General features: G+C 39.7%; 1 protein-coding gene across 1 annotated transcript; it reads right to left on the bottom strand.

Annotated features, from left to right (window-relative positions):
• Positions 1–16643: 16643 nt before the first annotated feature.
• LOC149303144 (leucine-rich PPR motif-containing protein, mitochondrial-like) lies at positions 16644–75788 on the bottom strand. The gene is made up of 38 exons (XM_089481350.1): positions 75694–75788; positions 74083–74285; positions 72102–72224; positions 71321–71442; positions 71087–71145; positions 70730–70816; positions 70479–70605; positions 70000–70144; positions 69287–69441; positions 68766–68871; positions 68401–68508; positions 63219–63337; positions 62781–62874; positions 62123–62192; positions 59766–59793; positions 57811–57868; positions 56746–56852; positions 56441–56518; positions 56092–56148; positions 55770–55883; positions 53196–53329; positions 52758–52843; positions 47025–47232; positions 40966–41090; positions 38285–38391; positions 33778–33846; positions 33249–33339; positions 32597–32739; positions 32370–32478; positions 29994–30120; positions 27397–27485; positions 25790–25994; positions 24247–24377; positions 23318–23433; positions 19467–19541; positions 18802–18886; positions 17905–18047; positions 16644–16712 (listed from the first exon to the last, which is right to left on the bottom strand). Exons 1-38 carry the CDS (start codon positions 75786–75788, stop codon positions 16644–16646), a joined length of 4167 nt encoding a protein of 1388 aa, XP_089337476.1.
• Positions 75789–112703: the final 36915 nt, after the last annotated feature.

Here is a 112703-nt window from a genome sequence, read left to right on the forward strand (position 1 = left end):
CCATTTCAATGCATTCTCTCATAGCATGCAACCTCATCGCAGCCGATTTTAATGTAAAAAACACTTTTCCTTTAAAGTACAGCAATCTGTATGAGCATGTGTAGTGGCTAGGGTACTGCGCCATATGCTTTTATCCAGCGTGGTATTTATGTCCAATGCTATCCTAGACCTAACCGCAGCAGCTGTCCCTTGTGCTGCGATCCTCTTAAATATGATGAGTATAGAGTCCTATGGAGGCCACCATAGTGTAAAGGGACAGGTTTGGGACACGTGGGACATGTTTGCCCCTGCCCCTTGGACCTGTCTGCCTAGGCCAGTATACACCACTACTTTTACCTCTTTGCACCAGAGGTGTTCTTTGTACATAACCCTCACAATATTGTTTGTTTGTTTTTTCTTTTGAAATATTATTTTGGTACAAATGTAGACTTGTTCCCATTCATTTTGGAATTGACTTATTATAGCATAATTGGTTGTATTGTATGACTGGCAGTGATACTTGAGTTCCAACTAAAGAATTATGGCTGGCTTTTGTAAATAGCATATAGTTGAAACATGTAAAAAAAAAAGTCTTTTTTTACATTAAAATGTACTAATATAAATGGCTTCTTATGCTAGAGCCCAAGTAATTATAAGAATAAAAGGGATTATTTTGGATGTACAGCTGTAGTATAAGCTGGAAACTTAAAAATAAATACATAATAATAATAATAATAATAATAATAATAATAAATATTGGATGCGGTTATAAATATGATTTGTGTTGTGTATTGCATACCGGCCACTGGGTGGCAGTAAGATCCTAAATTTGGAAGTTGCAGGACAACCCTTTGAAGATAAACACATTTCCCCCCAAAACAGGGTTATATTTTTGTTTTTATGTTTGTATGTAAGTAATTTGTATAAATTACCTAAAAAAAAAAATAACGAACAATTTATCTAATAATACATATTTGTAGGGTGCAGTGCAATAAGATTCATAACGGTTTCTGTTGTGGCGTATGTTAATATCACTAATTATAAAAAATAAATGTAAACCATTATATGTCCGCTGGAAAAAAAAAGGTCAATACAACTTACATAATCACATTATAAAATGTAATGCGGGTGTCTGTTCCCGTCATACACTTTGTTTAGTGATTTCACATACATGGTTAATACCCCTTTATGTGGAAGGTGTCCAAACCTGTGGGTGTGACCAGAGGGAGGGAAGGGTGGGGATGGAGGAGGGAGAGGCGGGGCTGGGGGTGGGGTAGGCCTTCCCACCTACCTTACCCATAAAGCCACCACGTATGCCATATAAATGATGGTTCATTGGCATTACCGCTTCTCTCTCTCATAGGCTGACTCAATAACATGAAAGATTTTTAATCAAAATTATAATTTTAAAATGCCAATTTCTTGGAATATAACTGACAGACAATCAGAGAGGTCGGGAGTTTATTTTTTAGGATTTGGTCTACAGATCATAAGCTACCTGGAAAAAACCTGTACAAGGTCACCAGTAATTGTGATTGGGTTTGTGGAAGCCATCAAAGCCATTTTATTGAAATGTCCTCCCCAAAGCCTGTTACAAACACTGAACAATCAACAGAATTCCCAGCATCTGTGTTACATGTATGTATGCAGACTCTGCAGGGCTATCCAAAAAATGATCAATGACATTCAATCTGACAATATGTAATATAATGATTAACACGCGTTAAGACAAACCGGTACAGAGGGAGGAGAGGGTCTTGGGATCTATTAGGATCTGTTAGGATCTGTCAGCATCTAGGATCTGTGGTCCCACCATATCCCAGTTGGAAGGATGTAATAAGGCACTGCTGGTAGGTCCTAATGGCCAAGCATGGTAGACTGTGCAGCCCAACTCCAGAGAGGGTCTACATTGTCAATGGACTATGGAAAAGATGCAATTTGGTGTCACAAGAGGTAATGAATGTGACACAAGATCACACTTTATATATATTCTCATTTTTACAGGAAAATATTGAATTCCTCCATAAATACGTAACATTGTATAGCTTATCCACGTGCAGGTAAAATGAAATCGCTAATGCAAATGTAGAAAGAAAAGTGTGAATGCCATTTACGTTTTTCCATAATAATTTTTTTTTGCTTCTTATTTGAATTTTCTTGTCATGATCTTGGTACATTCCTACCCTGCCTCCAACAATTATCTATCAAACTATATAACCTATACATTGAAAAGAAAATGGTTTAATTTAGCTCAGTAATTTGCCTTTACATGTAACCGTCAAATTTACCTTAAGATGAACTCCTTTCCCGTGATCCGTCACGAGTGAATATGTGTCACTGTGGATTTAGTTCATGGTTCACTGTATAATAATAAATCACCTTCCATCTTATCTATTGTGTCCAAAGATTAGCACTGTGTTCCGTGAACTCCAGCGACATTGCGTTTGTCACCTTTTTCCTAATTACCCACCAATTACTGCACGTCTCATTAAATATGGGAGTCTTTTGGGATCCCCCCACCAAGAAAACTCTGCAAGTATTGGACAAGGAACATGATGGGGATTAAGCTTAGTTTGATAACAGCAATGGCGTCTTTTACAACTATTTAGAATAGTCGGTTCCGGACCAAAGTTCTCAATGAGAGAAATATTCATAACATTAAAAGGGAATGTTGTTGCTGATACAACATGGATCATACCATAAATATGGACCATACCATAAAACCCCACATCTATTTTTGAAACTTTGGCTTGAGATGAACACAGGGAAAGTTGGACTATAGGCCTTCATATGAAGAATTCCTCCTACTTGCCGGTCCCGAGGAGGGGGGGGGGTTTGAAAGTAAAGTTTCAAAGTCTTTATATGGATACAGAATTAATGTAATAATTATCAGAATAAAAACTGCTTCATAATCCAATAAAAATTATAATACAAATCTGGTAACATTGTAGCTCTGACGACGTGCATTTGGCTGTCAGCGCATGCTCCTTAATTCTAAACGCGTTCTCGAAATCTATCAACGTTAAATATTGTAAATAAATGACAAATATACCATTATTTTAGCATCAGAATTACTATTTTATTTCTGAAGGAAATCAGTGATCTGGTATTTTTCTTATTGGTTCTTTCTAGAGGTCTAAAGAGTCTTTTAATCAGGTACATCCTCCATTGTATGTTTTAGCGATAATTAATATTTCATTGTAATTCTCCGAAAAGTATTCTGTTATAAATAAATTGAGCTCCCTTGTAGGTTTGCTTCTGATGGACATGCCTCGGAGAAGCATTATCTACGGGCAATCACTTCTTCTAATGCATAAATACAGGTGTAGTCCACATTGGAGATGTTTTCCGATCTTAACCCGCTCATCAGTTATTATTGCTTTTCTCTGTAGACTTATATTGAATGGATTATCACTATTACAATCTCATGAAAGCAAAACAGCAGGACGTCTAGGTAATTCGCAGACTATGCATGTCATGTTTAAAGTCTTAAAATAAAAGCCAGTGGAAATGTATTATAATTAGATCGGAAATTACAGGCCCCTTTTTGTTTGTTCCGCGCGTCCCTCGGTGAAATTAACAATAGAAGTAATTCGGAGAATAACAATTTTATCTGAAATATATTACAGATTTTGAATTGTTACCATCATTTGCAATTACCAACTGAATGTAGCATCTCCACGAGAGGAAATCTTTTGCAAGACGAGATATCTAATAGACCTTTTAAAACATATGAATGAGACGGTATTTTTATGAGACTTATAATAATAGCGCTTTCAACTATGTACGTCTGTGTTTTGATCATTTAATTGAAATGTAATGTATGCGTTCATTCAAATGTGAAATTATTAGGATGAAAGGAAAGCGGACTAAAACTTTTCTAAAGTGATAAAGTCAAATCAATTTATCTAATTCTGTTTTCTAAACACTGCATCTACAATTCATCGCAGCGTATTGAAAGGTACGGGTCACGCGATTCATTGTGCGGAAAATGACAACAAAATTTGCACAGAAATGCAGAATAACCGTAGCCCGCGCTGATTGAGTTGTATTACCATTACAATGCGGCTAATTACAGCAAAACGTGGCCCTTTTAGTAGCGGGATCTACGTAGGATCCCATCTTTGAAAGGAGCGGAAAACAAGAGCTTCAAACACACCTAGGATATTTTTCAATAAGTTGCGCCCAAAGATGATAATTTCTAAGAATAACCCACTTGGGATATTCGCTGTAGGATATTCACTTTACAGGATCAGAAAACTGTGAAACGCGTTGACAATCAGAGGGCAGAGGATTTGCCCTTAAATGTTTCCTAAGCGATATACCCATGGCTGTAAATGCAAAGATACTAGACAGAGGATCTCAAATGTGGATTTGTGGGATGGTTAATATACGGAAGTTAGTGAATAGATTCTGAATATATGCCGCAAAAACAGCTGGGCAGGTTTCAATTTGGCCGGACTTTTTGAAAACAGTTTAGTATTTTTAACGGGGACTGATCTAAAACAGCAGATTATTACCATAATTTTTACATCAAACTTCTTGTTTTCATTGATAAAAGTAAAGGTGTGCCGTGTTGTGACATTGTTAAAGGTACAGACTGGGTTAGACAGGAATGGCCCACGTATGCACTAAAGTGAGTCTCAAGGTATAGAGAAGAATGAGCCATCTGCAGGACAGACTTGGCCTCCGCTCAGGGAGAATGAGTATTACAATAGGAGAGGGTTAGCATGTGTGTGTGCGTTTGTGAGTGTGTTTGATAGTGTTTGTTACTTACTTGGTTTTATATGTCCTCGGAGCCAGAAGATGCCAGCTCTTCTGCTTCATTGTATCCAACAATACAGAGCACAATATGTAATACATACAAAACCACACAACAATATACACAAAGAGAAATGCCTTCATAAAAAACACAACAATCAAGGCCATACATTCATCAAGAGGTTCATAATGTTCAACATGAATGACGCTTGGAATACAAAGGCAACATCTGAGGATTTTTTATTATTTTGTATTACCATCTTTTATTTCTAGCGTCAACAATTCCTGCAGCGCTTCTTACAGTCCATACATTCAAAGGATCGGACAAACCTAGAACTGACAGATTAAGACAAACCGATACATTAGGGAAAGGGAACTGCTCTCAAGGTTAGGATCAGTTACCTTTCTGCATGCGCCACAGAAAACATGGATTTGATATGAATGTAGTGCCTTTCCACCTTGGTTCTGATTACAGTGGGGAATGAACCCCTCGGTGCAGCTCCTGGAAATATGTAAAGGTTCTGTTCCACTTAGACAACACATTAATTAAACAAGTAAACATTAGCAGCTGGGTTTTCCCATGAACACAGCACCGAAACGTTTAAGATTCTTTCTACATCTATGTCAATCACATACCATTGCGTGCTTTTTGTGTCCCTAGCAAAAAAAATCAAGGAGACTAAATTTGATTTAAATAAAAAAGTATTTCTTGGAATGTTCGAGGTTTTAACCAATACTAAGGGTGATGTTTTGAAAACTGTACTTAGTTACAAAAATCTTAAATGCAACAGAGTACCTTTGTGAGTAATAGACACCAGTGTCTTGACGAGGCAATTTCATTTTCTATATATTATTTTTCATTAAAAAATAGATATGTCACAATGTAATCATGGTGACTGACTGCACTGAGTCACCTTCGAAGCCTGCCCGTACATTGCCATAGTTTTTGTTTCTGCTTGTATAAATATATAAAATAGTATTTTAAATGCCAACCAATATACCTCAAAGCAAGAGTCATTTTCCTGGCAGGGGAAAAATAAATACATTTGGTGATAAATAGTTTGATACTTCAGTTAGCCACAGGATGGCAGCAGAGTCCAATGATTTGGAACCTTTTAGACATCATTTATTAACTTAAATTGATTTTTTCTTATTTCATTGTAAAGCCTTATTGCAAATGAAAAAAGTCATTATAGTTTATAACAATAATGTCAGTAGAAGCATTTTCCCCCATATATAAAAGTCAACAGATTTTTTTCTGTAGTCCTGTTCACATATCTCAAGCTCTTCGATTGGGCTTTTAGCATCTATGAAAATGAGGGCTATTCTTCCATCCTTATCTATCTATCTATCTATCTATCTATCTATCTATCTATCTATCTATCTATCTATCTATCTATCTATCTCTATATCTATCTATCTATCTATCTATCTATCTATCTATCTATCTATCTCTATCTATCTATATCTATCTATCAAAAGTGCTTTTTGAATCGGGTACTTGTCCGTTGATCTAATATAATAACAAATATATATATATATATATATATATATATATATATATAGTGTTTGTATTATCTACATCTATTGTTTTGAAACAAATATGTGCTTAGACCTTCAAGAAATAGCAAAATGAGGTTTGTGTAACATACTAGAGAGAACAATCCTCTTTGAATGTATGTAAGAAACGCTGCATAAATAATAACAATAATAATAATAATAATAATAGTAATTGTTTTAGTGCAACAGAAGCTGATTATACTTCACCATATTTAAGCATAATTTGTACATTTATAACTGATATTTTAATAGCACCTCCCTGTTATAATGTATGCTGACCAAAACTAAATGAAACCAAGAAACAGGATCCCTTCTGTACAGTATAATGTCATCAAGGCCAACTTTAATTCTGTAAATACAAAATCTGTCCAACTAAGGCATTTTTCATTTTGACTTGCTATTCTAAACCTATCCACATAGGGGCGCTAGTGACAATAAACAGTCAAACCAGAGCCAAGGATCCTCATGTGGTTGACTAGAGGAGCTCCATAATCTGTGACAGATTACATGTGTGTGTGCTTTTTACATGGGAACGATGTAAAAACAAGGTTGTACATGGAATCAAGCAAAATAGTGAAAGAATGTGAGCGCTATAAGGGCAATACAGCGCTACGGAATTTGATGGCGCTTTATAAAACAATAAATAATAATAATAATTTGGGCACTTGGGCACATCGCTAATGACACTAGGCATTCATATGGAACGAATGTCTGCAATGCTGCTGCTTTTAGATTGCTATCAACACTGACGTCACCAACAAGGTTGACTTCAGATATAAAAACAAAGCCCATAGCTGCAGTGTCCCTAGATGTAACATAAAATAGTTACATTACTGAGTAGGTGGTAGATGAATGGAACAGCCTCCCATCAGAAGTGTTAGAGACTAATACAGTAAGGGAATTTTATCACGCATGGGATAGATAAAAAGCTATTCTGAATCTAAGACGAGAACAAAGACTGATTTTGGTTTGAGTCTTTACATCCGGAAAAACAAGCAGACTAGACAGGCCGAATGGGTCTTATCTGCCATCAAATTCTATCCTTCTGCGTCACCTTTAAGTGGGGATCTAGGAGGCAGGGGATGGATTACCTCTTAGATAATAGGTTAGGAATTTATCAGAACCAGGGATTTGGCCCCAAAATCAAAAGGTTCCATTTAAATAAAACGCCAGGAAAATCTTTTATAGAGAATATTTTTTTAAAATATAGGAAACAATGTAAAGGATATAGAATGTTGAAGAAGATTGCCGTTATACTGGCGGATATTATACATCTATTTATCCGAGCATTTCCACCTATTAAACTACTCATTCTTTAATATTATACGTTAGACTTTGTGTAATACTTAAATACAGTTTGTTTCGTATTATTTTTAGAAAACAACCGGCTCCGTTCCCAATACCTGTTACTTTTTGCTATTAATTTCACCGCTGAGCCTTGAGCATGAATTCTTGCATTGAAACATAGTTTATTTTAATCTCAGCTTGATATTTTTTTTTACAGATTACAGATCATTTGTCACTTTTCCCTGCTACTTACATCAAGAAAGGGAGATCCAGCTGTGTTAACAACTGGTTTATATGCATATAAATGTAATTTTACTACCCGTTGTCATTTCTGGAATAGCTTTCTACTAACCATTGTATTGTTCAATCATAATACTTAGGGCAAGATAGTCCTGAAAGAGCCAGCAAATACATAGGGGATTTTCATTGTCCAAAAGTCAGAAACCCTGTATGTGTGTGTATATACCGTATTTGCTCGATTATAAGACGAGATTTTTTCCAGAGCAAATGCTCTGAAAAATACCCCTCGTCTTATAATCGAGGTCATCTTCTAATCAGACCTCATTCTGCTGGGGCCATGCTGCTTACCGGCCTTTGGTCGCGAGCAGCAGGAGAACAGGAAGCTAGCACAGTCCTCACATAACTCTGCCCCCCCTCCTTCCTCTGGGGGCTGGGACGGAGAAGTTGCTCGCACAGCCGGGCCCCTGCAGAAGTCTGCGAGTGGGAGATCTGCAGTTCAGGTAAGGGGGTGGGGCAGTAGCGTACCTAGCGGGGGGCGGGGAGGGGCGGTCCGCACCGGGTGCCGCTCATCAGGGGGGTGCCAACTTGCCGGCACCCCTCCAGAGACGGACAGTAATGTCCGCCGCTGGAGGAGCAGGCTCGCAAGGGAGCGGTATCGGAGGTCTTTAACAGACCTCCGGCACCCTTGAGTGATTTTAAACCGGATTCAACCCTTGAACCCGGCTTAAAATCACTCAAGGGAGCCGGAGGTCTGTTAAAGACCTCCGATACCGCTCCCTCGCGATCCACGCAGCAACTGCTGCTGTGCGCCAGGGTTTGTTGTCAGATCCCGGCGCACAACACTGAAGCCGCGCCCACCGCCGTCCGTGCCCTCTGACCCGGAAGAAGACAGAAGAAGAGGAGCGAAGAAGACAGAAGAAGAGGAGCGAAGAGGAAGAAAAGGAGCTGACTGCTGTAAGAAGAAAAGAGGAAAGGTAGGAAATCATTCAGTGAGAGTGGATTGGTATGTGTGGAATCTGTGGATTGGTATGTGTGGAATCTGTGGATTGTTATGTGTGGAATCTGTGGATTGGTATGTGTGGATTGGTATGTGTGGAATCTGTGGATTGGTATGTGTGGATTGGTATGTGTGGAATCTGTGGATTGGTAAATGTGGATTGGTAAGTGTGGATTGGTAAATGTGTGAGAGTGATGGGTGTTATGCTGTACCATTTCCAATGTCTTTTTCATTATATAATTATGCTCTAAAGTACATCATAACTCCCATCACTCTATACTGTTCCATACAGTGGCAGAGCTGGGAGACAGAGGCCTTGCACCCCCACCTCCTGAAAGGTAAGTGAACTTCAAAGGGGGGAGAGGGTAGATAGGGAGAAGGGAGTGAGACGGGGGGATAGTGGGTAGATAGGGAGAAGGGAGTGAGAAGGGGTAGATAGGGCAGAAGGGGTGAGAATGGGTAGATAGGGAGAAAGGAGGGAAGCAAGAATATTGAAATAAAGAGTCAGAATGAGAGAGCGAAAATGAATGGATTAATGTGTGGATGAATTGTTTGAATGAGTGAGAGAATTAATGAATTTGTGAGAATGCATCAATGAATATGTGTAAATAATTTGTGTGAAAGAATAAATGATTGTGTGAATGAAAGTGAATTAGTGAGTGACTGTAAAAGTGTTTGTGTTAATCATAGGTGTATAGTTGATTTGTCAAAAAGGCAAAGATGGTATAAGCAGGGTGTTTATGGGACAAAAATGGCACAGGCAGGGTGTTTATGGGACAAAGATGGCACAGGTAGCGTGTTCATGGGACAAAGATGGCGTACACTCGGCTGTTTGGGAACAATGCTGACTCATGCTGGGCTGTTTGGGGGCAAAGATGGCACGTCCTATGTGTGTGTAATTTGGGTGCTGGTCAGGTTCTATCTGGGCAATGTGGACGCTGTTTTTTTGGAGGGTTATTAAAGAAAGCACTATTATATGTTCAGTAAATGTAATTTAAACGTATTTATTTTACTTATAAGTTATTAATTTATTTTTTCAGATTTCTTGTTGTTTACAGTTGACATACAGTTTACAAATTGGTGCAATAAATATTCTTAACATAATTTTGTAGATGTCTTTACATTTGGTGTGGGGGGGGGTGCCACTTAAAGGATCCGCCCGGGTGCCAAATACTCTAGGTACGCCCCTGGGGTGGGGTTTGGGTAAGTATGTGTGATTAATGGAATTAATGAGTATTTAAATGTTTGTGAATGAGTGTGTGTGTGATAGCATGGATGTGTAAGGGGGGTGGTGGTGGTAGCATGGCATAGGGAGGCTGTAATCACACTACTATCATCCCCAGGTTCCAGCATGTACTGGCTGCCTTGGCTTGATAGGAGTGTGATTGCTGTTAGCAGTTATATATATATATATATATATACCTCCAGAAATGCATTTTAACCCCCTATACGCCACTCAGCCCCATGATATGCCTTTTAACCCCCTATATGCCAGAGTGGCATATAGGGGTATAAGGCATATCATGGGGAAGAGTGGCATATAGAGGGTTAAAAGGCACATCATGGGGCAGAGTGGCAAATAGGGGGGGGTATAAGGCATTTCTGGGGGCAGAGTGGCAAGCCTGGGGGCAGATGTGCATAACTGGGGGGGGCAGGTTGGCAAATAAAAGGAAATAAAAAAATATATTTTTTTCTCAATCATAGCTTTTATTAAATATGAAAATAAGTTTACATGAATTAATATTTACTAGTAAAACTTTTTTCCTATAGGGTAGTCTATTTTTTTCTAAATTAATATTTTGATTTTGGGGGGTCGTCTTATAATCAGGGTTGTCTTATAATCGAGCAAATACGGTATATATATGTCAGGAGCAGGAATCAGGAAGGACCAGTTCAATAGGGAGCAGAGCTCAATATGCAGGCAGAGGCGTTTAGCAGATAAGGCCAACAACGCTGTCAGGAAAAGCCGAGGTACGGTACACGAGCGGGCAACGAGGTACAAAAGGGTCAGGCAAAGCCGTAGTCAAAGGAGAGCCAGGAATCACGAACCGTTTAGTAGATAAGGGTCAGGCAGGAGCGAGGTCAAAGGAAAGCCAAGTAGGTACACGGAGAATCACTAGGAAGGCGCACTCAGGATGTAGCAGGGAAGCACAATAACTTGCCGCTCGGGGGAAGCTCCGCCCCCGAGTGGGAGGCTACAGCGGCGAGTTCCCGCGAACCTTGTTCGGGGAACAATAAAGTTAATAGAGGGCGCGCGCGCGCGCGCCTAGCAAAAGCCGGTCGAGTGGAGAGGCCGGTAGGACACCTGCTGGATCCGATGCCCGCGGGTAGCGGGCATCCAGGTAAGAGACCGCGTCGGGTCGCCGGACCCCGGCGGGTACCGCAACGGGTAGCCGGACCCCGGCGGGTACCGCATCGGGTCGCCGGACCCCGGCGGTTACCGCAACGGGTAGCCGGACCCCGGCGGTTACCGCAACGGGTAGCCGGACCCCGGCGGTTACCGCAACGGGTAGCCGGACCCCGGCGGTTACCGCAACGGGTAGCCGGACCCTGACAATATATATATATATATATATATATATATATTCACACATATAGATAGATGATACACAGACAGATATAGATACACACACAAATCTATCTATTTGTCTGTATTATTGTTACATAATGTTCTGGCATTAGACATTATCCCCATGTAGATCTGGTGTCGGGGCCAGACTTGGAATAATGAGTTGGTTCCGGCACTTTAAGGCCAGCGGCTGCCTGATGATGTAGGTGCAGGGAATGGCTAGGAATGGCTAGGTATGACAGGCCACATGGTACATAGTTATGCACACATAGCGTGTGACCAGGAGTATCCAGCTATATGCTGGGGCAGCAGATCAGGTGAGTCCAGGGCGCTGTCTGCCAGGTGTCCCGGTCCGGGCCTGTCTTGTGTATATTCCTGTCCGGTGTATATTCCTGCATCGAGTGGCTTGAGGAACAGTGATGTGAACAAACCTTCGAACACCACCATAAAACAGCTGCGTATATGTACCCTCTCCATGCTCAAAGCCCCCTTCTTCTGCTAGCTTTAGGGGCTATTTATTGCCCCCTGCCGCCCCACCGATGAGGACGGCACTATACTTTGTAACTACGTTAAGATGCGTTGTTTAACCTGTAGGGAAAGAAATAATGGTACTTTGTGTTCAGCTGGACAGGGAAGAGAAAATGTAATGGGGAGAAATCATGATTTAAAGGGGACACATCCATTATATCAGAGAGCATTTAATGGCTGGAGAGTCTCTTTAAACAGTTAGAACATGCCGTACGATCCACTAATAGTTTACAGAAGTAACAAAAATTGTATTCATCAATAATGAACCAGAAGGAGCTGTTATGCCTTCAAACATAAAAGAGTGTAAGCTTTGTGGGTACACAACAGGTGCTTTACCACCTCGTCCCACAAGTTCAAACAGGTTTGTTCAGGCGATCTCTCAAAACACGTCTTCTCTTGACTGTTGACCTTCTCAAGCACCATATTTACTTTCCTTTAATGTGTTTGTATCGTTGGAACGCTGACATTATCCAACTCCATTAATCATTCAGATATTCAAGCTGATTTTGACAGCCTGGAGTCGAGGATCTTTGAAGATGGATGCTTCTGTGTCACAATAGCTACCACTTGAACTTAATCATGATGCTAAAGAGCTGCTTATCAACGTGATCTATCTGTATAAAATGTTAATGCCTTGTGCGTATATACAGAGCCAAATATCCTCTGCCATATATGTCGATGTTATAGCATCTGACCGGGCGTGGAATTATTGGCATCATCCACGTGATCCTCTACGATCTACAATCTGATCCACTTCCCCAGAATACTATCTGTGTTCTGATACATTATTTCTCTCCTCCATTCCTGATGTCCTGCATGTAAATTGGCAGACTGGAACCTCGCCAAATATATGTAAATGTGTGCATTATGCCTGCGTTTTGACCACATGCGGTCTTTATCAGGCCTGTGATTTTGTTTTCTTTGCCCTGATGATGACCCTACATATTATTACCATAATGTGCGTTTAGATTTTTTTTTTCTTTCACTTTTTACGTACATAAATTTGAACTTTTTAAAGCTAAAATTAAGCAGAAGTTGCGCTGTCTTTTGAAGTGCAAAGCCACATATTCCACCACCTCGGGGAGACAAATTTGGAACACCGGCCAGTAGGATAGAACTATCCATCCATCACCGGCCAGTTGGCAAAATAGTTATTACACAGAAAACAAGCTCTACCAACGACAATCTGCCAAACACAAAACATACAATGTTGGTATTTGATACACACATTACCAAAGGTTACCAAAGGGTTCCAAATCTACCGATAGCATGTTACCAATCATTGCAACTGCTTTGGAGATATTTAATTTAATGTGATCGTTGCTCGTTTTCTGAGCTCTTTTAAATCAGACGTCCGCCGCCATATACATTGACAGCCCCTGCTGCAGATCGTTTAAGCGAAGAACGTGATCTTATTTAGAGCCATGACGTGCCGGTCTTAAAATGACGGTTTTTCCGTGACAGGCCTGGCTTGTCATTGGTCGTTAAGGGGTTAACACACCTTTCCCATGGTGTACATATAAAATGAATTTGTAATATATACTTTGCTTCTTTTAATCTGTAAAGAAAGTAACATTGGTATATTTAGTGTATAAAATGCTTTCGCGTAGGTTAACTAACCCTCCTTCACCCCCCAATGAAACTGCTACCGCCTGAAGGTCAACGCTACGCATGATGATGATGATGATCGATGATGATGATGATGATGATGATGATGACGACGCCAGGTACACACGGGCGCAGCTCCAGAACTCAAACCTAGCTTCCATTACTGGTATACGCGCACCCCTCCGAATAACACGTGTCATTTGATTAGAACGACTGTTCCGGGGCAGACAGACTGCTGGCTATAGCCAGAAAGGGCTGTCAGTTTCTCATCTTGCAGGCTAGATTATTGCTGACACAGAACCAGCAAAACCATTCACGATACATCACCCGCAGAATCGCAGCTTTACAACTACACCGGTGCCCAACAAGATTAGGCTGTTAGAAGCATGAAAAGTGATTGCTTGGAACATGCAGAGTGGACGGCGCTGATGCTTTCTGTATGCCTCATAAATTTGAGCGTATTCTCACGTTTGGCTGCGATTACATGTGATGGCCGCATCTCGTCGGCTTAAAGTCAGTGTTCCAGAAACGCGGTACGAAGTGTTTGCAGGTAAAAGCTCCACGTTTCTGGCAAAGCAGATCACAGGCAGACTTGTACCGTTGTACTTGGAAGGACTTGTCTACAGACTACGTTGCAATAAAAAAAATAAAAACCTAGGGAGCTTCTCCAAAATGCCGAGGTTTGTCACCAGAGCACAGTAAGAAACAGAATTTAACAGATGGATGGCAGGGCTGGACTGGGAAACTGAAAAGCAGCCCTGGAAATATTTGGACACCAGCCCCATAATATTTATCATGTGGTCGAGCTCTTGTAACCTCCCGCCACAGCCCTTATACACAGCTATCTGAGCCACACAATGTAGAGCTATATGGATGGCAAATCATTTAAAATTATATTACATTAAACCGTTCCTTAATAACAGAATACCACATTACCACCTTTGTTCACTAAATACAGGGCCGGCCCAAGGCAAAATGCCGCCCCCCCCCCTTATCTACCCTTCCTCTCCCTCCGTTCCCCCCCCCTTGTACTTACCTTTCAGCAGTCCTGCGGCGAGTCTCCCTGTTCGGTCTCGGTGCCGGCTTGTAATGCTGAGCGCCGGAAATCTTCCGGCACTCAGCATTACAAGCCGGCACCGAGACAGAACAGGGAGACTCGCCGCAGAGGAGAGAGAGAGAGAGGGGCGCCGAGCGGGTACTGACAGCTTGGTAAGCGAAAACCACTCGGTGCCCCTTTCTCTCTTTAAAAAAAAAAATAAAAAAAAAAATAAGGGCTTGGGGCGGCAAAGTGCCGCCCCTTCAAAAGTGCCGCGTGGAGCGGTTGCCCCACTCGGCTCCATTGGCGGGCCGGCCCTGACTAAATAGCTTGTCTGTGCCACCCCCCCAAACAGCTTCTCCTTGTGCCATTTTTTGTCCCCAGCTTCCTTGTGCCCCATCTGCCTATGCCATCCCCCCAACTTATACATCCACACTAACACACACTTATCCGATCACACATTTATACTCTCTCGCACTCCATTACCTACCCTGCAGCTTATGCTGCATTCCTGCTTCCCCTGGGCAGTAAGAGGTTGCTTGCACAGTGGTAAGCCAGCATATGTGCAGACAATCAGTCGCATGGGTGTCACAGGCCCCCTAGAGTGGCACCTGTTTGCCACCTAATGTTTTCATTACAATGTATAGTGAACTTAATTTATCCTGAACGCTCACACTTTATCTACTAGCCATCGTCAGAAGGCATATTATTATTAGTCATATTATTTGTCATGTTTGGAAGGTTACGGGCATGGTTAAAAGGCAACGAGTACTTAGTACGTGTGTGTGTGGGGGGGCAGAAGCATTGCCCGCACCTAGGGGTTAAACAGCGCAAACTAATACATGACAGTCTATGCAGTGTTTTTCCAACAGTCATCATGCAGTGTTTGTGGCAGAAAGAAATAACTCTTAAAGCTGTGATAACAATGTTTTAATTTTCAAAGTTTCTTGACCTGCATGGGCTGGAACAGCGGATGGGAGACTCAAGAGGGGGTAATAGACCAAATACAATACATTGACATTTTATGACTTTCATTCTGTCCATATGCAGTTCTTGTACATAACAAAAGAAGCTTCAATAAATGTTTTAAAAATGTTTAAAAAAGTTTCTTGACCCTGCTGTCAGTGTTTGAATTCCTAAATGATGCTTGATAAACATCCTGAGATTCTGTTGTGATGTCAGGCGGGGAGGACAACGAAGCTGCGGAGTGTCCAGGTCCATATGGTTCAGAACAGGTCGGCTGAGCGCTTTTACAAAATGTGCCCTGGCTAAGAAACATAATTATTAAACATACAACATCCATAACATATTCAACATTCTCCTCCAGAAATGAAGATAAAAAAAGCTTTACTAAACAGAAGTATAGATAAGGGAAAAGTTTATTTTATTTAATAAGAATTAGCAGGATGGGGAAATAGCCATGACATGTATGTAGAGGTGTGTAAAGCAGCCCTGGCATGACAAGCCAGCTGGAGCCGCATTCTGCCACTGCCGAGAATTCCTTGTCCGTGTATACATACTACCGACAGAGAACCAATGGCTTAGTGCTGGACTCTGCCGTTATACCTTAATGTATACATAGCAACCAACACAGTCTGAGGGGTGGTAGTTGAACTGTGGCTGTTAGGCCTTATTTCATTTATAAACACATTTTCTGCTGTTTCCATACATATTATAAAGGATTTTCAGGCTGTAGAACCCTGTGAAAAGGAGGCATCGTCCCTTTTTGTCTAATGAGTGGATTGCGTCAAACTTTCAAGGTTCCCAGAACTTCTTATCAATGCAAGTGTGATTTCTACCATTACCTTAATTTAAAAAAAAACTGTATGGAAACCAGCATGTAGACCTTGCAAGTCTTTTTTGTTTTTTTTTTTAAATAATCACAACAAAACACCTATAGTGTCCATTTTTATTTTTTACCCAAGTTAAATATCATTTTCAGGTCACAGACTTGTCACAGTAATATCTTTTTTTCTAGGAAAGCAAAACATGTTAAAAAAAGGACAAAACAAAAATACAAGCTTGAAGAAAAGAAAAAAAAAAAAAAAGGGGGGGGGGTTGTAGGCGAGAGTTAACAACTAATGCGCATCATCTGTTGAAACTGTCCGCTTCTGTTTAAGTTCATTTGCGTAGAAGGCGAAACTTTCCTGTAAGATAAAAAGTAAGAGCGAGCGGTTACTATAATAATTCAGCTCTGCAAATGGGGCAGATAATACGGAACCAGCGATGTTAACGTCTACAAAGCAGTGCAAGGGCTCCAATCCTTACATTATTTAACTGGGTGCTTAGAATAAAGATCAACGAAGACCAGAACTAAGTGCAGACAAATGTATAGATCAAATATTTCAGTTTGCCGTTACATACAACTCATAGTGCTTATACTTGAATTTGTCTAACGTATAGAGGAAGAGAATGTTATATTAGGATGGGTTCTGATTTACCAAACAGAGTATTTTACCACTTCGGGTTAAATGGACAACATTCTTGCAAGCTGCCGTCGCAATTAACAGACCGGAAACCTGTTTATCTGCATTAACAACGCACTGCATGGTCTTGGTGTAGAACCCTTTAAGTAAATGCCATCGAAAACCTTAAGTGTTCTGATAACGTTCCAAAACGGTACAAGGACACCAGGCTGACATTTTAGCTGCGCAAACCCATTTTTCCCCCTTTTAACTTGGGAGACATAAAAATAAATCTTGGAAGTATGCAATAATATATTCAACTACTCTGCGAAAACAAAATATCCCAAAATGCTGCGAGAAATAATAGTGTGCGCATTATCTTAATTTCTTTTTTTTAAAAAGCATGAAAGATGAATTGATGTAGATTAACGGTGACATTCAAAAGCACTTAGTAACTCGTGGAGACAACACCAAATATGAAAGTTGAAAGCACCAGAATGTACTTATGTTGATATTTTGTTCTGTCTTAAAACCCCACTTGCTCCAAAATAATAGAGGCAAAAAAACCCAAAAAACAAAAGCAATTACTGGTCAAAATAATGTTTTGTAATCTGGCTTTTTGCTTGAAAAGAGCTGAAGTAGCCAGCTCAAAGAAAAGGGGGTGACGCCGTAGCTTCAATATGACCCACAGATAGCACACCTGATAATATCTCGTGCTTTTAACACAATAATCCACTGAAGGTTATCTTCTCCCACAAGTATAACAAAATTAATCCTGCCGCTTCAAAACGCAAGCACTTCACATGCACGCGGCCCTCGGAGAATACTCCGGCGAGATCTAATCCCTATGTAATTAAGCAGGCAACTTTCCCGGTGCCGTTTATCGTTATGGGTAGGAGCGGTGGAGGTGTGTGTGTAATTACAAAGTACTCACAGGGGGCTCCGTGAAAGGGACGGGCTCTCCGGCATCCCTCAGCAGGACCGCCAGGCGTTTCAGAAACAGCTCGTCGGGAGTCAGTTTTTCGGCTATTGCCCTCTCATACAAAGCCTTAGCGGCAGACACATCTTTGTTTGCAGCTGTGGGCACAGAATAGGGGAGAAAATGAAGTTACCAACAAATGAAAAATGATTTGCTTAGAACGTTCAAGGCAAGTTTCCCATCCGAGCTACTAGCTGGCGTATTTGTAATCTACGTTATGGAATTATACATTATGCTTGCTACCTTTTTCTTCTTGGGCCCAAGAACAATTTTCCACCCTGCGAATGGGTATGTCACCTAAGTGGTGGTCCTGGCAATACTGCAGGTGTCCTCTGCTCTTAAGAAACTAAATCCTTTACAGTTTGTGTTGATCAGGTGGCTCACCGAGCTGCCCAATAAATTCTGGCTTGGCTACCGGCTGCAAATGGTTAATTCCCACAGTGTCATTTTAAAATCTATCCAGGAATTTCACATGTCCGGGTATAAACTGACCACATTTAAAAAAATAAGTAAAAAAAAATAAATTTAAACCTGGGGATATGTTAATGCCTTTAAACAAATGATAGGAACAGGTAGCAACCAATGCGTTTCTGCTGAATCCCATCGCTGGACAAATAATTTTTAGAACGCCCGGGAACTTTTTAAAAAACATATTCAAGATATGACCATGTACGCGCCAAGTGCCAAACAGGTTTCCTTCTAAAATAACTGAACCGTGTTCCTACAATAAGAATCAAATCAGGATATCACAAAACCTTTGTAGACAATTACAATTTTTTTTTTTTTTTTTTTTTTTACACAGAACATGATGGATTTGTAAGTGGATTTGTTTTCTCGAAGCGAGTTGGTTACCGTAGCACTTCATTTGGTAAGAATAGGCAACGTCCTTTCCTGCGAAATCGGGGACCAGCTCAAGTAGATCCGAGATTGCAGAAGCCTACAGCATTTGGGGGAAAAGGACAAAAATGTTGTCAAGATTCAGTGAAATCAAAAATATGACAATATGTATAAAGCCAGAAAGTGGAGTTTTATTTATTAAAGGGAGATTTTGCAGGAGTACTTGGCTTTCACTTAGTTGCAGGAAGTGCTTGGCTGGCCCTGTATAATGTATAGGTAAATCAGTGAGATTTCTTCAAGGGCTCCTTATCCACTGAATTATACATTATACATGATACAGGGCCAGCTCAGCTCTTCTTGCCGGAGAGACCTGCCAGCGTTGGGCCTTCATAATGAATAGTGATGTTAGCGAATGGAAAGGGCAGCTCCTGCAAGCACTCTCGACAACAAGCCTCATTTTTACGTTCTAAATATTAACATTTTGTATTTTATTTGCAAATAAAAGGGTTAGAGAACTTACACAGAACATCCAGTATGAGAATTTACTCTACCAAACAATAGTGAAGGAACCGGTCTGCGTAACCCGGCTGCTTCAAATGTAAAATGCCTGAAGAAGAGGCCTAGATTGTCTGGAAAGCTCGCAATCCGTTATACTTCATCTTTACCAAATCTGTTCTTACCTGGTCTGCAGCATGCGAACTCCTTGCAATAAAAGAAACGAGCATTGGCGTCTGCTCTGCGATGGCCGTGCATCTCTAATAAAACAGAAGAAGAAATCCATTAGAGGGCCAAATCCAAGCAGGCAGCGAAAATCTTTTCAATGCATTTGAACATTAAGAAAAGCGAATGAATGAATAGCGCAGTAACCATCATTACCCAACGTTACAGCCTAATAGCAGCTTATAAAGAAATACAGCAGCGGATCATTAAATGCAAACAGAGGTCTATCTAATAACGCCAGTCTGTCATAAATATGTCCTTGCTCAGCAAGCGTGAGGTTTGTTTAAAAGAAAAGGGGAGAAAAAAAAATAAACTAATGCCTCGACAGCCCCAAGAAACGAGGTTCAGGACTAGAAAAGAGAAAAAAAAAAAAAAGCGTTTGTCTCCAATTATACTGCCAAGCTTTCATAAGTGAGCTTGGGATCATAAGGTTAATTATACATTTAATAAGGTGTCAGGGAGATAACTGCTCGTTTCTTTATAAAAATTAAAATGCACAAAGCAAGTTCCCTTTAAAGTATAATTACCTACACACTTACGCATACAAAAGGACTGATTTCAATCTGCGTTATAAAAGCCTTTCACTGGAACAGACAGTCGGCTCGAGAGAGACACACAAAAGTTAAACTTCATAAAAAAAAAAAAAAAAAAAAAAAAAAAAAAAATCAAAAAAAGTTTACATGACAAACCAAAAAAAAAAAAATTAAAAAAAAAAAAAATCAAACGTCGATCCAAAGCTGGGAAATCTGGAGGCTCAGGGCGATATTTTAAGGCTACTGGTTTTTGCCATTTCAAAGAGAGGACTTTTTGGGTCCATTCAGAGCAGGAATGGTAGTGCAGATGAGTAGTGATTATTATTTAAAGTGTCAACATACTCCACAGCACAGTGAGAGAAGACAACATACAACCGGCTCCTGATACACGCATACTTTACAGAACAGCTCGTGGAGCAACCATTGCGGAAACCGACGGAAGATATCGGTGACTAGACTCTGCCCCAGATCTTTATCAACTAATCGGAGACACTCAACCAAGAATGGTAAACACATAAAAATCACAACGCATGTTTCAACAGCAGGCTATGGTTATACCCCATATGGGGACACGGGCTGGGGACAGGCACGGCTTGGGGGGCTCGTAGGGCACTAGTGAGTAAGAGGGTCCTCGGTTTGGCAGAGAGCTGTAATTCCAAGCCAACCGATCCAGAACGCATCCAACCACCAGATCACATTGGAGCCATTGTACCGATGCTTTAATGTTTTAAGACTCTAAGCTCCTTAAACATGGAAAAGACTGGGGGGGAGGGGCAATTCTCAGAGAAGGAAAACAAGAAAGTCTAATAATGGGTAATGGTGGTTGAGCGGCCCCCCGCTGCCGCAGTGCCATTTGGGTGGAAGAGCACAGTTTTTAATAAACAATCCTGTAGATCTTGCCACCTGTTTTCACTACATTAGTAAAGTGCTTTGTGTTCCTAGCAGTGGCGGGGACCCAGTGAGCGGCCCAGAACATGTATGGCTAATAACATGCTCAATGTGTACCATGCAGCCCTGTCAAAAGCACCAGCAAGGGCAAGCCCATAAAAGGAGCTCAGAAAGGATCCAGCAAGCAGTTAATGCTGCGTAACATCCTATGTGAAGTTACAAGCAAAAACAGAGGGTCTGGTGGTGGCCGTGAATCTCTAAATCACAGCAGTCCAGGGGGGCCAGCCCTGTCCCCGTTGTCGGAATAACCTTCCAGCAGAAGCAGTAGAGGCCAATACAGTTAGAGAATCACAAACATGAGATGGGTATACCGCTGTCCTAAATACGAGACCAAGGACGGACGTAAGCATTCCGTTTCACACCAGGAAAAAACGGGCAGACTAGACGTGCGGAACGCTTCTTATCTGCGCTCAAATATGTAAAGCCTGGACGATAGTAGACCAATAAAATAATCGAAGAATATTTAAATCCTTTCCTTCGCCTGCTTTTCAGGCCCTGACCGGGGGCAACACAGAGCGACCGGCGGCTTTCTATTTTACACACCGGCATGCGCTCCCGGCAGCCGCATCTTCCGAAGAAACCCTCCCGCGCCGGCTGCTTCTTAGTATGCAAACTCACGTCAACCGCTGACACGGGTCGTGAGGACTAAAGCCGCGGTTTTACGTCTCTTTAACAGCTTACGGTTTTACCAGCTGCTAAGCGGTTTAAGTGAATATAGTGCTATTTACGATGGGAAATTGGTAACAGGTCTCAATTTGACGCGGGGAGTCTTCCCAACCCCAGCAACACGTAGTATCGGCGTGATTGTTTGACTGGCGCCTGCGGGGCCGCGGCTCCCCGTCGGACGATGTTTGTGTTCGGTGCCGGCGGCAGCTCTAATCGCCCACAGCTTGCTCCCGCGCTGGCGACGTCTTACGCTTCGCACATGCAGAAACGGCATGAATGCAGTTGGCTCGCTCCCTGAAGATTGCTAATTTTACAGCGAATTTGGACCACCGAGAGGAGCCAAGATTTCTCGTGTCGTGTGCCAGTGACACGCGCGGAATCGGGGACGCAAATTTACATTCTAATAAGCAATCAACCAGCGGAGGAAATGATAATACGTAGACGGTATTCTTATTTATTTCACTGCCCCCATCGCAAACCCTTTCCATGCTAGAAGAGGGGATTTAAAGGGGTTTTTTTCTTATTTTTTTTTTTTATTTTTTTTTTTAAGTATCAGTCTGCTCTGAATGTGTTATTTTTATGATATTTCTGCAAAGTTAAAGTGAACATCTTAATCCAAAACAAGCAAAGAGCAGTCATGACGATTGCCTAGAAATGGCTAGAAACTAGAACAGTTAATTAAAAAAGACAAGGAAAGGAAAAAAGCTTTTAGTCCAATACTAGTAATAAAACCGTGGTAAAAAGGAGGGTTTTTAATAACTAAACGCAGTAATAGAAAAATCCCACGTGCTGCTGATGGCCGTTCTGCGCTGTGGGCGATCACACAGCGTTATAGTAATGCTTTTAAATGCCCTTAAAGGCACAAAGTATAATGTAGGAAGCCCCCTTAAGTGTCTGTCTGGCAACCCTTTAACATACCTCTACTTTAAAAATATTTCTTATCTGCTTTTCCAAGGCAGATTTTAAAAATAATTTTTGCTGCCGTTTTCAACGGGCATCACAGCAAGAAGCCACAAAATTGCCAAGTCACAAATCCAGATAAAAGTAAAACGAAGCACAGCTACGCCACAACCCCCCCAAATGCTCTAGTAACGGTATAGGTATGTATACATTACACTGTAAAGAGAATCGTTCCCGGAGAGCAGAGGGTATGACGGCCATCGCTCAAACACACCCGAGTGGAATCATACACGGCGGAACAAGAAAACCCATGTGGGAATTACACATCACATCGCATAGTAATTTAATTTCTCACGAAGGGTTAACTGTCACTGAACCAACAAGGTTCTGAAAAGACTTGCGTGGGTTAAATCACAAAGGGGAGAGTAGCCATTAGAGTTTGTAGTAGAGCTGTGAGTCTAAGCCAACCCTGTATAACTGAATATGGGAAATCGTACTGACTTAATTATACAGGGCCAGCCAAGCTCTTCCTGCGGCAGAAGTTCACTTACTGGGGTGGACCCTTCCTAATGTATACTGAAGTCAAGGAACTGAAACAACTCTGTCGCAAACTCTCCCTTTAGTGACTAGACCCCATTGTGTTTACGTTACGGAAAAATAAGTTGTAAAAGCTTGGCCTTAGTATAAAAAAAAATAAAAAATAGTAATTTTTAAATACACTTTTTTAAAATAAGGTAGGAGCTGCTGCTGTGATTTGTGTTTACCTGTAATAGGAATCTAGCGTCATCCTTTCTTCCCGCGTGGATGTACTGGAGGAAAAGTTCCGTGACCGGCCGGTACATGGCAAACTGATTGGCCAAGCGCTCCGCCATGGCGCTCACTGCGAGTCAACACAAAGAATCATTAATATACATCGAGAATGGAATATCACACATGGAAAGCTCTTCCAGCAAATAGAATTCAAGACTAGACTTGCGCGTTCAGATTCCTACAAATTTGCCAATTTTGTTAATTCATTCGGATGGCTGAAAACCAAGGAGCAACCCCAACGAAACAAACACAAAGCAGAGAGCCCGGAATGTTAGTTTGCATTTCGTAGGTTTGGCTCTCCCCGCCATCCGCTCAGGAGCGCTTCCACAAAAACATCTACCCTCCAAGAGGCCAGGTTAATGGAGTGGATAGTGGGGAGAAGCAGACCAAGCAAGAAGGCAGAATACAGAGGAACCAGAAGAGGCCAGACAAGAAGCCGAGCTGGGTAAAAAGGAGACAGGGAAAAGAAAGCAGTTGGTGTAGAAGGTCGGGAGACATTGAGAATGTGTTATGAGTGAGGGGGAGCGTGAGTGAGTGAAGGCGATAGGACAAAAAAAAAAAATTGTTCTCAAATTCCGTCACAACAGAGGGCAGGAAACAATTTTCTTGTGCTATTGTCTATTAGAGACATTATGTCTACTTGTCTATTAAAGACATTATGTGCAACCCCCCACTACACAGCCCCCTATAACGAAAGAGCTCTTGAATATGGCAGGGCTTTAAAGAAAAAAAACAAACACGTGTTAAGAAAGTGAACGCGCCGGCAGACATATTGTGTGTTGTATGGGGGATCTGCAGAGCAAACCATTTTCAGGGCCCAATGATATCAATGAGATGCTGGCTGGTGGACCCCCCAAGCCTTTCTGCTAGGAGGTATACTTACATTTATCAAGTGCTGGTTCCATCTTATCCTCAATGACCTTTCTAAACACGTAACCAATACTTGTTATCTGGGGAGATTGCGCTTCTACGTACAAAGGCTCAACAAAGTCTATGGCTTTTTCAATGTCACCACTGTAAAAAACACAAAATGTTATATATTTAGGAAATTACATGTGTTGATTCCATAATTTATATATATTCATATATTTCAGAGATACCTAAATAACAGCTATGGGGGGGTAATTTAATCCCCCCCCCAGAGAAACTGCATATGAACACTAAGCAAACTATAATTTATATGTCTAACAAATTGGATTTGGCCCTTTAAACAAAACTTGGCCAAGGCAGCCTTTCTTGCTGAGTAAAAGTGACTGGCGGACTAGCTAGCGAGGGGCAGAGGTTCCTAAAAGCAGAAAAAATGAGAACATTAAGGCCCGGTGCTTTAATAATTCATGTAAAGAAACTATTACTGTATTTCTTGTAATATTCAATTAAATATTTACCTGCTTTCTTTTTGCCAGAACTGTCCTCCTTGATTCAAAAAGTGATAATAAATATAATTCGCACAATGCATTTCAGCGCGCCCTGCTTTAACCTTCAAGGGGAAAGCGCTAATAATTTAATGCGCGCGTGATGTATAGCTACACGCGGCAGCATGTTCATAACCGAGGCTGACAAGGTTGCGAACGGTCACAGACCGTGTACCGTACCCCATCAGCAGCGAGAAAACCGTGGAGCGCAAGAAACAAGTATACAATGCAGCCCAATTTTAACGCGTCCTAGACAAGGGCATGTAGGTATGTGTGTGTATAAAAGTACACTGAATTATAGTGCTGGAGAATAAGAAAAAAAAAAATTTAAACAGAAAAGGGGGAAAAAAAAACAAAAACACAAAGAAAAATCCTGGTGCAAAAAGGGTTAAACAAAAAAAATCCAATATAACATACGAGTCTCTTAATCCAGTCTCCTATATATCCTAAGCAGAAATGCATATACATTCGCTTTGATGTACTTGTGTCTGTATGTAAACTTTTCATAAAGTACAGTTTAAGAACAAACGGAACGTTTTGCACATTTTCCATAGAAATTAGATTGAAGATCCCTGTGACAGAGCTTCGTTGCCCATCTCCCTGTGTATTATACAAGGCCAACTCTTTTTGCAGGAAAATTAAAAGTAACAAAAATATAGGCGCCATTACTTATTTTACATAATGTCAGCACAGTTAATAAACAAAAAAAAACAGTCCCTTATCTTTGGTAATAATAATAAAACGATAGCACAAGCGTAACAGTTTACTATGATATAAGGCAATAGCTTTCAATAGTTGTCTCCCGGATAACATATCATTTGCTGAACATAACTGGCAGAAAGCAAAAGTTTGGGTTTTTCCTAGGTTTTTTTTTTTGTTTAAAGAAAGTTTTAAAGGGCTCGGTGATGGCGCCGGTAACACCATGCGCTATTACTCAGGAAATGACCGTTCGGTGCATATCCAGAAGCGGAAGGAGTTTTCCAAACCAATCGAAACAGCAGAGACTTTACTTACTTTTTCAGATGAGCCAACAGTTTGTTATTAATAAAAAGCATGTTTGATAAGGAAATGGACGAGCTGATGCCGGCCACCATTTTCTCCAAGGCTTCGATGCTTTGCACGTCACCCTTGGTGGCCAGGGCTTGAACGAGACGCGTGATGGACAGCTGAGTGGGCATCTTGTCATTATCAAGCAATCCCTTTAAAGTGCCAACCGCATCTATTCAGGAGAAAAGGGGGTAGAACGTAAACATCTGAATAAAAGCGAGTCCAGGATTTACAGAGCGGAACCGACAGGCACGGGAGCGATTCATATCTCCTCGTTATATTAGCTACGCGCGGGGAAACGCCATGCTAGGCTGAGATGGATGGTTAATGATGGAACTGGCAGTTTATCAGAAAACTGCTGAGTGCTACATCGAGGAGCCCCCCCCCACTCCTAAACAAATTAAGGCCTCGCGTAACATTTGACAAAGTCGCCAGACAAAAGCCAGTGATGGACTCCGTATCAACAGGGGAAAGCTGTTTGAGCGGAGGAATAATGTATTCTTTTGCAGATGGTCGTTGCCAGCTTGCACTGAAAGGGAGAAAACCGGCAATCTGAATGCCAAACAAATTGTATTAATGGCCAGCTCTGAAAACACAAATAATGGATCCATGTTATGATAAACAGCTATCGCTTTCAAAAAATATATATCGTTATGCGAGGACTACCATCAAAACGAGAGCGCTTCCCTAACAAGCTAGTGTACACAACCTAAAGAATATATTTAGAAAAAGACGGGCAAACATGTATATATTTTAGTATTTAAATAGCAGCACATTATATATATCTATCAATATATCTATAATGTCTATCTATAGATATATCTATATATCGATATATCTATACAGATATATCATATGTACAGATATATAATATACACATTTATATTGTATATATACACATGCACATATATCTATATATAATGTAGTATACATAAATTAAAAATAACTTTCCTTCAAGAAGGAAAAGTATTAAATTACTTAACACAAAAAAACAATTAAAAGCCACTGAAATCTAGAATACAAAAAAAGCATTTTTTTTCCACCTTATAAATCAATATTGTAATCATTTAGTGTACAATCGTACCCGTTTACCACCCAATTTAACTTGTTAGATTTTTCACACAATCAACACAAAGCAAGAAAAAAAACTAAAAAAAAAACTAAAAAAAATCCAAGCGCTCGGAAATTGCTCGTATGCATTAAAGTATGTTAATTTTTGCAAAAAATCAGACTGACTTGTGCCGCGAATCTTAACACCGCTGAAAGCGTGCACTTCCTCGCTCTTTCTGGTAGGAATTTTGCATGTCTGAAGAGCAGTGATTCATCTTAAGAAAAACCCATCTTGTGTTAAATGGAATGGAAACCGGACTAAGTGGGCAAATGACAAGTGCATTCATATTCAAGACATATTATAAATGCATGTACAGTAATTTACGTCTCTCCGCTACCACAAAAGCCTCTTGATAAGCAGGTAATTTGCTAAATGGACTCCTTTATCCAAGTATTCGAAGGGCGTTACAAGAAAAATCTACAGAGGCATTAATGTGACGTAAAGGTCAAGCTTTGTGACATACCTTTCAAATAATCCCGCCTAACTTGTGTTATGATGAGGAGGCTGCTGGTGATGTCGTTCAATGCGAAGCCGTTGATGTTGTTTTCGGCGCTAAGCGAAACAGACATTTAGAAAGAAAATTACTGACATGCTTCTGATACGATAATAAACGGTTGAGCTCCAAGGTGAAATTACAAAAACTACTGTTCGTATGTTAAAAATATTGCAGTAAAGTATCGACCTGGAGACAGCTTTTGTGTTATCCTGTCAATGGGTATAGAAGGATAATCTTTAATTTTTTTTTCTCTATAATCTGACAGATGACAAAGTTGGAAAAGAGCAACAAAAGAACCAAAGTAATAGATTTTTATTTTTAAATTTTAAACAATTGGTTCACATTCTTGGATGCTGACACATTATATGACTGAAATAACCGCGTGCCTTATGGTGCGACATTGTAGCCAAAACCACTTACCTCCACATATATAATATATATATTATATATATACACATATAAATAATATATACAATATATATATATATATATATATATATATATAAAAAAATCATTTTTTGCACTAACATTTTTTAGTTTGTCACCATAAATATTTCCTACTAAAATGTTTGTGTATATATAATATTATATATAATTAGTTTTTTTCTCTTTTTTTCCCTCTTAAGTATTTCAGTTTTTTTCATGGTGACCAGGATACATACTTTTAAAATTTGGGTGAAGTGATTAAAAATATTTATATTTCATATAAAAACTATGAAAAAAATAAAAAATAAATACTTTCTTTACGTAGCACACCTTCATATAACTAAAAAGTATTTTTGGCTAAAGAAATGATAAAGCTAATCTAGGCTCAAATAATAAAACATTTTAAAAAACAAATTAATTAAAATAACCAGCAACTGCATGTGTTTTACCGCAGCAGTCAAACAAACGTAGCATAACTTTGGCAAGGTCATTTCTAGATTTAAGAAAAAAAGACCATTACATAAGTTATGGTGGGTAAAAGGTGATGGAAACCCTTCCACTTAAATTTAAGGGGTAGTAGAAGTATTATTAAACACTCATCTACAGACACCAGACAAGCCAGAAGGCTTGTTTTTCACTCAGAAATCTCATGATGCTTCGACAACCACAAGGGATTCTGGGTAGGCGCATGCAAATAAGGTTAACAATCACCTTTGCCTCTTTATCCACTTTATACATGGATCCCTAGAAAGTAAGGATCCATGTATAAAGTGGATATAGAGGCAAAGGTGATAATTGTTAACCTTATTTGCATGTGCCTACCCAGAATCCCTTGTGGTTGTAGAAGCATCATGAGATTTCTGACGGAAAAACAAGCCTTCTGACTTGTCTGGTGTCTGTAGATGAGTGTTTAATAATACTACTACTACCCAAGAAAAAGAGAAATCTTCTGTGGCGGGGAGGGGGAGAGAGTACAGGCGGATGAAAAGGTCGCCGTCATTTAGAATATCAACAATCAAGATAAACCTCTTGGATCATCTTCAGGCTAACAACTGAGCAGCCTACCTACTCAAATGTATGAACTGAGCAGATTGGGAAGTAAGCAGGGTCATCGCTAAATTATTCTCGGCAATCCTAGAAAATCCTTTGTGGAGAACACAATATGACTATCCTCGCAGTCACTTTCAGGCATTGGGGGGGCCAAAAAGATATTGGACTCTGGATTTTCTTACTCTGCCCTGCAATCCTCTTAATCCCAGGCTAAGTAATCATTGCTCAGTTCCGCTCGTGTCTTTGTCCCATCTGTCAAAGCCCTTAAATCAACGTTTCACGCACGAGGCTGTAAATTACATGTAACGCAGGATTTACTTTCTCCCAATCTTTCAATCTACAATGTGATTAAATAGATGTTAGCCACTATTACAGACCCAAGATCTCATTCCAATACTACTCAACTTCCAATTCTAATGCCTTCAGCTACCTCTCCTTAATAATCCTAAAATTCATTAACACTGGATCAAATATGCAACCCCCCCCCAAAAACCACACCAAATGTATTAAACAATCCAGAAATATTTCCCCCATTTAGGGTTTAAAACACATTTTATTATTATCATTTATATAGCGCCAACAATTTACGCAGCTTATAACTCACAAGGAAAACTGATATATATTTATAGATATAGCAAAAAAGATCGAGTCTTTACTTGAAAAGGCCAAAAGTAGAAAAAGTCAAATTTAGGCTTTTAGGATAATCAGATTGTTTCAACCTGAAATAAAGAATTGTTAGGCCCTGGACACCAATGTGACTCAACATTTTATATTATAAAAAAGGTATCACATATGGATAAAGACTCCATTAATTCAACACATCTTCAATTCATAAGATAAATGGGGTTATTTGTATAAATGAAGTACTAAAAATGGTCTTCACGCCACAGCAACCTATATAATAGTGTAATCGGAGAGATTTCCGCAGTTGCTACTGCCAACCCCTACCAAGGATTTCAGCGAAGGAGCCATTTATCGGGACAGCCCATACACTTCTATTGCCCCAAATGGATAAAGCCAACAGAAATTTTCATGTGAAACTTTCCCTGTAAGGAGCCAATGGCTCTTAATTTTAGAAAACGACTTACGAGCTTTTCACTTTCATTGCAACCTCAATCTGCCCGTCGGAAAGCAAAGTCTTGATCAGATTCATGTACGCGGCTGGGCTTAACACGACATTGTTCTTTTCGGCTTCCACAAACAAATCGTACGCCTCTGTAAAGGGGGGAAAGTACAAGAGGTTATTGATGTTTCCTTTTGAATATCATTCTTTCCCATCCCTAGCATCCTCTTTTTTTGCTTTTGCAATTCAGCGACTTTCTGCAATCTCCCGCTCAATGTCTCATCGTTAAGATAGGAGAACAAGTCAAAATTTAGCATGCCGGTGCATCACAACGTACCTGCAATTATTTAATTACAGACAAGTAGTCACCAAGGCTTCTGATTTGAAACTGTACGGCGTTATGGTTTTGGTGATATTTTGTTTCTGTGTTAACCTAATGGAAGATGAGATCTGTGGCAGAGGTGGCATTGGCCTATTTACTCTTCTAAAAGGCCTCTCCGTTCCCATCACAAAGTCTGCCCGAACCAACCAACATCAATCAGCAACCTAAGAGTAGGGCACGCATAACTTAATGGGATGTAATAATCACGCAGCTCTTGGTGGGTTTCTAATACATATACATTGCTTGCTTAAACACCATAATTTAGGTGTATTTAGTCTACAGACCTATACAATATAACATATTTGGGAAAAGTGAGAAATGCTTTTAAACAGAGGACTAAACAACAAAGTACTAAGATTTTCCAGCAACCTCAAGATTAACCAAAAGTGAAAAATTCGGTTCCACGAAAAGAATGTAAAGTTTCGTAAAGTCTATTAGCATTTTCTAATATGTGCTCAGAAAAAGTATTAATCAAAACCTTTCATCTGAAAATGAAAGGCAATTAACAAGTAACCTTGTACATTTTCACAATAGCCGACAGTAGCTTTTAAGCCACCTCTCGTGGGGCAATACCGACGCATGTCTCCATGGCAGAGCCTTATATTGGCAGGCAGAGTTTTAACCATTTCCCACCATGTACGAGATTCACCACTTTCCAATCTATTAATGTTCCGATGACCTGTACATCTAACAACCAGTTAAATATATTTCAGGACCTAAAGCGTTACTGATGCAGTGTGATGTTAATTAAAACATATTGACAGTATATAATATGACCCTTAAAAGCCACAAACCATATATCAGATCTCAACGTGCATAATGTAAAGATGAGTCTATGGCAGCAGATTATGCGGTATAATTCAGGCCATAGCATTTATACACGGTATTCCGCTGCATTTTACATGTAACGCCACCCACATGTAAACATTACGTGACATGATTTCTCTTTGCCATGATGATCACTCCGTGTTACAGCTTCTCTTTGCAGATGTCTGCCGGGAAACTGACAAGCTGCCAATACAGCATTACATACATCTCACGCTCTGCCTCCCTTATTACATCTCATTTTGCTCTATTGTGTATGTTCCTTCTCGAGTATTAGTGCCCAGTGCCTCAACCCCTGTGATTGGCTACCTCTAATTCACCCCACCTGATAAATGAAGCCCGCCCCTCCTGACTACCATATACATACAAATGATGTGGCCATAACAGTTTTAGATCTCCCTGTGTGTACACTGCTGGGGTACAGTGCTAGAATGAAGCAGTGTTCATGGAGTTTTCCTCATTCCCTTACAGTGACAATACAAAACAATGAAACTCCATGCCATCACCCAGCGATAAAAGACATTAACAAATCAATAATAATCTCAGGAAATGGAGATAATAAAGGGAAATAAAACGAGATGCTGTGTTTCCCCCCCAGAATGTGTGTTTGGTTATGTTTATAATTTGTGGGAAATTATTTTTAATTTTTCTTTTGTTGAGCACGCACTGTACACACAGCTCGCTTGTCATTCGTTTTATTGTATTTCTGTACTCAGGGGAACGCAAAACTGAAAGACAGTTCTGAAAGGTTTATCATGGAGGCGATGTAATAATTGCCCTCATTTACATCACGTAACTGCAATGCTACAGCTATTTCACAACAAATTACAGCATGTGCACCGTAAGACTAAAGTCAGCAACTCCTGTAAATCTATACATTGTACAAGGACTGGCTTCAGGTCTTCACATGGCATGATCTCCATTTCATAGCTCCATAGCTCTTATGCTTTCATCTTTTTACCTACAAAAATCTCAGCAGGAGGAATGGCAGACTGGATGAGGTGAACGGTTCTTATCATTTGTCAAATTTCCTGTTTCTACGTAACATGGCCTGCAAGAAGGGCTGAGCCGGCCCTTTATAGCCTACAAAGCAACTTTAGCCATGCATTAAAAAAATACAGCAATAGGGTTCTGTAAGTGTTCTCCAGAACATACATAAAAACCAGAGCAGCTGAACGTGACCACCAAGCTTACCCTTTCCTTTGTCCTTTTTACTGAGAATCAAGATTTTCTTATCAAGGGAGGCTTCTGGAACAAAGTCTGACGCGGAGGATTTGAGTTCTCGCTGTGTTTTATGCCAGTCCTATCGAGGTCAAGAAAAATGTAAAAAAATAAAAACAAACATCACTGAAGCTTTTTCGCCCACAACACTTTTTGAATTTTTTTATCTCCATACTTTTCTACAAAGATATTCTTCTTACCTCTGGTACTTCAAATGGGACAGGTTGTCCATTTGTTTTAAAAATGTCAGCCAGCAGCTTTAAAGTTCTCTCTCTGGGTATTATATTTTCTTCTTGAATTTTATTCCAAACCGCATCTGCTTTCTTCCAGTCGTTATTTTCCTCTAGCATTTTGAAAAACAAAGCAAGACGTAAAACCATGCTGACGGTGACTGAGAATCAAAATGCAATCAATATTTGCAGGTTCCTACTCAAAGGACATCGTACACAACTCCCTGATGGTCTTCTTTACTTTGGTGTCAAATACCAGTTGGTTAGTTCTACTTTTAAACCTTTTTTGTTACCAAAAATGAAGCTAGTATGTTTGAAATATCTGCAGGACCAACCCTGGTGAGCTGGACTTGTATAATACGTAGTAAATGTGCAATATTTTGTGAATTGTTTTAGGAACTCATTGGGGATGATTCTTCATAGTGAAACGCGAGGCAGCTGGAATGTTATGATTGGTGTGTGGGTGTATAAGATATATATATATATATATATATATATATATATATATATATATATATATATATATATATATATATATATATATATATATATATATATATATGTTTTTTATAATGAAATATCTAGTGTAGCGTAAGTGCGATGTCTCCAAGTATATACTTACTGCAAAGCTTCAGCAGATAGAAATACATCTCATCTCGGTCACACTCAAAGAGTTTGTGAGTCACTTCTACTAAGTTTTCCAACACTTCATACTATAAAAATATATATATATATATTTAGTGAGAGTATTCATAATAAATTACATTTTTAAAGTGATATTTTCATATTAAATGCAATTTATATTATACAAATGTAGTAACACAGTCACTCGAACTTCAATTTTAACTTAATTACGCTTCCTGCACTCACTCAGTAGCACTTACTGGTCAACAAATGTTAAACGTTCATACGGATGGGGGTGCTGGTATTCTTATTGATCATATGCAAGGAGTGTACTTAAGTATGCTTCCTAGTTTCAGTAGAGCTGGAAAAGTTGAGAAGCCTAGGCGCGCTAGGCTGCGCTTTCACTGAAACAAATACATGGTGGGTATCTTCTAAGTGAAATCTCCCCTAAAGGGTTAATCGCACACTGATTTGCTTGAATTTCGAATAAATTTAATTTAGTCTTAAAGCTCAGAAAATATTTTTACCCGATTGGATGCAATGCACTTCTCAGCAAACCATTCAAGTCTTCCAGGTCGCGCTCTCAAACCAGGAGTCTATGGCAACAGAAAGAAAATGTAAGAAAACAGCGCAAAAACATTTAACGAGCGCGGTCAGAAAAGCTAAAAATCTGAAGATAAGCCGTTACTCGGCCAAAACACGAATACCGGGGAGTAATAAAAGCAGCGATTGGGACAGGTGCGGAATGATCTTCCAACACAATAAAGACATGTAAATGTTCCCGGTGTAACCGTTACCATTCACATTACCGTTATCGATTAATTTTGGCAGCCAGTCGGGAGAAAGAGTCGGCCAAAAACATCCTAGAAGCTGCCTAACTTTACAGGTCTCCAGGTCTCTTTGGCGCTCTATCATAATGCACAAAGATAATTATCGATTAAAGCTTAATTAGCGGAATCCTTAAAACTCTGCCAGATACATAATTCCCCAGGACAGGACGGCATACATCACACCAACGCAAGAAAAAGGATGGCAACATGTATTCCTTGAAGGATTATTGGTTCTTCATTAAAGAATACAGCGAGTTAAAATATATATATATTTTAATGAAGATCTTTATGGATTAGGAAAGAACCATTTACAAGTCTATTCCCCGACGGTGCTTTATTGTAGGATTTCCTATTCAAGTAAACAGATTCGTCAACTTGAAGGGAAAAAACCCCAGAATACCTGGGTATCTGCTATAAACAGCTTATGAGAAAACGCGAAGAAAATGAAATTTAATGAAAAAGTACACAGAGTGCTGTTATACATACAGAAAATTAAAATAAATTAAGAACTCGTCAAAGGCTGTCCGCTCCGTCTGGATTACAGACAGGATTAAACGGGGGCATTTTCTTCTAATATGTGCAAGCATAGTATAGATATGTATATATACATGGCTATAAAGTGTACAATACAAGGGCCAAACGATCCTGTTACACGGCGTAAAGTGGACTGTAATATCTTACACGAGAGCTGTATTCTCAAAATAGAATATAATGCAAACCGGTAAGCGCTGTAAATTCGCACTCATTACCCAGGAACCAAGACAGTTTTCCTGGCTACTTCAGTTAAGCAGATATATTATATACTGAAACTTTACAGCAATACAACAATAACGGCGTGATAGAAAAGGTTTATCTACACAGCATGTGCGTTGCCTTAACTGTAAACACACTGGACACAATTTAATGAAAGCGACACATATGCCATTTAATACATGATCACGTAGGGGTCCCTTTAAATAGTCAATTGCTCTCCATTGGAAATGCATGAAGTGATTCTGCAGCATCCCCCATATGCAGTTGCCCCTTTGCCCACTGCCCCAGCGCCCACTGCCCCAGCTCCTAAGCAGGCAGGAGATGCGTTTGTCCTAAAATCCATTCATTATTCATTGGATTGGCTGCATGGGAAACTAAAGTGCCCCATTAAGTAATACGGTTAGGTCATCTTGTGTTTTTGTGACATCATTCAATGCAATTTACTGTTAAAAAAAATAAATGGAAGGGAGCGGTGTTTTTACAACCTTTGGTTACACGTAACTCTGCTCTGAACATTGGTTGCCCAGGCCCAGAAGAAGGGCTGTGTTCGCATTTTTCATTATCACTGTAGATTGAAATGCCAATGATCTAATAGCGCCCAAGCTTTACAACTTAATATAACAAATCTGCCTCCTCCCCGACCTCGTTCCAAATTGATTGGAAAGGCAGTCATCGCAAGGACAGGAAAAGTGGAACAGCGGATATCCTTGCATTTCATTTTGATATGGAGAATTGTTTCACATGGACTAGGTCTCAATCATCAAAAGAACATCTAGGTCAGATTAACTAAATCTCCTTGGCTTGCGCAGCAGTCCATATTTGTAGCTTATCTCTGAGATCTGAGTGAATTACAATCAGGAGGCCGGTTGGCAGGCGAGAGGAGACGCAATCCTCCAGGCTCTACTCTAATCAAAGTTGGGAGTCAAGTTCACCTCTAAAATAAATAAATGATGTTCCGAGCTGAATATTTGCATCACAAAGAAAGAACATTAGAGGTCTATCGGTGGCAGCGGCATGAAAAATATGCATGTTACAATGTTAAAATAGGATGACAATACGAGAACTGGGTAAGAGATGCTTTTCTTCCCCGCGCGTTTTATTGGCACCGCCAATATTTGGCTGGAAGACGTCACCATGCAGCGGAACAAGTTGGTTAATTCTAATTTATTAAAAGAGGCAGCTATCCAGCTAAATACTCTATTCTTTCCAAAACACTTGTAGAAACACTTCTGTAAAACACACTGCATGTGTCTGCCTCCTAATAGATCAATGGGGTGATACAATGAAACCTGGGGGCATCTATCAGATACTTTTGGGAAAATAAGTGACGAGGTTTCAGAACATACTATGGGTAACATCTATGTATCACATAGGGGTACTGAAGTATACGATGAGTAATGTGAGAAACTGGGGGAAAATCTATATGTAGAAAAGCCAATTTCAAGCATTTTCAAGCGATGGTTGAATTATTGAACATAGAAGCCAATCTGCTTAATTTCCAACTGCTGTAAGAACCCCCAACCCTCACTAGGTCATCGACTATACTGGCCAGGGTGAATGTGGCAGCCACCAAGGGAAGGGAACAAGAATACTACCACTACTACTAATAAAGTGATTGTTTTTGCCAACTTTATTGCCCCAGGACATCTCTGCCTTTCTGACCCAAGCTTATACCAATGGGAAGAGTGGGGTTCTGAATACATAATTGTCATAATTATTCTTCTCTGTCCTCATGCCCAACACCTGGTGAGGCTCAGAGAAAGCAGACCAAGTAAAAAAGAAGCGGGTCTCACTTTTTTATGCATAACCTCAGTTCTGCACAACATATGGTGGCTCAACAGATTTCAATGCAAGCGGATGAACAAAAGACTGCACAATTCCTCCATTTTCACAACTCCATTTAAAAATAATAGATTAGAATTGCTGTCATTTTGACACTTTTGCGGATAACGGTTTTGTCTGCATTCACTTGTAAGCGTAAAACATGGCATTTAAAATTAGCTGTAATGAACGCAGATACGTTTAACATGCATTACAAAACTATTAGCATACGGACAATGAAGAAAGCGCCTGCATCTATCAGAATTCGACTCCTTCTGCCAAACAGCTGTTTTCTAAACATGTCACATTATCAATCTCGGAAACCGCAATTCCTGAAGCCGGGCGCAGTTAGTCAATCAGCGGCACCGTTTATATCAGAAAACAAATCAAACCGCTGCAAAGTACGGCTCTCTCCCACTTCCGTATTTTCATTTGCAACATCAAATAAGCTGCCCGTCGATTCTATAATTCATACAAACATACAAAAAGCAATCTAGATAAAAAAAAGGGGCTTAATCTGAGAATCGCAAACTCAGAATTGTTTTACAGTTTTGGAGGTAGATTAAGAAAAAGTAGTAAAAAAACAAACCCCCCACGCAGAGTGGAGCCGCGCATCTTAAAATCTGCCGATAATGTAATGTATGTTCCGATGCGGCACTTAGTGGCGCGATTTCCAGCCAACACCGGCTGGTAGGAGACCCTGGTGCCTTCGTGTGCACTTTAATGTATACAACGGCCGAGTGGTCATCCCAGGCACCCGCCATCCCAGGCACCGGCAGGCACCCGCCATCCCAGGCACCCGCCATCCCAGGCACCGGCGCTGCTGGAGTCTGTTACCATAACCATTAGATCAGCATATAGGAAGGGTGCAAAGATGGCACTGCACACCCCCCACTGCCAACTGCATGATTAAAAGGTTAATTTCATTCCTAAGTGTTGATGTACTTGTTAGTAAAGCACACAGGAGAGGGGGTATAATTACTCGTGGGGGGGGCACGCTGCAGCTGCTCTTTTGACTTATCAATTTCAGCATGAAAAATTTCAATCAAGTCTAGATAAAATATACTAATCCCGAACAGACCAACTTTGTCACCTACCACTCGCTCTAAGCTTCTTACCATAGGAGGAGAATAAAAAAAAAAAAAAAAACATTAAATGAAACGCCAAACGGTAGCAGTCAGCGCTTGTTTGGCTGATTAACTTAAAGACAAGCATTACAAATAAATCTTCGCAAGGACAGCAGCAAATTAAATTCCAGCGCTTTTAAGTACAACAAAGAATTCTCCGGCAAAGAGGATTAGCAACTTTACACTCAGGAATTCCATTTTAATTTAATTGTTCCCCAATCCAAGATTTATTATGCAAATGCATTTTATTTTGTACAGCGCTCTGTTTAACAAACAGGAGGAAACAGATCTAACGCAGATAGGAGCGGCTTCTTCTGATCGGCAATTAGACCGAGAAGAATTTATTTTTGCTGACCAACTACTTTCCTACCTCCCTACTAACCGATCCGGCGCTCCGTTAAGATGAATGAGAGGGAATATAATTAGAGGTTAAAATATGCAGCGTATTCCAATTAAGTGCGGACGCGACATTGTGATTAGAGGACTGTAGTTAAAAATCTCACCTCCATGATCTTTCTGGCCTCCTTGTACTTTCCAGTCTGGAGAAAAGCAAAGAGCAGAGAATACAGCATTGACATCTCACCCCTCTCCCGGGCTACGTGGTCCATGGCTTGTGAAAAGAAAGAGATGGGGGAAGAAGGATCAAGTTTAATACGGTTGCTTTGGTGAATACAATTTAAGGTCACGTAAAAAGTTTTGTTAAAATTTTATTCTACAAATAGAACAAAGAGTTGGAAAATTACCCTTTTCCCTTGGAAGCAAAAAAGTCATTAAAATATAAAAAAGTTAAAGCATAAAGCAAACCTATTCAGAAGAAATTACTTTAAATACAAATTTAGATTTTTTATGGTTCTGTGTTTAGGGATCATAAGCTTTGGAATAACCAGATATTAACCCTTAAAACAAAAAAAAAAAACAACAAACAGGTTTATCCGCTGCTGCCTTCTCTATACCTTGTAAGAAGAGGTAGGAGGAATTTAAAAATTATATTTAAATATTTAAAAATCACAAAAAAGAGAGATTTTGTACAGTTATGGACTGGAGTATTTAAAAGTAAATCATTTTACTGTAGTCTATGGGGGGGACTCAAAAAACTTTCTAATATTCAACATTTCTCAAAAAAATATATATATATGAAATGTCAATGTGTGGCATACTAAGTAGAATCAAAAACATAAGAAAACTAGGGGGTCAGAGGGTTAGATGTAATGTAATGTAAGGAAGTTTTACTTTTGGGAGACGGTGGTAGATAAGTAGAACAGCCACCCAGCACATGTGTCAGAGGTTAATACAGCGGGGGAATTTAAACATGAATGGGGTAGGCGTAAAGTTACCCTGAATCTAAGATCAATGACTGATTATGAGTCTTTACACAAGGAAAACGCGCAGATTAGATGGGCCGAACGGGTCTGATCTGCCACCAAATTCTATTGAACAGTGTTAGAAAAGTTGACATTACATTAAATGAAAGGTAATTGGGGCACCTTTTTGCAAGTGGTTAAAATATATATATATATATATATATATATATATATATATATATATATATATATATACACATATACTGATATATATGTGTGTGTGTGTGTGTACTGCTGATTACAAAGGGTTATTAGAAATTCATTTCGACAAAAAGAGGTCAGCGTAAATGCGATTCTCACTTACAGATCAATTACAAAGTGTACGGCTATTATACACAAAAGCAGCAGAGAATGATCGTCAGAAGGGCTACGGTGAAATATGGCAGCTACTGATGTTTTAATCCATGAAAACATGGGAGGGCATCGGGATAATATTGTTCACATAATACCTGTCATTCATTAGCCTTTGTTATAACGTCTGGAGTAACCACGGACTCTATTTGGATGAAAAGACAGCACCACGGGATGGCTTGTAATTAAATACTCAGGTTAGCTAAATGTTCTAAGTGCTGGTGAAAAGCTTTTATCTTGGCGTCTTCTATGTACATTTCTTTGAAAAATGGATTCTGAGCTCACAGATTAGATATGTCCAAGCAGCTGTGTGATGACATGAATTAGGCATTGTTAGCCTACACAATGAAACTTACATTTGGGCTCCGTCTGATTGCCAAGGATAACCACTTATATTGATTGCGCTAATAGTGCAACCGATAAAGCACTCTTACGTATAAAGAGGCAACCCTCCGAATGAATACCTATACAATCGTATAGGTATACACAACCATATAGGTATAAAATGCGTAGGGTACATGGGCTAACTTTTTTACATTATTGGTAGTGTACAGCAGGATAATACTGGGGGGAGGGGTACGCTGAGTTTTAATTATTGTATTATTTTAAGTTAAAAGGTGTCTTGTGTTTTAAGCCCAGTGGAGTGTCAAAGACCATCTACAGCTACTGGCATAGGAAGCAGAACTATTTTACTTGCTAACTCCGTTGACGTTAACCTCTGATGCAGGAATGAGCGAGTAACTTTACTGAGCGGGTGATAGATCAATAGAAGAGCTCCCCAGCAAAAGTAGCAGGGGCGTTTAAAACTTACAAAGGACCAAGGACCGATTAAGGTCTTTAAAAGCAGGAACAAAATGGGCAGACTAGATGGGCCGAACGGTTAGTAATTTTATATATTATATATATATATATATATATATATATATATATATATATATATATATATATATATATATATATATATATATATATATATATATATATATATCTATCTATCTATCTATATCTATATCTATATCTCTCATAAAACCATGAACGACTGTCCTTGTAAGTCAGACAATATAAAGACCAGATGCTCTGATAAACGTACCGCACACAAACAGATAAGAAAAAAGATGAGACGGAGAAAAAAGTCATGCGTGAAGAGAGCAGCCTCTGTGTCAAAATACACAATTTCAGATTCTATGTAGTTATAAACAGCGTAGTGTATCCAGCACGCCTAACATCATTACGACCGAGGGTCAGACGATGAACACACAAAGCAGTTTAGAGAATTGCTATATATTATTGGCAATGAGGGCAGCATAACCTCTTTTTTCCAGCCCGTCGCTGTTAGTGTACAAAGACTCTGTTAAGACAGTAAATCGGACGTGAAATCTTGAGTGTCTTGATAAAACCGGAGCACCGGAAGGTAAAGCAAGACTGGACGAGCCCTAATAAAAGGAAAAAAGATGACCGCGGCGTCCACATACCTTTCTGCAGCAAGTCTGTATCTCCTTTCTCCACCAGTCGGCAAAGGATGTCATGTAGCAGAGGAATGCATTTGTACTTTTTGCTGCAGTCAAACATGGCGTCTACGGCAGCCGCGAGGTCACCCCTATAAAAAAAAATAAATCAAAGAAATGGTTATTATTGTAGTAACAAAATGTCATTTTATATTATTCTATGGAAAAGAAAAGGAAATGACCATCATTTAACAAGTTATCAGGTGCGGCCAGACATGGACCCGTAACGTTCAATGCCTTTTGGTATTCTATACCAATGTGTAAATCACAAAAACAAAACTAAACCCAACGAGGTTTGAGCTGTGTATTTTCCAATAAGCAAGCCTGTTTCGTCTTGGAAATAGGAATAAGGAACTCAACCATTTGCCAGGGTCCCATATGAACGAGCTGCTAAAATAATTAACCATTTGTGCTAGCCACACCGCATATTATATCCTGGAAACCTATAATGCATAAACCGGGAGACACTCAAAGGGAGTTTTTTTTTTTTAATGAGGTTGGTATAGTTGTAGGACAAACTTTGAAGGCCCGAAGGATAATTACAATATCTGCCTTGGTCACTAATATTAAAGGGTGTCGCTTCCCAGATCTCTGGCCACCTACAGTACTATGGGTGGTCCTGGAGACTCCCATCTCCAGAAAGATATTGACATTCTAAAGGGTTTGCAAGATAAAAAGTATCGGACTAAGGGGTCTCAATATGTATAGGTGTGAGGAAGGAGAAATGCCAGAACAAGAGGTTGCAATCTACAACTAGACGTAATGTAAGGCATTGAGAAACCAGGGACATATTAAGGAAAAAAAACGGGCTTAATGGTTCTCGTCTTCCATGAAATTCTAGGTTCCGCCGTATAGTCCGGGCCAGCTGCTGCCATTCTACATGGCAGGTTACATCTGAAAGGTTACATCTGACATTCCGGCAACTTGAAATAACAAACACAACTTGATCTCTTTATAAAACCCGAAAGAAATGGCGGCTTGCCGAAAAGGAGCTCTCGCTGTCTAATTTACAGCCAAATGTAGCGCACTTTACACTCCGACAAGCTGCTCACTTTTTCTTGAATAAAGCGCGTGTTGCCATGGGACCGAATTACTATTTTACACGGATTAAGATTTACGGGTGGACTAAAAAGTAAAAAACATACGCATGCAGAAGAAACATCCGCTTCCTTGCAATAATACTGACAAGGGGTGAAAACGAGCTTCCATGATGGATCTCTAGCCCTGTTTACAGTGCATCGTCGAGCACCCCACCGAGACGCTTCAATTTGTCATTTGGGGTGAAGACTAAATTACAGGTTAATTTCAATACGGCAAGTAGATGCCGCTCGCTAAATAAAAGGATGCAGATGGCACCGGTTAGATAACGGCTGGCGGGAGAAACGTCGTGTGCTACTGTATGGCAAACACACCGACTGGGTTAGATATTACTAATCCTAAATACATATTGTAGTTATAAAAAATGTGTGTTCATTATGTATGTATGTATTATATATATATATATATATATATATATATATATATATATATATACACATACACACACACACCATATAGGAGAATGACCACATCCATGCATCTTATAGCTATATATATATATATATATATATATATATATATATATATATATATATATATATATATATATATATATATATATATATATAATGTGTAGAGATATATATATATACATATATTTAGTGTGCATTATGCACACACACATTACACATATACATCTTTCACTCTATATTATGTGCGCTGCCATTCAATCTATATATCCTGCTGCAGAAAAGTTATTTCATTGAAGAACAAATGCCGCTTTTCAAAGTGATCGCAAAAACAATTATCCCTGACTGCCTTTACCCAAATTCCCACAGCATGAATAGAACTGTTTTAGGTCAAAACGATTAATTAATGAACAATTATGGTGCCAGTCAAATGGACATGCTAATTGACTTCAGTCTCAAAATGCACGATTTCAAAGATACTTTCCGCATACAGTGATAAAGAGCTGAAAATTAATGAAAGGCATTGAGAAAAGGGAAATAGACTGGTGGATATAAAAAAATAAAGAAAAATTAAATAGAAATGGCGACTCCACAGCTTAAATACAGTGAAATGTTCTTTCAGTTACTATAACATTCTGTATGTAAATGTATCATTAAAAGTACCGTTTCGCCTACTCTTTTTTGATGAAATTCACGATTAGAAACACCATTCCTACTGCAAAGCCTTCCTGAAAATAGTCAAATTTTGCCTCAGTCATCATTTTTGCTGGGAACACTAATTATATGACACAAAAGATGGCGATGATAGGCCGTTTTAATATAAACCGAAGATAGTTCTTAAACGTTTGTGTTTTTATGTGATTAAATCTTTAGATGAAAGAAAATCACAGATCCATGAGGTTTATTTGCCGAACAAGGAATTAAAGAGTGAGAAACCAATTGTGGCTTTTTTGGGCATCCAAAGCTCCTGTACGGTCAAAGACCACCATGTCTTGGCGGCTTCAGTGGCCAAGATGGCGGCAGCAGGTAAGTAAACCTTTTCAGCTATAAACGCAAAAAAACGATTCTGAAAAAATTGCTTCTAACTAAAATTTTATTTTAGAGCTGAAAAGAATATAGTTTCATGAAGACGACCACTTACAATGGTTGAATTACACTTACCAAACATCTTCATAGATGGTCAAGAAGTAACATTATCACCCCCCCATGAACAGGTTGGTAAACCAACTAAAATTGTAATTATTTTTTTTCCTTTAAAATACTCTGCCTTGCCCATTAAACAAAAGCGAAACTTTGTCCATTTGAGATGCCTTGGGGGAAAAATAACCTTGTGGTCCAGCAATGGCAGCTACCGAGGGTATTTAATTGTAAGTACAGCACCACGAAATGCGATGGCGCTATATAAAACATTAAACCAATGTGGAACCACTATTACAAACTAATCAGTCACTAGTTGGAAGATACAAAGAGGCATTGAAAATTAAATATATATATATTTTTTTATTTTTTTTAATTAAGTCTCTTTAGTGTTATTAATGAATACCCTGTCAAACAAGCAAAATGATTTATTTATTTTTAAGTAAAATGGACCAAACTTAGAAGGTAAAGCAGGGCTCTGTACCTTTGGTACCTTCTGCTTAAAAGAAGCTTTAATAATATGCATATATAATTGCAATCAAGATCTTACTGCCAACACGGGGAAAACAGTGCTGAACTCATTTAAATACGTGCTTTAACGGCAAAAAAACAGCCATTTAACTGATTTCACATTTTTCTTTGAGAAGAGACACAGTTCACCTATTAAACCTTTTATTGGACTAATTAAAAGAACACCTCTGTTGAAATCAGACGGAAGCAGGATTCTTCCAATAAGTAGTAATTATAATATTTAAAAGGTTCATGTATACTGACATTGCTTACGTGCTAATTACAAACGTGTTTCTTCCCAGAAAAGAGAGATTACGTTCAGTAAATAGTTGCTAGACGCGGCTTTATTTAGCTCCATATTTCCACCATCCGTTTTAAATGTAATTATTTCATGCTTTATTCGATTTATTAACGCGTTCTATATGTCACGTGGTGTAACGGAGATTCTGGTGACACCGGCCACTCTAGAATATTATTTTCCGAACAGAGATACAGAAGGACAGTTTGTTTGGGGCATGAATGTGAGAATACATATGATTTTAACCCTTCTGTGCAGCAAATATACGTAGGTTCTACATGTGTGTATAGTATATGACCAAACCTGCTAATAGGAGACCCGTGATTTGTGAATACCCACATTATGTGTATAATTATATATATATATATATATATATATATATATATATATATATATATATATATATATATATATATATATATAAAAACTATATAATAGAAACATTTCAAATCCAGATTTTAATTGAAGTGAAGTGGTAAGACGTACGTAAAGCTTAAGTGAAGTGGCAATTTACCTAAGGGCTTTGCTGATTGAAAAGCTCTCAAACCTGAAATCACTAGAGACGGAGAGAAAGGGAATTATAAGGGACTGGGGCAAAAAAAAAAAAATCTTAAATCAAATCCCTCAGCCTAAATCTGAAGCAGATGTTGGCATGGAGTGAAATCAACAGCATAAACCAGCTTTGCGAGACTCTGGGTAACCCTTTGGCGGCGGAAATAAATTTGAGCATATTTCAGTAATTTTTTTCCCCGTTAAGGGAAAAAACTAATTTGCGCGGGGGAGGGGGGGGGTTTAGATTCATCCCATTTACACCTAATTTTGGTATTTCTTTTAGCATTATTTTATCCTGATCACTAACTAGAATGATGAATTTTCAAGGAGACTGGTATTGCAATTACAGCTAATCCTCACCCCCTTAAAAAAATTAACAGTGTTGAAGCCTTTGTAATTTCCCTAGGTACAATTTAGCTGTCACTTATTTGAAAATTTACTCAAACACGCATTCCGAACAGCACTAACTTCACGTCAAGTGCTTTCCAACCAATTAAGTCTAAACTAGACGTCTGTGTTAAACAACTGAATGATTAGACAAGATAGCTCATTTCTCTGCTCTTTTGTTCAGAATAAAAATGCCACATTTACATTTATCAGACTTAACAGGATATTCTGACAGAATATAAAAAAAAAAAAAACATAAAAATGTATATATGTAAAAGGAGAAAAAAAAAACCCTTAACAGTGTCCGTACAAAGCACACTAAGCCAGTCATTTACCAATCATCCTTCAAAACGCAATAGCCGTGAATGTAACTTAATTACAACCCAGCGATCCTGGACAAAAAAAATAAAATCATCTTATTGCTGTCTTGTCCCTTTAAGGCAAATAAACGTCTTCCATCCCTTGGCTCTAATGCAGAGTTCCTAATTGCGGTAATGGTGTAAGAGAACCGAGCGGTTTATTGTGCGCTTTTTTTTCGTAATGTTGTGGCAAGGTACAGTTAGAGTATAAATTTAAGGGAATAATTGTTGGGAAGAGGAATAGTACCACATAACCCATTCAAGACTAAACAGAATTGTTAACAGGGCGATCTTAAGGTCTGTTTAATTCTAGATCTGTCGGACCCTTTTAATGTATGGACTGTATGTAGCATTAAAATATAAGATTACGCATGCATGTAAACTCTACACAGTTTCCACTCTCTCGAACAGAAATAGGCAGCTGCAACACCAACAAAACAGATAGAACAAACCAACACGTAGAAAAAATACACACATGCTCTTAGTTTCTATGCACTCACACAAACAATAGTGTGTACTTGTACCACTAATCATTCATGTGTGGGCACATGAAGCATGTACAATACCCATGTACATAGCATTACATTTACTTTTGGCACCTACAGAACTAAAGCTGCATTCCACGCCAATCAACTATTTGATTGTAGCTACATGTACGTCCAAATGTGCGATGTGAGGTGACAATATAAAACAGCAGTGGGTTTAGGAGACAAGCATACCTCCCAAGTGTGCCTTTTCTGGAGGGACTCTGTTTTATAGCAAGTTCGGAATGGTTGAAGCCTAGAACACTTAATTAAATGGGGTGGAACTGATCCATGGTCACTAGTGATCTAGTAGAGGCAATGAGGGAGATGTGCTCTCCAAGACAGGGGCCCCATGACAGTCTGCAGGAAAGAGATATGGAAGGATAGATAATCCGTTTTCCCACGCCTCCTGAAACCCGTGGAATTTCACATTTATACATAAAGCCTAATATAACTTCCTCGAGGAACATCAGGCTTCCGGGATTTGTCAAACCATAGCTCATTATGACCTATAACCCAAAGCCAAAAGAAAGCGAGGAAAGCATTACAATTTAATCTGAAATATTATCTTCTAAGAATATAAGCATGAACAGCAGTTTGTAGGAACACGTATGGGTTTCTCCGCATTACATTAACTTTGCCGATCGCCTCCATGATGCCGGAAGCTGAATTTTTGAGAACCCCATTGGGAAACGAAGCCACACAATAAGAAAACAGGCTGAAATCCTGTGTCCTGCAACCATCGACTTACTTCTCCAGGTGGACGGAAACCACCGGTGAACACAGGTTTGACGTGGGCTTGGCCAACTCCAACGTAATGATACAATCGTGTAACTGGTTGACCGTTTCGACGTCTCCTCTCACAGCAGCTGCGTTGAGGATGTGGAAGAACGACGACGCCGCTGTGTTTTTCCTCGGAACATCCTTCTCTTTCATCTCCTTCAGAACGTTAATAGCATCTACAATGAAGCGACACAAAAGGCCCTTAGGTAATTTCATGTAGTGAAAACAAACTGTTATTAAAACAGCATTTCAAACCCAGCAGGAATGTAAATTCTGGTGTATAATGCCGATTTCAAGTTAATTACTACTTGCATTTCTAAACGAGACTACAATTAAAAAATCCACAATAGCATGGTTTTATCATTCTCCTGCAACCGCGACTACAAATTACAGATAGGAATAGCGTGCCCACTTTGCACCACATAACCCCGGACTATCTGCCCTATAGTGGCACGATCCAGCTAAATGGATGCTTTTATCGCTCAATGCCAACATCTGCTAAATCACACCATTGTTTCTTCAGCAGATGGCTTGTCACAAGGCCAGATAATAAAGATGTGTATACAGCGCATATACAGCCAGACTAATGGTCTGATACCGATACGGCCTGTTTGCTGTGTCGATACTAATTAGCCAAGCAGAGCCAATGAAAGCCTTCCAACAGACTGCATGTTAAAACATTAGGCTCATTAAGCCTCATTAGGATGGCAGAAATAAACATTTGGGTGTGTGGGATAAGTAAAGGGGATTTAGTTTGTGTTGTTAATTACCGCGCAGGCAAATGTTTTGACCGTTTTACATTAGAGATGGTAGGAAGCATGCAGGGGATAAAGGAAAGGGGGGGGGTGTTTTAATTACTGCTTTAATACATGCGCAATTATGTTACCCGTTTCTACCATTTAGGTTTATCAGTCTCGGTTTTTGATAAGTTAGAATCATGAGATACTATAAGTGATTAGAACAGAAAATGTAGGAGGGGGGGAAAAAAAAAAAAAAAAAGAAAAAATGCGAATTTTTTGCAAAATAACAGATATGACAAACAGGGCGGGGGAAAAAATCCTTAAGGTTCTAGAAGGAAAAAATATTTAGATATTATAGCGTGACGTGAATCCACAGTAGCGTTAGATATTTTTAAAAGTTTGTTAGAATTGAGGACTTCAAATGAGATTTGTGACATACACAAGGTAATTTTGCAATCTCCGGCCCATCTTTGCAACCAAACTCAAAAGTTTTTTTTTTTGTGTGTTTTTTTTTTTTTGTTTTTTTTTTAAAATGTGGTGACTTTCTTTAATGAACCACAATGTATGTGGGATGTGGTAATGAAGAATAGATTGGGGCTCCAAGACACAGGAGAATAGAAACCCAGGGGAAACATACAGGCAATGTAATATTTATTGGTTTATATAGCGCCAGCATATTCCACAGCGATATACAATGTAAAAGACAATTAATATATAAAATAATTTGATTTACAGAAACAGGTGAGGAGGCACCTGCTCAAACAAGCTTATAATCTAGAACTATCAGTATGTCTTCCCCTATCCTAAAAGCAATGGCCAGTGCTGCTTTAGACTAGGGGGAAGGAATTTAAGTCTACATTCTTAACTTCCTGCTGTGCGCCTCTCTCTTAAGACCAACTGCAAAGAAAACCATTTTTTCCAGTTTGGCAAACAATGACATTTACACACCATGCCTTACATACATACATACATGGTGTATCTGTGTCTAAAAAAAATTGCTCATTGTCACAATGACATCAAATTATTTAACCACTTAATGACAACCGACACGCTAGACAAGTCAAGAAAAAACAGTCTGTTAATGAGCATTGATACACCCAGCACATCATGGGGCTAAATGACTTTAGATGGTGTTGTTGCAATGCCTCGATATTGAGGCATTTAGCAACAACAAAAAAGATCACCCTCTGCCATTGATCACTGCACAGTAGTACTTTTCCCATCTGCATTTTTTAGGGGTTTAACATTTTTGCTTCATAATGTAATTTAAGTTTAAAGCATTAATTTTTTTTATTTAACATTTAGATTTAAATAAATTCATTTTGTCTTTGAAGATAGCCAATTCAATTTACCCCCATCAAACCACATATTTTTTTGAAAACGTCCCAACAGTGGTATTTTAACATTTTCCATGCACTAATTCTACCACCAGCCTTTGCCAATTTTTTGTGTTTATTTCACACACATTGTACTTCAGGTATGAACTCCTGGTATATGTCACTGCCAAACACTTCAATATGTGCTCAGCAGCATCTCCTAAATATAGTGATACTACCCTTGCATAGGTTTATCAGGTTGTTAGGGGGCTAAAAGGCCAAATTTGGGAGGCGCACATTTTTCAATTTGTAATTGTAACATTATTATACTTTATTTATAAAGCGCCGACAGATTCCGCAGCGCTGTACAAGTTAAATTTTTTTTTTTACAGATAACAAGTACAATACAGCAATTGACATACAGATACTAGAGGAATGAAGGACCCTGTTCCCGCAGGAACTTACAATCTGGTCATCCTGCGCCCATGTCCTATTTGGGACATCCTTTAAACCTGCCAATTCAATTTACCCCAAACAATATATTTTTGAAAGGTAGACACCACAGGGTATTTGAAATGGTGGTATTTTATCACTTTCCATGCAGTAATTCTACCACCAGCCTTTGTCAACATTTGCGGTAGTAATGTTATGTGTAATTAAATTCCTACTACAAATGTTGACAATAACAGATTTTGAAATACCATGGGATGTCGTTTCCAAAAATAAATGGTTCGATGGGGGTAAATTGAATTGGCCGGCTTCAAAGATGCCCCAAATAGGACATGAGAGCAGGATGACCAGATCTGGAAAAACTATTTTGAAAATGCAAAATGCTACTTTTACTTATTGCCCTATAATATACAATAAAATAAATTAAAAAAACAAAAACATTGGGTATTTCTAAACTCCGGACAAATATTAGAATCTATTTAGCAGGGGTTTTTTTTCATTAGCTTTCATAGAGGAGTAAAAAGTCAGAAGTGTTTTTTATACAGTAGGTGCCAGTGGTTGAATGATGGATATATTGTGGTCTACTGACTAAAGGGAGAGTTGTTTTAACTCCCTCGCTTCACTATTTATTATGAACAGCCAAGCCCAGCAGATTTCTCTGGCTGAGCTGACCCCGTATAATGCATAATTCAATGTATGAGGAGACGACACAAAGCATCTATACACACACACACACACAAATTTAAAATGCCTACTTCTAGACTGTAAATTTGAGCAGACCCCTTGTCCCCTTTGGTTTCCGCAAGTCCAAATAATGTGAGGCACTACATGTTATGTCCAGTTTCGCCATTGCAGAGCACTATTGCTGATGACGCTAAATAAATCGTTAAATCAATACATAAGAAAATCAATAAAATGTAAAGAAACAAAGAGCCACATAAAGGCAAGCCAAAGCAGATTCTGCCACAGGATACACGGGTTAAAGCACTGGAGTTAATTTTGTTTTGCCCGAGTAACGGGGAAGCAACAGTAGACGAAATAATTACATTCTGCAAATAAAGCGTACAAAATGTTGATTCCTCACCGCTGACTGTCCAGAACAAGGCTGGGGGCGAACGTGTTACTTCTGCCTTATTTATATTCAATGCATTGCCTCATTGATTCTGCACATTTCTGTACGCTGGTACATATTTTAAACAATAAAGAAAAAGCTTAAAGCTAAATTTATTTCCAGGAGCTTGGCCAAGCACATAATGTTCCTACTCAGGGCCATATTGCCATTCAGTTGATGAAATGCATGATGAGCGAGGAGATTTCTTGACGGCTCTTTGAAAATTGGAATTTAGCTGCAAATCCTCACATTTAAATGTGATCAACCTAACATGAGTGAAATGAACATTATGAAAAAGGGGGAGATGTCCCGCTGGCACCTTAATCCTAAATATTAAAAGGCTCCCAATTTAAATCAGGATTCGCCTTCTATCATATAGTGAAGCATCTTTGCTCGAGCTGAATTAATGGGCAGCATGAAAAACAGCCATGGAAAATAAAGTATAAACAGGTTCAGTGGTCTTCCTTACGGCCTGTATAAATAATCAGAGCCTCCATGATTATACATGCCAAAATAAACCAAAAACAAAAGTAATAGGCCATTCTGATCCAAACCTACACTTTGGAATGTTAACGTTCTCGTTTCTATTTCTAAAACAGAAACAATTACTCCAAAATATCACCTATAACTTAGTTTGACAGCTGTAGTACTCTTTGGTGGGAGCAATGTTAGGTGAATATGCCTATGAAATGCTTATGTAGGTAGCCTACATTAGCTGGCGTCTACATAATCCACATGCTAAAAAAAACAAAAAAAAAAATTGAAATAGAAACGTTGTTGTTTCTGCCTCCTGAAACATACCTCCTAAAAGCTACAGTTTACCGGCCCTGACTGGCTCACAAAACAAGAACCGAGTACTTTAATATGCATTCTTAAAAAAGTAAAAAAAAAAAATACCTGAGGTAAAAGCTGCAGCTCCCAGCCTCCTCTGTGGCCCGACAATTCTCACCATTGACTGGCTGCTTGAAGCAGCCAATCAGTAGCAAGAAAGCAATCCCACCAGATCCAGTATGAGAGCTTTCTGCGCATGTTAAGACTCCTAGGCACTGTTAATGAAGCCAGTGCTGGAGCGGTTGAGTGGTAAGTATATCGAGAAGATATATCCGGCCAAACAGATCTCCTGCATGGAAAATAGCGGCAGGGGGGGCAATGCATATGCAGAGGATTGTGCAGAATGCCCCATGCGCCTGCGAAGAGGCCATCATGAAAATTTAAAGGAACCTCTCATCTATCACAAGCATTAAAGTTCATATGATGGAGTGCTGAAGGCCTCTTTAAATAATTTGGATGTTCTGGCAGAAACTACAACAGTGATTTAATACGATAAACATTTTTATCATCATCCTTTCCAGGGGGTGGCCAGCCTTGGCTGTCTTATTCAAAGCAAAGCTTCAGCTTTACACTTCTGATTTTGGATTTCAGAAGGAAAATACACTTAAATACTGAAGCAAATAAAAAAAAGAAATGTGGACAGGAGCACTATTCATTCTCACTGACGCCCTAAGTTCACTGTGCGTGATAAGGGGCCAAATCTGGTAATTATCCCTAACAAGACGGCCACCAACTGGATGAATAGTATTAACTTATTAACAGCAGGCAGATTGACTTAAGCATACCTGCAGAAAACTTGTTTAGATTGTTCTAAGTAAAGAGCTTTTTATGTGTGTATTATATATGATATTTCCTTGAGTGGTACTTTCCGAAAAAGGTTATAGTTATAGGTTTTATGTTCAGCCTTCAGACCTCCTTAAGCAAAAACAAAGCCATTAGTCTGGGCACATACGCAATTTGTGCCATAAGTCATGATCTTCAAACTCAATCCAAACAGCAATGCTAATAAAACGGAGCTGCAGAAATGCGAAAGGCACTGAGCTGTGCAAATGTAAATGACAAGCCTGCCAAGCCATTAAAACTAATGGCCTGCACTGTCCAAGCCGCTCTGGGTGAATTCACATGCAAATTTGTATGCAAAATGTTCAAGCACTTTTCGGGGCATGATATACCATTAATATCCAGTCCCATTTTTATTGGGGGTAGGAAGATAATATTAGCCGCGGAGTACGGCTGGAAAGGAGTTACCGTACCTGCTAAGCGGCCGTTCTTAGCGAAGACTTTCACGAGAGCTTGGTACTTGTTGCAATCTAAAACGGCTGAGGAGTCTTTACGTTCCCTGGAAAACCGCAAGGAAAGATATTAAAATGTTCATTTAATGCAACAAAAAAACCCACAAAGTTAAGATCTTTATAAATGTGATCAAGCATATTACACATTATAACACGCGCGCCTACAGAAGGCCTGTGTGATGTATGTAACAGAATTCTACAAACTAGCACACAATAGTTAAAAGTACAGGAGGGTTTCATTTTACTTTTAGAGTCATACAATGTAACTAGCGGTCCACTTATACGACGTGTACATTTTCTGAATCCTATACACACACTAGGAAGATGTCTTCTATTAGTTGGATATCTCTGCAAATGAATCATGTAGGTGACGAGCTGTAAGTTTTGTTTTTTACTTACATCTCCTGCTTCAGGTTGAGAGCCTCCTCCGCATTATCGTTTCGGCAGCAAATATTTATTAGGGACGCGTAGACTCCAATGGGCAGATTCTCTTGTTCATAATTGGCCTTTACTTGCAGAGCTTTTTCCATGTTCTAAGCAAAATACAGAATAATATTAAACACGCCGCTGAAAACGTTATGACCTAATGCTACATCAACACAGCGCTTGTGGAAAGACTCCGGTTGTGTTTAGAATACGACGCCAGGAGTGATAATAATCAGACCAGACTCGGGTTAAGACTAGATCAAATGTAACTGCTTGTCGTAAGCACTCTCGTTCTTGTTTTAAATTTAATTTAACTTAAAAATGTATGGGCTAGAAGGTAATATAGGGATTATTTTAGGAAAAATAGCCAAGGAGACTTATTGAGATACTTTAGACTTCTGCCAACCAGGAACTCTAGGTTGTAAGCTCCTTTGAGCAAGGTGATCATCAAGTTGTTATGTGAAGCACTACTTATATCCTGCTTACCAACTGTACATATGATATATAAGGATATATATATATATATATATACACACACACACACACACACATATAAATAAAATCAATGCAGCATTAAGACGAGGTTACGAAAACGAAGACAAACAAACCTATCGTGCTCTTGGTGACAATGCAGCCATTATGTATTAACCGATAACCATTACGTTTAATACTCTGTTCATAAAAGGTTTCTGCACACAGGCTGGAGAAGTAACCGATCAACAGATAGGGTACAGGTATCAAACATTGCCAAAAGCTACCACCGTACCTAACCCCAAGACTAACAACGAGGGCACAAAAAAAAAAAACCCACACACATCCGCGTCAGAGAAAGGCTAGAATGCGTTGCAGCGCATACAGCATACGGCTAACCCGAGGATCTGCAACAGTATCACGTACTCTGTTACAGGGTAAGTGCCATGCTTGTCATTTAAGGGTTAACGGGATAAGCGTGTCCTGGAACGCTGTTAATTAGAACCATGACATTGCGATGGTTCCACTTTTGCCAGAATGGAAAAATCCTCCAGGTCTGCACAGCCCGAGACATTGAGGAAATCCATTCGGGAAAGCAGGCCTTGAAAATCGGATTAGGCTAATCTTGTCTAATTGACAAGAACAGAAGCTACTTTGCTGGGTACGTCTAAAATCTCTCGGCCAGGGAAACGCCGATCGCCAATATAAATGAAATTGACAGTTTGTTCCCACTTTGCCACATATTAAATGTAGTAATGCCGGCTATCAAAATACTCCGATAAAGTCATCTTCAAGGCTGGATTAGAAAGACTAGGCATTGGCTTTGATCTTGGAGTGGAGATCGGCAGTAACCCCGCCCACCCCTAGCCATTTGGCCCAATCAACTTCCTTCTTTCTAGCAACCGCCTATAAACTTTGGTTGTATGTAACAAGTAGAGCTTATTCACTAAGCTGGATAAATCAGTCCTGTCTCGTCTCAGGGTGGTTTATCTAGGCGTCGGCATATCATTAAAAGAAGAGAAGACAACTTTACACAAGGGCAACAAAATGGTTCAGTACCCTCAAAAAACCCATATTCAAGAGTTGAGAAATCTCAAAAAAGATATGCATATTAATATAACACAGAAGGAACAACTGATCACAAGACCAAAAAAGTACCAAGAAACACACAATGGAGCATCAACGGCGAACAAAATGGCAAAGCAAACTGAATGCTCATAACACGGCTGCTTGTATGTGTTTTAACACATGTGCTAATCGCTTGACATGTGCATCTGTGGCTGACCATGCAGATAAAATAGTAGATAGAATTGTCCCTTGGATCCCACGGCTCTAACAGTTCCTGGACCGAGGAAAGCCTGTTGGCAGCAGTCTAAATAATGGATGCTGCAAACAATCCACAGTGGCCCCTAATATTCAATCTTAAATGGGGTCTGTATGCTGGATTAAAAAAACTAAATCAGGAACATGGACACACAGATGATGAAGCAGACAATCTTGTTAAAGCGTTCTACAGTTCTACTGCAATACAGGCTCTGGGACAATTATATACCAACAGTTAATCCCCCAATTGAGGACAACGAACATTCTGTGGTCCAGAGGCAGGGATACAGTTTTGGGCTATGGGCGAGGTGCTAGTTAATATCTACCTTCTCAATGTGACGCTCTGCGCATGTATCGCTTTCTAACAAAGTAACACAAGTGGTAAGGACAGGTCAAAAAGAGAAGGAACCGGTTCCAGGGTCCCAGCAGGCTGGACGCTCTCCCCCTCTAGCGCCCCGATACTCTGGGGATTCAGTAAGGGAGCCGCGGGACTGGGCTTTTGTCGGTATGGATGATTCTCTTCACCCAAAGGTATTTGCCAAACTCTCAACAAGTGTTTATAGCTTTAACAAGCGAAGCCAAAAGTACATATTTTTGAAAACACACTTCTGAAATGAAGACTATATACAACGGGAACTAATATAACTCAACAAATATCCCAGTAAGTGTTTTATGATGTCACCAATGAGGGACTCTTCTTAAATGGGGCAGAGCCTGTCATGCTTCCCAAAAACTAAATTTAGTCTAAGTTACCTCTTCAGAGCACAGCTTCATAATAAGAAGGGCGACTACATCCCCAAAAGGCTTGTTCTCGGCTTTCAGAGCCTCGATCTTCTGTTCCAGAGCAGAGATCTGACATTCTGCAGTCTGGACAAAGAGAGAACGGGGTTATATTCTGCTGGTAAGGCAAATACAACACTTGAAAAATAAATAAAAAATACTTAAAGACTTGGAAATGAACAACAAAAGGTTTATTCACAGTATATTAAGTACTTTACTTTTTAGTTTTTTTTTTTAATTTTATTTTTTTCTTAACATTTACGATATGTTTTGAAAAAGAAAATCTGAAGCATACCTTCATAATATCAGAATATGATAACGTTTCTTCTGAGTTTACCAAAATAATTACATCCTGGGGGGGGGGGAATAAAAAATATATAAAACGGTGGTTAGACAGTATACGCAACATCAAATGGAGATTATTCATCATAATATAATTATATATATATATAAATTGTGCCCTCTTTAGTTGATTCATCAGGAAGGTGCTTTAAACTGGAAGTTAAGGAAAGATGCGGTAAACATAAAACAAACTGTTGGGTGAGCGTGGCTTGTGGGATCTGTCCATTCGAGATCCCGGTTTTGTGGTGGGGAAGGACAGTAACATACACAGTGATCTTATATGAGCTTCTAAGAACGGTCACCTTAATTAATTCAGGAACTTGACGAGCATCCAGCACATTCCGGATGCCTCGGTATATATTCGTGGAAACTGTTATGTTCTGTAGACCAATAGAGAGAAGGTGGTGTTAAAAAAAAAAAAATTATATTAGTTTTGAAACACAGATGAAGTGAAATTATCTCAGTCATAATTTAAGTCTCCGACTCATGCCATGACATTGAGAAGTGGTCTGGTTTTACTTAAAAGCAGCAATTTCAAATCTAATAGATACATGTCAGATAGGACAGGCATTATGTAGGAGAAGAGGGAGAAAAAATGAGATGGTACCATCTTCTTCAGCTGATGGAAGTATTGTCTCAGACGATCCTCCTTGGCCTGCACTTCTGACTCACTCATGCTGTCAATCAAGTTATAAAGAAAATAGCCAACAGCTTCTGCTGGAAGGAACGGAGAGAGAGAGAACGCATTCCGCTGAAATTACTGGGACTGTCATGTTATCAAGATTAATTTATAAGAAATCATTTTGGTGTGAGATGTCGCCCTGATGAGAGCCTCTGAAATGGTGACAATGATCACTGAAGCATAGAAAGCATAGAGATTATGTGTTTTGGGAGCACATATCTAACTGATGAGTGAAAGGAATATTAATTATTTTCAGACCCGGTGACAGCTTCCAAGTACTGAATCTAGTTTAAAAATGTATATTATATATACACACACACACACACACACACACACACCGGTATACATCTCCCCTTCAACGGATGCGGTGTTTGCACGATACCTTCACGCGCAGACATCACATACACAAAACTCCCGGCTTCTCGAGTGTATGTTCAAGCATCGGGAGATACTTTTAAACATTTCAGTGCAAGTGACTGAGCTGCCCATCACTTACAGCCTTCTGGTATCCAGAGGGTTACATTAGCACTGCATGAAGACTAAACGCTACAATAAACGCTAAAATAAATAAATAATTTTATATAACACTTTCACATATATATACATACACATATATATATACATACATACCCTTTTTCCCCCATACACCAAAAATATATCTTATATTTTTTGCAATACGTTAGCAGCCAAACCGCATAATTTTATAGTATTAGAGAAATGATGTGAAAGTAAACAAACCAGAGATTAAGACTGCCGAGGGGGTCGCAACAAATATAATTGACAAAATAGAAAGAACTCAAAAATATATATAATTGACCTAAAATAAGCAGAGGCAATCGGGACACATCGTATACAATGTGTGTCTTTTTTCACACTCTGTTCGCAAAAAGAAGCAATCAGCGTTTACTGCTGTAATCCCCAGCGTCGGCAGTCATTACACACAAGAACGGATTTATGGATAAGTTACAATCATAGAAATTGAAACGCTACCAGTTGGTCCTGAAGGGGCTTGGCAGTAGCGACCATCCTTGTACAGCAGCTCTGTTATCTGTTAAGACACAATAATCGTACGTTGGAGCCAAGAAGGGAAAAAAAACAAAAAAAAAACCAAACAAGGACAAATAGGGACTGAAATTGAATTCTCAAAATAATAAAGCTTCTCTCCACTGGCATATCATTCCATGCGCCATCATAGTAATTTATCCAGAAGAAAAATACAAATAGAGAGGTGGGGGTGAAGAGGAAGGCAATGGCTGGAAAGCTGGCCATGAGCTTAAATTAACACATTCATTCCCAAAACTAAAGATCATGTATGCTCTACGTAGAAAAAATAAAAATGATTTTTTTATTTATTTTTTTTAATATACAATTAGGTTCTGATTTGTGATTAAAAAGTATTCTGGAATGGAACGTTCAAATATTAAGAAATATGGGAAAATAGGTTACATATTAACAAAACATATTTGGTGTACACTAAATAAGTACACGCTAAAAGACCAAGCTCCATATCAAAGTAAACCGAGACAATTTTCTAGTAGCCCCATAATGGGTTAATGTGGCCACAGTACCGCCACGTCATGAGCATCTATAAGGGAGCAGATATTTGAAGTGTTAGAATGAAATCTGTAGTGAATGAGATTTATTTATTTTTTTAAACTAGTTTATTGAGTTTCTTAGATTTAAATAAGGAGGTAAATGGTGCGATTAATGAAAAAAGGGGGGGGTGAGAAAAAAAAACAAAACACAAAAAAAAACAAAAAACAACCCAATATGCAAAAAAGCCATCTACCAAAAAGTGATTGTTATCCTCCTATCTTTAGCATTCCCTATCACTATCTGAATCAACGAAATATATCTTGCAGCGGGGCAAAGCAAATGTATTTAAATAAGCGTCTCTGCCGTGGGCCCCCGATACAATCTCCATTTAAAACCCATTTCACGTTAATCCCTAATAGCCCATTTCAGTCATTAGGATAATATATTCGCTGCGCAGCATCCCAGATCCCGTCTTATCCGGTGGATGAGATCCTATTAGACCGAGTACTGTCCTCGATAAACTCGGCAAAAAAGGAAAAGAAAAAAAAAAAGTGCCTTGGCTCTCAATCACTGAAATAAATGTAAATAATTTGACTACCTGTCTCAGTATATACAATAAAAAGTAAAAAAAAAAAATAGTGGTATGTAGCCTGCATATTATGCTTCCTTTCTTAATCTATCGAGAGGAGGGATGTGGTTATACCAATCATTACGCTCATGATCATTAGAAAATACTCTGTTTAATCGTTGCTCTTAATTTTCCAGATTCAGCACTTAAAGTGGTACCGGCCCTGCAGGCATCGCAGCGTTTTAAGCTGTACCCAGGGAAACCCCAATTCTGTGTTTTTGCAACAAAAAAATTGGGAATGTAAATTTCAGAGGCATTAGAAGCACCCCCTAGCAGCTAGATTGTAAGCTTGTGAGCCGAGCCCTCTCTCCCTGATTCATCTTAGTCTATCAGTTCTAGTTTTATCAAACCCTCTGAATTTTTGGACCGTAAGAATCGCTGCGGAAATTGTTGGCGCTATAGAAATAAAATAGTCTATAACCTTATATTTCCGAACTGAAAAATTAATTTTTATTTATTTCTTTAACATTAAAAAAAAACCCATTGAAGACACTAGATAGCGGCAGCGTGTGCATTAAGTAAAAACAGAATAATGTAGTCATTTCACGGCGATACACTTAAATCTCTGCTTCTACATGTTTTAAAAAATTATATCTAAAAATACAATTCTAAAAGAAAATGGTCAAAAACTAAATTCAGGAGGAACATCTTCATCCTTTTTTAATGTTTTTTTTTTCTTTAAACTTTACTCTCCAGTTGTTCGAATCGACCAATAAAATCGCACAGAAACGTAAACCTCGTACATAAAGCAGAAAATACAACGAAACGAGGCTCCACTTACCTTGGCCATGACACCGACATCTTCACACCTGCAGGGGGCAGCAGAGGATAAGAAATTAGACGAGGAGGCAGAGAACACACCGATTTCCAACATTCGGAATATTGTCGAACTTCATTTCAGGGTCTGCTCTGTCATTAAGGTTTAAATGTGTAAAAATTGCACATTTTACTTTGTGACTTTTTTTTTTCTGCACTAAGTGCCTGACGGTGTTAAGTGTTTTAATAAAGATACCGATACAAGCTGTCATTTTAAGTCCGCGACGAGTACATTTTCTAAAGACTTGATGCGGCTTTGGATAGGGTTAAAAACGTTAACAAGTAACATTATGCAAATGTCACCGCAAAGCACATTTTATTACAGGCTGAAAAGGGTACTGGGGCAAGCCCCTGCCCTGCAGAGCTTACCATCTAGTTTGGATCACAGCGGCACTGAGATATTGTGATACTAGGTCTGTATGTCCTCTACCACAGACATTCACAATGGGGGGGGGGGGGGGTTGCGCAGGGTTAACATCTTATGTTCTCTCTCGGATGTCAGAATTAAAGGCTTATTTATTCACATCATGTTTTACAGTTTTAACGTCTACAGTTTTGTGGCTGCTCCTAGTTTTTTTATTATATGTATTATATACACACGCACACCTAAATATGTATGTATATTATATATAAAAAAATTTCTTTCATAAATAAATAAATATCCAGTCTTCTCCCATTCCACACAACTCCGTACATTGCCTTGTTTGATCGGCTGTATCATGTCGGCCCCACTTTGTTCCTAATTCACAGACCAAACGTTGCAGCAATGCCATCATTTACAGAGATTCGTTAAACCTGTACCACATACTTCAAATTACGTGGTTTTTTTGCCAACAAATACAACGAGAAAGTGAACCGGAGCTAAATCTGGAAATATGCCGATCACCAGGCATGCTCTTTTTGTTGCGATGAAGATAAAATAATCGTATTGGCTCAGTTACAAGATTAGCTTTTTTTAATAAAAAAAAAAAAAAAAAAAATCATCCAAAAGACAACCTCATCTTCTAATCGAGGTAGTCTTTTATTCAGACATGAGATCAGCAGCGCCAATCAGCACTTCCACCGCCTACTATAGCCCCCCGGACACATTATATGCACATTATATGCAGACTCGGCAAAGCCAATACGCGGACACACGTAGGCGCGGGTCATGTGACCCCAACGCTAAGGAACAATCTTCACGCCTAATGCAGCGCGATCTCTCGCAGCCCTGCCTATCAGTCTGTGCTCCTCTTCACAGGTTGTTCAGGGGCAAATCTTTGTGGGCGACAAATCCCACGACTCCAGAAAACACAGGATTACAGCAGCTTCCCGAAGACATGCCATACAAGTTCTAAAAGTTCCAGAACACCGATAAAAGAACCCAAGGCCACAGAAATATTCCAGGAACGATCTACTGTTTATCCTCAGAAGCACTTCAATCTCAGCGAGTGACAGTGTCTACAGTAATCGTTACATTTAATGTCACCCCGAAAGGACAGAAATGCGTCATACTTAATATTTCAAAGCCTGTTTTCCTAAACCCGTTAAGCTCTGGTTTTCAAACACTATGATGTATGAAATTTTCAAAAATCGCAATAAAACGGCTTAAAATAGCATAAGTTACAGGCATTATTAGCACTATTTTTACACTCGAACACCTTCATATTTTGTCAATCACGGCACAAGGTCTCTACCTGAATTTAAACTGGATGATCAGCTCAGAGAAACTTCCCAGACAAAAAAAAACAAACAAAAAAGACACAAGACCATCAGAACTACAGTAAAATTAAAAAAGGTGAAACGAGCCTTCGCCCGCTGCGCCGGTGGGAAGGATAAAGGACAGGACCGGCGCTGTGATGTAAACATACCCATTTCTCCCAAAAGGAAGGGGTTTTAGTTAATAAATAAAAAAGCATATTTTAAACATTTTACTATGACATAGTCTAACAATTTTTTAATTGATGGTCATAGGCCTGCCAAGAATACAAAAGTTAATGGTGCTTCTGCAATGCCTTTGGAGATCGGGGTATGAACCTATTTAAGGTGGCACTGGGGTGGACTTACTTGTGCTCCCAGAGCACTATTACCCCGACCCATGGGTACGGCGCCAACGTCAGGAAGAGGGGTTCCTGGCTCCCAGAAACAACAAGCAGAGGTACAAGAGGTGGGAAAATGTAAATTTAAAATGAAATAAATTTGACATTAAGAAACTACAAAGACAAAAGAAAATTGAGCGGTAACACTTCAACAACCAGCGATCGGATGATCTGACCTGTAAGTAACGCACGTCCGGAGGCTGATTTTACCCAACGGTCTAATTTGTGTTCTTTAGAGACTTACTTTTTAAATGCCAAGATGAGACTGCCTCTGAAATATCCAACATCCGCGGCGGGTGAGTCAGGTGCAGACACTGCAACGTAAAGAGACATCCCTCATCACGAATCGCGCCAACGCAGAATAATGGCAATGTACTCTGCGCTGCTTCAAAGGGTAATGCCGGCTCACACTACAGCAAGACCCTTCATCTGAATACAAAAACATCTGCTTCGTGTGGGCATTACAAGAGGTCACTTAATGCAGGACTGGTTGTATTGTTAATGCATTTGTACGATAACAAAACAAAAAAAACAACACAATTATATTCAAATTGTCTATTTTTATCACTGTTGTCCCATTTTCCATGTTTTTTTAAGAAACTGCAGGTCTAATTTGGCTGGAGGTAATCCCACCATAAAACAAACGCTCAACCGTTGCATGTGATATCACAAAACTAGGAGAACGCTTCATGTATTTATGTTCACAGGGGAAGAAACTAATATCAAATGTTCCTGTTACTGGCACCAGGTGTCTGCGCACGCGTGTTCACGCTTACACAACTTGGCATGATTTGTTACTGCATGCACATTTTTTTTGTTTTGTAAAAATAATGTAATTCTAGTCCCAGAAGATATATATTTATATATTAAGTAACATAATCGGAGTTAAAAGGTTTACTTACACAGGGCCAAGACTTTGTCCAGGTTCCCTTGGACTGCTTCGTGTCTCAGCTCAGACACAAAAAGCCAAGTGTCGTCGACTTCACAGCCGCTCTCCTGATGGATGAGAAAACCAAACATACTAAACTAATCGCCATTTTACCCTATTATTATTAATCGCATCTGGATGCGTTACAAAGAGAGACAGGAGTATTGTGTGATGAGTCCTCAAGCGTTTATTAAAACGAGTGGTAACATAAAGGTGGCTGGTGTTTATGCAGAGGGAGACATTCAATAGGTACAGGGGAGGCAGATTTTAAACATACAGCGGAAGTTACGGGGGGGGGGGTTAAAGAAAACAGGATGTAGGATATTGGGGTCACCAAATTTTTATTGTATTAAAACCGTGAAAAAGTACTAATGCGCTCATAAACGCTTATGACAGATAAGACGTAAATTACCTTTAGAAGCGTTCGGACTGACTGAGTATTCTCAAATACATTTAAAACGTAGGTAGAATACGTATCCAGGTCCAGCTGCACTCCCATGTCACGGAAAGCTTTAAGGACTTCAATGGTGCCTGCAACAACAAAAAAAACTGGTCGGTTAGATTATTCAGATGACATGTGAAGGAACGGTCGCCAGTTTATAACCAGAAAGTAGAGACCCCCACACCCCTATCCATTTGTCTAAATCTGTGCCCCTTCACAGATTCTTGGCTTCCAAATCTGGTTTATATATAGAAGCCAGCCCAAAAATGTAGGAGCCGGGTTCTCCCTACAATCTCATCAGCTCTGCACTCATATAGTGCTTCGTTAATAACCCAGTAATTACCTCCAACAGCATATACCCCCATCAGATGCCCACAAACCCAGTGATGCCCCACCTCGGCAGGATGGTGTTCGCTGAACATAAGGGGCTAGCGGCTAAAGCACATCGTCTTGCACTACGGAAACGTTTAGGGGCTTCAATATTAAAATATTGCCCTGTTTTAATTTAAATTAAAACCCTTGGTTAAAATGAAAAAGTATTTTTAAAAAGGAACCACACAAGCTTTTAGCATAACTAAATGTAATAAAGCTGCCTATAGCTTGTGTTCTTTGTCAAGAAGGGCAATTGTTTTGGTGATATTTAGTTTAAAATAGTAAAATCAGTTAAAATCAGAGATCACTCTACAGATCCCGAGAACTGGACGTTAACAGACCTAACGTGGCTTCTAAAATATACCTATTGTTTATTTTAATCTGTAACGGTTTTATCAAGCTCCGAGAAGTTAGCGCTGGAGAATCTTTTTCCATCAGAAAGTAAAGAAAGAGAAGAGTTTGAGTCCCTTGTAAAGAGCGTTAGAGCGATGGCACCGGGCAGGCCGAGAGTTCACGCTGCGAACGCTGGAGGGGGACACTCAATCTAGAACATTTACAGGGCTTTGCTTTCGTTCCATTACACACAGTTAACTTCCTTATGTCAAAAGTTATACAGGTATTGACATGTTGCCAGCGCAGAACGGACTTCGGCAAAGGCTGCAGGACTGTTCTTGCCAAGCAGCATATGTTATTTTTCATCGCGCTTCTCGGATTCGTTACTTTTTTTAAATGTAAAGTTTGCCGGAGTCCTCGGCTCTGCCCCGGAGTGCCACCTATGGAAAAGTGACACTTCTATGAATATTTTATGCAGTGCGCTACGGTGCAAATAATCAGATGTGAATTCCCTCTGAGCACTTAAAAATACATGCGAGCAAGTCACACCGAATTAAAGTCGCATCGGCAGCTCAGCTTTGCCTTAAACAAAACCCTGTCTGATTTGGGACGTGATCTGCACACAAAAAAAAGTGATATATTTTGTCTGGATATATGGCCCATTATAAACGGCAACGCTACATTTTCTCATGTCCCGGATGTCGGATAAGAATTCGCTTGACGGACTTTTTACACTTTGAACCCGTGTCAATCTGTTACTCGTACAGGATGGAGATACAAACTGCTAAGAATATAATATACACGACAGTGAAAGGCGCTTTCATTAAGGGGGGTACCCACCATTTATTTCTAGAATCTAAACAGTTTTCGTTTGTTTAAAAGTTCTAGTTTTTGTATAATGAAAGCTGCACATTAGCCATTTGTTCTCGCTCTTGGTATGTAATCCCAATCTACTAGACAGAAAACCCCGACTCCATATCATGCGGTCTGCAGGGAACAGAACGGCTCAATCCTAATTGCCCAGCCAGACACTAATGAATGTCTGGACGAATTGCCATTAGCCCTGCCATAAAGAATCAGCTCAGTGTGGTGTTTGGGCAGAAAAGACACTCTAAATATCACATGACTGACATTGGCCATCTCCAGATCCGCAGATAAAGGATGTTTATTGGAACAAAATGAGAACAAACCAGAATTTTGCCAATAACAAATTACTGTTTACAGCGCTGGACAGTGGGGGGGGGGGGGGGGGTTACTGTCTACAGCGCTAGAGAGGGGGTTGCAAACCCCATGTGATAACCGCTTTACAGATAAGACGCGGCTGCACGCATTCTCTAGTGTGAAGGGTAGATTAGGAAAATAACACCGGTCTTCTACTTAACCTCAGGACGCCAAAACGATCTGCACAGTGACATCATGGGAAACAGATGACACATTCTCATGAAATGTTCTGGCTAAGCCATAAGCGAGATGGAAGTTAGAGAATGGTAGATAAATATACAGGTTTATAAATGGTTTACTAAGATTCCTTAGTGCTGTTACAATAGGAGACAGTAAAAAAAATTCGACAACTTGAAACATTAACACACGTTAATACATACCGATACAAAAGGAGAAAGGGATCATGTACTTGTAAGATGATGTATTGTTATCGTTTTATCTCCGATATGAACATTCCTCTAAAAGGTGTTCTGTTTTAATGTACTTGCAGACATTGCTTTGTGATCAGACTATTTAAGGACAATGGGCGGTCCTTAAACCCATTGAAAACAATGCATTTTGAGCCCGTACATGTACGGGCTTTGTCATTAAGGAGTTAAGTGATGTAAGAATGTAACAGGTAAGTGTCACCGCATTGATCTCAGGAGGTTTGAGTTAATAACCCCTGACAGACTGCTTCTCCAGACACCACTTTATAAACGACTCCTATTTCTGCTAATGAGGCTGTGCGCATCGATCGCTGGCGTCTCAGCCGCAGGATTGTCAGCGCAGACTCTGACATTTGCTTGGCACATTCAAACGCTTGAAAGGTAAATCTTCCAGTGGAAGTTACAATCTAAACAAGTATTGTTTCCATGATCACACTAGGCACACGCTCTCGCCCGTAGCTACAACTGACAGCAATGAAATTGCTCTGAATGATCAAGTGTTGCTAGAAAGATACGAGTTCATCAGAACTACCAATGTCTTGACAAAGACAGTATTATCCATAAGGGACATTATATATATATATAGCGGAGGAACAGGGGAGAGGCTGTCCCTGTGACTCTGCTCATTTGCAGAAGTACCCTAAGAAGCCCACATGCTGCAGACAGGTTTGAGGCACAGAAACGTATGTTTCACTCCAAATCTGTCTGTAATATTGGGGGTTCTAAAAGTACTTCCACAAAACAGAGTCACGGGGACAGCCTCTCCCATGTTCCTTCAATAAGAGGAGAAGTCCATGAGAAGTCAAACAGAACACACAGGGATAAGTGGAAGACAGAAGAAAGAAGGCAGAACAAGAAGATACAAGTGAAGAAGCGGAAAAGGAGACAGGGGCACAGAAGAGGTCTGTGGATAAGGTACAGGGACACTGACAAAATCTAAACCCCAATTATAGGACACACAACTTAAAGATTGAAATTAGAGGAAAATGTGCAGCCTATAATAAGGACAATAAAAAGGTATACACACAAATGCACCGGAACTACATCTTTTTGGATGTATCAGGTATAATTTAAAAAGGATTGTGAAGGACAATTGACACGCAACAGTAGAAATAAAAAATGGGAAGATAAAAATTAATTTGTTCCATACTGTAAGAAGCCGAGTAGGTACATACTGTCCACAGGTAGAAGATAACACTACACCGAGCTATAACTAAATTCCAGGGTATTACATGTGTAGGTAAATCGGTTTATAACAAACATTACTTCTCAAGTAGAAAATTTCATCGCAGAGATTAATGAAGTCCAAGCCACCACAAAAAAGGTCCAAAAATGGAAATATGATCCAAATTAATTAATAAACCAAATAAAAGCAGATTGAGAGGAAAATAGATGGTATCATTTATTTCCAGTGCATATACATCCATAATATTCAGGTTTAAGATTCTTAGGAGTGTAGAAGATCCAAAGGTCCAGAAATACTTTAATCAAGTAAAATGTAACCCCAGACGTAATCTTTCAGGGAATTCTTAATTGCCCTGTGACGCAAAAGATGGCAGTGATTGGATGCTGCTACATAAACCGAAACGGCTTCTGGGAAGTTTCCATGTTGGCGTTTATGTGGTTAAAAAACAAACTTCTGCGAGACGGGGAGAGCGCAAAAGTGTATTTGCTTAATGTTTTTGTCGGCCTAAAGCTCCCCCTGCAAGAATTATGTTGGCAATGCGCAGTTATATTAGTGAGGCAGCCTTAAAGACATCCTCAGGCAGGTGAAGCTCACCGGGGCTGGCCCTTTACAATGAATGGTAAAATCAGGGAACTGAAACGTTTTGTGCTAATAGTAGCATTCCTGCAATATGTCCTATGTTACGATCACTAAACCCATAGGAGAACAAGGTTTACGTATCCTTGATGAAGCGCTTTCTTATTTCATTCAATCCAATGCAACCGGTCAGAATATTGGATCACTAGAAGCGTGCAACCTAGGCGATCAATACATAACGATATAATTCTTCCATAAAGTGTCTTAAAAAAATATGAAACTTACAGCCAGAAACAATTACAAAAGAATGGAGTCTGCTTTTCCAAGCCTAATGCCAACATATACTTTAAGCTAAAATTGCTATATGAATAAGTCTGCTAAAAGCCCATTTTTAACTCGTTTGTGTAGTTTGTTTGTCACCCAATGTCACGCTGACAACTCTGCATTTCAATCTACGGCGCATTATACAGCGAGATAAGATGGAAGAAGACATGGTTTTGTTTCCCAAGAGAAAAGTACTTCTCTTAAAAGCATATTTTATGGGCTTACTCTTTTTGAATTACCAATAACACAAACCGAAGAATTAAGATATTGTAGTTTGTACGGGGGGGGGGGGTTGGGGGAGTAACATTTGATTCATTTGCAGACCCACTTTGCTGGTGTCCCATGTGTAACGAAGGAAGTGTGTTATAAATGCTTAGGAGCACTTAGGAATCCATAAGGCAGTTTTTTTAGTGTGTCGTTTACCATTTTGGAAGGTTGGAATCTCAAGATTGGCAGTAGACTTCCTTTAACTGTCAATACTGCCGCACATTAGAGTACTACGAATACAACGTGACAAAATAAGAGACAGATTAGTAGGAGATTCCAATTTAACCTTTTAAAAACTAAGAGCACCTGGGCTTAGAGACTACATGCACGCAACACAGCTGTGCCGGTTCTAGATCAAGCCCTTATACTAACCGCACAACACATGATCCTTTTTTGGTATCCTATGTTTTAATTGAGAAGCTGTAAATTAACAGGAAACACCAACCTTGTATGTTCTTCTCCTTCTGGTAATGGACCAGCAAAGGCCAGCTGAAGTGGGGTCTAACAGGCATGCCCTCCTCTTTAGCCATCTTCATCAGATCAAATGCCAGACCTGAGACGCACAAATTATATATACATTAATCTTAAGACCTCAGGAGATGCGTAGCATAAATGTATAGTGTAGTTCTGTCCTTGGGGACGTATAGTTAATATGGAACCAAGTAGATCAATAATAATTGCCCTAGGAGGTAGAAGGCTAGGAACCCTAGGGTGACCTAAATGTAGTCACTTTAACACATCAAGGATTAAACAGGTAAAGATATTTGAGGAGGATCAAAAAACTCTTACGGGATGAATACCAACACATACCTGCTTTTTGAGATTCCAAAGCACAGTATAAAGCAAACTGCAGAGGCGAGGAATGTAAGTTGGCTTCTTGTAATGCATCGCAAAACTTCTTCACTTTACTCGCAGGCTGTAAACACAATGAATTTCACAAACTGAGGACTTGCTATAACTTTCCTTCTAATCTGGATGTGAGGAGGCCAATAATCACCAAACAATTCCATTAAATGTCCTAGGAATAATGGCTTCATCGAGATTTATCAGGAAACACCATTTGGGACAGTGTGATGTCTGATAAGCACGTTCCCCAACAGTGGGAAGGGCAGAGGAGCAAAAGGGAGTTATAAATCTACAGAAGGTCCCCGATATAGAAGAAACATGTACAAGGTCCCTAAAGAAAAAAAAACAAAAAACCCAAGCACTACAAGTAGCAACCACAATGAAGTAACCTTTCAAAATACAATTAGTTAGCATTCTATTTTGCCTACAGACCTAACACGTAAAAATACGGCACAGCAGATAAAAGGTAAGAAAACAGACAGTACCATGTTCAGATTCACGCAGTGGCGCAAGAAGAAGCTTCCGTGCTGAATAGCATCTCCATTTTGACCACCGTGTGGTGCAGAGAAAGCCTTTAAGACCTGGAAAGCTGTATCTTCAAAGCCTTGAGTCATTAAACTCAAGCAGAGATTCATCGCATCTACAAGAGACCAAAGACCAATGTAATATTCACACAAAGAGCGTTAACAAAACCTAAAACATACAATAATTGCAGATTGAGGATATTGAACATTTTTATATTTAGAATGAACAAATGTTTCTTCCTTTCCTACAAGAGACGAAGAAAGGGCCTGCATATCCCCACATGAAGATAATTGTTGCTTCCCATTGACATTTGAAAAAAAGTGGAGAAGGCCATTTGTTGTAGGGCCACAGTCAACACCAGATCCCCCAGTCTCATCTTCATAGGCTCCATCCTTCAAGAGGGGATATCCATCATCTTCCTTTCTTCCCCTGACTGAAGCCTAAAGGGTGCTGGATCTTCTAGAATCCCCTCATAGGGGTTGCCCACTGAAGTTTTCAGGAAGGAGGGCAGGCCAACAGGCACAGCAAACTCCATCACCGAAAACTAAGTCTTCAGGTACTTGGCTCCACTGGGGCATTTTTAGCGTAAAACAAAAATGAGGATACCATATAAAAATGAAAAAAAACAGTGCACTAGAACAAAAAAAAAGGCCCCTCATCTTTGAACAGTTACCTGGCCTGTAGGCTCTGTCGTGTCTCATTTGTTCGATTATATCTTGAACATACTGAGGATATCCAGCCTTTGCCAGGCTCCAGATAACTTGCATCAAGTCCCGGTCAGTGAGGCTTCCTTCATTCTTCTCCACATCTGCCAAGGTCTATAGAGAACATGCGAAGATAAGGCCAGGTAGTCAGAGGAGAAATCAATGCTCAGCTTCTATTTATGGGATTTCAAAGAAGATCAAGCGCTACTTCTACTCTCCGAACTTCTCCCACAACCTCCCCGGAATTAGAATTTTATAATCAGAAAAATGGTGCCACTGAATATAGCAAATCTCACAGTAAGCTCCTCCAGCCTTTGTCTACAACAGGAAAAAAGGGATTATAGGTTAATTTTGTAGCCAGTCTATATTATAACTTTAATGTGTAATCAGGTTTTTAAACTCCCCCGGCAAAAAAAAAATATTTTCAGAAAAAACTGAAGAAACGCACCTGTTTGATACTTTCAATTTCGCCTTTCTCAGCATATGCGGATAAAAGGGCAATATAAGTGTCTGGACTGGGTTCTACGCCTGCACCCTGCATGACGTTAAGGATATTTTTAGCGTTTTCCATGTCCCTGAAAAAAATAAAAACAGAAGTTTAGGAGCATTGCTTTGTCTTTACGTATTGCACTTTTTCCACCCCCTGAATATCGGGTTTTGTTGCACTTTATTAAGCTGTATTTTCGCTAACCACCTTACCCAGCTCTGGCGTGCCCCGTAACCAGCGTATTGAACACTGCCTCTGTGATGGGAAGATCCTTGTTCTTCATAAAACCAAGAATTTTGCTACAGGGGAAAAAAAAAGCGAGATGGATAAAAAATTATTTTTCAGACGACATTTTAAACGAAGTTATTAACCACCACTTATTAACCACCCTCTTGGCAAAGTAAAACTAACTCACTTTCCCTCTAGTTTTAGATTAGGGTCTCTTGTTCTAACATCTCTCCTTCTTTGAAATAAACGTCCCTCCTGTACATTAATCTTGAGATGCAGAACTGAATAGCACCGATTTATCTTTCACAAACTCATACCATACAAAAGCATGCGGTTCCTACCTTGCACCTTCAATATCGCCTTCATTGCAATAGGCAGCAATCAGTCTCTGATAAGTGACCTAAGGAAAAAGAGAAAATGCATAAAAACACAATTCTAAGTAGTCCTGATATAGCGTGTTTTTGCATTTATTAGATCAAAATCCCATAGCAGAGACTATTAGGAGTTGTAATACAGAAAAAAGATAAAAACCGCACATAAAGCAGAGTTTTAATGGAAAATAAAAACATACAAACCCGATTAGGCTGGACGTTGGCAGCCTCCATCTTAGCGAGGAACTCGGTGGGTGAAAATTTGTGTTCATTTTGAAGATACACTTTCAACAGAGCGTTGTAATGGCTCACGTCAAACGCCGTACCTGAGGATCAGTTAGGAAATGTACACACATTAGTCGCTTATCTTATTTTTGATATGTCAACATTAAGCTTCTTAGTAATTGTTTTAAAAGCTGTTAAACGAGGTGACTAGGAGTAAAATTTTGCTGTCATATAGGACTCCCCATTTGAATAACACAGGTATCATTACGATGTAGTTTTATTTTATTTTTTTGGCTCAGTACTTTAGTTAGAAAAACTTTAATTGCGGTTGCTGACCAGAGATAATTGCGCATTATCTGTAGAACTCTCATTCTAGTCAACTGGAGCCGACACTGAAATCAATGGAAGCAGCAGCAGCCAATCACATGTGTGCTACCTGAATGATTTTTTTTTTTTTTTTTTTTTTTTTTTTTTTACTACCATACATGTGATTGGCTGCTGTTCAAACCAATCACAACAGACCTCAGTGTGTCTCCTGCTCACACTTCCTGGTTTCAGGAAAGGAGCCATACTTTACATACAGGTTAAAATATTTTAAATGCAAATGTATTAGGTATTAAAAGCATCCATAAATAATTTCATATATTCTGTGAATAACGAACAATGCCCCTTATTAACCTTAGATTACAGAAGGGGAGCGTGTAGTCACATATACCATAGCGATGAAGAAAAATAGCAGTAATATTCTTGTTAAACATACCCAATTCTTGTAACTTGTCCCAGATCCTGTGTGCGATTTCCATTCTTTCTGGCATGGGTAGCTCCGGCAGTAAAGAACCACAACTTCTCAGGAGTAGCAAAGCTTGGTTACTGCTGGGAAAACCTGTAGAGACAGCTCATTCTTACTTCTCACAACGCAAGAAAGTGGAGAAAGACAATATAATAAAGAGGGCACGCCGCAGCCAGTGCCAAACCGTAAAATAAATACACATTTTAATAAAACCTTGGAACGTGAGAAAGTTTGCAGATTTAAGAAGGCATAACAGAACGTCAATTCGCAAGAGCAGGGCCCTCTTCTCCTTTCGTACCACTACATCGTAACGTGTGTCCACGTGATCATTCATTTTCCATGATTTTAATTATTAGTTTTCATTTTATATTCTCTCGTTGCATAATAGAACTACGGAATGTGCTGGAGGTCTTGAAATAAAATGTAATGGTTGAGCATCAAAATTCCTAATTTGATACTTTAATAGAAAAATGCATGCGGGTTTTTAAATTGATATGGAGAGTGGATAAGTATCACAAAACCTAAAAGTGTGATCATGTAAGCAGCACAGGAATGCTTACACGTCTTTACGGGAAACCGTCGTCTTTCATGCTCTCCTCTTGTAACCGTCGTGTCTACTCGGGACATCCTTCGGTATCAGCAGTTGGGTTTCCGTTGGATGCGCCTTCATCCTCCTCTTCCTTCAATTTTTAGACTCCGTGTGTTTTTGTTCTGATTTTAGCACTAGGCAGCCCAATAGTCTCTTGGCCGTTTTATTCTGCCTTCATTTTATTAACCCAACTGTTGGTAGCCCTTTCACCAGAAGAAAAAGATTCCGCAGAGGACACATGGGACATCGCTTGCCCTGGGCTGCCTATCTGATATTTTTCAAACACACGGAGTATAATAAAATTATTATTCTCAGTCCAAGGTGAACGGTCACTGCTTTTACCATATCCAAATTTAAATTACGAAAACTACCCATTTGCTTTTTGTCAAAAATGAGTTGAACATTATGATCGCACATTAATGTCCATTAAAGAGGTAAATGCTTCTCTGGGACCTCAGCAGCCTCTTCTTTAGATGGAAACACAGCAACACAGACCTTGGCCTCTTCCAAAAAACCCTGGTAGACGCTGATAAACAGCGTTCCGGAGGCAATATGTCGACAAGAAGACACATTCTTGTCGACACATAATATCCTTTCAAGTAGCCCACTGATAAATAGCTAGGGCTTGTTCTTTAAAAGCCATTATGTGCAGAATTCATCATTCCTGAAGATCTACCATAGAGAATAAAAATAGATAACCAAGGAAGATAACCCATCACCCTAAGAAATTCAGTCAGGACACCCCATGTTATCGCTATTGCCGCAGTTAGGGATAACTCCTTCCTTGGGTCCCCTTTAGGCACCTACAGATGTATTTGTCGACATACTACTTAATGCTCCGATTCAGGTGAAGGCAACGTATCCATACAGGGAGTGCAGTCAGCATTACTGCCCATGGATGCACCAAGTTAAATGCCGTCACAAAGCCTGCGAACGCCCAATCTCCGATCAGACGCAGGTCTCTCGGACTTTCCGTGATGGGGACTCATGAGTCAGCAGGAATCCTTGTGATCCTCATTATTGGAAGTGTGACCTACAACATCTACTTTGATGACCACTGGCGCCAGATAAACGAACAACACCGCCCACAAACATTCTTCAGTATTCCACGACGGTCAATTAAATAAAAGACCGTTTCCAGGTTATGTTCAGCGACATGTTGATGTATCTAGGAGTCTTGAGGGTTTTTAAGGCTGAGGAACTACAAAACACTTAGCTGCAAAAAGACACTTTACAGAAATAGAGGAGCAACCCAGTGAAGGACCACCCTCCGGTCAAAGCGCCTACAGCAGTAGATACCACTGCCGTTGGAGAAGCAGAAGGAAGCGAGAGGCAAACATTGAAGACGGACTTTATTTTTACCTGTTCTGCAGACATCGTGAAAGATTTTTAATAAAAGTGATTTGGTGATCCGGCCGGTTCTCCTGACCGAGCTGTCCAGCTTATTGAGCGCCCAGTCAAACTGCTGAGCCTGTTTGTGCCGTACCGCGGCCACGGGTTCATCGTTGCTGCTTCCTTTCTGTTGAACGGCAACCGCGCAGAACCTGGGTGAGCTGAGAAGGTGCCTGCAAAGGGATCGGGGCGGACAGGCGGTTAACACAATCTAAAGTAACTACGGGCTGAAAATTATTTATTTGCCTCCAAAGAGGTGGAGAAGGAAGCACTAACCCAATTTACACGTTAGAAGAGTTATATAAACAATAATCATGGTTTAAAGGGGTAAAGTGGAGTAATCACCATAGCAACCAAAAGAATTGTTCAGATTTCTGCTTGATTTTTACACTAAAATTGCACTTTATTCATAATGACTTCCAAAATGCTGAATTGCTGGTACATTATTAACTGCACTGCAAACACAAATCCCAACTTGTTTGATCCACCGCAGTAACGTATGTGCCCCTTATACGCAGTTATCTTCTAATACAAGAGCTCATATGTACGCCCCACATACGCTGCCTTTTATTATCACTGCTTAAATACCAAACGGGGCCATCAATGTTTACGATGTACCGGGAGGCACAAGCCCGTAACTTTTAAAAGTCATGCGGAGTAGTTTTTATCCTAGATACGTTGCCGAATTTAACAAGACAGGGTTTAGTCACCATAGGAAGGTTGCGATATCAGTTTGCTCATCAATAAGCCAATGCTAGCAAGTTTCTCCAGCGTAAAGGGCTCAGCATAATGTATAATTCAATATGTAATGGGGGACAATCTCATGGATTTAACTAAACAGCATGCAGGGCCAACCAAGCTCTTGCTGTAGCGGATGCTCACCGGAGCTTCATAATAAATAGCAAAGCCAAGACACTGAAACCACGACTCTCACACAAACTCTCCCCTTAGACAATAAAGCCCCTTTTACGACTACACGTGCCTATCCTAGACGATCCGCATAAAAGGTCTTTAAGGCAAATCCTTACCCGCAGCGTTTTAGAAACGCATTGCAGATGCATTCGAGGGCAGACAGGAAGAACAGGTGTGCATGACCTTACCGGTGCCAGAGGTCAAAGGGCTATTATCCAACATTAACCCACGAGGCAGATCAGAGAAACATTTCCCTATTAACACCAAATTAAAACAATCCCGGCAATCTCAGCTAGTACTGTTTAGTTACACTTTGTGTGTGATGGGAGTTATCCTGTCCACAAACATTCAGAACATCCACACACCTCCCAGTCTGTTATGTAGGATGTTAACACACATGTGGAAGATGCACAGGGTCACAGTCACATGTCAAGGACATGTCATGTAAAGTGTATTAACCCCCACATACAGAAACAATTGCCCCTGGGCTGTAACACCGGCACAACTCTATGATCCTTCATTATAGAGGGGCAATAAAATACCCGGGGAAGATACAACAAGGTCCTCCTGGCTAAATGTCATGTTTACATGTGAACCGCTGGCTGCACCAGGGCCTCCATCTCCCACCTCACGTTATTATTCACACCCGGGGTTGGTGAGACCACTGACCTGACCGGGCCCGGCGTGATCCGGCCATGAGATGCCGGCAGGCAGTAAAAGCCAGAGCGGAGGATAAGCCGAGCTCCTGCGAGTAGTGCAGACATGATGATCACAGAACCCACGCTGGCCAAGGACAGCAGGAACACGTGACGAGCCGGCGGACAGACCACAGGAAGAGGAGGGCGCGTGACGTCACGGCCAACCACTTCTGTCACGGAGCGCTTCTAGAGACCCCCGTGGAAACCCGCTGTCGGATATCCGTTAGTTCGTCTTGATATAAAAAGCATTATAACTAACGTAATTGCGTACATTCTGTGATTAAGACGCATAGTGTTAGCGGCCCCCCTTTTGTAAATGAGAATGGTACCGGCTGAAACACATGGGCCGACCATCTTCTGTTCCTGGGAAAGCATTGGAGCTTAAGTTGTGCTAAACCCTGGGGTTACTGCAGAAGTGGAAGTGAATGATTTAAAGGGCAACGCATGATAAAGGACATATGCCAACAAGGCTATCAAACTAAAGGACAGTAAACCCTTTCATTAAACCCATTAATTCCTAATAACAGAGCACTTCTGGCCCTACAGCACACTGCAATAAAACATGTTTCATATAGTAACAAAGTATCTGACAAATATTAACAGATGGAGTATAACAATTTTTTAAGGAAAAAATACCTATTTTTATGTTTTTTGTACTACTTCCGAATCTCAATATAGCATTTTGTGGTAAAAGTGCTTTGGGCCCTTAAACACCCGGATCTTGTTTCAAGAAGCTGTAAATCTCTTGTTCTTATACACTTTGTTGGCCATAATCCATTGTTACTGGCCTGCTATGATAGTGATTTCTCTCCTTGGTTATTATGTCCTGTTTACTCACTTTACAGCACTGCTGAATATGATGTCCCTGTGTAAGCCAATAAATAATAATATATTCAAAACCCTTCAACGACCTTAAACCTTTTTTATGTGAAGAAAGATGAAGGAAAGATATAATTTGTTTCAATTAATCATTAAGAAACATGTAATCCTTTCTCCGTGATCAATGCATTTAATGGGATCAGCATGATGAGTTCCAGAGTCTGCCTCGTCATAGTTGACCATAATTTATGTTCTTCATTCTCCAGGCGTGACAGTCTACCTATCCTGGAAAAGCCAACATGATTACAATTGGTACCATAGGTCGGTGGTGGCATATTCTGGCCTAGACTTACTAGAGGACCAAACCAGGATAGCACTTAAAATAAAAGTGATTTATAGATGTTCACGGACAACATCTCTTTAAAACAACTGGGCAGTCACAATGCGCTCGCTATGCTGAAAGCCCGATATAAAACTTGGGTTAGGAAATAGATTGTTCTGGAGTCAGGGAAATATTGTGAAGATGGAGTTTTCCAGCAAGAGATTCTCATCTTTTTTTACCAGGACTGTTTCTGAGTCTCTTTTTATGTTATATACAATATAACATGTGAAACTTCATTGGTTTTTAGGTTTAGGGGTATGCGAAAAAGCTACTAAGGTTCCATTTTTTAATTCCCTGTCTTAATGCTTCCTCTCAAATCTTCAAAATACAAGCATGATATGAATAACAAGTTGACTTAATTCTTGTCACAGAATGCACTATTCCCACACTACAATTTGCACTGATTTGTTGCAGCCTGAAATGTTTGAGTAAGTTTCTCTTGTATGAAGGGCTGTAAGAGGAATTGGTCCTTAATAATGCACAGTTTAATGCACATTTTTAATCATCCCACCATATGCATGTAAACTATCCCAAATTCACAGGGACAGTACCAATCTGAGACATTTGTCCAGTGCACCACAACAATATCAATTAATGGCACTCTGCGCATGGTTAAACTCCAAACTAAGCAGATCTGAGCGCCAAATGCAGTGCCATTACTTGGATCTCTGTGCTTGACCTCCTGGTCTTTGGATCATTCAATTGGCTGCCATGTTGGTAAGATCACCTTCAAACTTTATAACTAAAAAATATAGCGTTCTTCCCTTCGTCCACTTCCACTCTAATGCCCCCAAACGATTTATTTCATTAATTTACCCTTTTTTTTTCAAGTATTCCTTTCCCCAGCCCTGTGGATAGTTAAATGCTGCATGTAGCCTTACCAGCAGAAGATGCACACTAACGTACTTTGTAAAATCTTTAATATGTAATCTGTTTTTGTCCAAATCCACAAAATGACTTACTTAGTGAAAATGCTCCAGCTTCAGAGCTGCAGCAGAATGACTCGCCCTCTTCCCACATTTTGCTCCAGGTTGGGGCTTAAAGCAGACAACAAGGTGTCCGCTAGTTGCTTTGCAGTGGAGGCGGAGAGCTAAATCACTGGAGCTGCAGCTTCTACCAAAAGGGAGGTGCTTCTTTTTTCTTCAGGTTGAAAGAATGCATTCTTATGCGGGCCACCTGTGTCACTGTATTGTCCTTCTAAAGGTGACACTTAGCTATCATATACACTACATACACACAAGTGCACATGATGGCTGGAATGTCCCCTTGATGTTTTAAAACACGCTTTGAACTCAAGTCACAGGCTAGCACCAATTTAATCTAATCCTGGGACCTCCTGTACTAGTCCGTGCCTGTTTCTATATATATATAAAAAAAGTAAATGGATTATTTTAAATAATATGTTTTTTTGGCATTAAAGTTTGGGAGTCATCTTGTGCTAGGTAACATATAGCATTGTGACCATTTGGAGTAAAACACTGTCAATGTACCCACTGATTTGAAAGTGTAAAATATACTGTAGCTGTGAATTTAAAAGTGATTTCTCAGATTAATCTGCTATGGGATCTAGTCACGAAACCCTCGTTTTCTGTACAATTGTACAAAATAATGCACTAAAACGATTGCTTAGTCTCTTTCTTGAAGCTGTCTTTTATATTTGATATGACTGATGTAGGTGGTGGATTCTATCACTTTACTGCTCTTACTGTACATGTTAGCACATTTAATTATTACTATTTATATAGCCACCATAAAAAATAAAGTATTTACATTATAATCTGTATTTACTATGTCGTTTTGCATTGTCTTTATGCCAATTTTGAACATAACCTATAGAAAGGTTTATGTGTTTTCGTTATGATTTTTTTTCACATTAGGTTCATAAACCAACTAAACAGCTTTCTACCAAGTTAGCTGAAAATACTGATTTAGATTTTTGAGAAAATTAAACCTTTTTGTTTTTAACCTAGAAAGAAACTTAAGTTTATCTTTACGAGTCAACACAAAGTGTATTTCCACGGACCTGTTATGATTCAGTTTGTTTTAGATCTGTTTAGATGTCTTATACCGCATTTCAATATATTTCTCAAAGACTTTGTTTTGCGTTACCTAAGACATTTTTATGATTGCTTAAAACTTTCAAAGAATGAGAGACAATGTTGTTTTCAGTCTTTCCAAGCACTTCGTATATCCATCAAATAGATGATGTAGCGAGGAATAGTTAACTTTTCTGTTAACCAACATAGTAATTATACCGGAGTGCCACAAAGACAAGCATATTTGGTCATGATAAGCTTTTTATCTGCTACACAGTGACACGTAACATTACATGTTGTCTTATACTTGATTATTATTATTTAAAATGCATTATTTAAATCATCCTACTGAAGTGAAGGTAGTCTGTGCTATGCAATTATCTGTCTAAAGCTGACATTTTACAAAGCTTTTAGAAAAAAAGTCTTTTATTGTTCTCCAAACAACTTTGCTGTAAAAGTTTTTTTTATTCCTAATTCTGTGGGTTTTTAATAGCCTGCTATTATTTACCAGCTCTAAGCTTTTATCCGTGTCGTTCCAGCTAAATATGGGTATGGGTCCCTTTGAGACATCATTTTGATAAATCAATGGTTGCAGAACGGATGGTAAACTGTATCCTGGCATCAAGTTTATTGGATTTGTACAATCACCGACTCGACAACACATTTAAATGCATAGCCGATTGACACTGAACGTATTTTATATACCGGTATATCTGATGGGAATGATGGTGGCTACATTGTTAATACACGGCTTGTCGAGTGAACATACAGCTTCCAATATGACCTTTTCAGTTCTGCAGGGTTTATTTGGAGTAAAACGCTGTCAATGTACCCACTGATTTAAAACTGATTTCTCAGATTAATCTGCTATGGGATCTAGTCACAAAACCCTCGTTTTCTGTACAATTGTACAAAATAATGGCCTAAAAAAGATTGCTTAGTCTCTTTCTTGACGCTGTCTTTTATATTTGATAGGACTGGTGTAGGTGGTGGATTCTATCACTTTACTGCTCTTACTGTAAATGTGCTTGCTCTGTTGCTGAATGTAAAATCTCTTCCCAGGTCTCAAATTATGAAACTTGGCCCAGTTGATGGACAGACCCCCTCGATAGCTGATGGTTTGGACCCCCGATGAATTGCTTCATAAGTTAACCTCCTTCTGTTGTGGTGTAAATGTACACCTGACCCTTGCTCATCCACTCCATCAATCTGTCCAAAACCCAATCCAGAGAATAGATATCATATGTTGATTTCATTATTTTTGTTAGTATCTGGACACAATGAAACATGGCCTTTAAAATCTCCCGTAAAATGTTAAAAACAAATCCAATTTACCGCTAGAAAGCCAATCAGGATTCAGGTTGTGGTTCAACTAGGTGTATTTTTTGTCTTCTGCGTTTCTCTGCCACTAGCTTTCTCTAAGAGGTCACCTTCGGTAGCACTAACAAGCTGAACAGTCAAAGTTTTTAATGTTTACCTGCCAATCTGAAGCTCTCATGTATTAGTATTTAGTAAATATATACAGTATACACGACAGTCGGTGGGATAATGTGCTTCTCTGCCTAAATACTGCAGTAGGATTAGCATGATGAGAGGTTTCTTGTGTCGCTTCCAGAAGAGAATGTTTAGCTTTGATGCTTTGCATTAGAGGATGCTTCATTACGGGTTTTACCTCTCAAAGGTTTCCAGCTGCTGTTTTATTTAGTCGTACAGACTACATTGCCCGCGGCTAGTCCGGGCATTGATTCCCCCAGTGGCAGGCATGAGCTGCCCATCTATACTGCAAAATACATTATGGCTGAATTTGCCCTGAGAGTTTGGAAAGATCTAAGGTCTTTGGAGAATAAGAATGTGTTTTTTCTTTGTTTCATCTGGCAGTATGAGCCTCTGGCATTTTAAAATGCAAGTCATTAACGTCCACAAGGGTGATGTTAATATGTCTGTGTTTCAATCTCAGGACATTTTCCAGTTGCTTCTGCCACAACAATCTCTGCCATCTCAGTGCCTTTCAAGCCCCCTGTGAATTGAGGAAACTTTGCAATGCCAGCAGGAATCGCTGTTGACATTAACAAAGACCAGTTGCTACCTGATTTCACTCTCTTGTGTTACTTGGCACAGGGTTTGAAAGTCATTCTTTTTATAGGGGCAAAATCATGATCAGAGAAATATAAAATTAATATATGTGTTAGACTACATCATGAATTGTTTAAATATTGGATTAAAACTAGAAATCCATATAACAGACCCAAGTGTAAATATAGATATAATCATAAAGATCTCCATTTACAATAAAAGGAAGTATTTTATTTACTATAATGTTAAAAGAAGGATATTCCATTTGGCAAGAATAAATAAATCAGCCTGGCTTGGTGGTCTTCTTTAAACTCTACTATTATTTTTAATACTTAACTTTATTTAACAGTATATTCTGTTGCAAAAAGGGTACAAAAAGAACAAGCATAAGACATATAGACCAAGAGGAGGACCCTGCTCTTGAGAGTATACAGTCTGTCAGCAGTTTGAGGAGGACTCAAGGTGAGGGAATGCTTTTGCAAGGATCATGACATTCTAGCGAAGGTCAAGTGGAGAAGTCAGTGGTTTGGAGATCTCGATGCTGGGAGAAACAAGAAAAGGATTGAATGGAAGGTGTTTAAGAAAGTATTTGGAAAAGTGGGCTGCAGTGTTAAGGACTCTATAAGTAAGGTAGAGAGTATGAGGACCCATTGGATTGGCTGGTACAGTGGGGCAGCCAATGGGGAATGATGAGATAACCCTTTCATGACAAAGCCCATAGATGTAGGGGCTCACAATGCATTGTTTTTAATGGGTTTAATGACAACCCAATGTCCTTAAGTGGATAAAAAGGCCAGAATAACAAAATTATTTAGAATGGATTGAAGTGAGAGGTGCTGATTAGTATGGAGTTCCAATAATCCAAATATGATACAACAAGGGTATGGATTACTATATTTCTTCTGTCTTCTGTGAGGAAAGGGTGAATTCCAGAGATATTTTGGATGAGTAGGTAGCATGATTTGGTGACTGAATGTTAGAAATGAAAGAGAGTATGGAGTTAAGTATAAACTGTGACCTTAGACTGTTGGGTAAGCTAGGGAATTGCTGACCATGATAGAAATATAGGGAATGGGGGGTTAACCGACCACTCTGGAACTGCAGCTTCTCCTAAAATAGTTAGGCAGGACAAGGCAATTATTATTTTTCTGTCTGATACTTTAAGAGTTAAAATATATTTGCCCAACAAATATTAGGACAAGGACCGGTAATTTTGTTGAGCCAGGACAATTTGCATTGGAAACCCCTAATGCGACTCTCAGCTGTCACTGCCTGGCGAAACATGGAAAGCTAATGCATTGCTATCACATCACATTAATCATGTCGCGTTTAACGGGAGCTTACGTTTTGCCGTTCAATACACACTTCCTACTTTAATCATGTGATGTAGGAAAACTTCTAACAATGCTTTCACCGGAGCGCACAAATGGCAGCTACTTCTTCATGCATTTCATCACATATCCCAATAGAGTGACATTTTTTTAGTATGCTTCCTCTAGTTGTTACATTAACAAATTTGCACTGATTTCTTTTGCTGTCATCTAAAAGACCACCTTGTAGTAAGACAGTGAACTTTTACAGCATTCCATGGCTGATGTACTGTCTAATGTCACAAACGTCTGCTCCAATTACTTCACAGAGCCTTGAGAAGATTCCACATGGTGCTCTTGTTTTTTGAGCTTGATTTGACAGAATCAGTCCCCATGCTAGCTTATGGCACTTATCAGTTAGTCAACCTTCCTGGGGGAAGAAGATGAAGAGTGCACCATATTCTGTTTTCAAATCAAGCTCTGTCCCCTTAGGATACTGTGTGCTGCATTATTAAATAAGGTACCATCAGCCATACCACCAGTCTTAAACATTCAGTTGTATAAATAGCTAAATCATATTAACTCGTGTGTGTGCTAGGCCGTTTCTATATTGGAACTATAGCGTCAACACCGACAAATCATTTCCTCAGTTATTACAGGCAATTAGGGCAAAACCCATTAACAAGACCTTGATAGAGGTCTAGGTAGATTGGGGAACAGAGGATCAGATATATAGATAGAAACTAGATGGACAGAAACAAAGTTCAGCAGAGTTAGAAAAGAAAATGCATAACTTTTCTTTACAGTAAAAAAATATACAAATTTAATCACTTTTCGGGTATGGTAAAGTTCCAGTGTTGACTTTATATGATGACAGGAAACAAAGATTAATTAAAAATGTTGTTTTTTTATGTCTTGGGCTAAAGTTTAACCTGTTCATTGGTGATTGATCACTAGGCGACCCCCACGAGAAAGCATCTCTTACTACATGACCCAGTTTCTGTCAACGTGACCTTCAAGCGAAGAAGCTAATAGCCCTTAAGCATAATCTTTTAAAGATATCAATATAACCTTCATCCATTAATGTAAGCAAGTGAACGTATGTATGTTAAGCAGGAAGCCCTGGAGATGTCAAAGAGTGAACAGGTTTTAAGGAGAGCTTCTCCTTATAAATGGGTTGATTTGGCCTTTTATGATACACCATTAATATGATGTCATGGGTATCTCTCTGATTACCCAGCTCCTCTTTCAAAGCTCTTCACAACGCATAAATGTCGAATGTCTAGTTTGGCGATGAAACTTCAGAGGCTGCAGTGAAAAGGGTACAAACATAGAATGTCTAGTGACCCCTTCCAAAGGATTTTATATTACTTTATATTCTAGTGAAGTCTTTCCAAAGCATCCAAAGGATGTTTATTAATTTATTTATGGCTAGTCCTGCACAGATTGGACCATACTTATGACTTTTCTCGTGTTATGTGTTGAAGATTACATTGATTATCTGTTTTTGTTGAGCTCACTACATCACAAGAAGCTTATCAATTTAGTTAGAAAAATCCGAATTAATAAAACCCTGCGTCCAATTACCAAACACATGTAGTTGTATGAATTTTAAATGGCCGGCCCATATCGTCATCATAACTTATTAACTTTCTAGTGCGTTATCAGAAAGAGTCCAAGACTTGCGGTGGAGCGTTAAACCCCTCCGTTGTTGAGCTTAGAGCGGAGATTATGGCCAGAGAGAGACTCCAGAATTCTACCTGTCGGCTAGCGTTAAATCACAGCTCAAACAAGGCGTGTCTTACTGCACCCAAAATCAAAGACGTTCCTAGAATTAAAAAAAAACTTAAAAAAACCTCAACAGCTGCATAGTGTCAACCGAAATAATGATCTGAGAGTCAGCCTGCAAGGGATGCTAACCAGGGCCCCAGTTCTGTAAGGTGCCATTTCTTTCACCGCAGATCCACTAAGCATGAAAAACAGCAGGATGTCCTCAAGGCAAGGCCACCAGAATAATGGATTCGCAACAAAAGATAAAAAAAAAATACATGAGACATTAAATATTTTCTTTTTTTTAACAACCGTCTACCAACTCATTTGATTGCAGACCTTCCGTTTAATTTTGTCTCCCATGTGGTGTGTGCGCATTTCATTACAACGGATTTTAATTCATTCATTTATGGATTGAAAACATTTCTTCACACTGTATTTCAAGTCACATTAAGTCACAAACTACACAATAAATTATCCTTGATGTTAAGAATTTATTATAAATGTAGATTCCATCTGAAGAACAAACCTCTGATCTCCTGAAAACACATGTAACTTTACATTTTGTTTCTGTGATGGTCCAATTGTGATTGTTAAAGAGACATTAAAGTTTCAGTCCCACTGGTACCAGTCATCTCTCCTAGCATTCTAACATTTTTATAGAACATTCTAGAGACGTAGAACTGTTGTAGTAGCGAAATCTTATAGAGTGTTACTACTTGGTCTATGAATATCCTGAGAACTTAAAGGCATCATAAATATCTAAAGACTATCTTCTCTGGGACCATCACATCAATCTTCTTTTCTGCCTTATCTCTATCAAATAAGTTTAAAATTGAAACTCGCAACCCAACTCGCACTTAACTGATACATGCATTTGATTGTATATTGTAAATACATCATACCATGTTTTTCAACTTAATTCCTTAGCAAAAATATTGAATTCTCACCAGGGTGAAGGTGCAAACTGTAAAGCAAAGTGTCGAGGGAAGACAAGTTTGTATAATTGTCAATCGGCTCTAGAACAAGAATATGTGATGTGTCAGTAATTACAAAAAGCAGTAAACAAGCATCTCGTTACAAACTGGTTTGCTTGTCAACAAATAAATGTGCCCTGCTTTTAGTTCATACGCGTCTTTGCTGATGTGACACGTACATAGAATTAGAAACCTTTTTAGTTGACTAAAGGTTTAAGCTCCTCCAGCAGAACAATCATCATGGCAGTCAATCACCTTAAAGCACAGTAACTATTACAGCTGTGCTATTCCCTCATAAATCAACCCCATAGTGATTCCTTTTCACAGCTCTCCAGCGTCCAGCATACTTGACTCCTATATTGTATGTTTGTTACACATTTTAATCAAGAGAGAAAATGATGTATTCGCGCCTCATTGCTTAACTACCAGGTCGGCCATACTTTAGAGCCATAATGGTAAAAAGCTCCCCTACCAATGCTTAAAAAGGCAAAATTCAACCCATTATCATCGACACACATTTCCTTGGAGGACATTAGTGATTAACATAGAAGGTGCTATTGTATAGTGTTCACAGCCATGCTGCTCACTTTTAATTCTGGCAAGAACCATACGTTGACTTTGTCCAGAAGGAGTATGTGTGTTAAATTGGCATTTACTTGGGGCTGGGAATAAAAACGAGCTCTGCGGAAATAATTGTATACCGGCCTCTTTTGAACATAGTCATATGAAGTCATATGAAGGCCGGTCTTGGTATTTATCTACCAAAGCAGGCCTAAGACCTCCAAATCATGTATTGATATTATTTTGCTAACAAAACCCTTATGAAAAATTACTGCAGTTTTTTGGACATGAAAAAACTGCAATACTGCACCTTTACTGCAGTATTACTGCACATTTACTGCAATTTTACTGCATTTGTACTTCACTTTACTGCAGTTTTGCAAAGTACAAATGTAATAAAGCTGCAGTACATTGAAGTACAACTGTAGGTTTGCAATATAATGACGTAAAAGTACTGCCCTAGACCCAACCAAGGGTCAGCGGTCAGCATCTTCCCTCCATTAAAAGGCGAACCGTGTGTGATGAGAGTCTGAGTGACATCACAGTGAAAGCAGCCCAGTGTTGTGTGCATTTCATGACACCGTGTTTTTAATACATGGACCACCGAGATGCAGACTATAGGGGCTGTGCTGAGTTGGCCCCCTGGACCTGCAGCCCCAGGCCTGGGTCTAGTCGGCCATGATACATCACTGAATGTGTCAATACATTAAAGTCATTTTTTTGCACATGTACAGGACTACTTAAATACCTGTTCAGTTGAAATTAAACTGGACTTGGACTAGGTTGAAATGGTTGATAGAAAAAGCTCGAGCATAGAAAGGTTATGTATTATTTGCAAATCTGTCAGAAAAAAACGCCTGCATTTTTTCATGAATCACCCCTTGTGGCAATATTTTGAGCTTTATCCAATGGTCCATTGGAAATGATGGACATATGCCCACCATTGAAGAATATCCTATTTCAAAAACAGAAAACCAGACTGTATTATAAGCTCCTTCAGAGGTTTCTTAGTCCCTATATTTTTTGTTCCACCATGGCCCCCATTTCAATGCTTTACCACTGATATAGCTCTAGAACGTGCTACCGGTCGCCTATCAGAGATCTCTCTTTGAATGGTTCCATTGAGCAGCAGCTCCAGCCCAGAATGTGTCCCTGCCTTTACGTAAAAAAAATCCGATCTCGATGAATTTATATATCAATACTTTCTTTGTGTGTCTTCATTTTCTGGAAGCCGCTGTAATGACCCCTTTGGTTCTAGTACCCTATAGCAATCTTGATCCACCCAACAATAAAACAACACAACACTGGCCAATATAAAAACATAATGGCATGTCGGAAAAAAGAATTCACTAATCAGTCATATTGTAAGTAGCTTTATTATTTAGCACTAGATGGCGCACTTACCTTCAGTACGTCGGTTTTATTACAGTAGTGACGAGTGAATTCAAATTAGGGTTTGCTGTAGGAGAAACTTGTTAAAAGATAGAACATAAAAGTAGTTTCTTGAGAAAAAACTAAATTATTATTATTATCTTTTATTTATATAGCGCCAACAGTTTACGCAGCGCTTAATACAATACATATATTCAAGGTGTCTGACAAGACGAGAATTGACAGACTTAAGACAAACCGATACATTAGGTGGAGAGAGCCCGGCTCGCAAGCTTACAATCTTGTGATTTGTAACACTAACCCAAAATGCCTTTCTTGTACAGAATTTGAGCTCCATGTTATGGAGAGAAAAAGTAACGGCCAGAAACAGGCAGACAGGGATATGTTAATGTGTGCACATGTAAGCGTGTTTGGGTATGTAAGTGTCTGTGTGCGTGTTGCTGTGATTGGATATGGGTGTGTGTTGTAGTGTGAGTGCTCATCTCCAGGTCAGGCTCTGGATCCCACCCCTGTCTGCAATTGTATAAAACCCAATGGACAAGTCTAGTGTCCAAAATTAAGACATAGGGGAGATCATCATTTTTTTGACAATTTTTTATTAACAATAATTGGCAACAGACATATCATAATTACATCTTCTAATCCTATGTTTTGAAGTATGATGCAATGTGACATCATACTCTTGATCAAGCTGCCCGACTGTATTGCTGTTGGAAGTGGGGATTGTAGATCAATGGGGGAGATCCCTTGGCTGGCACAAGGAGCTGTAACTTCATTGGAAGTCTCTTCTGTTGCATAGACCTCCAACAACGAGCGCATTTGTTTTAATTTGCAAGAAAAACATACAAATTAACTAAGTTTCATCTGCATGTTAAAGTGTTCTACAAGAGGATCAAACTGTTTCCAGGTTATATAGCCACAGACAGGCCATTTGGCAAGCCAGCAAATGTCCTGTGGGCCAATGCCCTATAGTCATACCTGGGAGAATCCAGGTACTCTCTTTTGAGGTTGCGCTGATGTCGGTGGGCAGTCCCGCTGACGTTGGGCATGGGGCTAGTCCCTCATGCAAGGAAACCGGCTATGGTTAGAAGGGAAGTGGTCGGGCAGTGGGGCATTCTGCTCCCACAACCTGGAGTTTCTCCATAATGACTCAAAGATCTGGACACATGGCGCTTCACCCAGATTTTCTGGGCGAATCCCAGGTACGCCGATAGTGCCACACGCTTAACTTTACTGCCGCTAGTGCATCTGATCTGTTTGCTTAGTGTAGGGCCCTAGCCTGGATACACATGTCTGCACACTGCTAGATTGTAACACTGTAGCGTGTAGCTGCGCATATCCACCAGGCAGCCTTGCATCGGCCACTTACCCTAGACCGCCAAGGCCAATTTATTTCCCTAGTCCAGGCCTGAGGTGATAGGCTTTTCAAATCCCCCTTGGCAAAGTAGTGGTTAAGTTGCCTGATATAAAGTTAAGTACAGAGGCCGGTAGGATGTATATAGAGATGAAAAGTTAATGAGAAAGTTGCGTGGGTGAGAAAATGAGGAGTTCAATTTTTGACATGCTGAGCTTGTTCTTGGTTAGAAAATGGCTAAACATGACAGGCGATTGTTTTCTTCCAGTCTAACTGCTGCGTTAGTGTGTTACATCCAGCTGAAAGAATCTCTCGGATCATCCATCAAGTAAACCATTCATTTATTCTTGTTTTTTTCCTGCACTTTATAACAGTTGCAACTGCTCCTTCAGTTGGATTAAGCAATTAAAGACTTCCTCCCGCTGCTGCATAGGGCAGTTAAATCACACATAACCATTAACCTTTCATTGCTACTTTTTATAACTCTTCAACAGCATGCTTAACATTGGCCTTCAAAGTTTTTTTTTAATAATATTTTTTTAAAGGTGCTGTTCCACCCACTCTCTTGAATTTAATACTAAATGCAGCATAAAAAATGTATTATTTAAAATTTTTGCTGGAACACAAAAATAGGCACTGATACAGTGTTGCCATAGAAATTGAAAACTTTTTTGTTATATTTGTTGAAAAGTACATGAAATACAATGCTAATATATGTTTTTTCTTTGGACTTTTCAAATTATATAATAAGAATTGGACTTATTTCCCTCTACTCTTTTTTTTGGTTATTATCATTGTTTTTATAATGATTATTATTTATTGATAGCACCATTGTATTCCGCAGCGCTGTGCAATGGGTAAACAGGACATAACAAGTAGTCCATAACATAACAATTTGACACAAAAGGTGAAGGTTCATTACTGACATGGTTCCTTGAGGTCTGGCACCAGTGAGTGTGTCTGGGGAATGCTGAGGGTCATCGATATGGGTGGCTAAGGGGGCTGAAGCCCAGTGTGGTTTGGTGGGCAGCCCTAAATGGGGACACTGAGACTGAAGCATACTTCAGCCCTAAGTGTTTGAGGCTGTCCGCTGTTTGCTCCTTCAGCCCTCTTCCAGCCCTTTGCCGAGCCCTAGATATTTTTGGAACCTAGCAAAGCCCCTGGGTACACCTACCTCAAGGGACATTAGCACGAGAACCTACCTGCTGAACTGACCATGGCTTGGTCTGCGATAAATAGTAATCAATATATCTACCAAGCCGTAGAAATTATGTTAGTGCTGCGACGGCTTGTACAATGTGTTCCATGTCTTAATGCAGTAAACACATTAAAGAGGGGATTATGTAATTATGTTTCTTCTTACAAGTTTTCTTATAAATTGGTTGTCGAACTAATACACATTCACATGTAATTGCTGTTAGTGGTTTAGCAGATGAATCCTTTTTGTGCTGCTATTACCTGCATTACGGAGAGTTGGCGATATTGTTGAAGTCCTGCTGTCACTGACAGAAAGCACTTTAAAGGAACCATAGGGATACAGCATCGGCCCCACTCCTCACCCGCAAGAAAATATACCTCTTAGTGGATAATCTGCCAGCACTGTAAAATCCCTAATCTTTTCAAAATGTAGGAAATGTAGGAAATTAATTGTTTTGTATAGCACTATCATATTCTGTGGGCTGTATAATGAGTACACAGGACATAACAAGTAATATATAACATTACAATTTGAAACAATAGGTGAGTCAAAAGACTTTAGAATCTAGAGGGCATAAGGGTATATTATACAAGATGTAAAAGTGCCATTATTGGGGATGGAGCAGCCACACTAGTATACGTATTATTAGTGTGGCTGCCCCATCCCCAGCAATGAGGAAAGGTGAAAGGTGAGGAAAGTAGGAAAGGTGAGCTAAAGGAAAATAGGTGGAATGGCGTTAACATGTAATGTTGTAGGGGTCCTTATAGAGGTGGGTCTTAAGGGATTTTTTGAAGGAAGGAAGAAGACAGATAGGCCGGGGGAGGGCATTCCAGAGGATGGAGGCAGCCCTTGAGAAATTTTGCAAGTCTGCATGTATTTAGAGATATGTGAGGTGATGTACGTAGGGGAACGACTATGAAGCCTTAGTGGTATCTTGTGTTAGGAAGGGACTGATGCAGGCAATGTTTTTAAGATGGAGACGGCAGTTTTTTTGAGACAGACTGAACGTGGGGGGTGTTAGAGAGGTCTGAGTCAAGGGTGAAACACAGTCAGCGAGCGCGAGTGAACGGGGAGATGATTGCACCATTAACATTAAGGGGGACTGTTGAGGAAATGTTAGCGTTGGAAGGACGGAAGATGAGAAGTTCAGTTTTGGAGAGATTGAGTTTTAGGAAGCGTGCAGACATTTAGGTAGAGACGGAGGGGGGGCATTTAGTTACATGATCTAAGACAGAAGGAGAGAAATCGGGAGAGGAAAGATAGATCTGGGTGTCATCGGCATTCAGGTGGTATAAATGTATCAAAAAGTATTACCAATAAATATAACAAACCATAATATAAAATGGCCACCTACTTAGAAAGAAGAAATATATATATATATATATATATGTTTTAAAAACCCAGACACAAGAAAAATCCTATTATTGCCATTATAACACCTATCTCATGTTTAATTTAATAGTATTTACATTTTCCTTGTCATTTTAATCAGGTGAGTTCGTTCTCAGGGTAAGGGAGCGGGCTAAAATGGACAGGGAGTGCGCATGGCTAAATGGCACTCACCCAGAGACTGATCTATGTCTGTTAATAAGCTATAAGGAACCCAGAGACCCTGAAGTATCAAAATCTGTGAAATGACTATTAATAAATCTCCCCGTATTAACTATGCGCTGTAGAGCATCAACTCAGCCCTTCTGACAGAAGCAGCTCATTGGGGTTTGACCTTAACAATAGCTGGTTGGATTGAAATACGCAACTCACCTGGAACTGCTGGTTTTGTAAATACACCTCACTGCATGATTTGGATTTCTGAATTCATATACATACAAAGATGATGACCCTTTGGGTGCCGCAATCATAACTGGGAACTCCATAGGTTTGACCTGGAGTCTCTGGGTCAACCTCTACTTTCCTGGGTCTCTGGGTGAGTTGCTTCTTCTTCTTGTTTTTGTACTTACTGTTGTTTTTAAAGCAATTAAATGTAAAAAAATATGTGGGCGGCAGCCTTATTACAGATGTCATAAGGAGCATAAGTTGTTAAAAAGCCCGAAGCCATGAAATGCCCATAAGTTAAACCAATGCAAACTATGCCCCCATCCAAAAAAAGGACAGGACTTGTCTTCCAAAAAGCTTATTAAAAAAAGTGCGTAAGTAGAGAGGCAAAACTAGGCAAAATTCCAATGTTAAGGAAGGTTTTAGCAATTACCATCCATAATCCATATGACGGCTTTATATGCTGCATGATACAAGGAAAACAATAAGCATTCCAGTACATTTCAGAAGGTGGCAGCATAAAACAAATGTAACTGCAAATAACCACAGCTTAATACATCAATACTTCATTTTTGTATTCTTTACAAACTTCAAATTATAACAACTCAGATAACCCTGTTAATGTGCTTGAACTTTTTCCTCTTGATTCTCCATAATTTAACAGTATTTGTCTTTTTTTGTTGTTGAGAGAAAATGATATTGTAAATGTTGGTCTGTATGCGGCAACTAAGAAGAGTGTCACGCATCTGAATACATTAAACACTCATCTAAATACATTAAGTACCACGACTGCGAACAGTTACCCCTGGCTCTATATACAACAGTATACAACAAGTGGCCACACAATAAAGGATTGGGTTGACCCTAGAGCTTATGGAGGTGAGAAGAAGGCAGGTGGACCTGGTCAGCAAATGCCTAGGGGTTCGTTAAGTCATGTGCAACAGGATTGCAACACAGGGGCATGGTGGAGGGCTGAGTGGGCCGAAGCTCAGAGTGTTTTGGTAGGAAGCCCCAAAAAGGGACCTTGCGGATGAAGTATATTACAGCCTTGAGTCTCGAGGCTGCCCACTGCTTCCTCCCTCTTCCACCCACCTCCGAGCATGTACAGAGACTCGAGGATTGAGTTACTTTAGCATAAGTGTATGGTGTTGCAAAGTGTGTATGAGAGTGTGCATGTAAGTGCGTGATGTTAGATGCGTGTGGCAAGTGTGAATTGTCTGATGAGATTTGGGAGCTTGTGTCCAGCCCTGTGGTTCACAGAGCACCAACTGGCCTTGAGTCTTGATTGAAGCAGAGACGGCTAGCTATTGTGAGTTTTCCTTTAGCTACTTGCTAAACATATTGCATTAACATATGTTAATATTTTCTCACTTCCTCTTCCTGGCAAGAAAGCGATTAGTTCAATAGCCTTGAACGTCTTAGTGAGGGACACTAGAATTGAAACCAGTGGAGTGAGATTATTTTGAATAGTTTGAAAGCTATCACCTTAAATCCGGAGATTTATAACGCTTTGTCTGCAGTGTTCATAACGTTCTCTCTGTAACCACAAGGAAGAAGGAATTCTTACTACCGTGCCTCCTTTTATACTCTATGAGAATAGGCATCGTTTCAAAGCTTCTGTAATGTGCTAATAATATATGGTCAGGCCACTGAATGTTGGAGTGTAACTGGTTTTGTGGCATTTTATTCTTGAAAACATGTTATCATGGGTCTAAAACATGATGTTGACTGTTCAGTGATAGAAATATGACTGTAATACAACTGGACAAACAACATATTTGTATTTTTTGCTGTCTCATGCTTTGGTTACCATTTTACTATGGAAGAAATGCAGAAGGGATACACGAGATGACTGTCTGTTTTACAAAAACAATTCTGAAAGTGTTCAGAGCTCCACTGGAGGCCAAGCGTATTCACTGTGCTGTCCCTTTAAATTCCAGCCTGCGTGTGAGGATATAGGTCTGCAAAGATACCCTATAACATCCGATCAAATGGCTCTCTTGTCTATGTGCTTCATGGATGCAGGGATTCCATCAAATTAGACATACATCTATTAGAAATATTACATTTGGTTAAAATATATATTGAGGCAAACAGGGTTATTAGACCGACCCCACAATGTTCACAGAGTCAGTGCTGGAGCTGAATGATGGTAACTGTCACATGCCAGGAGATGTATTCAGGTGAACACAACTCGGAAAATAGCTGGGGATGGGGAAAGGGGAAAGCTCATATGGGGGATTCTGAATTTGCATGAAGGACACATGAAAATTTAAAGGGACCTCTCAGCTATCATTTGCATTAAAGTACTCATGATGGGTGGAATGTGCTCCGATACTAGCCAAACCTCTAATTTTTTGGTCAACACAAAATATTTTGCATTATCTTTCAATGTTATCGTATATATTATTATTCTTCATCTTCACTGATAAATATCGGTGACACAACTAGGCATTCTACTTGGCTTGTGCACAGTATGACTGTCTATCAGTTTCAGATTTAAAACCTGTTCCTGTGTAGTTAAAGACAGTTGCCCATTTACCCTACCAGCTAAAGCTTTGATTTATAATATATAAATATATTTATAATATATAATATTGGAGAAATTCAGTCCTACTCCAAAGGAGCTGCATGTGCCTATCATGTGCCAGTGCCTACCTGCCCTACTGCTGCTGCTCCTCTGTCACCTTCCTTATTCTGTGGGATTATTTCTCATTTTTTCTGATATGGCGGGGAGGTCAGTCTAATGGCTGGATGTGTCTGTCGGCCAGTGCTTGACCTGTCCTCCTCTGTGCCCTGCCCTGTGCCTCAATACCCTTCCTTACTCTGGTAAATCAATTCTTGTTATTCTTTCTAATATGGGGGAATTCAATCTGTCTGCCAGTGCCTGCCCTGTGTCCTGCTGCTGCAGCTTAACTTCTTTAATAAATATTTTGTTTAATTTTGGGAAAAATGTGGTGTCCTGTATGGTGGAGCTGTATAAGTGTCTACCTATTCCCAGTGCCCTGCTACAACTGCTGCACCGTATCACTGTCCTTACTCTGAGGGATCAATTCATTAAACTGCTCCAGTTTTTGGAGAAATTGAATCCCATAGCATGGTGTTGGATGTGTGTATCCATCTGTCCAGCGCTGCTATTGGTGATGATGGTGGTCCTGCAGTGCAAAACCAAGTGAGGATCTTTTCCTTAATCTTGGGATGGTGCTGCTGTAGGTGAAAGGTGAGTCCAGAAGGTGTCAGGGACCTCTCTCTTTGGGAATGCTCCCGAATGTCGTTCCGAATCAAAAAAGGTCCCCAAAATACGTCATGCCGGACTGCTAGGAAAGAAAATCTGTTGCCTGAAAAACGAATGCGGTAAAAACTAAACGAAAATTTTGTCCGAAACTATTTTGCTTGCTGTGCACAAGTCTAGCCTGCAGCCATAACCCATTCCTGATAGGTATGAAGGCACCTTCAGAACACACAGTGAGAAATTTTTATGGTGTTACTTTTAAAAGGAATCTTTGCACAATATATCTAGATCTCAAGCGGAGGAAACACAAGCTGGAGGACATCACACCAGATATCACTGATCATCTTTATGCTGTCCACGAGCCTATCTGTGTAGATGAAGTCCCAGATAAGGAGAAAAAGTCCAAGTTCTTCGAACACTTATACAGAAATATGTTTGTCACAACAAAATGCGATTTACATTACTTTAGATTCTCATGAATCAGAAACGCTCTCATGCTGCTTATTCATTATTATTTGCCTTATTCCCACTGCAGCAAGAAAATTCTTTGTGTTGCCTTCTTAAGCTTAATTATTTCTCCTTTCTTTGGCTGTTGGTCTCGCATTAAACAATTGTTTATGGTTTTTAGGTTTAGATCTCCCCAATGGATCCATGATCCCCACTGTCCCTAAAGAGGGACAGTGCCCAACAAATGGGACTGTTGGGAGATATGATTTATGTATTCAGGGGATTGAAGAATAATATATTTGATTTATACAACTTTAGGTATTTTTGAAGCTTTTAGATCAATACAGCACTGTGAGAGACCTCAATCAACAACTTTGGGAGATGTGTATTTTACTGCAGGGAAGTCAAGGTCTGTGACGAAAGCACATTAATTAAAGAAAAACATATTTAACCAGTCCTGTTTTCTGCTTTTATATAGTCCCTTTTTATGTTTCAATATAAGATGCATCAGGTGGCGTACAGTATTGTGAACATTACAGCATGAGGTTTAGTGGATTCACCTGGTCACCCTCATAGCTATGTTTTATTATATATGTTCAGTGATTAATACATTGTGCTGCCCCCCAGCCTGATCCAGAGGTGGTCTAGATAACTAAAAAGATGGATAGAACTGCAATGGTTAGGAGCAGAGAGATCTTCCTTCATACCTCTCCAGCACTTCAAGCTGTCAACACAACAGATGAGGAGTGAGAGATCTCCCAATGCTCCTGGGGTGACCTGCAGGACAGTGTGTTGTCCCCTCCATGGCTGGTCACAATTCTTTAGGTTGGACTGACCCTAACTAAGTGTCATATATATGTGACTTTATGTGAGCAAGAGGGGCCAGGTGCCTGACAGGTAAGCTATTTTTTGTGTACAGGATGGGGTAAGGGCTACTTGATCAGTAGTGGGCATCCAGTAGGCATCCAGCGGCTGAATATACCTGGTTGCCCCCCACAAGAGCATAAAAAACGTAGTGTGCAGCTGCGCATATCCAGCCGCTGGCCACACTTACGTCATCAGGCGGCCGCCAGGTCACTGCCAGTCCGGCACTGCTTTTGGTTGTACTTGCCACTGGAGAAAAAGGTGCCAGTCCTTCCCAGCTACATGATACAAACCCCTTCTCATCACAAGTATGGGGCACAATTACCCCAAGTTCCACAAATTGCAGTGCTATATAACCCTAAGTAGTGGGTTGTGTGTTTAAAAAAACACCAAAAGACCTTGTACAAGTGCTTTAGAAATACAGTTAAAAACTTCTGATCTGAATATCGTTGTGATATTAGTCCATCCTTTTGGAAGACAGCTTAGCGAGGAAAAAGTTTTTGTTTACACAGTGATATGCTAATGGATTTTTCCAGTTCAATGATCATTGCATTTCCACTGTCTGCACATCCTTACTTAAATAAAAACTTAATTTAGTATACCCCATCAAGCCCCCAAAAAAGACAGAACCACCAGAGGGAGATGTAGTAAAAATGGCATTTAATAAAAGCTATTCTCTGTTCCATCGCTCTATATCCTGTCATGTCTTTTATGCTAGTTATTGATCAGAATTACATACAATAGAAAGAACCTAGGACTGCAATATAATAATTAAACGGGATTATTGATCTGCTGAACGTACGAGATACAGCAACTTCTGCCTAACTGAAAGTCAAGGCATGAACTTCTCTTTAAATGAGGATTCTGCAACCAATTGTACAACAGGCATTTAGATGCGAGAAAAAGACAAAAAAGTATTTCCCAAAGAATTTATTGGTTTGGGCAGTTCTACCACGTATTGAAACGCATATCCCATATGTGGTTGACACTTTAAGGGTTAAAGGGGTTAATTTCAGCAACTGAGCAGGATAAAAAAACACTACAAGTACAACAATAATATAAAACATACTGTGCTTTAAAACAAAAAAAAACAACGCTACTATATTTCCGAATGCTGTATATTTAATCTTCTGGAACCCCGAGAGAAGAGACTGCAGCTAAGCCTCCAACCAACAACTCAGAGATCAGTAGACATTTGAGATCATATGAAAAGGTATTGTTCTAGGCTTGAGTAACTGCAGAGGGTTGCTCCTTTAATCATCTATGAGTAAGTGCTGAGATCAACGTGAAATGCTTTGAGAGGTGCACCCCTGCTGTCACACACCATGTGGTTATATACAATTTGGAAATAAAAAATTATTTTCCATATCAAGGAGTTGGAACTTTCATTTGATATCTCCGCTGGGATCTCTTACTTCCTGCTTTTTGCATTATACATTCTCCTTTAATAGGAAAATATGAAAGCTAAGAATACATTTCTTAATGGGCAGAGACAAGGGGTGACTAGTGTAGGAGATGCATTCCACATGGGTACACTGGCAATATTTGAAGAGAGAAATGGGGACCATCTTCTGTGTTTGAGGCTCTCTGTGACCAAGCCCCCAAATAAAGCCACATCTGCATCTTAAGACTACATATTGGAGGTGACACATCAGCCCAAACACCAGTATACATATAATGCCAGCAGGGCTCTCTCCACCTAATGTATCAGTTTGTCTTTGTCTGTCAATTCTCGTCTTGTCATACCCTTTGAATATATGTATTGTATTAAGCGCTGCGTAAACTGTTGGCGCTATATAAATAATAGATAATAATAATAATAATAATAACTGGGAGGCAGATCTAAATAAGTGTGGGGCATGGCCTTGAGATACCTGGCTAGCCTAACAAGGTATGATAATGTAATGGAATTAAAAGGAATTTTTCCGTTGGTATTATACTTTATCAAAACTTGTTTTTATTGTACTGCATGAAGCCTGTTTTTTATGAGCGTTTTGTTATGAGCTTTTTGTTATGTTTATAAAATATGGAAAATACTTCAATAAACATGGAAGCTACAATCTACTCACTGATCACCATAAAGTGAGGCACCATGTTTCGATTCTTAATTTGTAGAAATGCTGAAGGGTATAAGGGTTCATGACAGTATACTTTTTTTGTTCTTGCCAATTGCTTGTGCTTACAGATGCATGCTGAGGTGGACTTGCCACTCGTGGATGCCCGACCTGGGTTGCAACCCCATGCACCCACTTCAGGGCAGCCCTGCATGAGAGCTTCATGAGACCTGCATCTCACATGCTCCTTATAGCAGGAAGGGAGGTGGGTGTCCAGGTTATATTTTTTCCAATAGGTGACTATTATAGATATTGCTAATTCCTCAAGGATCCATTGACCTTTAAGATATAGCTTTGCACTTTTTGGTGGGAGAGGTTGGATTTCTAGTAGAGCTGAGGCAAAACTAGTTTAAAAGTTTTCACAGTTTGTCTTCTAGGCTGAGCAATATATGTCATCAATCAGCTCTAGACAACTGTGCATTAGTGGCCACCAGAGGGTTACCCCTGTTTTACCCCCTATAAGCCTCACAGTCCTTGACCTCAGCTTTAAGTTATGCTTATTGATTCAGGACTCCTCATTCTATTAAAATTGTTTAATTCCTCAAAATAATTCAGTCTCTGTCATCTGTAACCTTGTTTTTCTAAGGTCTACATGGCGGGAATTTCAAGTTTTTCCTGGTTTGTGTTAATTGTAAGACCAGATTCCATTTCAGGGGTTCATTGAATTCTAAGTCTATGTCTCACTGAAGAAATATTCACATTTTGTAAAATATTAATCACTTACTGCTGCTTCTGTTTTCTAGGTTCTACCGTTCATGTATTTAAATATATATTTATATATCGAAAATTGTTCTAAATACCACTGACCATTTTGTTAGGGTAGCCAGCTCAGGCAGTGATTGCGGTAACATTGCTACATTGATTATGTGTCACAGAGCAGTCTGATGTTCCTAATCTCTCCATTATCTGACTCACATTCTCCCATGAACCTTATCATGCCCTGTTTAGCAGCACAGAAGTCTGATGCATTCCGACACGTGAAATCTTATTTCTTTACTACTTTTGGTGGAAGGATGTAGACGTTGTACATGGCCGGTTTGTCCTTCACCTTGTTGGCATCAAAGTAATTTAGCTTGCAAAAGTTACTGCACCCGTGAAGCCAGTCTGCTGGGCTAAATGTTAATAAATCAATCCTTTGAAAACAACTGCTTTCCGAATTCTTTAGTTTGAACTTTACATGAGCAGCTTCGGATTATAATAACAAGCACACTCAATGAGGTAGTAACTCTCATCATTTGGCTTTGGACGATTAGAGTTGTGGTTCGGTTCTGAGACTAGATTTAATCTGGTTTAGATTCAATCTGATCAAGAGACTTTGGAGGTCCTGAAAGCTTATAGTACCTTCATATAGTCCAATCAAAGCCATTATATCTAACTATCTTAATAATCTAAAAGTATTTCAAGCATTCAAGTTACACATTTATCAAGCAAGAAACATTAATGAGTTGCCTGGAACCTATGATTGTTTTTTCTCCCTTCATGTATTCACAAACAGACTCGATAATGATGAGATAAGGGCTCTGTGGAGGCCATACCAACACTTTTTATGCTGAAGAAATGTCTTAAAGACTGTGGCTGTACGTTTGAGATCGTTGTCAGGCTGCAGAGTAAATATGGGACCAATTATTCTGACCAAATCCCCAACTCCATTTGCAGAATTACAGCCCCAAACTTGCAAGGAACCTCCACCATGCTTTGCTATTGTCTGCAAACACTTATTCTTGTACCGCTCTCCAGCCCTTCTGCAACAAACTGCCTTCTGCTACAGCCAGATATTTTACATTTTGTCTCATCAGTCCAGAGCACCTGCTGCCATTTTTCTGCATCCCAGGTCCTATGTTTTCATAAAAAGTTGAGTCGCTTGACCTTGTTTCCATGTCGGAGTTATGGCTTTTTGGCCACAAGTCTTGCATGAAGACCACTTCTGACCAGCCTTCCTTGGACAGTAGATATGTTTACCATGTTGCCACTGTTTTCTGTTGATGCTGAGCTGAAGGCACTGATGGATATCTTCTGGTTGCAAAGAGAAGAAAGCATGATGTGTCTTCCATCTGCTGCATTAAGCTTCCTTGGCCGACCACTGCGTCTACATTCCTCAACATTGCCCGTTTCCTTTTGCTATTTCAAATTAGGTGATTAGCAGCACCTGTCTGCTACTTAGCATTTTAATTCATGTAGAAGCAAATATATTAATATAGCAAAAGCCTTAGGAAAGTACAAGCAGGGACATTTCTCCCCAACCCATTACTAAACTCACCTTGAAAATTAATAGAAAATAGAAAAGGAGCCCACTGAACTACCAGTCGTGTGTATCTGTCATATATTTCACCATTTGAAATGCCTTTGTTAATGGAAACGCGAGTGACTTGGAGCGTAGTACCACTAATAGACGATCATTGATGGATTGATGAGTTTAACACACTCCAAATAACTAACAACTAATTGTTGTGGTAGGTATTCTATGATGGGAAATTCAAATGTAGGTTTTCATATACTCCAAAAACTAATAGGCACTACATTCTAGTTTGCACATTTAAAAGGTTCTAAGTATCTAGTACTAATATATATGTTTGATTGCAGATATCCTCACTCAGAAACAGAATCTTTGTTATGCAACAATTCAAAAGGAAAAAAATGTTGGCTTTTCCAAGCAGCCTGGTCCTTATCACATACTTGGCAAAAGCCAGGATTACTGTATACTCTTTAATGCCGGTAAAGTAAGTGACCAAGTTACAGCATAACTATGCTGACAAGTATCCGGATAAGACTCTTCATCCCTAATTAATACTATTATAGTGTCTTCAAAGGAATGCATTACAGCAAAGTTAAAGCTTAATACATATTTGCTTAAACCCTTACCATAATCGATTGAAAAAAACAACAAATGATGGCTGCATGATTAGTCAGCAGAGGGAGTATGGCACAGGATTGCTTAATGTCTGATACAGTATGTGTCAGGGTCCACTCTCTGCTGCCTGAACCATGGCTGAATTATACTTCAGGCTAATACTTCTGCTACCACTAGTGGCCACCCTCCTCCCTCTGGAGTGATCTGAACCTGATTATCAGGTACAGCTGCGCCTCATGAATTGAGTGAAGCCCTGCCTTTAAAAGTCCGGCCCTGCCCTTCAGTCAGGGCCTTGGCATTGTAGTTGTAGGACTGCCTTTGCTCTGAGCGGCTGCCTGAGCCTGAGCCTGAGCCTGAGCCTGAGCCTGAGCCTGAGCCTGAACCCGTGCCTGAGCCTGAACCCGTGCCTGAGCCTGAACCCGTGCCTGAGCCTGAACCCGTGCCTGAGCCTGAACCCGTGCCTGAGCCTGAACCCGTGCCTGAGCCTGAACCCGAGCATGAACCTGTACCCGTGCCTGGCCTAGCGGTACTCCGTTCCCGTCCGCCCTGCCAGTGGGCCTCCGTTCCCGTCCGCCCTGCCAGTGGGCCTCCGTTCCCGTCCGCCCTGCCAGTGGGCCTCACCTGTACCTGTACCTGTGCCTGAACCTGCCTGTGGGCTTACCTGCCAGTGGGCCCGCACCCGAGCTTGTACTTGTGCCTGAACCTGCCTGTGGGCTTACCTGCCAGTAGGCCCGCACCCGAGCCTGAACCTGCCTGTGGGCTTACCTGCCAGTGGGCCTGCACCTGCGCCTGCACCTGCACCCGAGCCGGTACCTGCACCTGCACCTGAGCCTGTACCTGCCTCAGCTCCCGTCTCTCTGCCTCAGCTCCCGAGCCTGTACCTTCCTCTGCTCCCGTCTCTCTGCCTCTGCTCCCGTCTCTCTGCCTCAGCTCCCGTCCTTTCCAGTTCTGCTACTCTGTCTGTACCTATCTCTCTGTCACCATAAAGGAGTACAGACAGAGTCCCCCATATCCCCTGCACATGGACTCCTACCAGACCTGCTCGCCCGGGTCCTGACAGTATGTGATGTAAACACCTACTACATATAGACACACAACTTGTAAAACCACCCTGTCCCATTTCCCTTTATGAATGACCCATTTTTACTGTTAACAGTAAAGGAAAGATGCTTTAGATCAGTATTATGGAAAGTACATACTGTAGATGTCACAAGGTTTGTGTGTCAGATTTCATTTCACATGTTTGCTCAAAAGCCTTTCTTCTAAGTTGTTTTACCTACGCATTGTAGAGTAGATCACAAGTACAAAGTGGTGATGCATATGACATCATCTTGCAATTAAACAATTGGGAAATAGTGAGAGTACAGTTTGTTATAGAGTCAGTGAAGAGTTTTGTTTCATGTAAGGGAACACTTTAGATTTTCCATGTCGGTATGACCCCTTGGTTTGGTAAAATAATTACGTTTTTGACTATGATTGTAGGTGATAATGTACTAGTTAATTTAGTGGATCTAATAGATGTGGTGTCTGGTTTTGACTTCAGAACCAATTACCTTTTACTTATCTGCAAGCTGCACTTTCCATTGTGCTTCTTTAAGTTTTTTGAGGAGGTTACCTAACTCAGGGGTAGGCAATCTTCAGCTCTCCTGATGTTGTGGACTACATCTCCCATAATGCTCTTACAGTCATAATACTGGCAAAGCATCAAGGAAAATGTAGTTCACAACATCTGGAGAGCCGAAGATTGCCTACCCCTGACCTAACTCATCAATGTCTGTTGTGTTTCTGTGTAGTCTGAGGTATTGCCCATGTGGAATGCCCCTGCATGAACTGTAGGTGTGATGGCTCTCTGGTAATGAAAAATACTTTATGTGGCCATTGGTTTTCAGTATCATATAGTTATTATTTTTCCATATTGCTTCACATAGGACCAAAATAGCTTAACTAGAAAAATCTCCAATTTAGCTCTTATTCCAACTCTGCTACATTAGCCTCCATTTTGGAATTCCCTAGCGTGTCCTTTCAAATTCTTACCAATTCTTTGCTTAGTGAATAGACCCGAGAGCATTTTTATGCATTCACCGTTAGGACTGTAATAAATTAAATATCTATTATTTTTTTTTAATAAATTGCATGTATATTTGTTGTTTCGTCTAATTTATTTATGATTGTGTTTATTGCCAAAAAAAACTGTGGGGGGGTGGTTTATAAGCTATCTTGCACCAGGGCCCCTTAGCTTACTAAGTCCGCCACTGGGCTGGTGGGAGGAAACGTTTGTCATATTTATAGTGCATTGAGATATACTAAAGATATGAAACTGTGGTTCAGATATATTGATGACATCCTCCTCATATGGACAGGTTTAAAGAAAATTATGGAAAAACAATAATTATGAACTACTGAAAACCCACCCGTTACTGTTTCCTCCATACATATTTATTAATCCCCTATTTTTTCTATTAACCCCCTTTACTTCTCCCTCATCTTTTTAACCCTCTCAGTTGTCTTTTCCCAAATTTTTTGTTATTAAACTCTCTTTACTACTCAATTTTTTCTCCCTGTCATTTTTTTTTAAATTAAACTACTCCTCTGTTTTTTATATATATATATACATTAATATTGTTATTTAATTTTTCTGTCCAATGTTGGTGTGTTAACCACACTTTTATTAAAAGTAAGTAACACACCAAAATTGGACAAAAAAAAAATCAATAACAATATTATATATATATATATATATATATGATTGATGACAGCAATCACACTCCTATCATGCTCAGGCAGCCAGTACATGCTGCAACCTGGGCATGATAGAAGTGAGATTACAGCCTCCTTATGCTATGCTATCCCCCCACAGTTACACATCCATGCTATCACACATACTCATTCACAAACATTCATTTGCAAACATTCACTCATTCATATACTCATACTCATATTCATGTAATGTCTGGCATAGTATACCTTTTCTCTGTCACTTTTCCTCCTCCTCTTCGTTCTTCCTCTTGGCTCTTCTTCTTCTGTCTCCTTCCGGTGCAGTGAGTGTGGAAGGCGGTGGGCGTGGCTTCAGTGTTGTGCGGCGGGATATGACATCAAATCCCGACGCACAGCATCAGTTGCAGCGTGCATCGGAAGGAAGCAGGATCGGAGGTCTGCATTAACAGACCTCCCGCTCCCTTGATTGGCTTTAAGCCGGTTAGAGGGAGATCCTTGATCTCCCCAACCGAGCCTGCTCCTCTAGCGGCGGACATTACTGTCCGTCTCTGGAGGGGTCCCAGCGTGGTGGCACCTCCTGATGAGCGGCACCCATGGCGGACCCCCCCGCTAGGTACGCTACTGGTGTCACGAACCGAGGACACAGGTAGATAAGGAGCCCAGGTGCAGGGGATACGAGGGGCTCTGTCTGTACCTGTAAGGCACGTACCGCCCGGCGTACGGTACGTGCCATTCAAGGTCCGGGACTTACCTCCCGTGGCAGACCGCGTCTGCTCGTGACAGGCTCCCGGTCCCTGTCGCCGGCTCGGGCAGTCTGTTCTTCACTCCCCGCGTCCACGCGGGGAGCTGGGGAACACGCCGGCGACGCGGCTCTGGTCCCCACAGAGGGGGCGGCGCTCCAGCACGCCGCTCTAAGTTCCTCTCCTCCTGCTAACAGTATGCAGGGGGGAGGGGGAGGAGTGGAGAGAGAGGCTTCCCCTGGAGGGGCGGCACCTCTGGTGCCGTCTCACAGGAGAGAGAGGGTTGGGAGCGGAACCGAGGGCGGAGATCCAGACGTGACGTCAGACGCCACGTCTGGGATCTCACTAAAACCCTCAAGCTCCCGTATGTCGGCACTCAGATATTCTGAGACGCTCTGTGCCCTACACAGCGTCTCCTGTACTGTGCTCCTTTACCCATTTGTCTCCTGATTTGATCTGTTACCTGACCCTTGCCTGTGACCTGTTTACGCTACTTTGCCGCCTGGACCTGACCCTTGCCTGTGACCTGTTTTCGCTACTTTGCTGCCTGGACCTGACCCTGGCCTGTTACCTGTCTATGCTATTTTGAGTACTGCCTCTACCTGAGTTTTCTACTGCGTCCTATCTCTACTACTCTGGACTATTCCGGTTACCTCCAGTAGTCCTGCATTCTGGGCTCCTTCTACCCTGCTAACACGGACACTTGCTGGTGTCTGACAGTACCCCACGATGCATGATGGCTTGGGGTGGGTACAGACAGGCGCAGGAAATAACTCAAGGACAGAAGATGCGGATTAAGAGTTGTATTGCATATGATGGTACAATATATATACACAAAGAAAGTTACTTGGCAGGAAGCCCTCTGGTTGGGGCACACACGGCAGGAAGTCCTCTGGTTGGGGCACACACGGCAGGAAGCCCTCTGGTTGGGGCACACACGGCAGGAAGCCCTCTGGTTGGGGCACACACGGCAGGAAGCCCTCGGGTTGGGGCACACACGGCAGGAATCCCTCTTGCAGGGCACACACGGCAGGGAGCCCTCGGGTTGGGGCACACACGGCAGGAAGCCCTCGGGTTGGGGCACACACGGCAGGAAGCCCTCGGGTTGGGGCACACACGGCAGGATGCCCTCGGGTTGGGGCACACACGGCAGGAAGCCCTCGGGTTGGGGCACACACGGCAGGGAGTCCACTTAGTGGGGCGCTGGCCGCAACTCAGGAACACGGCAGGTTGCCTACTTGCAGGGCACACGGCAGGTTGCCCACTTGCAGGGCACTCGGCTTGGGAGTCCACTTAGTGGGGCGCTGGCCGGAACTCAGGAACACGGCAGAAGACAAAGCAGGAGCAGATCAGGAACCAAAGCAGGAGCAAATCAGGAACCAAAGCAGGAGCAAATCAGGAACCAAAGCAGGAGCAAATCAGGAACCAAAGCAGGAACCAAAGCAGGAACCAAAGCAGGAACCAAAGCAGGAACCAAACAGGTAGTCCTCAAACGTCAATGTCAAGGCCTGGGCAGGTTTATAAAGGCTGACTTGATCAGGTAAGCAACTGCAGCTGGACCTGATAATTAGTCTGAGTGGTTCTGAATGGCAAGGGCGGCCACTAGTGGCTGGAAACATGAAATGAATGGCATAAAGTTTAACCAAGTCCATACAGCGAAGGGTGAACGTTACACTGGGAGAGAGAGATAGGAAAGAAGAGAGAAAGGACATGAGAGAAAAAGAGAGAAAAGAGATGAAAGAGAGAGGAGAGGTAGACGAAAAGAAAAAGGAGAGAGAAAAGAGAGAAAGGAGGGGGAAAACTGAAAAGAGAAAAAAAGAAAGGAGAAAAAAGACAGACGCGAGAGTACAGAAAAACTGAGGAGACAGAGAAGAAATGGGAGAGAAGCTATGAAAGTAATCCTTGTTTACACTTTAAATTTTCACATCTCTGCTACATGAAAGTGAATTGTCCCCACAGCAGTTTCCAATGGAACTGGGAAGCAACAATGTTGTCGTGTTTAGCTCACCACTACTGTTATACATGGTTTTATATATTAGTTTGATACCCATGGCAAGCATACTGCCAAAATCTTCATTAGATTGTTTTCATGTATCACTTTTTAGTGGGAAACTTTGCCCATCTCCACTCAGAGGTGTTATACTGTTCAACCCAGAGACACAAAATGGAGATAAAATTATGTTAATTGGAGCAGAAGAGATATGGCAACACACTAATGCAAATGCAATTACATAGTATTAATAAATAAAACGAATTTGCCTTGAGCCTTTCTTTTTAATCATAATATGAACAAAATGTATGCTTGGAAAGCATATGAATAAAAGATGCCAAAAAACTCTTCCTATTAAATTGTTTGCAAAACTTTGCTACGGCTCTCGGAATTATTGTCGCAAAGAACTTTACTTTTGCAGGTTCCGTTTGCGTTTTAGTTATGTTACAATGTGACTGGTCTGGAGCAAAAGCAACAGTTGAGCGTGGTCAAGGGCATCAGGTGTCTCTGTGTGTTCCTCTATGTTGTAAAAATAACCCATAAATAATGATTTTTCACTGGCAAAGTGTGAGCACTCTAGCATATTCTTACATTTGTTGTCACTCAATAAATCCTGCTTTAATGTAAGTGACAGCTGGAAAAGTCTTCTTCCAATACTCATGGCTTTTAATTTTTCCACTGGGACCTGAATTTAATTGCCATGCTCTCCATTATGGGCTCTACAGCAGAATCACAACAAGGTAATTTAAACAAAACCAAATGAAGCTGTTTAGCTGCTTAAATGAAATATAATCGTGATGGTAAAGAAACAGCATATAACATGTTGTATTATAGGGTTCTAAAAGGCGCAGTCCTATCATGGATCTCTTTGCAACAAGCTTTTTTTTCCCTGATAACTAAACCTACAAGATTATCCAATTATACAAAGAGCTACATTTAGTGATCACAAATAAACCTGTAGTGTGTCCAATGTAGCCAAGTTTCGCATCACATGAGGAGAGCTATATAACACAGACTGCTAACCAGTGCCCAGTTGTTCTGCTTGCTTTAGTGCTATTCATCGCCTTTGTACCTGCTAACTTCTGCTTCTCTCCTGGATTACTGACAGGGAAGGAATGACGCCTTCTAGACTGGGCAGGGGGCAAGAAAAGCCACATGGCCCCCACTGATTCAGCTCCATGGTAAGCAATACAGTTTATACGTTAAGATTAGTAAGGGCTTGTCAAAATTAGGATACGTTGATGTAATGGGGGGCTACGAAACTTATGGCCTTATAGTGTGATGAAATCCTGAATATTTGTATCTTAGATATGTGCGTTTAAATAATATTTATATGATGTATTTGCTGAGTGTGGACTGATCCCTTGCATTTTTGAGAGGTATGGAACCAGTCTTTGATCTCTTAGCCTCTTTACTACTTTTTAGAAACGTCATGGACTAGCCAGGGCTGTCTTAAATGTGGGACAAAGGGGGAAGCTCACCCAGGCCCAGGTTTACCCCAAGGGTCCACAAGGTGACCCAATCTGTGACTTGGGTCACCTCAACATCCATAGTCTGATGGAGGTCTGTGCACCTACTGGCATAGACCTCACCTCCATCATGACCTGTGTGCCTCTTGCTGCCAGGATATGATGTCATGAATGTATACAATATATATATATATATATATATATATATATAATAAATAAGAAGGTAACTATGACAAAATAAATAACACAATAAAAAGGGGGAATGTAGTCTAACATATTCTGTTTTAAAATAATTTTGTTGTAGAAAACATCAAGAATTATTTCTCAGAGTGTCAGAAGAGTATTGGAAGGGTTTCTTGTCGACTTCAAGGAGGCAGGAAAATCTGTATATTAGCAAAAAAGGACATTCTAGGAAAGAAAAGACATTGGTGTTATTTAGCAAGCATCTGCTTTTGATTGACACTATAAAAACTATAAAAATGGTGTGCAGCCATGGCTTTATGATTGAGTGATCTGTCATCTATTAAAATTCAAATATATCCAAAACCCATTTTTTCAATATGAGTTGAGTCAGAATCTCATTTTTAGGTTTCCTTTCCTGAGTCCAGATCATGAGTTTCCTTGTTTCTGGGCTGCAGTGTAGAAAAGCATAAATAAATCACTGTTAGACAAGTTTTAAAAGAAGTTAGCAATTTGTATTCAGATTTTGAGAGAAATGTAAAAATAAGTTACTTGTCAGATACCAGCTGGCTAGAATATGTTATACACATGGCTATAAGATACAAGTCTTATAATGAATGATTTGCATTTTTCTCTTATACAGCAAATTATAACCAAAGGAGAAAACTGATTCCCTCCTTTCATCTGAATGTTTTGTATTCAAAAGCACCAAGAAATAAAACTACTTTTTTTTATTAAGCACTAGAACCTTTTAAAGGAAACTAGCAGTAATTTGTATTTTTATTTTCTGTACCATAAAAAGTATAGCACAGTCTCATGGGAGCCAGCGTAACAGTAGAAATCCAGCATATTCTTTGTTGTTACAGAAGTAACTTTTTCCTTTGTTGAAACAAGCCTGTGCTTTTTAGATTTAGATTTCTTAATATTTACGTTGTAGTCGTAGGGAATGTTTAATGTAAGGAACCGTAAATAGCTGAGGAACGTAACAGCTCGCAGCAGACTAGAAGTATGGAAGACCTGTTCAGATTTGCCATATAAATAAATGTTATCAGACACACGGGCACATTCATTGTCAGAACGCAATAATGGCATTTTGTGCAAGGACAGGCATAAATATATCGCAGTCTCCTACCCAAGATCACTTGTACTTTTAAGTTTTATTTTGATTCAGCAGCATGTCACCATATTGGCTGAGGATAGAGACAGGCCTATGAACATTTAAATGTGACTTTATTTATTGGCCTAAAGGGTGATCCGATATTATATGAAATTTATTGAGATTCTCACTAAATAGAAATATATATATATATATTTGTTTTTTTTAATACCTAATGTGGCAAATAATTTATTTAAGAGATAAATGTGTCATACATTAGAAAATGACTAAATGAAGAGTTTCTATTCAAGAGATTATTCAGAGCAAAAGCAGTAATAATGCAAAATGAGACTTTGCGACCGGTAGCAGAGATCATACCAAAAATACATTGAATGAAACAACTATTATGGTGTAAGGACAGAAGTTGGTACTTGATAATTTTTGCATTTATTTCCAATATCAACATTTCAATAAAATCGTTTCACACCATGGATTCAAGTAGAAGATGCAGGATACCATTTTCTCTTGTTTCAAATAAATTTTATCATACAAAGTTATAACTAACTATCATACAAAACATATGCAGATAATAAAAAATAAGATTTGACCAAATCTTGTTGAACGTACTGTACATAACATACCCAATAACCAGCCTAGTTTGTTTGGGAGGACCAAGGGGGGACTCTGATTTGAACCAATTTTGTTACCATAATTATATGCATGCAAGGATCTTAGACAGTATAGATGTCGACTTGATGATCATAGCACAGTTTATCAGTTATGTTAGCTTCTACTGTTCAAGCCAGGAGTGAGGACATTTTATTCAAAGCATTTTGTTCAGAGGTGCTTTACTGTGAAAAATAATTATTTTTTCAACATGTTGGTTCCTGTCCAAACTCTGCCATGATGTCTCAAAATGCTTAATAGTGGAATCCACGTCTCTAGGCAAGCTCCTCTTCACCATTGTGCAACTTTTAATTGCCCCTGGGGGATTTCATGGAATTCTTAACTTGTGTAGCCTGGTTGTTGAGCCTAAGGATGTCATTCATAAAATTAATAACCATGAAACTTGTATTGTATGCTTTTGAGAGGTTTACAACAGATTTGTTTCTGGGGATACATTTAAAATATCTAGCATGTAGCAGTACATCTAGAGATTACAGAATTTTTAAATGAAATTTGTTAACATGCTACATTTCAAATACAATTTCAGTGTATAAAATCATATAAACCTTTAGAAAAAAAAACAAGCTAGGATATTTTGTATTGTAATTTTACTGTGTATCTCAGCAGAAGAAAAGCAATAATGTACCAAAGTGACAAGGTTCATGAGTATGGATTTATATTAGGCTTTGTATAATGACCAGGCCTATCTGGGTAAAACAAATGGTGCCAGGTTACCAGATCTTGGGCCATCGCTCAACATTCCATAGTCTTAGGTTCACCACTTCCAAATTCATATCACATGCACACTAAGGTCTCTGGCTGGGTAGAGGGGAAAACTCTGATGTCCTTCAACTTCAACTCATCTGCCATAGAAGGTCTTCTACTGAACTAGCTGCTTATTGATTTCCTTTCCTTATTACAAATCAATGAACAATATCTACTTATTTTAGAATAACTAAGTTGTGCTCCTTGATTGCGTACCACTGGATTTGTATGTCCTGAAAGTATCTGTATGCCTATGTTGGATGTCGCATGAGCTCCTGGCTTTGTAGTAGTTAACTGAAGAGTCGCCATGATTTGTATTCTTGACAGCGCCCTATTTTGAACAGATTCTCAGTATACGGCAAGAATAAGTTCTTCTCCCATCTTTGAAAAATGGACAATTCATGGCAATTGCCATATTTTATGCGTCGACAAACAGAGATGAAAACGCATTACTTCCATGCGTTGGGCTAATAACACCGATGCAAGTGAATTTTGGTTCGGTGAATTTGCATTTTTTCTTGATACTAATGGGAGGCAAAGTGTATTCATTCCAAAGACTCAAAATCGAAATGACAGTCATCAATACATCAAGTGACATATCCATCATGGATGCACCCTATAGTTCTATCTGAAAGTTTATTTAAAAGCGCGTTCTGCTATCCAAAACAATAATTTTTCCGTGTATCTGCCCGTATTAGTTCCTTTCAAAGACCGTGAGGATCAACACCTATGAAGTCTAGGAAGCAATCACCTTAATGCATTTGGAAATACGTAAATGTAATCGCTGGCCTAGAAAACCTATCTTTTGGAAAGTTTGCAATTCTGAATGTCTAACAAGGGCACTGGCGGGCAATATCTCTACACCGCATGTACGCACTTAATAACTGCTATGTTATTGAGAGAGCATCCGCAAAACAGAATGTAGTGCGGGCGTGGTAGCTGTCAGAATAGTAAGAATATGGCTGTGTGTGAGTTCATGTCTGTAAAAATATAGCATTGTAAAAAAAAGTTGTAGAGTAAAAAATAGATTTAAAAATAAAAAATAATATATATATATATATGTGTAAAATAAATTGGACTAAATATTTAAGAAAATACATAGAAAAAAACACTGTTTTATCTATTTTATTTTTTTTACAGTAAATGTTAATAGTATTATTGTCCACTTTGTGAATTATTTTAACTATTTTGGATTAATAGTTTTCTGAGGCAAATTCAGTCAGTCACTGAGAACCATTTGTTGTGGGGTTGAGCTAGAATTTATATGAAGAAAAAGTAAATGTAGAAAAAAAAACCTTTACTGAATCAGAAAAAGTATGGTGGGACTACCATCAAGGGCGAAATTCAAGGTCTTTACTTGAATATGTATACAAATTTCGAACTTGGCTCAATATTAATCTAAATTCCATCAATAAATACAAATAAATTTAACTTTTAATACTACAAATATTACGGTAGTATTTTATTCTATAAAAAAAAGCTGGTTGGAGGAGGCTTAAATGCACCCATCACTCAAGAGCATGTAATTTTACTACCATCTATAAAATGTGTAAGATTTTTGAAATATAACTTTTTTTAAGAAAAAAAATATTTTCTGATTTACAGTAGTGAAAATTAAAAAAATAAAGAAACAAGATACAAATTAATACAGGTAATGCTATAACTACAGACATTTTCTAGAGTGTTTTCTATACACATGTTGAATAGTATAAAGGTTTTGAGATTAAAATGTATAAAATAGTTATTGATTAATATGTTTTCAACGACAGACGTTTTTTGCAGCCTAATATTACATTTATATATAAATATATATATTTTTTAAATCAATGTTTATGTTTATAGGCATACAACATATGTGAAATAAGTTGTTCTAAAAACATACCAACATAGTATAATTGTATAATTGTTAACGTCTTATGGCACAACCTGTGTACCATGTATATCTTCTTTATGTTGGCAAATCTATAGAAAATCTGGCAAACGTGTGTTTCAACAAGACAATTCTTCAGGTTTTTAATACATATTTGATGTTCTGTAAATTTGCTGTTTTGTTTAACTGTAACTGTGGCTTGAAGAAATATTTTAAATGCTATTGCAAATGAAATTTAAAACAAGTCACACATCATTTCTTTCTTTAACTAAGAAGAGGAAATGCGATTCTATTTCTACTTTTGCTATTTAAAAATGGCAGAGGTGTTTTTTTGATACAG

Source organism: Sceloporus occidentalis, unplaced genomic scaffold (assembly GCF_023333645.1).
Source record: "Sceloporus occidentalis isolate IW3139 unplaced genomic scaffold, rSceOcc1.0.p SCAF_15, whole genome shotgun sequence".
NCBI lineage: Eukaryota > Metazoa > Chordata > Lepidosauria > Squamata > Phrynosomatidae > Sceloporus > Sceloporus occidentalis.

What these genes read in the sequence shown, in the direction of transcription:
- LOC149303144 (XM_089481350.1), bottom strand. Translation starts at nt 75,788, where the DNA reads ATGTCTGCACTACTCGCAGGAGCTCGGCTTATCCTCCGCTCTGGCTTT. An exon ending in GGACAAGTTACAAGAATTGG is followed by an intron (nt 71,443 to 72,101) that starts GTATGTTTAACA and finishes ACTGATCCTCAG; the next exon opens with GTACGGCGTTTGACGTGAGC. An exon ending in GAAGGAGAAGAACATACAAG is followed by an intron (nt 63,338 to 68,400) that starts GTTGGTGTTTCC and finishes TTGTTGTTGCAG; the next exon opens with GCACCATTGAAGTCCTTAAA.